This window comes from Ceratosolen solmsi, unplaced genomic scaffold (assembly GCF_000503995.2).
Source record: "Ceratosolen solmsi marchali unplaced genomic scaffold, CerSol_1.0 scaffold13, whole genome shotgun sequence".
NCBI classification, from domain to species: Eukaryota; Metazoa; Arthropoda; class Insecta; order Hymenoptera; family Agaonidae; genus Ceratosolen; species Ceratosolen solmsi.
In genome coordinates, this window is record NW_011948418.1 from 3292356 (window position 1) to 3399595 (window position 107240).

Sequence of the window (107240 nt, forward strand, 5' to 3'; positions counted from 1 at the left end):
ATTCAAGAATAGTATTCAAAATCAATATTAATTTATGAAAAATTTTTTACATTATATGATAGGATAATGACAAATGATTTTAAATTAATTATATAAACTAATTTTATTCTATACATTTGCTTATACATAAAATTATTAGTGAATTATTATGACATTATCGGTGCAATAATTCATTTCTCTCTAAATCTTCAACAATACTAGAATATTCTCTTACATGATATTAAAAATAATTGTACATTGATAATTTACTTTAAAATAATATATTAGTGATACAAGAATTTTCGTCTATTGCTATATTTCAAATCGTTTCATTACTCAACACAATTTCTGTACGTCATATTTTATTAGAATATCTAATACGTCTTAGATAATATCAAATAAATATATGGCTTAGTTTATCTACTAAAAATTTATACTTATACTAACGGTTTTTCTTTTATTTTTTTTATCATTTACAAATACGTCTTCATACAATTTTAATTATTGAAATAAAAAAATAATTTGTAATTTTGAAATATTGACATTAAAAAAATACATAATTTATATTTATATTTAGTTAAAATTTAAAAGTGAATTATAGTTCAGAGGCTTAACTCTCCACCTTATAATGCCTTAGTGCGTAATCGCAATGATATCTAAATCATTTTTACTTGCTTGAAATAATACGAATTAATATAGATAAACATAAAACAAAATAATATTTTCAACGTATCGATTGTATTTATCGATATATATTTATTGAATTAAAATTCAAGGTTTTCCAAGATATATAATATTATGTGCATATTAAGACATTTTTAAGGATAGTTTTTGAATTCCGATAAAATTAATAAGAACCATTTTAAGCAATAGTAATCATTAATTAGTTGGTCGGTATACAAATTTGAATTTACGCCCCCGAGAACTTACGTCATTTATAAGTCATTAATCGAATATATGTGACATATTAATTTAAGAATAGAAAAGAATAAAAAAATTTCGAAAATCAGAAACATTCATAATAGCACTTCACGCTTAATGCTATTTTTAGAGGATAGGAGAAGTGGATAGAACGGTCACGTTTCTAGTTTCTTTCTTAAAAGTATTTAGAAGGAAGCAATCATGCATTCAATTTTATTTAATGACTTAAACTTCATAACGAAGTATAGGGAAATTTGAACCTTTAATTTATAGATTAGCTCATTTATGAGCAGGAATTGACATTATATTTACATTTTATATAATAATAATATATGAATTATTTTATAAACTTTAATTATTTTGAAACACTGTGTTTACAGTTATTCCAATAAATATGTAAAATAATTCCAGCTTACATATGAAATTCTAATCCTACGTTATTAAAAGATAAATAGACACACGCATACACACACACATATATACATATATATATATATATATATATCTTTTATTAGTGTCTAGAAAATTGCTGCCAATACATAGAAATGGTATACAGAAAATGTTAATGTTGAAAACTAAAATTGCAAAATAACCTTTTAAAACAAATTAAACTGACGGTTATACTACAAAATATATTTTTTAAAAATTACAAAAAATTTTAATTTAAAATTATGATTAATGTCGCATCGAAAATGGTCGATATTTATTTTCAATCAAACAAATAGTTAAAATAATTACAAACTAATGCGTAATTGAAAGAGATAATTAGCTTATCTTAAAAACTATTAGATATTTTCGTTTTATTAAATATAAAATTATCACCAGATAATATTTTCTACCTCATCGTTATTTATTTCCAATTCACTAATATTAGCTGAAATAGATCCATAAAATGTCAATGATCATTGAACTCACCCGGTGGGTATCTTTTCTGGTGCGACTTTTCGCGCGCAAATTCAGTGATAATAAGGCCGACGATAATCAGCAGTAGCAACAACTCGATTGCTATCATTTTGGCAGCACTCGCCTACCCGCGCGTACGTTAAATTCAACGATAAAAAGCCAAGAATAGAATAAAAAGGGATATCGAGAGGGAGAGAGGAGAGAGAGAGAGAGAGAGAGAGAACGAAGGGCTCGATAATGAGCGCGCGCTTGGCACCGTCAGTGATCGCGCACGTAATCACAGTTCACTTCTCTTTCAATCTACGACACAATTCTATTGTTATGACGTGATAAGCATTCACGAACAACTGAGCTCCCACACACTTGTCAAGTGAATAAAGGCGTCGCGTGTAGTAACAGCGAGGCCTTTTTTTTCTTAATCATTTTTCAAAATGATCAAAGATACGTCAGCGGGCCCCTAAACGTGCCAAAACGAACATTCCCGAATTTCAAGCTCGAGAACCGGCGATTACGTGTCTTTGTCGGTCCAGCTCTCGAACCGTACGCCCAGCTTAATGGACAGAGAGGAACTGAAAGCCCCACGACGAAAACGCGTTGAGAGGGGATTGAGTTTGTGTTCCGAATTTAGGCAAAGGGAATTTAGCTATCGAGCCAGGGATCTTGCTGACCTCATCTTTGGCGGTAGTTTTCGAGAATTACATCTTACGTGCCTTGGCATCTGAAAACCATAATTATTATTGTTTCCTAATTCAATTAGTCTTAACTTTCTCGTTCTTGCATTGTAAAGCTAATAAGTAGCCGTGAGATGGCTACTTCGATCCTTAGTTTTATGTATTATTTTTTATGTAGTATTATTTTCCTTAAGTTTAGAAAAACTTATGCAAATACAGTTCGTAGTATGAAAAATATCGATGGATATAAATATCCTTAAATAATAAATTTCGAAAATTATTTGCCAAAAATATTGTGTAAGCACATTTGTTTACTATATGAAATTATTTAATATTTAAGATAATTTAATCGTTTTATCCAATAGCATAAATATTTCAATTTAGTAGTTTTTATAAACTAAAAAACATTGAATGCCTTGAATTGAATGTATCAGCAGTTCTCATAGAGAAGCGAAGTAATTTTCTTTATGCAAAATTTTATGAATTGTTCTAATTTGTTGTTTTCTTTGTTTATTTATCATCTGGAGAGACTAAAGTATTTGTGAATTAAAAAAATCTTAAATTTTTAATGGAAAATATGATATCGAATTGATTTTTTTTTACCGCAAAGGAATCTTTTCATCAAATATCACTTGCTGCTATATATAACAAGAAGGAATTATAAATATGATACTTATGATATGACATATCATTATTACTATTAGTTATATATAAATGAAAAAAACTATATTTCCAATACGAGTTGCATTTTTTTTTTACGAAGAATAAAATTATAATCTTATATTCAATAATATTAGATTACTTGCCAAGTTAATAGAGGATTATGTTTTCATATATGCTAATTTTTAAACACTAAAGACATTATCTTTTAATTTACTTTTATTATGTCAAATAATAAAAATTAAGTACAGTTTGCAAAAAAAAAGAATCGCTATAATAGAAAAATCTTCAGTCACATTAATAAAAAGTGAATTGTTAGTGATTTTTATATTTGATCCTCAAATATAAAATCGAGTGATTAAATGAAGTAAGAATTCAATAGTTTGCATAATATTTGCTATTTATATATTTATCCAAATACTAGGACCAAATGTTTAATTTATCTCCTTGTTATTACAATTTTAATTTAAAGATCTGTAAATTTTAATACAAAGAAATATTATAAATGGATCTTTAAATGCAACGAATATATAACATATTTTCGTTGAATGATAGATTTAGAGATATTTTTTATTTTCTTCAATCACATATGTAATGGATCGCTTACATTCATACAAAATTATAGCCTATTTTCTTCCACCCCCCCCCCATTTTCTTAAAATACAATATATTCGTATAAAATGCTGTATGTGAACATATATTATGAATGTTTGTAAGATTATATCTCATAACAAGTCATTTATTTGTACAATTTTGTCGGAAAGTAATTTTGCAGTAGTTTAAACAGTTATTAGTTTTTAGTATATAAACGTTCGAATATGATAAAATTTAACACGTTTTTAATTTTTTTAACAAAGTAAACGCCCTATTAATTTTATTATCAGTATTCCTAATTAAAATAAAAATTTTTATATATAAATACTACAATGTCTTCAAAGTATTTTAAAATAATTAATTAAACAAGTATGATTATTGGTCTTTAAATTATTTAAATTAATTATTCGCAGGCTTTATTGAAGTTTGATATATTTATTGTTTGGTTTTGTTGGCTTTGTTTATATATTTATTAAGAATCATTTTACATATAAACTAATATAACAAACCACTTCCATATTTTTATATAAAAGAAAGAATTGTGCTACTTTACATATGTGTAAGTAATATAGATCTAAAATTATTTAATTACGTTATTTAACGTTATTAAAATGTTATATTTATATACGCGAAAACTTATACACCTGATTTTATTAAATTTGAATAAACAAAATTCAAAACTAATTAAGATATTTTTTAAATAAGTTACCATTATTATAAATATAAAGATGCTTTTTCCTCATCCATCTATTAGAAATATGATATTTATTTTTTATAAATAAGTTTAGCTACAGAAAATTATATAAGAAATTTCAGCTACAGAGAAGATATTTATTTTACATTATTGCATTAATTTTTTATTTTCCATAATTTTATTACATTAATAAATATATCTATAATTAAAATTCATATTATTTATAATATGAAGAATTTTAATTTGTGGAAAAAAAGAAAGTTAATTTATTATTTTGTTTTGTTTCTTTGTCTAAATTGCTATGTATAAAAATAACGATATACGATTACATTGATCTACAAACAATATGAAATTATAAAAAAATGATATTTTGTGGTTTATGTATTAAATTATAAATAAATATCTTCAATAATTATAAAAAGAATTATATAGAGAGAATTTATAGATTTATTAAGAATGAAATATAAAGAAAATTAATGAAAAAACATAATAAGAATTGAAAATTTGAAAAAATATTTATTATTCCATATATCAATAAAATTGTATAAAATTCTGTATATAATTAAAGTTTATTTTCTACAAAAGAGTTTTATATTTAAAAATTCAACATTATCTATTTTTAATGAAATATATTCTGATGATTAATTATTATTGACTTATTAATCATATAATCAATAAAATGTTTATAGATTTCAGTATCAATATACAAACTTATTTCACAATTAAATTATAACATAATTAAACAATATAATATATTATGAATAGAATATAATTATATTATAAAGATAAAATTAAATTGATTTCTAATAAATAGAGACACTCATGTGTTGAGAAGAACATAATATAATACCAATTGAGCAATATTATCCTAAAATATGTACAATACCATTAAATTACATATTTTAATATTAAAATAAAATATTCGATATTTGCGTTACATTAATCAACTAATTTTATTTATTTTTAAATTAATCGTAATATTTTATGTATATTATTATTATACATTTTAAAGAAAAATATAAATACTATTAAAAAATATTAAAAATATTACTGTAATTATTATAGATACATGTTTAATCCTTATAATATTATTCATTTAAATTTTTTATATCTAATGTCTGTTTATTCACAAATTGTAAGTTTATTCAGTTGTATGAATGACAAGAGGAAAAATATATTTCATTATCAACGACAAAATAAAAAAGATTTATTTCATTATATATTTTAATCATTCAATTTAATTTTTAGTAATTTTTAAAAGTTAAAATATTATTTTTAAATATCAGATTAAATTTATCAAGCTTTAATTCTTAAATAAATTTAACACGAGATCAATTATATAATATACAACGAAATTAATTATATTTTAATAATTAAGGAATACAACTAATGTGGATATTAATTTGCCGAAATTCTAAATAAATACTATTTTTGTTTAATTTAAAAATATTATATACCATAAAAAAAAAGATGACAAGTAAAAAAATAGTGATATGTTATTTATTCAATTATTAATTAATACAGACAATAAGCATCAATATATAACGTAAAAGTACTCCTTCCTTTACATAAGGATATATGTAATGGAGAAACCAAGTACTCAAGTAGCTAATAAATGTCAATATTGCATATATTTTTCTTTGAGTCACAAGAAGATTCATGATATATTAACTTGGATGAATATCATATTATATTTAGTCTGATTTATAAAAGTATAAAACGAGAAACTCCAGATTTATAGATATCAATTAGAAAATTCAAAATCATATTTATAACATACGAAATAAAATTTGTATTAAGTGAATAGGCTAAGTAATTTTTTTAACTAAATAATTTAAAATTGTAAATTCCGTAAATTATTAAATTTTGAAAAAAGTATCTAAAAGTTTTAGTTATTACAGTTATACTTAGCAATTTTCTACTTATAACTAGAACATATCTTCTTTTTACTTTACTTTCTATATATATATATATATATATATATATATATATATATATATATATATATAAATTTAATAATTTTTATAATATATAAAGTCATGAAAATCATAAAAGGAGAAAAAGTCTGACAATAGCATATAATAAGTGATAAACTATATATAGGGAGGATATTCTAATGGTTAACAAATGCAAATAAAAAGCATAGGAATTTCAATGAAAGTTGACAATATCACTCTATCTCTGTAATAAAATGATTATCACTAACATTGAGTCAAATTTTATTATACAAACAATTGCTGATACGTAAAATTTTAAACTCTCGATACGACTGTGGTATATCGAGAAAATATTATCGACTTCAATGAGGAAAATTCAGTTAGACTTAGTGACATAAATATTCATCAAAGTAGTAAGGTGGTTGTCGATATAAGTATAATTATAATAATACTAACTACTAATATCTGAATCTCTGAAAAAATGGGGAGGGAAAGGATTAACAGTTTTTTTATAACAAGTAATCGATAAAATATATATATGTTTTAAATATTCCTTATTGATGAATATTTTAGACAAACGTTTTCTTTCTCAATGTAGAATTACGTAATAAATAATTAATATACATAATAAACTTTTTAATAATAAATTTACTTTTACTCTTTAAATTCATCTTCTATGAAGACCTATAGAAAACCATTACATAAAAGAAAAGCCAATAGACAAAGACCTTGCCAGAAGGAAAATAAAAAAATAAAGGTACATAATAGGAACAAGGGAGTTTTATTTAAAAGAGAGAGAGAGAGAGAGAGAGAGAGAGAGAGAGAGAGAGAGAGAGAGAGAGACAAAGTGACGGAAATTACAAACCGGATGACCACAGAAAATTTATGGGAGAGTGTACATGTAAGTTAACATGTGGTATTATTGTCATGACATATGCATTGACATATACAAGTGCAATAACACCACAGTATAGTAGCGAATAATCGCATACTATAGTGATTAATATACTACAAATTTGTAATTTTAAGGGATTATGCCGTTTTAAAGTAAATACTATGCTTTTGACTCTGTTACTTGAGTAAACAATACTATAATATAAACAGGATCATATAAAAACATACGTACCAAAGCCACCACGTAAAAATACAGAAGTTCGTAAAGAAGTTTCTTGAAGAAAAATCCGCTTTGCAATGAAATTTGTAATTATGGGGGCGACATATGTACAAAAGATAATCTACCGAAACTGCACTAATCTTATGTAAAATGGTGAAATAATAAATTATCCTCAGACTCGTTAAAAGTATAAATGATTACATTTATTTTTTAAGTAAAATAACATAATTCAAAATAGTTTAACATATATTTATTCTAATTTTTTTTTTATTTAATCTCAGTGCTTATAATTAAATGATAATATATATATATATATATATATATCAATAATATTATTATCTTAACAATATGGATATTATATTTAGTACGGATTATTAATTACGCTGTGTAAAAAGTTCTTGTATGGCAGAATTACGAGATGTATGTTTACTTTTTCCTCGTGAAATTGAAATCCCATTGTTGGTATTATTCCTAGATTAATAGCTATAAGTGTACCAGAAGATAAAAGTGGACCACCGCTATCTCCCTGAAATAGAAAGCATCGTGAATTTTTGTACAACAATATTATGTTTAATAATATACTAATAGGTGTATATTGAATTATAATTTCTAAAAATTAAATACACAATTTTTAGAAGAAAATTATAAATATCTGTGAAATTTTATCATGTTAAATATACTACATAATTATTTTTCAATGTTAATTAATAAATAGAACCATCTAAATAAACCAAGAAGAAGAATGAAAAAAGATTAAAATTAATTAGATTTTAAAACACGTAAAAATCTGTTTAAAAAAATTAGTATGTTGTGCTTTACAAATGTAGATATCTCATAAATCAACATTTAACACAATTTTTTAAGAATAATTTTATAATAGAGAGTTAAAGCAGTTATGGCAATTAGATAATAAATTAGGATAGAGTGATAATTTTTTTTTTAAATCACATTTGATAGAATTTTTACAAAATGAAATTTTTGAAATTTCATAATTATAAAAGAAAATAAAACAATATAATATTAAATATATATTTTCGTACGAGTGAACATAAGGTTATTACTCGTCGATTATTTATCATTTAAAAATTAAAAAAAATCTTCATTTCTGTTGAAAAAAACTTAAATAAATTATTTATTGTCTTTTATTGTATTTTGATTCAAGTATTTTTTGCTATTGATTGAAGTAAAAAAAAAAAAAAGAAAAAAGAATGTTTTATTGCATTTAAATATTTAATGAACTCTTTGTAATCGTAATAATCGGTTAAAAAATTATTAAACTATTGTAGTACAATATAGCTAGTGAATACATTTGAAATAAAAATATGAAAATATTGTTTAACTTGTGTAATTGTACTTAAAGCATTTAAAAAGTATAGATTGTTTCTAATAATTAATTATAATATTTAAGAATTCATTCTAAGAATTATCAAGTTTAAAATATTTTAAGTAGAAATAATTAAGGCGAAGCATGTAAATATTAGAAAATTTATCTTGAATAATGAAAGTCGTCTAAAAAAAATATGAATACATACATGATGGAGGTGGACGTAGGGTTGGCTATGTGTACATATAATATTATATGGAATAGGCATGTGTATATTTTCAAGTTTTGTCACTATTTCTTCACACTGGGAATTGCGCAGAACTGTCACATTTGCCGATTGTATTGTCGTTGGATATGATTGAGAATTCGTAATACCACATCCAAATGTTTGAGCATGTAATCCGTAAAGTACATTATTCGATGTGATGGTTGATAAAACTGCGGGAGCAAATTCAACTGGTAATCCAAGTATCTAAAAATAACTTGGTTTTTCATTAGTAATAGGAAACTTTTCGTTTCTGAAAATAAATATTTTTAATCTCTTAATAAATTGTACAAAAAACTTAGCGGCACAATAATATTATTGAAATTATTCCACCCAATGCATAATACGTTTATATTATTTTATTTTCTATAAAAATTCTTTTACTTTTATAATGGAAATATCATTATTGCTTATTACTGGAAGCAAATGATTAGATGATGCCCATTGATTAAAGCTTATCCACCATATTGAAGAATATGTTACACTTCGTGATAATTCACCAGGCCCAACGAGTACTTGAACTTTATTAGACTGAATATTATATAAGCAATGCTCAACCGTTAAAACATGAGTTGACGAAATAAATACTCCTGTACATATGAAAGTCATGCCCAACGTGGGATTGGTATTATACTCGGCTATACAAGCTACCGGGGGATATTCATTTTCTAATATAAATCTGACATTATTGGTATTACCGACAAGTGCTTCGGTGAATAAAAAGTCACGCTGACTCCCTGAAATAAAAAAGGAAGGAATTAAATTCAATGTAGTAACAATTATGGAGAAGGGTAAAAGTATCTATATACAATTTTTCAGCTGCCGATTATGATTTAGGGATTTTATAATTTTTATTAAATGTTTTATACTTACATAATATTATAAGATATATAGAAAGTAAAGCAAACATGCTTTCGATTATATGAAAGAATTAAAAAATCAACTTTACAAAGAAAATTGATCGGATTGATTAAATATTATATTAATTAATAATATTTTTATTACTGGAGTACATAAGTGGTACTTTTTAATCAAAAGTGCAGGTATATTAATGTAATATTATTAAAATTATCGAGATTCGTGATAATATTAAGCTTCTGTAAAATGTGCAGATATTCTGAAAATAAAAAGTACAAATTTATTTATCTTACAACATAAAATCAAAGTAAATATAATAAATCACATTTAGTTTAAATTTACAACGCTAGTATTCATTATTGATTGCTAAGAATTTATCAACTATTTAATAATTAACAAATTATTGTTATAATTGGCATGTTCAATACTTTATATTAATTTGCATTTCTTATATTTATTTATTTATTTATTTATTTGTTTATATCCTTATAAATATTTTAATTTCAATATATATGAATATACATATATATATATATAAACTACAAAATAGAAAATTTTACGTTGATAAGTAATCGGACCTTTTATTAATTGATACACATATGAAATTCTGAAAAAAATTAGGCAGATCCTTACTTACTTTTTTCAAACGTTTATATAAATGTGTATTAAATTGTATGGACAAATAAATCTTTTTGAAAAACAACTTATTAAATTACTAACTATCTGTTGCCTACATTTAATTGAGTTTAAGCAAGTAGTTTATGTTAATATATCAAATGACCAAGTAACTTTCAAGGCGGATTTTTTCATTACTTAGACTCTATTCATAATATATTAATGATTATATGCGCTAAAAACATACTTTACAGATACTTTAAATAATATGATAAATGTAAATAATATGAATAATTTTAAATAATATCAATTTCCCATGGGCTTTGATAAATCCACGGCGATATGACGCAAAGTCGAACTACGAATTTTTTTTTCTAAAGATAAATATGTTTTATTATGATTATTAATAATGAAATATGTATTAAATGATCTTGTATCCATGCATAATGCATACTAAATATTATTATGAAATAATTTATATACAATAGTAAAGTTCAGAAAACATTTTTATATTTACTCTTATAATTTTTCTATGCTCAAATAGAATATATTATCATATAATAAATGTTTAAATAATTGATATGTAAAGACAAAATTCTTTTAAATTTCGTATTTACACTTATATTTTATCTATATTTCAATAAATATATATTATCATATTATGAATATGTAATTGAAATAAGTCCATGAATTTATAAATTCATATAAATCTTTGTAGATATAAAGTAGTTTAAATTTTACTTCTAAGCGATGAAAATTGATAAATTACAAAAAGAGAAATTTATAATTGTGTATTATGTGAACTAATATCAAAGCAATTGCATAGTGTATAGCTTATAGATAAAATATGTTAATATTGACAAGGTAATAAAATCAACTTTATAGAATTGGGGAATAATTTAATGAAATATTTAACGAAGCTGTTCGATTTATTTGCATAAATGTTTTATTTTAATACTATGAAATATCTTTACATAAAATGTTAGGCAAATCATTTTCATTGGATCAACTCAAGCGGTAATGCTAACTTATAAAATATATGTAATTATTCAATAAAAAGTGAATTGCTAAATACAGATTCAAATAATTATTCATTGTTATTATTAAGAATTACAAGAAAAAGTATATACAAGATTGTGTATATTATAATTCATATGTATCTTATATCATTGTGATATGAGTTCGTCTAAGTTTTATAGATGATCAGGCCCATCATAATTTTGTTATTCAGTTTTTAACAGTAAGGTGATATATTCTTTTATTGAATTCAAATGTACTCAGTAGTTGCTTATAAATTTACTTGTTCATATTGCAATTCGATGTAAAACTTTCTTATAATAGAAACATTTTTTCCCCTCATTTTACTCAATAATATGTTCATTCAAGCGACACTATATTGTTATAAAAGTGTTTTATTAAATTTTTCCTCTACTTTTAAAATAACGAAGAATATTTTTTGGTAATTTTCTAATATTCGAAGAAGTTGGTAAAGTTTTTTCTAAGTTAATATTTCCATTGCTATAAATGTTGTACCGTTCCTATACAACGTAAGCGAAGTACTCTTGTGAGGATTTTAGAGACTTTTTACGTGCGTTTGAGCATCTTCTTCATTTTTATCTAATTCTGCATGAATTTAGTGTGTAAAGTACCTTTTTCCAACTTCTTTAAATATTTTATTTATGTGTATGACGGTATGTATATATATAATAGAAGTTTTTCTTTATTGATATATTGCGAAAGAAGTAGCAAATGCTTACTACACTCATAGAATCGCAGAAATTACACAAAAAATGCCTCAAATATGATCTATTATTATTAATTAATAAGTTATTCTATCAAATAAAATTAGCAAATACATGTAATTACAATGATTCATTCTTATAGTTTAGCGAAAAAAAATTTACGAAATATCCATACAAGAATAGATGTACTTAAAAAAATACTACAGTGTTTTCGAACCCTGAACAGATGGAATCTACTTCGTCTTCCTACAAATCTAATGCCACATCAAAGAACCCTTTATTTTTAAGTTTATTATGGTAGAATCAAGTGTAAAAAATTAATTGCTATTACATACATTTCGTAATAATAATAAAACAATTGTTGATTCACCAATCTAAACGCATAACATTTTAAAAGCTGTATTTAAGAAAATCGTTTCTCATAAAATTTACATGTCATCATCTTTAACCACATTGTAATTGCATTTAATTGCCTAATTTCGTACAATTAGAATAGATGTTTGTAATTTATAAAAATCCGATAATTTTATTAAACATAGTTTGATAAAAGCAAATAAATTAGATCATGTTCACTTTTATTACAATGTATTTTCAAAATGTATACATAATTTGGATTCAGTTCTCGTAAAGTCAATAACTCCAATGATTATAATGTTTTAAAAACATAATATTTATAATTGTTATTATGCCTATCTAAACTTTTCAATTTACTTTGTCAATTGCACGTATTCTATTAATATGTAACAACTATGTAAGGAAACATTTACCTATACAAACTATAAGGAACTATAGAATATTATTTTTCAGAGGTTATAATATTTATTAATTATAATATTAGTCATTACGATAAACATCATAAATAATTTCAAATTAATAGTATCATTAATAAGTTTATCTCGTAATATAACCGAATCGATATTTATTTATTTAATCCAGATTTCTGCAATATAACTACATAATATATATATATATATATATATATATATATATATATATTAATTATATATGTATATTTCTTAACTCAAATCATTAATTATGTTGTTTAAAAAATGTCTATAACTATGAATTACTATATGCAAGTTTACTTTATTCTGATTAAATTCAAAATTTAATATTGGAGCAACTCCATTATTAATGCCTATAAGAGAACCAAAATATGTAACTGGACCACCACTGTCGCCCTAAAATATAAAGAAAATCATTTTATACATAATCATTACATATAATCCTATGATATATTCATATTAAGGCTATTGACTTTTATGTTAAATTACTAAATGACTTTTTGTGTGGATCTTAACGAGCAAATATTGTAACCTTGAAATTATTGATATTGAATATATTAAAAAAAAAAAAAAAAAAAAAAAAAAAAAAAAAAGCATAATTACAATTAACTACAATAAATTACGTATATTTATCGATGATCCAAAGTAAATTCAATAAATAAATTTCATTGTAATTTTTTTATAGAGTATAAATATAACGTAGTTTACAAATTTTCAAAATTATTCAGTATATCATCTCGCTTATTAATTACGAACTAACAAATCTAAAAAGAAAAAAACTGAAATGACACTTTTTAATGGTAAAAAGGTTTTGAGATCTCTAATTTTAAGGTTTGAGGTCGTCTAATTCAATCATCTAATATTCAAAGATACCGAAAGAAATAAGAGACTTCACTTTATATTCAGCCTTTGGCAAAATGCAGATTTAATTAGTTAAATTATCATACGTATGATCCTAATAATAATATATAATTTCATCGAGCAAAGGAAATAATATTTACCTCAAATATAAATTCTACAAAAATATTATATAAATATGTGTGCGAGCCATATATAAACGGTTTCATATAATAATATTATTGATGTTATGATATTAGCAATAAATTGATATAAAGAATAATATTTCTATTAGCCATTTGAATGTCAAAGTTATAACATTTTACTATATCAATATATTATATATTAGTATTTATAAAATCTTTCAAGTACGATTCTCAATTATTAATGTGATCAAATACATTTAAAAAGTTCATGATATTGATTTTCAATTTTTAAAATAATATTTTGTATTGATTGATATAATCATCTATTTCCAATTAAGTATAATCTATAATATATTTATGAAAACTCATGAAATTTGTTATTTTAAGAAAATTTAAACTTTCGATTTAAAATATTCAATAGATAAATATGTTTTTTCTCCAAATGGTTTTCCTTTATTTTCCTAATGAACGGTGCAATTTATATAAAAAGCATCGGTACATACACGTTCTGTTTGCACATATGGAGTTGTTCTTGTGCATATTATATGATCTGGAATAAACTCATTATTTCCTGTAAGATTTAACAATATTTGTGCACAGTGATTGTTATTTAGTACTGTGACGCTTGCTGTTTGAACAGTCGTTGCATATAAACCGTGATTAGTGATACCACAACCATATAATTGAACGTTTAATCCGTATAGTAAGTAAGATGGACTGAGATTTGATATTATAGCTGGATTAATTCCTATCGCCATTCCAATTATCTAAAAACAAATTTGTTAATGACCAATAAATTTTTATTATTTCTTGAATGGAATAATGTGCATATATTTTTCACTTCTTACTCTATATAATAAAAAAAATAAAAAAAAAAAAAAAAAAAAAAAAAAAAAGAATTAATAATATTGTTCGTAATATTAAGACTAATACATAATATTTTTTATGAAATATTTTACTTTAAATATAGCACAATCATTGTATGTTGTTCTGATTGGTATGTTGTGAGATCGTGACCATTGATCAAAGGATATCCACCACAGTGGATAATATGATACACTTCGTGATAATTGGCCAGATCCAATGAGTACTTCAATCGGATGACCAATGAAAGTAGTGAAACAATGTTCGGCGGTGAGTATGTGGGTCGACGAAATAATTACTCCAGTACATAACATAGAAGTATTGTAATGATGATTAGGATTATGTGCTACTAAACAAACAGCAGGTGAATATTCATTTTCTGCTACTGATCTGACATTATTACGATCGCCAATCAGTGCCTTGATGTATAAGAAATAATCTAGATTACCTGAAGTATATCGATTTAATAAGACATAATTATAATAACAAATTTATATTAACACAACACTTTATGTTGTTTTAATTTATTCTAATTCTGCGAAATATAATTATAAATAATACTTATTTTTAATTCAAATAATACTTACATATGATAATAAAAGATATAAGTATTTTATGAAATGTCCCACACATTAGAAAATAATTTTAATGTAAAATGTAAATTTTGTAAAGGGATAATATTAATATTAATTAAAAGATTTTATTAATTAATTATTTCCAAACATTAGAAACATATGCCAGATATTTGTAAAACAATGAATACTATTCTTTAAATGATGAATAATCAAGCTTATCAAATTTCGTGATGAGCATTAATTTCTTATAGATACGTATATGTGTGTTGTGTATGCGTGTTGTGCATGCGTGTGCATGCGTTTGTATGCACGCGCATGCGCGTATATTTAAAAAATTCAAATTATCAAATATGTTTTCTTAATCACAAACTTTATTAAATAATACATCACATACATACCTTGTAAACTGTTTATTAATATTTAATGTAGGTAATGAAAAATTAAAAATTATGTGTTTATAAAACTTCAATACACATCTCCATTTATAAAATTTCAACATACATTGAGTACTCGGAAATTATTAATAAATTCAATAAAAACGTCTAAATACCTATATATATATATATATATATATATATATATATATATATATATATATATATATATATATATATAGTTACACACTCTATATATATATAATGTTATACACTCCAATTATAATTCTTTTCTAATTATAGCACTTTTCAACAATATAAAAACCATACTAAAACCAAATTTTAATAAATATGTTACAATCCATCTAAGAGGATACTTACACTATGTAAAAATACTAATTTAACAATTCAATATAATTTATTTTTTGGAATATTCATAATTAAGCCAGTTTCTTTCATTTGTCCACTATGTAAAATTAATTATTAATTACTGATAATTCAAATTTTTTAGAAACTAATGTGTACGTCAACTTATATTATACATATATAGTGCCATCAAAGAAAATTCGATTTGTAACTCAAACCTTTTAATACAGTATAAGATAAAGCACAAAATATTTGAATAAATGTAATACTTTGATCACTTTATTCTAATTTTTCGATTATATGTTATATAATATCCAACCTCATATTTAACGCACCTTACCTTTAATTTTACATTTGTGAATCTAATATCCTAATAAACTATTTTTAATAAGTATTGCATGTTATTTTAAATAAATTATATTTACCACATATTTGTATTTGACCACTTAAATTTCTAGTATACTGAGTTAATATACCGACCTAAGAAGATGAGCCAATTAAGGAGAGAGAGAGAGAGAGTGAGAAGATTGGGCTTGGAATTTGGATACTTTGAATAAGAAATCAAGCGAGCAAGTAAGAAAGCAATATTCGCCTTTATTTCCTCTGTTTCTATATTAAAATAAATTGTCAAATTATATTGCATCAATTAAAGAAACCCAAATTTTATTAGAAAAACCATTAATTTAAAGAAAATTTTTATTTTAATATTAATCAAAATATTTGAATTTTCTTTTACTCATTTATGAATAAACATTTAATAAAGTATGTAAATAAATTACTAAAAAAATATTTTTATCTCATATAAATATAAATAGAGATTCTAAATAATAAATTGTAATATCAAATTTACCTCTAAAACAATTATTATTATTTTGTAACACTACGATATGTTTTGCTACACTAAATTTGAAAAAAAATCCTATTTTTCATATCATTGAATTTCCTATAATCACGATATTACAATTCATTTGTTTATTTACATTTTTACACTTATGAAATATAAAGAAACAATTTTTAGTCGAATTATAAATGCATTTAATTGCCTAATTTCGTACAATTAGAATAGATGTTTGTAATTTATAAAAATCCGATAATTTTATTAAACATAGTTTGATAAAAGCAAATAAATTAGATCATGTTCACTTTTATTACAATGTATTTTCAAAATGTATACATAATTTGGATTCAGTTCTCGTAAAGTCAATAACTCCAATGATTATAATGTTTTAAAAACATAATATTTATAATTGTTATTATGCCTATCTAAACTTTTCAATTTACTTTGTCAATTGCACGTATTCTATTAATATGTAACAACTATGTAAGGAAACATTTACCTATACAAACTATAAGGAACTATAGAATATTATTTTTCACAAGTTATAATATTTATGAAGTATGATATATATCACATCGAATATAGTATGAACATTAATTTCATAAGTTTATACATTACGAATAACAGCATTGTTTATGTGTTGTATTTTATTTATATGTTTATAATATAAGATAATTTTGGAAATTGTATAGTTATAAATAACAAATAACAGGATTTTCTAAGACGTATCATATTTAGACTTATAGAATATATCTTGAAAAGTGTTACTTATCAATAATCGCTAATCAGATTGTCAATAAAGGGCCTATACATATTAACTGGTGTATGCAAATTTACTTGGTTCGGATGATATGGAATGGTTAATCTTGGATTTACGGCTATATTAATGCCTATAAGAGAACCACAATATGTAACTGGACCACCACTGTCGCCCTAAAATATAAAGAAAATCATTTTATACATAATCATTACATATAATCCTATGATATATTCATATTAAGGCTATTGACTTTTATGTTAAATTACTAAATGACTTTTTGTGTGGATCTTAACGAGCAAATATTGTAACCTTGAAATTATTGATATTGAATATATTAAAAAAAAAAAAAAAAAAAAAAAAAAAGCATAATTACAATTAACTACAATAAATTACGTATATTTATCGATGATCCAAAGTAAATTCAATAAATAAATTTCATTGTAATTTTTTTATAGAGTATAAATATAACGTAGTTTACAAATTTTCAAAATTATTCAGTATATCATCTCGCTTATTAATTACGAACTAACAAATCTAAAAAGAAAAAAACTGAAATGACACTTTTTAATGGTAAAAAGGTTTTGAGATCTCTAATTTTAAGGTTTGAGGTCGTCTAATTCAATCATCTAATATTCAAAGATACCGAAAGAAATAAGAGACTTCACTTTATATTCAGCCTTTGGCAAAATGCAGATTTAATTAGTTAAATTATCATACGTATGATCCTAATAATAATATATAATTTCATCGAGCAAAGGAAATAATATTTACCTCAAATATAAATTCTACAAAAATATTATATAAATATGTGTGCGAGCCATATATAAACGGTTTCATCTAATAATATTATTGATGTTATGATATTATCAATAAATTGATATAAAGAATAATATTTCTAATAGCCATTTGAATAAACAAATTTATAAAAGAAACATATTAATACGTACACCTGTCATTAGAATAAAGGGATTATTATTTGTACAAAAAACATTATTTGGAACCAGGCTATATGTATTTGAAAGATGTGAAACTATAGATCCACAGTTGCGGTGGGTAATAATCCTTAAAGTTGCTTTCCGAATGGTCAATGGATATATATTATCATTGTCTGTACCACAGCCGTATATTTCAACATATTGTCCAAACAGTGAACTTATTGGTGTTATTTCAGATATAATAGCTGGATTAAATGGAATCGGTAGTCCAAATATCTGTAAGGAATTAGTTGAGTTAAGGTAATTGAATGTATAATATAGATCAGATGTTGTTATTACATAGGCATATATACACAATACCATTTTTTAAAAAGAATATCATACTTTTATTATAGCAATATCATTCTGGTAGTGTATATTCGGTAAATTTAAAGCCGCAATCCACTGATCGAAACTTATCCACCATATTGGATTGTATCTTATACTACGTGATAATTCACCAGGTCCAACTAGTACTTCAATTCCAAAAACTTCTACATTCTCGAAACAGTGCTCAGCTGTGAGTACGTGAGTCAACGAAATTAACACTCCTGTGCAATGGATAGAGGCGTTCAATTCCAGATGAGGATTACGTTTAACTAAAACAACCGCAGGTGGATATTCATTTTCTTCTACCGATCTGATATTATTAATATCACCAACCAATGCCATCGAAAAGGAATAATGCATACAATCTGAATCATAAATATATTTACAATTGGATATATATAAATATATATATAATAACAGAACGATATATATTGTTCTGATATTCTCTAGAGTATTTTTGTTGTACTATTGGAAAAAATCTGTAATACATAATACTTACGGAATATTGTAAGAAAAATAAATATTTCACCAGACATGATGGACAGTATATAACAATATATAGTAAAAATTGAATCTTATAAAATAAATTAGTGTTACCTAGAATATTAGAAAAACTAATTATATTCAGGCTATGTAAAAATTTTACCTTAAAATGAAATACAATAAAAAATAAAAAACAATTACAATTTAATATAGTATAATAAAGTTTATCAAATTTCGTGATAAACATTAAATTTCCTAAAAGTGTTCGAATAAATAAATAAATAAATAAATATATATATATATATATATATATATATATATATATTTTCATAAATTATATGAAAATTGTTATATATGTTATAATGAATAAAACTATGGGATATTTTTTTTTTTTTTTTTTTTTTGTTTGGATATTTTTTTTTTTTTTTTTTTTTGGTTCGTTAATCAACACAAATTAATGCTCATTATCGAAATTGATGACAATTGAATATGATATCCTGGAAATGATAAATTAAGTTGATTCAAATCGTTCAGTTTTTCGAAACTCGATTCTTATTATCATTAAACAAGAATACTTTAATAAAAAAAATTTAAAAAAACAGCGTCAATCGCATTACATATTTTAATAAATAAGCTGTTATGGGTATATAATGTAATAACGATATAAATATACTCACATATAACGTTTAATGTAATAGTAACTATTTATCTTATTTTTCGTATGCGATTTTTGAGTTACACAGTCACATATCGCAATGAAACATTAGTAAAAATAATCAATGTCAATAAATAGAAGATATACAAATATTACAATAAATACATCTCATTGTTAGAGTGGGCAATCGTTGTGTGAAATGAAATAAATAAATCATGAATTGTATTTGCGAATTAATGGAAAATGTTTACAGCAATCTGATTCTGATAAAAAAAAATGTTTATTGACAATAAAGAAACAAGTGTTTGTTATATTATTTTATTGTACGTATTTGTTGTATAATAATTTACATTTGAATTATAATTATTTCTATAATAATCAATATGTAATAAAAGAATCACATTATCAATGATCACTTTTATTTAAACTAACTCATTAAAATCATTTTAAGTCATTTTATATATTTGAACATAGGATATTTCTTTCGCATATCGTATTATGATACTTAAACACAACTAATATTTATTAATCAAGTTCGAATAATTTCTTTAAAATATTAAAATATTATGTATTTGAGGAGAAAGTAGTTGAGTTACAATTTCATTTTTTACAACGATATAAATGATTTGGAGGATCGATTTTTTTTTCGTTTTCTTTCATGGAACGTTAATATTAATTAAGTACTGACAAACTAAAATACTATAGTTAAAATAATTTTGAGTTAATGTTAACAATATAATTATCATTATCTATCTTTATCCTATCCATCATTTTCTATAATATGGTTTATAAAAATTCTGTACAAGTACAGATAAAGATGAATGTTTACTTTATTAGGATGAAAGGTGCCGTGATAAGGTGGTGATACGCCCAGATTTATACCTACAATAGCGCCATTATATAGAAGTGGACCACCGTTATCTCCCTGAAATGAAAATGCAATTCATTAGGTTTATTTACAATCGAGCATAAATTTTCATAATTTTGCACATGCAAATATAATCTACATGCTAAATATCATTTTAAATAAATGAATTATATTTTCCGTTGTCTGCGTCGGCTACTATTTCACGAAGTATATAAACTATAATAGTTTTTTTATTTCCTTCGCACGATGTTATAAAGTAAGTTAGTTAATGTAAGGCATTGATGGTTTGCTTCAATTTGTTTTTCATGTCTTTGTTTTCATTGGCTTTTATCATTTGAGATGTATGGAATTGATATCTGTGCCACATGCCTTATTAATTCAAAGATATTTCTGATAATGACAAAGAATGAAATTATAATATTTAGAATTCTTTTATGCACATAATTTCTATAACTCAAAATTTTATTTATAATTCCTAAATTATAAATAAAACTGGTTTTAAAATAATATTCCAACAGTATAAGCTAACATATGTCTATTTGTTTTCTAATGGAATTTCTACCGTTTGTATTGTATGAATATAAAAAAAAAAGTATTTAAAATGTAATTCTGAATATATATATATATATATATATATATATATATATTTTTTTGTCAATCTAAAATAACCATTATAAATATTCTATTTGTTAAATTATTTAAAAAAAAAAAAAATAAAAAATAAAATAATCGTAATACAGTTCATAACTGTAAAACAAATTTTTCCTAATATCCTCGTATAATTCTAATGAATCATAAGAATATTTTCACTTTATAATTTTAAATTTAAAATGGTTGGATTTAAAATTGTTGTTGAAAGTAGTACTCAGATAATATAATGTATTATTTATGTATCGTTTTACAATGCGTTCTCTAAATCAAAATTTAATTAGTATTCTTACAAGTTGACAATCCACATATAATTAGTATATGAAATGGATTATTAAGATAATACTTTTGAGCATTAGAGCATGTGGGTATACAATACGTACATTAGTAAGTTGAGCGTATGGTGTTCTTGAGGAGCATATGTAGTTTACTGACACATACAAAAGCACTCCTTCGATCTGTGAAGCTCTATGACCGCACTCGCTGTGATGTAAAACCCTCGCTTCAGTAGTTTGTACTCTCCACGTATACTCGACATTATTTGTTCTACCACATCCGAGTAATTGAACATCTAATCCATAAAACACGGAGGTATCCATAGCCGCTGACAATACACCAGAAGTCACTTGATCGTTTAATCCAATAACCTGAAATAATTCCTCTATTTGAACGCAATGTGTATTTAAACGAGTAGCAAAATATAAGAAAGATTTTGTCTTATTTGTATTTTGATCTCTCAATAGTAAGATACGATTAATTAAACAATTTAGCAATTGTAATATCAATTTTTTGCCCTAAATTAACGTATTAATTTTATGAATGATAATTTACTTTCATCATAGCAATATTATTATTTAAATGCACAAGCGGTAAATCCCGAGCGACGGTCCACTGATCGTATGATGTCCACCATATTGGATAGTAAGATAGTGTCTCGAGCAAATGACCAGATCCAAGTAGTATTTTAATTGCAAAATTTCCCAGATTATCCATGCAGCTTGCAGCTGTCATGACATGACTATTTGATACAAGGGATCCTGAGCATATTACATTACTGATTACGTTAGAATGAGGCGAGTACTTTGCAATGCAAACAACATAAGGAACTTCATTATCATTCACTGATCTAATATTATATCCAACTAATGCCCCCGCGTATGGAAAGTTAGAAATGCTTTCTGTAATTTAAAAGTTATATGATATATTTTGTAGAAAAAATATTTTTAAAAATTCTCCATTACTTACGTAATAATACAATTTGAAAGAACAAGAAGATTTTCCTATAATACATACTGAAAAAATAAATTGAAAACTTTCAGCTTAATATATATTTTCTATATGTCTCTACTACATAAATTATTTTTGTCGTTATTATGAATAATTATATTTATTTTAAATAAAATCGATTAACACTGTATAATTTAGTATACTTATAGGTTTGAAGTATTTCATTGTAAAAAGTTAAATCAAATTTTGTTAGTGAAAAGAATTTATAATTAGATTAACAATTTTTTATTTTATACAAGTATTTATATAATTAGTGAATAATAAAATTGGAGTATTATCAATTTAATGATTATACGCCATTCGTAATTTAGGTAAAAATAAATTTTATTGACATTATATTATTAATATTTTAATTTACATTTCAAAGTTCGTTTTTATAATATGCGGAAAATGATAATAATACATTTTTAATACATGTATATATAATTAAATTATTTTAAAATTTTATAAGAATTCAATTTTATTTAAATTAACTCTAAAATCATTTTAAGCTATCACGCTTCTCGTCTTATTTAATATAATTACACTAATATATGAGAGATAATTACTAATGAACAATGTTTGGTAAGTCAAATATCAATATTTTACTATTTAATAATGGTATTAAAGTTTTAAAAAATTATTTATCTGATGAATAGTAAGAAATAGCGAAACTTTTATGATATATAAAGTTTATCTATTGTAAATTTTGTATCGAGTAAGTAATTAAATTTTAATAATATTTAATCAAATAAGAAATTAAGTAAACAATTTTCAAAAGTCACCAAAAAAAAACAATTTAATTATTTCATTTTTTACAACGATATAAGATGATTTGATGTGTCAATGTTAATTATTAATTACTCTTAACATTAATATTGTATTGCCAATCTAAAATTGCTAACTAAAATTAAAATAATTTTCAGTTAAACTTAACGGGATAGTTAATGATAAATATTTTTATCCTATCATTCATCCGCTATAACATTGTTCAAAAAATCTCTGTATAAATAAGCATATATGTGAATGTTTACTTTTTCAGGATGAAAATTATTTCCAAACGGCGGGCTTACGCCCAAATTTATGCCTATAATAGCGTCAGAAAATATAACTGGTGCACCACTATCCCCCTGAAATATAAATAAAATTTAGATTAGATAAATTTCTAACAAGTATAAATTTAATAATTATATAACTTTGTGTGTGTGTGTGTGTGTGTGTGTGTGTGTGGGTGGGTGGGTGGGTGGGTGAGCGTGTGCGAACGCGCGTGTGAGTTTGCGAGACTTAGCGGCTGTGAGTGCGTGAACGAGCGCGCTTATGCGCGTATTTGTTTGTAATTCGTACATTCAATATCCCTGTGAATTTGTATATTCTGTTTCCTGCATTGGCCACATCGCACGAAATATATAAATCTAAAATTTTTGTTTTCTTCGTATAATCTTACAAAATAAGTTAATCAAATATTACTAATGAACATAAAACCTAGTTTATGTTCTGTATATTTTTTACTCTTCGTTTATTTTGTACTTTATTATTGTCGTATAAAAAAATTAATGCATTTTTCGAAATTATAATGCTTTTAATGGTTGTGCATTACCATCTCCCATTACATACAATTTTAATTATAATTCGAAAATTGAAAAACATAAATTTGTGTATGTCGATTTTAAAGAATTTATATTATAAAAAATTTATTTAGAACAATATATTCCTTCTGTTTTAAATAGTTTTAAAGCTTGAATTATATTGATATGCATATAATTATGTTATTTATTAAAATTTTAAAATACGTTCATAGTACATACTCTACTCGTTTGAATATATGGTGAATTCCTTGTACATATATAATTTTCTGGAATATACAAGTGTGATCTGGCAACATAAGAAACTATATGATTACACTCATTAAGATTAAGAACCCTTGCATTAGCAGTTTGGACAGTTAACGGATGCTCATCATCATTCGTTCTACCGCATCCGACGAGTTGGAAGTTTAATCCATAAAATACATTAATTGGAGTTATATCTGATAAGACGCCAGGAATTATTTGATGTTCTAATCCAAAAATCTGAAAGAATCCCTCTATTTAAATTGTAATATGCATTGAGATCGCTAATAAAATACAAGAATTTTTAAATAATTTATATCTTTAAATATTAATTTATATTATTAAATATTAATTGTCTAATAAATTATTTAACTGCCCAATAATTAGAAGATTAAAATTTTTTTTTATTCTAAAATATTAGGTTTTTTTTTTTTAATATGATATACTTTTAACAGAGCGATATCATTGTTCAAGTTTGTAATTGGTAAGTTCCGAGCTGCGGTCCATTGATCATACGATATCCACCATATTGGATAATAAATTGGATAATTGTGTGGTTGACCATATCTAAATAATACTTCGAGTGCCAAATCCTGCAGATTATCGAAACAGTGCTCAGCCGTTAAAATAAGATTCGGTGTTATAAGTGCTCCTGAGCATATTATACTATTGGTTAAGTGATTACGAGGGGAGTACTTTGCAATGCAAACAACATAAGGAACTTCATTATCATTCACTGATCTAATATTATATCCAACTAATGCCCCCGCGTATGGAAAGTTAGAAATGCTTTCTGTAATTTAAAAGTTATATGATATATTTTGTAGAAAAAATATTTTTAAAAATTCTTCATTACTCACGTAGTATTATAGTTTGGAGAAGCAAAAATAATGTTTTATTATACATAGTCACGAAATTAAATTCGAAAATTTAATAGATAATATTATATTTATCAGCGGAATACGTCGCGTCCTTTTTACTTCTTTTATTGTAAAACTTATCGATATTTCTTAACATACGTTGCGTACCTTTAAATATGATCTTAAGGCGCATACTTGTTCTATTACTATACAATAATTGGATGTTCTTAGTCTCCGGTGATCATGGCAAACAATAAGCCACGTCATGGATCGTGGATCACACAAATCGTGAATTACACAAAAAGGAAAATGAGAGATACGAGCACAAAGAGCTAATCATTATATATCGTTTAGAGATCACGAAGGCAGAAAAAAGTATATCATCTAAATAAAGCAATCTAGATTGACCTTTATGACTTTTATGTGGATGCTTTTTATATGGTTCTGGTAACTTACTCATTAATTTTGTTTTCAATTGTTTCACTCGTACTAGCTAGAAGTTTTAAATGCAATCAACCGATAAATAAATTATAATCAATGTACGACTGATTTGGCGGATAAATTGAGTAAAATATATAACGGCATATCAATTATTTAGAATCTACAATTGACAATAAGTTAATATGTATTATTTATTAAATGTTTACATGGATAAGCACAACGATTAAATTATTAATCTTAATAAAAAATTTTTAAAAAATTTAATAGTTATGGTATTAATGCAATCTTAGTGAACAGGATTCTGAATATTTACTCCTACGTCAGAAATTAAAACCTCGTCGAGCATTTTATTTTGTTAAAAAAACAATTATTGTGAAATTTATAATGTGTAAAATAATCATATGTTGGAATAAAGTAATTCCGACGTATGGTAAAGTATAATTTCTTTAAGTGAACAATAGTAATTTCAGATACTCGCATATTACAGTAAAAAAGAAAATTTTTACAAATTTAAACAATTAAAATTTGAGATTAATAATTTTTTCGTAATATAATATATGTTTATTTACGTTTTCAAATTCAACTATTTTAATAATATTTAAGCATTTTCTATGCTTTAAATGACATAAATTGCTCAATAATCCTAAGGAATGTTGTTAAAAAGAATCTTATTACAGTTTTCCATGAATAAACAAATTATTAAATACTTTAATAATTTAATTCAATAATACATTATTAATCATTTTAAAAAACATAAAGTCATAGTAATCACTACCCATACGAAGGTTGAGTTTATTAGATTCATCAATGCTAACTATTAATTTTTATTAAATATATAATGTGCTTTTGTAAAATTAGGAAATTAAGATTTACTTATTACATAATAATAGAAATTTTAAAAAAGTACTATATTTCACTCTAATCAACTCCTGTGAACCATTCGCCTATTATTAACTAATTAATCAATTAACACCATATAATAAACGTTCGTTTACGTATAATTTTAATACGACGGAGACAATTACGTAATATTAGGTAATGATTTAATTAATAAAATAGTACTTCATACTTAAAATAGCATTCTTAATATTTTGAAAATATTAAATGTGATATATATATAAATATATATATATATATATATATGTATATTGTTGATGTAAAAATATTGAATTATAAAAATATTTTTTTTTTTCATTTTATATAAAATTCCATTTCCAAATAAATATAGTTTATGGTAATATTTTTATTATACCTTAATTTATTTTTATGATAAAATAAATCTTTAGATTAGCATAAACTACCTCTTTGTAAAATTTGTTAGAAAATTATACTTGTTAAATAAAAAATTAAAATTTTTTTAATAAAAAACAAATAATTTTATATAAAATGTATTAGCACGTACGCCAGGAGTTTATACACATGGAGTGTTGTTTGCGCATATAATATTAGGAACATGTAAATATTATGTACTTTGTAAAACTATTACATTTAATATTTGAATCATTATCGGATATTAATTAAAAATAGATTTACCGTGACCGTGAGTGTAAAATAAATTGAATGAACAATCCAAATCTCTAAAATGACTTTTAAGATTTCTCTTCAATTCTGTTCATTTATGTTTTAATTAGCTAAATTATTTTAATTACACATAATTGTTGAGATAATATTTAATATTTTAATGTATACTGAAAACAGAATAAAAAAATATATTGTTGATAATATTAAGCTTAAACATAATATAACGACAATATTCTTTCTTACATGAATAGTTTAATTTTAATACAGCAATGTCATTGTAGCTTCTTATTATAATCCTACGACGTCTATATCATTGGATGATAATACGAAAATATAAATCCACATTAGTATTATAAACTTATAGTGTTATATAATATTTAAATGTTACTGATAAAATGTTTAATTGCATTTATAATTAACATATTTACAATAGTATTAAATATTCGTATCATTCGGTAATTAACTAGTAATTTTTACAAATTTTTCTTAAAAGACTTAAGATATCCTTTGTATTCATCTTTAAATAAATAAATATTAACGCTTTACAATAGAATCTACATTGTTTTAAAAGATAACGCAACTTGTGTATTTAATCTCTTAACCGAGTATACGATAAATTTGAACATGTTCTCGTGGCTTTTGATATATATTAAGTAATTATATTAAAATTTCATATTACATTTAATAAATATGTAGTAACACAATAATACGTTGAAAAATTATGTTCAAATTCTTTATCACTTTAGGTAAAAAATATATTTTAAAAATTTATAAAAGTGGATTACATTCAATTAGTTCCACTATATCATTCCACAACTAATATAATTGTTTTAATTTAATATTATATTATACGTAATCTTATATATATATACAAACAGAATAATATCAGAAAAAGATGCAATCAAAATAGTTGTAACCAATTACATTATACTAATATTCTACATTTATTCGTTTTTTATATTTTTAAGTGCTTTAATGTTAACTGTTTACCACTTACTCAATATATTGTTTATAATGGTTTATCAAACAATTTTACCATCATTTACCGCATCCATTTACACTTGCCTCACTAAAACTTTATCTCAGTAAGCCACATTCAAATGAAGAAGTTACTGAGAGAGTTGCACCATTAGGATTATAATTTCAAAAATATTTGTTGAAATTTGATTTGAATTAGATATGTTCAATATAAAATAATATTATTAGAGTAATTATGTTTTTAAGCTTAATAACCAGTTGAAAAAATAAAATGAAGGGATATGACACACACACGCACTTATGGATATACACGAACGTGTGTTTTAATAAAAATACATTAACAGATGGGGGAGGGGGGAAGAATAAAAAATTAAGTGCATAATAATGAAAATGGGAGATATAGTTTTGTTCAAAGGTAACGAATACATGTGTGCATATATATTTACTTATTCATAATTGATATCCACGAATGTAGTTATTTGGATCTCATAGATATAATAAACCTCGTAGAAAGCAGATATTATCGTAAAAAGCAGGATAGTACTATTGTAAGATATATTACCTTTTAAATATTATGAAAATCCCTAGTAATGGAAGATGGAAGACCTTATTTGTCATATATTAGATGCTTGTCGTAAATCGAAACTAAAATTGTTATATATATATATATATATATATATATGCGCGCGCGTGTGTGTGTGCGTGTGTGCGCGTGCGCGCGCGTGTGCGTGCTTGTGTAAAATACAAAAAAATATAATTTCGAGGTTGGTTCATGCCTTGTACGATCAGACTATAAACAATGATGAATGTCGTTTGCTGGAGACGCTTATTGATTATATTTGATTTTGAATGGTTAACTAAATTAAATTTCGTAGAGTATTATAGCCTTGAAATAGCACATAGCAACCGATATAAAAGCTATGAGGTGGTCAAAATGACAAATAAACGGCGAATTAACGTTTTATCTAGTTCCTCGTCTCTATAATTAGCAATAGTGTTAAGTCTATGAATATAGACGTTGTATATATAAATACAAGTTTACATAAACTGTGAACAATAAATAGGTTTAGACAAAACCTATCTATATTTGATCTATACAATAAATACTAGCGGATATTTTTATCAAATCAGAAAGAAAGGATAAAGAAAACAATTAGTTAAATAGAATAACAATAAGGTTACTCCGCACTTTGGCTTGACTGTTTGCAAATAGTGAATTTCATAAAAAAAAAACCATGATTAAAAATAGGATAAATATTTTAGAGATTATTTCGTTATAATATCTACAGTTTTAATTTATGGAATGTTATAAAAATAAAAATGTGAACACTTAAAATATCGAATGATAAATATTTATAAAATGAATGTATATAGATTATTTTTAATTCACAAATAGTTGTCTATAATGGAGAACGGAGATCCATATAAATTGCATATTTTACATTTGCATTTAAAATTCGTAAACAACTTTCAAACGTACTTTTATTAATTTCCATCAAAGAAAAAGAAAAGAAAAAGAAAAAAAAATCAGTATATGAGCAATAAATATTTGAACGTGTAATTCAGTAAGTAAATTCAAGAAGAATTGAAGCTAATAATCCTATTGACTAGTATAAACAGTAATAGGATATTTTATTACTAATACACCTTCGAAAATCTAATAACTGATTGATCATAATATATTCATTAGATAGGATGATAATTTGTATCGAATATTAAACTTGGAGATCATATTATTATTATAAGTCTATAAATTCTAATTTTAATGTATTATAATATGAGTTATTAAAATTAATATTTTTTGGCCAGAACAATTAGTATTTCCAATTAGATTTTCTTCCAGTATTAGACCTAAAAATACAAACTACAAAGAAAAATTCATCTCTTATAATATTGAATATTTTATAATGTTAAATTAGTGAACTGTGATGAGTTATGTATCAAATATTTATCATATAGATCTGTTAAGTAGAAAACGTTTGAGTATTAATCTGCTATTTGTGAGAAATTATTCTCTAATATTCAATTAGTTTATTCAATCCACGATTAAACAACTACTTGTTGGAAGTTTTTTTAATATCTAATTTTTACTGATTTTTTTGTTTTTTTTTTTGTTTTCTTTTGTCATACTTAAGAGAATTTCTTTTAAGATAAACAACTTTGTTCCTAAAATTGATCAATAGCTCGATAATCAGGTCACACATAACTGTGCAAGCTGAGGGATGAATTGAAGATAGAAGATGTCTTTTTCTTCATTATGAAAAGAGGGAATAAAAAAGATGAGCAATGAGATGAAGCACGTTTCATTGGATACTAAAAGGGCCCATACAATCATATTCGTGGTGAAGATTAAAACGAGCATAATACAATTTTAGGAAGTCACATATTAATAATTCTATACAGTTGATAATCAAGTTAAAAAAATCTTGCCTCATTAAACATAAGAGTTGCACCTGTTATACGCTACTTAAATACCTTATTTGCCAATAAAAAATAAAATATGGAATAGTTATGCTTTGATATAGAAACATGCTCTGGTAAAGAAGTATTTTGGTATTTTGTTGAGGTATAAAGAAATTCATTAAATTAACTATTCTTGATAAGACAGGCCGATAAAGAGATTATCGAGTCAAATTAAACTTTCAGGCACATACATAATGACGCAATAGATACATTTTAAAGAAATACATATTTGTTTATTATATCATATATTATTATATTGCTAAAGTATAATTCATATTATTCATTTCTTAAAGTTTTCTCCGGTTAATTCAAGTCTTGATAATCATACTTATGAAATAAACAATATTTTTTTGCTCAACTTTAAAACACTCGAATTATTAAACTGCAACAGTATAATAACTACTTCATTACTTACTCCTCATTCGTGCATTCGTTTGCCAACGACATAATTAACGCTCTTACTACGCAATCTTACCAACGAGTATAGAATGGACCAACCAAGAATGGAAGTGCATACTAAGTTAAGTAAGCCGCCATACCTTTTTTTCTGCAGTAACGAAACTATATAAGGCGTAAGAAAACATTGCTTAATACGTGGAACCTTAAGCCTAGGTACTCGATTACCGACATTTTGACGGCGCCTGCAATTATAGTCTCTACGAATCCAGTGGGCGCATATATGAAATGGAAGCATACATTACGTGCGACATCTGTCGGCGTAGTATTACGTTACAATTCCTAAACTCTAAAACATTCACGATCATTAATAATTATATTTTGGTTGCGTTGCGTACACAAAGTTGAAAAAGTTGTTCTGACAATTTATGATAAAAGTAAATTAATTTTGTATATAAAATAAATAATGGAGACGATTTTGGAGCAGCAGCGTCGTTATCATGAGGAGCGAGAGCGCTTGATGGATGCCATGGTAAAGGAAATGTTACACAAAAAACCTGGTCATAGGGAAAACATAAATTCGGAACATCGTTTGAAATTGTTGTTGGACCAGTTTATGGAAAGTACTTTGCATTTGCAAGAATTGTATGAAGATAAAGACGGTCAAAGAAAGGAGGAAGTACGTTCAGGCTATTTTATCATTTTTAATACAATTTTCTGTTTATTACATACTAAATTGTTTTCTTTTTTTTCTTTTTGTTATATATATATATATATATATATATATATATCATGTAATTTTGTAAACAATAATATGTTTACCGTACCATTGATTTTAACTATTTGTTTTGTAAAAAAAAAAAAAAAAAAAATTAGTCGTGGTAGTGTTGTGGTAAGTTGTGGTAAATTAAATTTTCTCAATCAAAATTAGGTATAAAAATGACCATTTTTATTAAAACGAAGACAAGTGCACGCTTGAAGAAATGGTTTTTAATATTGAATAAGTTTCTTTTATTCTATAATTGTGTATTTTCTAATTATGAAATAAAAATTATACGTTTGATTGACTTTAACGTATTTTTATTGCTCTTAGGTTCAAGCGCTCGCTGGTCCAAATGAATTTTCAGAATTTTATTCCAGACTTAAATCTATAAAAGAATTTTATCGTCGACATCCAAATGAAATTAGTGTCCCTATGTCAGTTGAATTTGAAGAACTGGCAAAAATGAGAGAGAATCCCACCGAAGAAACTGCAAATCTTATTGACTTTACAGACGAAGAGGGTTATGGAAAATATTTAGATTTACACGAATGTTATGAAAAGTACATTAATTTAAAAGGAATTGAAAAAATTGATTATATTATGTATTTGTCAACATTCGATCACCTCTTTGATATACCAAAAGATAGAAAGAATGCAGAATATAGACTGTATGTCGAAACGTTATTAGAATACTTGGTAGACTTTTTAGGAAGAGTTAAACCACTTTTAGATTTAAACTGTGAACTTATCGATGCAAATAAAGAGTTTGAACTGCAATGGGAAAATAATATTTTCCCTGGATGGCCGAAAGAAGCTGGTAGTGCTTTAACGAATGTTGGAGCACATTTGGAATTGTCAGCATTTTCTTCTTGGGAAGAATTGGCGTCACTTGGCTTAGATAGATTAAAGTCCGCTCTTTTAGCACTTGGATTAAAGTGTGGAGGTACCTTAGAAGAAAGAGCCCAAAGATTGTTTAGTACAAAAGGTGAAGCTTCTCTAGATCCTAATTTGTTAGCAAAGAAGAAGCAAAGGAGGCCTGGTAAAGGTAAGAACGTTGAAAAGCAAATGGAAGTAGCAAGATTGGAAGCGCAAGTTTATAAACTAGCTGAATTAGTATCGAGTCAACGAATGGCCACAAAAGAAAATGTACAAAGAAAACAAGCCAGAACAGAAGGCGAACGTGGAGATTCCGATGCCGAAGCAAGTGCGAGCGAATCAGAAGAAGAAGACGATAATAATGTACCCTATAATCCTAAAAATTTACCACTTGGTTGGGATGGAAAGCCCATTCCTTATTGGCTATATAAATTACACGGTTTAAATATTAGCTATAATTGTGAAATATGTGGTAATTTTACATATAAAGGTCCAAAAGCTTTTCAACGCCATTTTGCAGAATGGAGGCATGCACATGGTATGCGTTGCCTAGGTATTCCAAATACTGCACATTTTGCTAATGTTACACAACTGGAAGATGCAATTGCATTATGGGAAAAACTGAAAGCTCAAAAACAAGCAGAAAGGTGGCAGCCTGAACAAGAAGAAGAGTTTGAAGATTCGTTGGGTAATGTTGTGAATCGTAAAACTTATGAAGATTTAAAACGACAAGGTCTTTTGTAAATTACTTATATATTTGTAAACTTACGTAATAAAGTTACAACTTTATTTAATGGAAAATAAATAAAATATTTAAACAACTTTTTACAATAATATTTGAAAAATGAGTAATTTTTCATTCTGTTAATAATACAGAATTTTTTGTTATTTTAGTTTCAAATTGCATATAAAACATTACAACAATGTTTTATTATGCTTTATTTGAATATATATTTTACAATAAGTTTGTAAATATTTTAATATAATTTAATAGATGAAACATATTAGAACGAACATTTTTATATCAGTCCTTAACTTTACCCTAAATGAAGTATATTAACAATAATATTAATAATACATTCTATACAAGGATTACTAATTATATTAATTTAATTTTCATAATTTATTATTTTTATTATAAATTATGTAATTTTCATTTTTATTTCATTTATAAGCACTTGAATTTTTTCTAAAAATTAATTAATAAATTTCATTTAGAAGCAATAAAATATATTTAAATAATAACTTAAGAGTTTTATTATATTTATAAATAATTGATTCTATTTGATTATAATTTTTTTGTAATATTACAGTATAGAAAATTTTATATAATTTAAATATTTTAAAAGTCTTTGTGTTTAAAATATATTAAATATAAAAGTATGTCTTGGAATTTTTTTTTTTAATTAATATGAAATATTTTCCTTTGTATAAAAATTAAAATTAATTCTAAACATAAATGTAACAAAATGAAATATACATCACTAGGTTAATTTAAAATAAATATATATTTATATAATGGTTTCATAATGGTCTAATTTTATTACTTTTTATTTAATTATTATTTAATTTTTAATATTATCAATCAATTACAACAAACTAAAAATGAAATGATCCTAATGTAATAATATGTACAATTAATTATGAAATGATATTTACTATCATAACAAATATTAAAATACGATTATATCTTTATTTTAAACATCTTGTAATACAAATTGTGTAGAATTATTTTCTTCGTTAGATTGTGTACCTTCTAAAATATTCTTTTTAAGTATAGCATTCTCAAGTTCGAGGGCTATTAATTCTCTTTTTCTGTGCTGAATACGACAATTTGCAAAATAACCAATTGATACTATCATATACGACGCAAACCCACAATGAGAAGATAATGCAGCTTTACTTGTATATAAAAAGGTTAACAGTCCAACGCCAACCCATGACGAGAATGAATAAACCATAGTTTGCTTAAAGCATGGAATTTGAAAAATATCTTTTTTCAAAATATACAAACTGAATGCTGGTTTTTCATCATTATCCATTATTTCTATAAATAAAAGATAAATACATGTTATATTAGCATATTAGTAATAAAATCAATCAGAGACAAAAATAAAAAATAAAAATTTCCAAAAATAAAAATTTGAATTAATACTTAACATTAATATTTATATAAATTTATTTTCTAATTTTTGTCTTTAATTTTAAAAATAAATATTTAATAATGTAACATCATTTCATAATAAACATCAGCATTTTTCACTAACGTTATTCGTATTTTCTAGATAAACAGACTTAAAAATTTAAGGAAGTTTTCATAAAAAATTGTTTAAATTTTAGAAAATAACGAATTTAATATTTGCAGACAGCAGACAATTTAACTTACCGATTATCCCTTTTATTTATAAATAATCACGTACAGTATTAATAGGCTTGGTAGTTCTTTACAATAAGTATAATAAATATTTAAAGGAACTATTTTTGATAAAATGTATTTTTTCTTAAAGTAGATACTCTAATTTATCGATAGAGGCGCTAAAGTATTACATAAAAACTCCAGAATTAGACGTGAAAATGATTTGAAATGCATCAACCGCCACTGGTTGGTTTATTCTAAAAATTATCAATTGTTCTTTAATAAAATATTCTTTAATTTTGTTTAAAGTGAATCTGTTAAATTATTATTATATTAAAATAGTAAAATTAGTAAAAATATAAAATATATAATGTACATATTTTTGTAAGTAAAAATTTTCAAGAAACATATAACGTTTATTTATATATTTTTATAAAATTTAAATTATAAATACGGCTCGATAATTGATATTGATGCTAACTTATTTTTATTTTAAAAGTAAAGACGTATTATTAAATTAAGTATGGGACAATAATAATTACCAATATACCGAGCATTCAAAATACAGAGAGAGAAAATATATTTTTGTATTATATATCTAGACTTTTTAAAATTTTAATCGAAATAACGTTAATTTTTTACACATAATTACAATCGGAAATTAATATTTGTTATTCATATATCACGTGACTCTCATACATTTAATTTTAATTTGTACTAATATAAAAATATGCGTAGATCAACATTCCGGCACTGCACATCATATCGTTTACTGTTAGTTCGAAATCTTCATTTTCTACATAACATTGTTCTTCATATAATAAATATCTTTATTTTTGGTACAAAATATGCAATATATATTTTGCTTATATAATTATTTAGTCCAATAGTGTAAGTAATGTACATTTTTAATTTATATCTATTGCACAGTATAAAAATAACTGGCTGAGAAGTAATGTTAAGAGAGATAATGAGATCATGAAGTTAACCTAAAAGTGTTCTATACCATCGCACTTGTTTCTATATTTGATGAATTTTCATATAAGTCATTGCAAGAGAAGAAATTGTCTCGAAGAAGAATAAATTATGACAGACCAGGAAATAAATGACGTAATTGGACATGACAGTCCGATGGATCGTAAGTATAAAATAACTTTTTATTAGTCCATATTATTTGTTTACATGTACATTCATAGAAATTATTTATTATTAAATTATATATTTTTATATACAAAGTATTAATAAAGTACTGGAATAATACTAATAATAATAGAATATTTATGAGCTGTACTATTTGAATTTATGTTTTAATAAATGCATTTTAATTAATATGACATCAGGTATTTTTAAAATTATTATTAATGTCATAATGAAAGATAAACATAAAAATTCGTCAGTTTATACGTCTTTATAATTTATTATAAAATTTTGCTTTTTGCATAACAAGCCATTCAATTTTTATTAATTTTTTTACCTTAAAAGATCTTTAATTTAAACTATGATTTATTAATTTAATTTTTAACCCATTTGAACAAAAGAAACAAAGTTTTATAATTTGCTTTTAATATAATAATTATAAATATCAGTTTCAAATACTATTTCTGTTATAGTAAAATAATTATTAAGAAGTACAGAATTAAATAATGTTTTTTATAATTTTTCAAAATATAATAATAAAAAATAAAGGTTAGTATTTATAGAATTTTATATCCAAAAATATTGAAATTTCTTTTTTGTCAATGCCAAATGCTACATATTTTTTTAATGACATAAGAAATTAGAATTTCATGCGTGTTACACGTTTAAATTTCAATAATAATAATTTAAATAAATAATATATTAAGAAGAAAATTCTTTGATATTTCAAATTTCAGTGTTATTTTATATGATAAGTTGAGTTCAATTATTGAGCAATTTTAGTAAGATATATATATATATATATATATTTAGTTAACATGCTTTGGTTTATTTTTTGTTGATAAAATTAATGAATTACATTTTGTTCTATGATTGTCCCCAAAACTGACTATAACATTTTACCGCAAACTAATTGTTTTTATTTTTAGCCATAGTATAAATTTTTTTTGAATATTTAAAATAAATTGTTTACTTTTCTTATATTACAATTAAAAATTTATAAGTAAATTTTGCAAACAGATAATTTATTTAATTAATTTGCTGAAGCTGGTTTCAATGGATCCACTGTATTAAACTAAAAATATTTTAATAAATTTTCATTTAGTATAATATAGTATGTAATAGTAGGGTCTTGAATATATGTAAAGCGATACAATGAATATACGGTATACTCAAACGTTAAATATTTTTAAAAAGAAATTTTACTTTAGAAAACGAACATTTTTTTTGTATTTTAACACACTAATAATTTAATTTTGTAAGACAATTTTTCGCAAGTAATTACTATAAAAGTAGTACGTAATAAATAAAGTTATATTAAAAACTTGGCCATTTCAAATACGAAATTAAGAAAAATTATAATATATTAAATTATTTAATATTCTAACTGGTTGTTCTGGCTTGGTACCCAAAATAATGTTGCTCCAAGAAATATTATTGAGCAATTGTGAATCTGTTATTTGCATTGCGAACGCTATTTACAGTTTCAGATTCTACTTATGAATTTTAAGAAACATTATTAATAATAGTCACAAGAAATTTTATATTAGTTTAAAATTAAAAAATTATTTTGGAATTTATATATTTAGAAATATTGAAGGCACAGGTGCAAATTTTCCTTAAATTATGACTAGAAATTTACTTATACAAGTCTAAATTTCACGATGGGAAGAAATGTTTCATTCAACATATTTAATACTTATAATATTCTAAACACATATTATTATTAACACAATATTTGTTATATGTGTAATTGTATTTAAACGTATAAGAAGTATTTTAAACAGTTAAAATAAAAATAAAAAAATCAACCAAGTTAAGAAGGGAATCCTCTTGTCCAGCATTACTAGAATCTTTTGAATAATTTATAAAAATTAAAATAATACACATAATCTATAAATATTTGAAGTATATTATACAAAAATGACATTTTCTTTATATGCTGTGCACAGCTTTGACAATAGAAAGAAATTTAATTGATCTATGTAGCCCAACTTGGAAATTCGTGCAAGCCGAAGCTGTAAATTCCCCAAGTAGCGAAAGATGCCGTCGTCACAATTGCTGTGATGACACTCGGGCCGATGCCAGCAATTATGAAATCCTTGGTTTTAATTTTTCCAGCTGCACTGACTATTGCATTAGGTGGTGTTCCCACCGGTAAATGAAATGAGAATGAACAACCTAAAGTTGCTGGTACCATTAAGTAGAGAGGATGAATTTGAATGGCAATAGACTGAAATATAAATACATTTCGGATACCCATTAAAATTTTCAGAAATATATAGATTAACTTATTTAATAAATTATTAATCAACTCTTCTTTTTATTATATACGTTAAAATTATTAATTTAAATTTAAATTAAAGAGGCTTTGAAGGTACTTTTTATAAAAACATCTTACGATCATTAAACAAATTGCCATTATAAAAGCATAATTTTTTCATATGAATTGAAAAAGCATTTACTTGTAAGTCATCCTAATGTATTTTTTCACGTATTTTATTAAATCAAAAATATTAAAATATTAAAATATAATACTTTTTAAATACATTGTTTATTGCATTATTGATCTTTTAACCAACAATATGGCTTTTCTATCGAGTTCAAGCTACGAGTTTCTATGTAAATTTTATATTTGATTATAATAAAATCTTTTGTTTGACGTTTTGTAATTGTCACAATATATGCAATTATAAAGACATTAAATTACTTCATAAGTTTTACCGCGTATTTATTTGTCATGCTATTTTCTACGCATTTAAGCAAGGCGGTGTAAGTTGTTGAATTAATAAATAATAAAAATAACCAATCGACATTATTAATTAATGGTATAATTTATGAAAACTTCTCACTGTTATTAAATAATGCTACTAAATATTAATGCTAATTATATAATTGTATTAATACTTACTGCTGCTAATCAATAAATAAAAATTATCGAAAGAATAAATTTATGTACAAGGGGGATTAATGTAATGGATTAAAAAAAAAAATTCACGAATGAAATAGTACATTTTTATGAAAAGTCTCATCAGTCACTTACCATTTCCGCTAAGACTGGCAAAATAATATTCGCCACAGCAACATTTGATGTCAGTTCTGTCCCCGTCTCAGCAAATACACAAACAATGAATAATATCCAAATTGGACTCATACTCTTAAGTCCAATTAAGGCATGACCCAACATACTGGATAATCCGGACGATTGACTACCAGCCGCGATGGCAAATCCTCCACCAAGTACGAATATTAAGCCCCAGTGCATCTTTTGGTTGATTATTTTCCAACCTATCAATCCTGACGAGGATTTACGTGGTCGCTTGGTAGGATCTTTGTCGAAGGCGTGAAGGAAATCTAACTTTTCCGGCAATAAAAAGAGGAGTATTATTAAGCCGGCGGCTGAAGTTGAATCCTTGACAGCTCTGCAAATGCAAAGTTAATTGTCGTATTTAGACTTTAAATGGTTTCCACAACGTACAAATATTCGATTACTAAGGTTATTTAATTATTTTGTCGTTGAGGAATACTACGAAGTGCTCTCAATAATATTCACAATTGAATAAATTCGAACTTACAAATCTGTAATATAACTAGGCCATCCTGGAATGAAATCCGGTTTCCGAAAGAACCATAACAGAACTATACTGATGAATAAGAATCCAATGGACGATTCATGCCAAGTTATTGGCCCTAATTCTTTGTATTTATTTTCTATAACTGCAGTAGCTATTTTTTCGCCTTCGTCGCCGATGTCTATAGCCTTTGCGTCATTACTGTTAGACCTAAATAGCCCCATGTACATGATTTGTAGCCATAACCATGTCAATCCACCCATTATAACCATCACCGGCACTGCATAAACCATCCACGCAGCAAAATTTATGCCTGGACTCTTGGTAAAACGTCTGCAAATAAAATTAATAGTTTCTCGATAGCATAGAAAATAATGATTTTCGTATTGAGTTAAAGCATATTGAAATAATAATGAACTTACGATTCGTAAATTCCTTTCATAGTAAGGTTCGTACCAGTCCCAACGAGAGTACCGATACCACCGATACTAGACGCGTAAGCCGCACCAAAGTAGTAAGCCATTGTCAACTTGGTTGGCTTCTTTTGGCTATTAATAAACATCTATTAATATCATTTTCTCATGGATTTAATTTCTTTATTATAAAAATAAATTGTAATAAGTGTAATTTGTGTAAGCCTACCTTTCACAATCATCTTCTGAATCTTCAATCTTAACAAACATTTTACCCAATCCTTGCTACAAGTAAAATGTAACATTTAATATTTTATATCCTAAATTTAGAAAAAATTATAGGAACTAATAAGAAATTAGATAAATGTATTATTTATCTATTACATTTAACATTAATAAATAATTCATAATCAAATAACAATATTCGAAAATATAAATATTAATAAATAAATACCGCTTCCAATTCTGTAAGAACTTTTTCCACAATTGGTATCATCATTGCTGTCGCTGCAGTGTTAGAAATCCACATTGATATGAACATGGTAACAAAAAACAAACCCAGGCTTAATCTGGAAAATTATAACAGTAATTACCAAGCACAGATAAATATCTTGTTATAAAAAAAATTAACTGAATTGTCATTTGATTCATAAGACATAATCTTCATATAATACAATAATTCTAAATAATTATGCAATATGCATTATATTTATTAAAACATCTATAATAGTTTACAATACTTTAATTTATTTGTTTTTGTATTTAATTAATTTCAATACTCATAAAATATATTCCAAATTGCATCTAGATTTTATTTTTCTAAAAAATTTTAATAATAATACTTTTGTTTAAAAAAAAACTTTTTTTTCTACTTTAACACTATTTACCGATTATAAATAATACGATTATGTATCTAAAAATGCATATTAATCTTTTGTAACAATATAAACATAGAGAAATAGTGAAGATTTAATTTCATGGCTTTAGTTTTTAATTATAAATTTTGTATGAAATACATAGTTCGATAAGTACAATAAAAATAAAGTAAATAAAAATGAATAGTTTTTTTATTACATTAAAATTATTTAGAAAATATGTACAAAAAAAAAAATGAAATTATAAATAAATCATTATGTACTTTATTTACTCTTTTCTTTTTAAATAAAAGTAATTTTTAATTTACAATAATTTAAGTCTAAAACTATCAATTTGGATTACTTTCTTTAAAAATTATTATTATAAGAAATATATTAAATTTTTTATTGACAAAATAGGTGACAAAATATTTGCTCAAATTTGTACCTATGGTGGTCTTTAATTTTTTATTATAAATGATTTATATAGTTTTTTAAAGTATTTCTAATTCACTTAGAACAGAAGTTTTTACATCTTTTTTCAAAGCCCTAATTATCCAGTAATTTTTAGAATAAAATCATCATATTTCATCTTTAAAAATTTAAATAAAGATGAAATATTTTGAAAAATCTGAATTATTCAAATTAATTTGATTTTATTTGTTTAATTAATAACAAATATTTAATAATAATTCACGCTATTTGAATGTTAATTGCATACCTTTTATTATCCCTTATCATATAGTGTATAATAGAAGTATATACGTGTATATTTATCATTGTGTACATTTATAATATAAGAATAGTGTAATGATATAATTTTGAAAGCATAATTATAAAGCCTTAAAGGATAAATGTATGGGAAAAATCGTATAGGCAATAAAGAAAATTTATGGTAACTTCAGATTTAGATAATATTACTGTATCTCAGGTACAAATGTTATTTTGAATTAATTTTTATATAATTATAATCTATTGATGTTTTATTTTTATTATTCTATGATTAAAAATAATGAAAAGTGCCGTATAGATTTAAAGTTAATAAAGTATTTATAAGTATTTATAAGTATTTAGACGTTTGCTATACAAATTAAATATTTATAAAAATATTGTTTAATAATAATGGTTTTTATAAAATTAAATTTTAATTCCATAATTAAGCAAAATGTTAATATTAGTAATAAGTATATGTATTGTAATTTATTTGCAAATTTGTAATATTGAGTAACCGAAATGTTTTATATCTACTGTACTAATATATCTACACAATAATTTTGTAATAGAATTTAAAAATTAATATATCCAAAAATAGATAAAGAAATTATTCATAAATAATTTTACTAATATACTATTTTTTAATTTGCCTTAAATAATAGTAGCTTGCATATATGCATTAATTCCATATGATTTTTCTAATATTATTTTTTATATACATTTTATAACCCAAAAATAATGTATTACAATAAATTATACATTTATTTGGTAAATTATATCGAAAGACACGTTGAGTTGAAAAGTCTGTGTTTTTTTTTTTTTTTTTTTTAATGAGTAATAAATATGCCTAATTCTTGCAATATTTAAAAAATATATAGTATTTAATACAATGTTAAATTAAAAGTTTTTCTTGTTGGTTTCGATATTTACAATATTTAAGAATGAAATTGTAAAACATATATATATATATATATATATATATATATATATATATATATACACGTTATAAATAATGCAAGTATTAAAGCTTATCATGGATTCTATAAAAGTGATGCTTGCAATCGAGAAAGTGACTGTTGCATAGATGCAGTCTAGAAATTAGATCTATTACGCACGCGTGTTTGCGCACTAGCACATACTTTCGATGACTGCAACCAATAGTCTTGATAATAATGAGTGCCACTCTCATGTGGAGTCCAGAATGCTCGATCGCGACGGCTATCACAAGACTTCCTAAAAACATCATCGTCGTGTCGTTCATGTAACAATTACATGTGTGTGCCGTATCCATAATACCCATAAGCGGGTAAAGAAATACTGGAAAGAGTCCAGTAATGGGCAATGGTATAACTTCCGTCACCCAAAACATTGCCATCACAGCAATCGTGTATAGGCATCGGTACATCTATAAAATATGAGCTTTTATTTACAGTTATCTATATTGCAGCTTTATTAAACAATGTCATAACTAGGAAAAAATTTAAAGAAAGCATCTTTTTTAGGACAAGGTGGATCTCGAAAATGAATCGATAATTTATTATATCTAAGATTAATTAAATGCTAGAAAATTGCTATATATTTTCGAGTATAATGATGCTTTATTTTTCAAAATTCGTAAGAACATTATTTCACAAAATTCAGCTTTCTGCATTATCGTATTACAGTTTTTAATTCTAAGTCGTTATTATAAATTAGTATAAAAACTTGTTATAATATCTAATAATAATATTTAAAAAAAAAAATCTTATACTGGTATCAGTTATTGTCTTTTATATCTAAAATACATTTATTTTATAGGATATATTACTAGGAATATTCAAATTTAAGTTTAATCTTGAAATAATATCAAGTGGATACAATTAGAACAATGTAATTTTGCAAGAAAATGTTTTTTAAACGCTCTTCTTTATAAAAATTATTTATTACATTAAAATAAAACATTGTCATGGAATGTATAATTATTTACATCAATTTTCGATAATGAAAATAACAATGAATTTGTTCGTATTTTTCAATAATAATTTTTAATAAATAATTTAAACGAAAATTGTATTTTACATTTTTCTTAAATGCTACAATTTTATTTTAACATTCAAAAACTTACATAATTTATTCAAATAGTTATTTAATTCTTTAATTATTTTAGGTAAACCCAAACATAAAAGATCTTTTTATATATTGATCTCAAATCCTTATATTCGCAATTTTTTATCACTCATTTTTACACTTTATATTACTCTTTTACAATAATATTAAATATTATTGAAAGGCTTTTAAATTTATTACTTTACCTTTTTTCCAATAAGCTTCTACATCAATTTTAAAATTAAGTAATGCAACTAAATAATAGTTGCTCACTAGGAACACGAACAATAAATTTATCTTAATATTAAAGGAGTTTTCCAATTGAATATATCCTATAATTTTAAATTTACTTTAGACATTTGTTTTAAATGGAACAAGACTGATATATTTATAAAATAATTTATATCAGAACTAATAGACATATTGTGTGGTATTATGCACCCTTTATGTATTTAAATACAGATAAAATTATAAAAAGTAAAAAGTATAAAGGGCAAAAAAAATTGGAAAGTAATAATTAATCAAGTATTAATTAATATTAATAAAATTGATTATTATTATTTTTTTTTCTTTTTTTTTTTTTTTTAATTAACATCCTATAATAGAGCAATATAATAGTTTAAAATCTTAATAACAAAATCTTAATAAAATCGTAATATATTAATAAATGTTTAAATAACCTTGTCATTGCTAAAAATTATTAAAGGAAGAAGAACAATCGGCCAAAGTACAACGATAAATGATTTCCAATAAATCGAAAGAAAATTGCAGAGCAGTGTACAAAAGCTCGTATTTTTAACTTTTGAATTAGTATTGTCATTTTCCAACGAGTTCCTGAAAAAACAAATATTATTTTTAAGGTTAATTTATTTACACTAAATTTTAAAATATAGAAATTCTATTTTGTTTGAAAATATAAAGGATTTATCATGAATTTACAATTCATCAAATGAATCAATTGTTATTGTATAAGTAAACAATATATATTTTCAATCGATTGATTACCTGACGTTTTCATCTTTCACTGGCATACAAGTATTGTTTGTTATTATTACGATAAATACAATTTATACAAATATACAATACTCGAAATTATAAACAATCTATCAATTTTATGTCGAGCTCTAAAAAAAAACTATTATTTTACACAAATAAATCCGCTAACATTGACATATCCAATTAATAAAATGCTCAATGATTATAATAAATTTTAATTAATTATTAAATATATAATTATTGGAATTGAAAATTGATTCACATGTATTTTTGTAAAATTTTAACGTGAAAGTGGGAAGAAATTGATTCTATTCTCGCAAATCAATTGTAAATAATAAAATCAATAAATATTATACTTTACATGTACGAAGTACCATATAGAACATTGACACGAAGCAATAAAAAATTTCTTTTTTAAATTTATTATTTGTAAAGGTTTTGCATAGAAGGATCGAATTTTCTTAAATTTCTTGTCTATATTTTAATTAAATAATACAATTATAAGATAATTATAAGGTAATATTAATTCATTTAGTTTGAATTTTTTAAATTGTTGTTAAAAGTTTATATAAAAATGTACTATTATATCAATTTATCAAAATATCCAAATTATGCACATCAATATCAATTTGTCAATCCTAAAATGTTCTTAACATGAAAATTACGTTTTTCATTTTTATTATCGTAACTATAATTTCACTTTTTTTTATAATAAAATGTTCGTCATAAATTTATGTTAAATTAACCACAAAGATATATTAATTATAGATAGTTATAATTTCTTTAATTCTTTATATTTAAATTCAATTGATTGGCGCGTATTATCATGCATGTCACAATTTTATTATTTAGCTGATAATAATTTAGAGGTAAAAATTTCAAGTAAATAGAATTCTATAAACGTCATTAAACATGTGTCACAAATATTAATTTACGCAGTTATCATTCTAATCTTATATAAATATAAATATAGTAGGAATTATCAAGTTCAATATACATATTCTTGAAATTTTTTTTCAGATGAAAAAAATTAGTAAATAAGTAATAAGTAAAGTAAAGTCTGAACTTATTTAATTTCAAATAAAAAAAAAACAAAAAAAAACAACACGGATCAGTCCTTTTATTGTAAAATAATTTATAATAATGATCGCACTTATACATTTTCATTATGCTCACGTTAATATACATTCGACTGGTATTAAATGTCTGTCTGAACAATTTAACTTTCATAAATTTTTTAAACATTTACAACATTTCTCAGATATGAGTATAATACACGTTAATTACTTTTTTTTTTTAATTAAAACAGTTTAATACGTAATCTTGGTGGTTATAAATAAATTAGATAACAAACAATTCTTTTAAAGAAGTATTAATTTACATTTTATAATTTTAAAAATTAAAATTGTGTATTCATATTAATTTATCCTTATTTATAATTGTATGCAACAATTTATTATGTTCAAAAGATAGCACAAAATAATAAGTAATGATCTTGTTTACTTTTGTTTATAATATGCAAAAGTGTAATAAAATTAAAAAATGATTGTAAAAAGTATATTATTGATTAGGAATATTAAAAAGCTTTTGCATACTCTGTCCTTCCTTGTCTCTATTTTCTTTATCTTTTATTCTTCCGTACATGTATTATTTATTTTAACTTTAATTTTTTTGTTTGAAATCCAATTTAATTTATTTATATAGATTATTTATTTATTTTTTTTTTTTTGTTTAAATTACAACTTTTTAAAACTATATGTATTATGCTTTATTAAATCAGAGTATTAAATATATTTCATTATTAACAAAACATTGTTTGTAAAATTACAAAAGTTATGCAATGAACAGATTTTCAATATCTTTATCATTTTTATAATTTATACATTTTCTTTATGTATACTTACACTTCTTTGAAATTTTTTTAATAACAAAATTTTAATTCATTCATAAACTCATAAATCTAATATTAAGTAAATTTCTCAACTCAGCTATTATCATAACCGAAACTATAATAATTATTTTCGATAAGTAGTACGTATCCTTGCAAGCATACCCATGTACAAATTCTCACACACTCATATATATATATATATATATATATATATGTATATATAAAATATATACATATATATATGTATATATAATGTTTTATAAGATAAATATGATATTATAATAAATATATAAGCTGTAAAATAATATTAAAATTTTATACAAGTATTTCGAGTAGATTTGTTGAATATAATCTTAACACTATAAGCTAATCAAGTAGATAAAACTTTAAAAAAAGATTGTTGATGAAAATGTAGAAGATGTTAAGAATAACTATTTCACGTTTATTCCTGTTTTAGCTGAAATGTTTTTATTTATAAATTATAATATGTTTATATTGTATTATTATTATAATTTTATGCTAATTGTATATTAATGTATTTGTAGGAATTTCAATATACAATATTTAGAATGAATATGAAGTTTGCAATATGGATGTCAAACTTAAATGAAGCGTTTTAAAATAAAATTTTTTAAATATGAAATTTCATAATTGTTTATATTAAGAGATCAAAATTAAGATTATACTTAGAAAAATGTTTTATCATTAGACGAAAATTTATTATTGTTGCAAAAATTAAAATTTATTGATATTTTAACTCGCTATTGTCAGGATAATGTAATTTAATCATAAATAATGAAAAATAAATAAGAAAAATAAAAATGATACAAACCTCTTCACGTTTGACTCGATGTCCAGAGAATTACTGTTCAGCGTTTTCGAGGCCATTCTGTTCTTGAAATTCTTTCAAATAGTTATGATCGGTTGACTCGGCTGTAGCCGATCGCTGCATCAAAGGCAGAAAAGGAAGTAATAAGATGAAAGTATATTTATTTTCCACTTTGACTTTTCATTTTTATATTTTTACGTCAATAATCAGTCGGAAAATCATGAATGTCGAGAATGAGGGACGAGTAGTGCGAATAGCGTTAATGAACTTGTCACGATGAAAGTCAACGAACGTTTATGTACAGAAATTCTCGGTACGCTCGCTAACAATAGAAGAAAAACCACCTTTCTTTTTCTCTTAGTACGTCTGTCTTTTTGTATCTCTTATTCTCTTTTATTCTCTCTCTTAGTATGATGATGATTCAACACTTTGTTAAGTTTCGGTGTTATGTGCAAGTCGAGCATGTACTCGTGTAATTTTAATTTGATTGCCCTGATTTTTTTTTCTCATGGTATCCGCTAATAATTACTCATTGGCTCCGTATTAAAATAATTATAAAACTCTCGTTTATTCATGTTGGGGTGATTTTATGAGTAAGTTTTATATTACATAAAAAAAAAAAAAATATTAAATCTCCAGATGTATACAAATGCAGGCATTTATTCGGTTATAATTAAGTATATCATTTTTATTATTTTATTCTTAAAATGGATTGGATAGAAAATACAATTATCTTCTTTTGTAATGGCACTACCGTATGTGTCCTAAACAATGATTTTTACGGCTGCATTTTTTTACAAGTATTATCGCGATCAAACTTTTCAATTTTGTTTTAAACACGAATTGCAATATTACTTTTAAACATTTCAATATTTGATATTGAACAAAAAAAAAATTTGAAGTTCTTTATATTATAGACCGAGTATTTAATATATACATGCAAATATTGAAAAATAAACCAGTAATGTATTAAATAATATTATCTGTATTATTATGAGGATGTATTTATGTTTAAATTTTAAATATTGCTATTGCATTTGTTTGCAAACTTGGCGACTCATAATGATAAATATAATCTTAATATAATTAGTATAAACTTTTTATCGTGTTAGCATAATATGAATTACTTAACTGTATAAATATTGATTATGTTCGGCTTTATTATCATAATACAAAATCATGAAAATGTTTAATCATTACTATTGCATATTTTTTTAATTGGTGTAGATTTAGTTCGATGTGAAAGAAAAATAAGAGACCAATATTATACAAATATTCATTTGAAAGACTTCTAACGATATCTATCAATTTCCTCATAAATTGATATTAAATTATTATTTTCTACTTAAAATACTCCCACAGTTATATACAGAAAAATTACATCAGCTGTCTATGTAGCACGAGTTACTTATAATATTTTCTAAATTACTATAAAATGTGATGCATTAAACAAAAAAATTATTCATAAAAATATGTACAATAGAATTTCATTCGATTATCTACTTGTTGATGTTTATTTTTTACTTTGTAAGATAACATTGAAAATTCTAATTTAAATATAGCAAATAAATTTTCTTTACAAATTATTTTTGCATCTTATATCGACAAATTAATAAAAACGCAAAAATCATTTATGGTTAATTACATTATTTCTTTCAAGCCCGTTTGCAATAACCCATTAGTGCTTAAAACGTCTCAATCTCACGGCAAATTAACCGCATTTTAGATGCTACGATAGCATAAATACTACGGATTTTAATTTCGATCATGTAGGATCGCTCACTTGGTTTCCGTGCCCTGAATTCTCAAGCACATCGTATCCTTCAACTCTCGTCGAACCTTGATGCAATTTAACAATCGAGCGAGCAATACGTAATTTCGACAGACGTTAATTATTATCCATCGAGTACGAAATGATATTGGAATCACTTTAATGGCAAATTATTGAAAGTACGCGTTTTGCTTTTGTATTGTTTTTTATTTTTTGTTTTTGCGTAGAAGCGCCTATCTTTTTCTTTCTTTATTTTTAATTTTACGATCGATTATTCTTCGGTTTTTGGGCGCGACGAGCATACCCCGAAATCTCAGACGGTTTCATTGGCGAATACCTTAATCACACCGTACGTTCCAATTATATTGCAACGAAAGATTTAGATTTACAAAGTAAAATAAACATATATTGCTTTAATTCAATGTGAATATTTTTATGTTAAGAATATTAGGTAAATAATGTAATCGATGTTGATTTTAACTATTGTAAAAACTACTTATAAAAATCAATACATGTAGTCGAATAATCAAGGAATTTATCGTATCAATATTAATTGTTGTAATCCGTCATTTATATCGATCGTAAGATTTCATTCCTTTACCAATGATAAATAATATTTTTTAATATTGAATATAAAAATTAAGTAGGCTTTAATGTTTAAAATTGTATCTAATACAAAGGAGTCTATCTGGAACGCAAAGTTGTTACGCACAATTAAAACATTGCCAAGATGTAGGGCGATAAAAATCTAAGTTTATCAAAGGCATATAATATAAAGTTTGTTGGAGTAAGTAGACGAAATACACCATGTAATATGTATGACACGTGTTCACCACGTGTTTAGGGCACAATCTTTGAATTTTGAAATCTGTCCTCATATTTTGGAAAAGTTATAATTTAAAACGAGAGGTTTGCATTGCGCGACTAGCTTTTAATAACATAATTATGCAATAATTATATATATATATATATATATATATATATATATACAAAAACAAAAACAAAAAAAAAAACAAAAAAAAAAACAAAAAAAGGAAGAATAAAAATGATATATTCTATGAGTTAGAATAGAAGGTCTTATATCGTGAACAATGCCAATACAAAATGGAATATTTATAGAATGTGAAAGAACGCTACTTAGATTATTAACCAGGGCACGATCCATCAAAACGTATGCAGATAAGCAAAACTAGCATCCACGAGGTATTCAAATAATCTGAAACGAATCATCACGGATGAAAATCGAATTACCTTCATTCCCGCGTTAAACTGTTCACAACACTGTTGCAACTGGCGTCGCCACTATAGCTCTTTGAGATTCGGGATAACCGGGTGAACATTATATTATGCACGAGTCACTGGAATAACCGACACATCCCCACGTGATCGCAGAATTATAAGTAAAAACACCCACGGAAAAATAGAGCGAGCATGAGAGAGAGAGAGAGAGAGAGAGAGAGAGAGTGAGTGTAAGAAAGAGTGCGAGTGCACGCTGCTCGCTCGACTGCAGTCGGCCAATGCATCGCCGATGAAGACATACACTGAGGATCTCGTCTGCATCCCCTCCTCGGGCGCCGTAATACCCGAGGGGTGCGGCGTTCAATGGCCGGGTGGGGGGGGCGATGCTCGCGGGGCCCGTTAGTCCCTGGCCCTACTCGAATCCGAGAGGTGGGATTGCGCGAGGACGCTAGCTAGTACGATGCGCAAGTTGCTCATTGTTGCGCTAAGATGCGCAACCGTAGCTTGATGATACCACAGATTTTTTTAGATTGGAGTACTCGGGATGCATTTCAAAAGGATTACCAACGTTTAGGATTGATGATAATAGATGGATTGGATGCATTGGAGCTTCGACGTGAAACGATGAATGATGAAATGAATAGTAAAATAAAATCCGGTGGTATCCGTTGGTTTTCAATAATCTGAAAATAAATGTATCACGGAGTAATGTTACATTATGTTTTGTTAAATAACGATTGCCGTTAAGATTTTGTTAAAGCTTTTACATAAAATGAATTATTAGCGAAACTGATTTGAACCGGTGTTGCGATAAGCGTAAATGCCCGAAAGAAAAGGAACGCAAGTTTATTGTCGAATCGACTGTTTCTATTTTTTCGTTATGATATTACCAATCGCAGATAAAAAATTTACTTGCAAATTTACTTTTGGCCTTGCATTGATTTTTTCTTTAACATTACGATACATCGCTCCATCTTTACTAACGGAATAATGTACTTGCATCACAATTTTTTTTTTCCTTACTGCTTACCAGCGCAATAATTGCCAAACATAATAAAAGGTTTGAATGATATTGCTGTAATAACATCGATACTTAGCTTTATCATTACACCCATTTCAGGCTTATTTACATTAATTGATATATTTCAATTGATAATACTTACTGATGCTTCCATTAGAATTATTTATTAAAATTAAAATTAAAATTGAAAATATTTGTGTGTGTGTGTGTGTGTGTGTGTGTGTCCATAGATAGAGAACGGCACTATGATATATAATGTTAAACGTGCCACGTCGAACATATTAAATATTTATTGAAAATAAATCGATAGCTACAATAATATTGATAATGATTAATCATTCAGATATTCCTCGATAAATAATTAATATTAATTAACATACCGCCAGTGAAAATCTTAAATTTATCTTATAACTGATAATTAATTTACATTAGTTCTAGTACTATTAACATTAACATATTTGAAATAAATAAAACTATATGCAAACAAATACTATATTTTGATCATCCGAATAATCTAAAAATCAATTATTTATATGAATTATTAATATAATTATGAATATTTTCTGAAATTAATCACTAACTAATGTGATCGCTTCGTAACTACCATATAATCATAATTAAGGAGATCTTAATCAACTTTAATTTCAATTACATCTTTTAGCAATACATATGTACCTTGAAAATTATTATGATAAAGTTGTTCATTATTTTTGCATAATTAAAGAAAATCTTAAAATCATAACTTTATTATTAGAGTATCGAATATGACATTATATTGTGAAAGACGTAACAATTCTTTTTAAGATGGAAAATCGACATATTACGTATTTGTGTCAAATTTACTCATAACTTTGTTGTTATTTACTTAAAAACAATGTGTTTCATTATCGATTTTTTTCACGATGTTACACTTATTACGTCAATTATTCATTTCATTCAAATACTCAAATGTATTCAAATGCTTTCAAACAGTTGGATTATCCATTCATTTCGTTCATTATATTTTCATTTGCACAACAATTACAATCATTGTTACATAAAAATGTTAATAGTAATTTAGACTATTTTTGTAAAAAAATTGTTCATTCACTGTTTAACAATTCTAAATAATAAATTAATTATTATACACCGACAAGGATTTAAATTAATTTTACTTTATATAATGTATGAATAAATTATCTTTTATTCTAATTACAGGAAAATATTTAATTAAATAAAAAAATTAATTGTCACGTGCTTAGAAAAATATGGCGAAAAGTAATATTTACCTAATTCTACTAAATACAATCAAGAAAATAATTTATTTTTTAATTATAAAAAAAAACAAAATTTAATTAAATGAATTGCAAAAATTATTATTCTGAACAGAAAATAAATAACAACGGAATGAAATAAATGTGCAAAGTCGATTATTTTACGTATCCTAACACTAATTAAATTTCTACTTGAATTCATTATTTTTGTTAATGATAAAATACAATAACTCAATTAATTTTTTAAGTTATGATTACATTACTACATAATTACATTTTATTTATAATCTTAGAGATTATCTAATAATTCTTATAAATAAATTTTTTTTTTATTAATATTCAAAGTTTAATTTGTTTTTATACTGCTATTACAAGAAAATAAGAGAATAAGAAAATAAGAAACACTTTATCTCAAAATGGAATCGTGTCTTATGTTAAATATTGCATTATATAACTTTATATTACGTAGAAAATACTTTATTCACTACGGCATTATTATAAAGATATATCTATAAAGGAAAAAAAGTATCAATGATTTTTATATCGTATATTCTCGTAAAAATTTTATATACTAATTGTTACGAACAAAGCATTGTACACATGGAAAAAGATTTTTTTTATTTACTAATTATGAAATTCAATATTAATCTATATTTAATTAATAGCAGGATTGGCTTCATTTTTAATAAATATTGCGTTACATTTTATGTTTATCAGAAATAAATATCAATTGGAGTACCCATGTTTAGATATTTATAGTATCGAATTTGGCAATTAAAATTTTATTTTATGTGTGTGCATATGTATGTATACATACATTGTCATATTACCAATTATAGTAGTATGTAGGTATTTCATTGAGTAAAAATAAATACATCCCGATATTAAATCCTTAAAATCACATAAAAGTGAAATATTGTGTGTATGAAAATTATTAGCTCCCTTCATTATAGATGAAGAATTTACATTTTTTACAAGATTTTAATTTGAATATAAACAGTACAAATACGAGAAATTATAAATATTTTCTGAATATTATTTGATCTCTAAATAATAATAGAATTTGCAAATAAAATAATTTTTCAATTATTTTTACAATCACAGTAAGGAAATTAAAATATTGTGGTATAAAAGCTTTTTCTATAAAGTAAATAACGACGATTCCGTTGTTTTTTTTTTTAAATTTTAATATTATCAATATAATTCAATGTGGCTTTTTGGCATTTTTTTTTTTCAGCTATTGCTTTATATTTCTATTTTTGGCATTAAACTACAATAAATAGCAAGTTCTATAAAACAATCGTAAATCGATAAATAATTAACTCCATACAAACCTTATGTAATTAACGTAATGTTTAAGACGGTCATAGTTCCAAATCCCGTAACGATGTTTCTTAGTATTTAAATGAAACAATAAAGTGTCGATCTATGTTTTGATCGTTTTATTTACGTTAATATTTTTATAGAGATCCATAAATACACAGCCTCGTCGCCATCTCCAGTTTCCCTTCATCAACTCTGTCGCATGTAGAGACAGAAACTGATTGCACTACGAGAAACAATCAAAGGCAGATGCACAATGTATTATTTAAACAGAAGAAATAAATTTAATATTTTTATTATCGTATAGAATATTCACGCTGCTTTAATTATCAAATAATACTTGTTTTAGAAGAAAAGGAAAGAAGGAAATTTGAGAAATGTAAATTTTAATCTTTAAAATATCATTTATACTGATTAGAATAGTATGATATTTTTCTAATGTACATTTGAATAAATACGAATATTTGAAAAGATTAAATGTTGAAGGAAAGCATCTATTTATTAAGGAAATTATTTTGTGACACTAAAAGAAAAAGAAAAAAAAAGAAAGAAAGAAAAAAGTAACTTATTTATAAAATAATAATGTAGCATTGGCATAGTTTCTTCAATAATTAAATATTGCACATTTAAATTTTAAATCAAACCAATAAAAATTGGTGAGCGCCTTATTGCTGAAATAAATATAAATTATAAAGTATTTACACCAAGATGATTAGATTTTTAAATTCATATTTCATGAATTCTTCTTCAGTTTTTAATAATTTTTAACAATAGCATTTTGATATATTCAATATGAAGGTTCGATTTTACCTTCAAACTGCTAAAATTATGCTAAAATTATTATAGATGATAGATTTTAGGTTTCTTTGTATAGTGTAAGTTTAAATCCTATGATTTTATGATCATTTGCCATTTTTAGTCGTAATCCTCGAGCAAAGAGATTTCAATTTTCAAATGTTCGAAAGGAAAGTTAATTTGAACGGCTAAATTCTTGAAAAATTGATGAACTCAAACCAATTTATCTTGACTACCGGCTACTATATATCTCATCGTGAGACAATTACGTTATTGAAATGTCAATTCACTTATCGTAAAAGCGCAGTCAATACTCTCGAATGACTTGCTGCATCTATATAAATGAATGATCTTCATAAAAGATTTTTGGTTTATATATAATTCTAGTACAAGTCCATTCGTACAAGAAAAATCGTTGTTTATCTATATACAAACATTGTCATTCGTAAGATTTCGACTTACCGCAGTTATAATTATAATAAAACTCACATTGTATCTTCAGCATAACATTTACTTTTTAAGTATTGTAAATAACTTTTGTTGTATGTAGATCATTCATGAATGCACAGTGGAACAATCGGTTTCATTCTTTAATATGTAACACTTGTACATACGATTATAGATTACATATTAAGGATGTTTGCGTAATATCCTCTGCATTTTCTTCTTCTCGTTCTCGCTCTTTAATTGTAACATCAGAGAGATGGGCTGCGACTTGTGATTACATAAGATATTGAGAACGATGCGAATCAATCGATCGATCAGATTGATTCATTGTAATGCTGACATCGGATGTCGTTCTTAGATTACACTGTCGGGCTTTGTTTTTTCTTTATTCTTTTTCTTTTTTCTTTTTTTCTTTTCTTTTTTTTTTTTTTTTTTTTTTTTTTTTTACTTATGAACGGCAATCCAGAACGAACTCTAATATGTACACATGATTTTCGCTTTTTATTCGTATGCAAGTGTACGCTGAGGTTAATTGGTACGTCTGATTTATGTTTGCATGAAGAATAAAAGGGTTATTTCTTAGCATTTGAGACTATTCTTATTTCATTCGATTAGGTAAGTTTTATGATTTTACAATCTTCTCTGAAAATTTTTACTATACACTTTATTGATTTAATGCAGTACTTCCTCGGCATACATTAATTAAAAAAAAAAACAAAAAAAAACAAAAAAATAAATAAATAAATAAAAAAAATCGTTTCACTTTAAAGCTAAACTATTAACATAAAGTAAAAATAATTTAGGTTTTTAATAATAAAAGTTATTTTCATTTTATTCAATGACTAAAAACAGTTTGCCTAATTGAACATATATTCCTAGAAATAATAAGATATTTTATGTCTTGGCTTAAAAGCGTAACTTATGTACGTAAATATAACTCGACGTACTAGTATTCAATATGCCTGCAAAATGTAGTTACTTAAATAAATTTCTATAATTTTGTTTATTTACGTATTATTTACGTAGTAAAAATAATAAGAAAAATTTAAGTTATCAATGGACATTCTTTTAATCCTATAATATTAACATAGAATATTTTGTCTTTTTTCTCATATATCAATATCCAGTAACGCAGTACTTAATGTATATTAGTTAAGTGATTAATAATTTTGGCAAAATATTGAATCTATAATAAGCAATATGATATTTTCTTAAATAATATAATTTCTTTCTTTTTTTTTTTTTTTTTTGTTAAATTAAAAATTGAATATGCTCGTATGATTGTACAATGAGTGTACATTGAAAAAAAGTACTTTATTTCAAATGAATTACTCTTACGCTTAAAATGGCCAATTTAATCAAATGATATATTTAAAAGCTCGATATATTTAAACTTTATTGATAATACCGACGGACGTCTAAATTTCAGAGAGTAATACGTTAAATAGCCTTGCATGATCTTGTCCATGAAAAACATAAGTGCACTAAATGGATTCTTTTGAAACTCTTTTTTTTTTTTTTTTTTTTTTTCTGTTATGATTATTTATTTTTATTATTATTTTCTTCTTTTGTATTGTATCTCTAGGATAAATACCATACATTATTTAAGTTATATTTAAGAGCATTTTTGTAATTATTGAAACTCTAATCTATTATTACCTTGACGTCTTAATTTGTTCAACTCGCCAATTCAGTTATTTTGTAAATGTTGACTACAATTAAGTTTTCATAATGACACCTTAGATTATTTAAGTTGGCGATATGAATATAGATGTAATACAAAAAGATTATATACTAATAATCCCACATTTAACAGATGTTTTTCATCAATGTTTAGACAAATGTGAGTCTCTACATCGTCATTATATGTATAGCTATGATTTATCACAAAACATATTACTTTTATTATCTTGACGATATCTGGTATTTCACGCAACCACTACACATCTTAAATATCATCTTATTGATGTAGGAACCCCGTAACAGGGTTACGTCAATCACTATCATTGGTCTCAATTCTGTATACTTTTACCGTGATTCGTAAATTATTAAAATCTTGATAAATATTAAGCATCTCCCAGTAATACTATTTCTTCTTAAAATTTATTAGATTTTCTTCTCAAAAGAAAAATACATTATCTTTCGTTTATGGTAGAATAAGAAAATCACACGTACTTATCACAATCGTAAAATTTATTGCTGCTTTAGATTATACTTTTATATTACAAGCAATTAATTTTACGAAAAATATAAAGTAACTGTTATCTAGACACATATTAAAACAAATTTAAATTATTGTTATCTATGGGCTAAGTTATACTAATTATGAAAATAAACAACAAAATTACTAAACTTTGATAAATATCGTGTTGTTTTGAAGGGAACATTAATTATCAATCAAATGATCAATACAAATGTTTTTTCATTGTGCTTATAAATTATTCCAACGAGTGAATTCTCAATTTTAAAAAACAATAATACATTTGAAGATATTGTTATTTAAATGTATTTGTATTTAAAGAAAAAATTATATTCCTTCATTAAAATGCATAATTAGATTCATCACTTTTGTATAAAAGTATTTTCATGTAAATTTCTATGCTCAAATAAGTACATATAAATTATAATTAAATCTTAAACATTACATTTAATTATATTAAATATATACTAAATTTTTTAATTTATAAAATATTTTATACGTACTCCGGAATACTCGAAATTAATATTAATTGTAAATAAAATAATTTATGCCATTAATGTATTGAGCAATATTTTCTGTACTTTTAACAACAATAATAAAATTTTTACTATGTTGAAGAATTTAAATGTAATAATCGATCGATTTATCAACTGATTTTTTCTTTACGTAGATTTTTTAATTACTTTGTATTGCACATTGGAAATATAGTTTAAATAAAGGAATTAATATTTATTTTTTTTTTAAACATGATTTTGAATTCTTTTATATATTAACCAATTTGGCTTTGGTTATTAATTTATTATAATAATATGCACATTTACTTTACGTAAGTGATATTTTTTACCAATGTAGATTTATGTTATATTTATATACTATAAATGCTATTAATTATTTATGTATTACTTAAGAGTAAAATATGCATTATACTTAAAGCATAAATGTGTTCATAAACGCACTAAATTAATTCAAGTAAATTTTTTGGTTCGTTATTTTAACAATATGTATTTTTTTTTTGATAATTAATGCTATAATAATTTTCTGATTTCTCTCGTAGCATATTAATTTTTTGAAAAGAAGCCTTGCATATACTAAAAATATTTTAGCTGATATTAAATTATGCTTGAATTATTATCGATATTTGAGTAATATATTTGTACTTAAAAAGCCGTATATATGATAATATATTATAAATATAATGTGTTATTTATCGTATATATATATATATATATATATTGTACTATCACGATATATTGTATACTATAAATTCATTGGATACATCGTGTAACATAACGATAATTTAATGTAATTTATAAGTTTGAATATTGTAAGAATAAATTTCATCTATTAAATATAATTATCGCCACTTATAAAATAATACAATAAATTGCCTATTAAAAAAATTAAAATTCGGTCCGAAGGATGGAAAATTTTCTTCAACGAACATTATTTAATGGGGCTATATAAATAAAAACAAAAATATATTAAATTTGAAAATCATTATTATTAGGCATCTAATTTTATTTTGAGAATTTAAATAATAATTCTCAATTCTTTAAGTGTTATGTTACATTAAACCCGTACACTTAATAAAATGTATACATTTTCACAAAAACAGTAAGAACTTAATTTAATGAGTAAGAATTTAGATATTTTATTATAATTGAAAAATAAGGAAAATTGTAAAAAAAAAAAAAAAAAAAAAAAACTTTACAAAAAATTTTCCTAAAAAAAAAAAAAAAAAACTTTACTAAAAATTTTCCTTAATGATCGGTAATTATATATTTAATTGCATATGGCAAGTTTCTGCAATTATGAAAGATTGTAATATACGTGAATCAACCAAGATGTATTATCATTCTATTAATTAATTTAAAAAGATATTTTTAATTTATTAAGAAGGAAGAGTAATCTTTTATAATTATGATTAATTAAAATGGTAATTAATAGTGCTCAATGCATAAAGAAATCGAACAACTAATATTCTCAGTGCACATGTTTATCGGTAATGCGATTAATATACAGATGTAAAATGTCGCTAGTTCAAAAAATCTTAACATACGTACTCAGAAAAACTTCGGGGGCACCAATAATTTTATATTCACTCACAAATATTAAAAGCGATTGATTTGATAAGATTGCGCGGAGCACGAAGCGACGCTGTATTCTCGCACGAAATAGCGGAAGGCTGAGGACGAAGCGGAAAATGTACACTGGTCAATTCAAAAGCATAATGCCGGCCAAAGATATCGCGAACTCTCTAAACTCCGACTACAAACTGTTGTCGAATTACAAAATGAACGGGCGCGCGCGTACGGCCGTTGAAAAATTGGCGTGTAAGCGCGGCGTGCAGGTAGCAAGCAGCGTCTTTCGCTTCCTTGTTCCATCGTGTAGATTTATCAGGAAATACACGTCGAGCATTTGTATTGGATAATTATATACGTTAAAGATGCCACGAATGACCGTAATGAGACTTTAAGATCTGATAGAGTTCGGGTGAAGAGACGATTATGTCGGTAGGTGCATATACAATGCGCGCGCATACATTTGTAAATGCTTTAGGATGCATTACGGGAGATTCTTTGGCAGTGGGGCGTATTTTTCGAATATTTTACGATGCATTTCGTAAACCTCTTGTTTCTCGAACTCATTAAAAGATTCATGAAAATATATTTGATATGCCCTTGCATAAATTTTATCTTTAAATTAAAGTAAAGTAAAAGTTAGCCGATTAATGTTCTTTGGTAAAATTTCTATTCAGCGAGTAATAAGAATTCTAGATTTTTTCTTTTACAAAAATTATACGACTTTTAACATTTTGCAATAATTTTTTTTCTTCAATTTCACTGTGTAATATAAACATTGATTATTCTTTTGCAAATATAGACGTAATATCTATATAACCATTTCTATACCTTAAAAGCAAGTAAAATTAAATTATATAAATCATTTTTTAATTTAATTTCTAAATTATAAGTATATATAAATAAATATGTATAAATATTTTCAATTGATTCGATTCAATTATGATTGCCATAATTAAATTTTTAAAAAAGTAATGGAACATTTACAATTTCTTATCCGCACTTCTTATAGACTCCAATCATTTTCTAATTCGAATTAGTAAACTTTTAATAAAAACAGGAAGATTAAATGCATTAACATTCAAAAGATTATAAAAATTGTAAAACATAAAATTTATAGGAAATCATATTGATCATAGATCTCATGTAAATGCTACTTATTTTGTGCTTTAATAAATTAATAATTGCACGAAATTAATGAATATTTTATGTGGTCTACAATATTAAAATTCAAGCAAAGTATTTCAATATTTAACAAATCTATTCTACAAATATTTCACAAATCTTACAGATGTTGTCATTAATAGAACAGACTATGTAGGAATTCAAATAGAACAGGGAGATTTATAAAATACACAGTGAACAACCGTACAAATCTTGTTATCGAGGTCGAGGTGTGCAGTTTTTTTCTACGGATTTTCTTGTCAGTGCTTGTAATAACGATTAAATAGTTGATAAAAACTACGTGAATTATAGTTGAAAATATTTAAAAATTTCTCTCGATTATATTACAATGTTTTTCTTTATAAATATTGCAAACAATATTTAATTATGAAATGTTTACAAAAAATTCATAATTTATATTTTTTATGTGTCAAAAAGTAAAATAACATAAGGATTAATATAGAATGTAGAATAAAGCTTTTTATTAAATAAATTGGCTATTAATTAATTTTGTTAAATGTAAGTTTTAACTTAAATTGCTTGATCAATCATAATTGGACGTTTTTTTAATAATTAAAGAATATTTTTCGATTTGAAAAATCTTTCGAAATTGAATAAAGTAAAAATTTCGTATTATGTATAAACAAATTTAATATACAAACCCAATAAAAATTAAAAAATTTTCAATTTATTATAATACGTTTTTACGAATAGCATCTTGAAAATATATTATAACTTTTTTATAATAAAATAACGTTATGTTGAAGGATTTAACATAGAATGGCACATATTTCATTTTTCAATCAATTAAATAAAATGAAATTGCTTTCCTTTGAGTGACATATAATATAAACAATAAAAAATTTATTTTATCAAGGAATTCATTTCCATGAGAATTTATGAAATTGTTAGAATTTTAAAAAAATCTTAGAATTTGTTATCTCACTTACAATGTCATCTTTACAATTGTACTATCAACTTTGTTCTTCAAAATAAAAATGCAAATTTCTTTGTAACTTCAAAAATAACATTTCACTAAGCTAATTGTATTTCGAATAAATTAAATGGCGCTTTCATAAAGTATTTAATTAATTATTTTTCCTTATTATTAAGAATTACCATATTATTAAAACACTAATACTCATATAATACTATAATCTTTTAAAACATCAATCAACATCACTATTATTCAAATCCTTACAAAGTTACATATTCATGTAATATTAATGATGCTTTGTATAATTTAACGAAAGAAAACAAATTGTTAAACACTTGTAATAATACACTGATTGTTTATCATCTAGATTAAAAACACATTTGATTTTTCATTCAAGTGTTTAAAAGCACTTTGCTTATTAATCAAGCTGCTTTTATGATAATTTGATTAATGTGCCTGCTAATTTTAGGTTGAAAATTAAACTAATAAATATATATACAATAATGTCTAAGTTATTTGGCAAATATTTTACTTAGAAAAATAGTCCAAAATACAGAACTAATGCGTATATGGTTAATATGCGTAATGTATTGTTAATCGTTTGTTAATTAAAAGCTCAGTGAGCTTCTTCTACCTTATTATTTTATATTTTATATCCATATTTTATAAATATTTAGCATATTAAAAAATATCACTATATACATAATTATTTTTAAATAAGAGATGCCAACAATTAAATGGACAAAATATTTTAACCAAACGTTAAAACTAAAATATTGGATACTTCTTTTTTAGTTCTAAAATATTTACTTTTAAAACAATAATACTTCCACATAAAGAATTGAGGACTTACAAACAAACAAAAATTATAAAACTAAAATATAATTTCTTTCGTAAGATTTATAATAAAAATATTTTATTTATATATATTTTAGACTTGTTAAATTATTCATAACAAGCTAATTTTTAGTGTTTATTATTTTTAAATTTTCTTTGACAATACTTGATAATAGTTTATTTACTTATTTAAAAACATATCAATTATACTATTCATAATTACACGAAGAACAAATAGTCCCGCATTAAATTGAATTTGTTGTAGTAACGGCCAACATTATTCAATAAATCTTTGTAATACGGGAATGGATAAGTGAGGTATTTACAAAAATTAATATTATTAATTTGAAATTATAATACAATCAGAAATAAAATCATGCTGCCAAGAATTTGCTTTTAATATTACAATGATATTAAGCTATAACCAATATTATTATATATAGAGTTTTAAATTCCTATATATTTAAATAATAAATAATTAATAATAAATTTTATAAGTTGAAATTATGTTACATTTGCTTTTAAAAATATGCTTAGAAATCTTACCAGTTTCTTACTAAGTAATATTGAAAAAGTTTATGAAGGCGTATTACATGTCTATATATTGTATTTAATAAATCGATAGGGTCGATAAGTCACTCCTTAAATTATAAATCATATTTTATATGATAACGCTATCACTTTTAAATATACACATAGTAATAACAATAATAATATTAACTTTATAAGATGGCAAATAATAAAATAATCGTTTATCTTAATTTAATTTCCCCATGGTTCATATTTTATTTATAAAATACTGGATTTTCAAACACACGCGCATACACACGCGCGCGCGCGCGCGCCCGCTTGTAATAATACAGGCTAATCTGCAAAACAACTAATAAATAAAAACGATGTGAATTTCAGAGAAATGCCGTATATATGCGAGCATTTCGTTCGCTGTACTACTTCTGGGGGTAGGATTACCTCTTTGGTGGGAAACAACGGCGGTGCCGAGAGTCGCGATACCCTATGTCGGCATCCGTGCGCTCGATGACCTGGAGCTGCATATTCATGTACGATTCCTCCTCGGATGCCTCGATACGAAGAATAGCCAACAGCTCGCCGATGAGCTCATGCAACGCTTAATGGACGCCAGATTTGCAGGTAAAAGTAATTTTGGTCTTATGGACTTCGCGATCATTTGGTGAAGCGTGAAACTGCGGAATCAGTGTAATTTCAAACTGAGTCTCAGTTCGATACGTCACGATAAAAAAATTCAGTTTTCTTGACAAGGAAATAACGTCTGGATACAGTTTATACTCCAGCACTTGACTGTCATGCATTGATTTCTGTTCTTGTTTTTTTTTTCTTAGTAACGGATTTCTACATAATCAAATCTTGCTTTCTTAATGGAAAGCCGTATAAATATTTACTATAACAATTGCCATTATTATCAAATCTGTAATTCATATCCCCAAAATATTTACTTCCTCGTTATTTGGTGTCGATTAGTCAAAGCATAAGTTCTGCTTGAAAATGCATAGTAATTACATTCTCATCTATTGAGCATTACAGTCAATGTTCCAATAATTGACATTTTCATGAAAGATGCATGATAGTAAATCTTTTTTTAATTAATTTGATAATAAAGCTTTATCTTAAAAACTTTTACTTTCAATTATTTTTGTGATAATTACACTTTTGTAAAAAGTCAAATGATAATTGTAAGTTGAATTCATTAATATATTAATCAGTTATGGATGTAAGTAATAATAAACCATAGCCTCCTTTTCTTACACTAAATCGCCCTTCTTAATCTCCTGTCATGAAGATTGATCGATTTTTTTCAGCAAAAATATTTAACTTAATAAAAAGCATTTAATAAAATTGATTATAGTAGAATGATTTATCTTTAGATTAATATATATATATATATATATATATATATAAATATATGTAATAAATTCAGTTTTGATTTAGTTTTTATTTGTTGTATTTTTTATGTTAAAATAAATATATTAACATATTTCAATATTGCATGTAAAATATAATATTGTGTTTATATTAAATAATCTCTACATAATTATGAAGAGATATTGGATTTTTTATAAGCCTATCCTATAAACTTATAATATTTATTCGTTGCTTTTATGCAAGGTTACAAACTTCATTATAGCCGTTTAACTTTCCAAGAATAATGTAAATTATTTTAATTATTTATTTTAAAACTCAATATAAAATATTAATGGATAAATATATTTTATTATAATTATTCTTGCATATAACCAATAATGTAAGCGGGACATTCAAGAAAATGTAATTTATTTTACAATTTATTAGTATTCGTAGGTGATTATAAAATTAAATTCTTGAATACATTAATCATACATATTATAAGTATAATTAAAATTTGTTTATTTTAAATCTAATTTAAAATTCAATCTGAAATATATAACATGAAATAAAGCACGGAAACATGAAGTTTTACGAAGGCTAATAAAATAATTTAAGATAAAATGTAAAAAGAGAATCTAACACAAAATCATAATAAAGCAAGTCTGACTAGAAGTCGACGTATTTATTCTATTTTTATTTGAAAATCCTTGAAAGCTATTGTCAGATATTGTAGAATATTTTTTACTTTTTATCGCATAACTTTGTATTTTATACATGTGTATCTAATTGTTATGTTTGCAATATAAAATAAAAAAAACTTTAAATTCAAATACAACAACAAATAAAAAAAAAAAAAAAACGGTAAATACAACTAATAATTGCTATACAATTCAATAATCGCAAACTTTATAAACTCGTGTAATATACTATTCAATATAAATTAAATACTACACATTACCAATGAATATATATTATTTGTTGCTAACTACTTGTATAAATTTTATATGAGTACAATAAATTAATCGGATTAATATATATAAAAACTATATATATTAATTTTCTTGTCGTAATAAGCATTTTCAAATGCTTGATAAGCCCAGGTAATTGATTATAATTGATAAATATATTCAAATACAGCGACAATTTATCATCTTTGTAAAGTTTATGTCTTTTAAATCTCCTATCTGAAAAATTTTTAATTTTAATTAATATTGCTCATAAATATTATTCTCTTAATATTATTCTGTATATTAACAGATTTAATGTCACGATTGTTAATTTTACTTTTGAAGAAAATAATAAAAGATTTAATGATCTTATTATAAATTATAGAATAATTCTAAACAGGTAATAATTAATGTAAATTAAACTATTCATTTCCTTTAGGTTATTTCTAAAAAAATATAAGTATAGAATATTTATTTTAGAATGATTTGAAATAAAATTTGTGTATATATACTTAATCGTATATAAATAAAATTGGAAAGTCGTAAATAAAATTGTACTCACGCAAAAAATAATTTCTTATTTATTTCTACAATATGCCTTATGATATAAACATGTTAACTAAAGAGGAATAATTGTTTACTATGTTTATTTTAATTGGATATAACTTGATTATAATACTGTATTATTTATTGTCACTAATAAATATTATTACGCGACTTGGTAAAAATTACATAATAATATTTAGATTCCATTGAATGAACTTATCTATAATTTTTTTACAAACATAGTATTAAAAATATAGGGTTGTTAATTTTACGAATATTTATATAAATATTCGTGCATCTCATATATATATATATATATATTTACATATACAATACACTTTACTTTAAATCTGGATTTTTACAAAATTTTAATCTTTTATATCTTTCGACTAATTATATATATTTAATTCCTATTAAAAATCGCTAGATTAGTCATGACTATTTTAGTTAAATACGTATTCGTCATAATGATTTCCAAGTTTAGCCAAGTAATTAATAAGCTTTTAACAAGTATCATTAATTGAATACGAAAAATTATATTTTTGTCAATTCTGGTACGAAATAATGGTATTTTTACTTTTAATTGCCTACGATGAATATGAATTTATAAAACAGTTTTTATAAGCATATCGATGTGATTATATTTATTTAAATTCTAATCGTAAATATATGTATATAATATTCGTACATGAAAATTTTTATAAAGTGCTCATTGTATAAAAGAAAATCTCAACATCAATTGAATTGTAGATGTTTCAAAATTATTAATAAACCAATAGAAAACTTATTATTCGCCCATCAAGAACACTCTACTATTTGCTGCTACTTTGTTCAAAATTTCCCTTACTTCAATTCACTTTGCATCATACTTTCGATACTTACATTTTTTTTTAATCAAGCACCACTACTATAAATTCAACATACACAATATAATTTCAATTGATCTTCGACAAATTTATATTTCGATATTTGTAATCACACCTGCAGGCACCTTGCTTGAAATTCTCCTTCGCCCTTCAAACTTTAAAAGCCTACATAAATCTTGTGATTTCTATTTTTACGAGAATAAATATAAATAAATAATGCACGATTCAATTTACCATTAACATTATTCCCAGCCACTTGATATTCGAGCGAGAATCTAGAAATTAAAGGCCAACGGGACAGACATTTACAGGATAAGCTTGTCACACTTTGGAACGACGAACACGTCGATTGCCAGAGCCAAGACACTGGACGACCTCAACAAGGCCGCCGCAGGTTTCCAACTAAATCACGGTGACATCCTCGTCCTCGAGGCCCCTGCTGGGCTTGGCGAAAATCTCATACACGTCACCTCCGGTCGCTCCATCTACTTCGCCCAGAATACCGGTGAATTATTTTATTTTGAATCGTTGAATCATCATGCGAAATCAACGCGGCAAAACATTGTAGATATGTATTAAATCTTTACCGAATATGCGCGTAATGCGTATCTCGAAGCTTTTAGCGTTTGAATTAAAGTTAAATTTATGGAGCGCAAATATTTCGTAAAATTGTTTTAAAAAATATTAATGGTTAAGCTTTTCATTGCTATCTCGTACGATCTTAACTATCTTAAGACGGCTGAATAAAAAATACATTGTTTATACTAATCATGCAACAAAATTACAATTAAATAATAATAAATAATTTGGAAAATAATTTAAAATATAAAAAGGATCGCTTATTGGAGGGAACGTTAAATTTTTTATTCAAGCTGATTTTAATAAAGTGGGCGGGAGATTTGTGTACACGTGAATTATGAATACATCGATATCACAGATCGGATTTTCTCAATCGCTAAGCTTCAACAGTCGTAGACAATATAATAAACAAGAAGTATATTAATAACGAGGCGACTAGAACATTTGAGAAATACTAAATGCCAGCGCGCATATGCACCGAGCGCACTAATAACAGCGGCGTCTCCCAAGACAAAATAAAGGGGTTAAAAAGTCAGCGAACCAAGCGTCCGATTATGATTATGACGCTTGCGCAATTATCTCCATCCCCAACATTGTTTCATATTTCAATTTTTTTCTTTCTCTCCTCTCTCTCTCTCTCTCTCTCTCTCTCCGGCTCGCGTAGACAGTGCGAAGATCGCTCAAGTGCTGTGTCAATGGATTTATCGTGATGCAGCACTTACACTGACTAAGAATGCACTCACAGAGCCGACAGAGTACAGCCTCGACGTCGTTAACAGGCGACGCTTTCCCGTTAGTTCCAATTATGACGTATTGTTAACGGTCGTCAATCCGGAGCCGGAGCTCCTCCAAGTGGACAGGAACTTCTCCCACATCGCCCAAGGTACGTTTAAATTAATCGCTCGCAAAAAGTTGGACCACGTAACTAGATAGATGCTCACAGATGTTTATATGCTAATTATTAATCGTGCCACGTGCCACCTGCCGTGGCAACTGCCACTTGATACATTAATTATTGTTAATTCTAATTTTTTACACTCATAATGGCTCTGTCTGGCACATTCACTGTTGACTTTGGCGCCGATCTATCGATAAGTCCCTATTAATTGCTATTTCGTTTAATAAATTTTCAAAACTATTGTTCAAAAAAGCATAGCATTCGAAAAACTGACTGGAAAAAATAAACTTTTTACACACAATCATTGTTAAAAAAAAAAAAAAAAAACAGTTTTTTTAATATGCATAGATATCACTCATAAACAAGTAGACATTATTATTATTTCTATATCAATTGATCCACCGACTCGGTACATTTCAATTATTTTTTCATAATCTGAATAAAAGCTTACTTCATTATTAACATGATTGAAAAACCAAAACCAATCCAATAAACAAGACAAAAAAATTCTTTTAATTATACTTAATTTATAAAATTGTACTATATTTATTAAATTATTTATTTATTATATTATGTATTCATAATTGGTCGTGTTAGTTTTTTTCTTCTTTTTTTTTTTATCATTTTTCTATTCGTAAATATGAAATTTTATCCAGATAATACTTGTTTGCTTTTTCCTTTTTTACTATACTTTCTTGACTTTTAGATCTCACTTTATGTTATTGTTTTTTTTTTTTTTTTTTTTTTTTTTTTTAATACACCATTAGTATTTAATATGAGTTATTATATTTTCTTTTGCATCATTCAATAATACATTGTTGAAATAATTTTATTGCATTGGTTTGGTCCGTAAACAGAATATGTTAAATTTTTCTTCCCGCGCTCTAATTATATTCCTGAATTGAAAGTAATTGGAAGGTAATTGAACTTGGACGAATAATACAGAAATAGATACTTAATTTATTTTCATTAAATTCTCAATTGTCCAACAATAATATATATGACGTAAAATCATCAAGTTATAAAATTACTAATTAATTGGAATAATATTTTAAGACTACATCGATCCGTTTCTGGAGGAGCTATCGATAATCGCTGATTTCTCAATCAAATCCCAATGGCTCTATTTCCTACCATTAGGTGTGAAACCGAAGGAAGTGCCAGCTAATAATAAATTCGGACGGTACTTTGCCTTATCCGAGGATATTTTACCACAAGTTATTACTCCATTGGAAAAGAAACTCGGTATACTAAAGTTTTTCATTATTTTTTATAAGATCACTAAATGATTATTTATGAAAATTATTAATAATTATTAAAATAATTAATCCTTGTAATTTTTTTTTTTTTTTTTTTTTTTTTTTTTTTTTTTTTTTTTACAAAAACTTTACTCGTGCTCATTTTTAACGAACAATTATAAATGAAACTTAACTATAAATGAATCGATTAGAAATATCCTTATTTCGATAATTATTCAACATATATATATACAATGCTAAGCATAGAATTTGGTTAACAAAAATGTTTTTAAACAAAAATGCTTTAATTTTTAATTATAGTATACAAAAATTTTTATCTGAATATGATGTTATTTCAAAATTGATTTTTATATAGAGATTAATTCGTCGTCAATCGATAACTAATTTATTTGAATCATCGTCTTGCAACATTTAAAACATCTCTACGATAAGTGTAGATAATTATGGCATTAATTTTCATTTACAAATGTGTTTTATTTAATTATAGCATCTCAAGTTAGCCTGTATCCGACAATAAATCTAGTCGCCTATATGGTTCCTTGTAAAAGTGCGCCCCTGCACATTTTCTCCCGGAATGGTCGCCGGGTAAATGAGAAACTCGACCTCGAGCCTTTTCATTCCCCAAGGTGAGAGATTTTTTTAACATGCGATATTATGAAAATGTCATTTAAACAATTCATTGATAAATTTGTTTTCTCGCTTGACGAATTATAAAATTACTTTTACCTCAATGTTCAATAAGTGTTGTTATAATTAAGAAAAATCTGTCTTTAAATACGTGTTGTAATAATACATCATATTACTAATTTCCAATATTAATATTAAAAAATATGTAAAATAATATTTAATGACATTTCTATAATAATGTAGATCCGAAATGCATAATTTTAAATAATAATTATTGTGTCATATTGCGACAATAATGACTTTTATAAAAATTATTTGCTTTAAAAGAAAAAAAAAATTACTCGTTTTATCAAAACCAGAATTTTTTGTTTTTGTTTTTGTTTTTTTGTTTTTTGTTTTTTATTTTTTGTTTTTTGTTTGTTTTTTTTTATTTTTTACATTAGAATATTCTTTTAATGCAATTAATTTTCCGCGTTACACTTCCTACATAGTTCGCAATATCATTCGTAATTGGCAATTTTTGTTGTAGATGGGGTGGCATAGTATTAATCAATCCATCTGCAGAATTTTGCAAACAAGCCAAAGCAAATAAAATTTTTAAGCCACCGGTTAATATTACGACTAAAGTATTTTTAACGCATTTAAGACTGTTATTGGGTATTCCAGATAAGGTAAGAATATTTTTGTCACTTGTGTTTGCTTTGATGCTGCATAATATAATAATTAAATTGATTTGATTTAATAGCGATTCGAAAAATTATGATCATCAAATTAAATTGAGCAAATAAAAATTTTAAAAATAAACCAAAAATTTCAAATTAACAATTTCATTAAGTACTAAAAGCTTTTCATAATATAGATATTCTTTGTTTATATACTTAATGTCTGAAGAAACGGACGGTATTATTATAATAAGCGCGTAATTATAAATTGCTTTTATTATTTATTTAATAATTATTAAGTCAATAGTTATAAAGATCATAATGATAGTATATAGAATGTTCAATCCAAAATATGCTAATTTTTATTATTTATTAAATGACGAAATAAAATGATAATAGTTTATTATAATTGCTCTACAGAAACGAAAAAAAAAAAAGAAAAAAAAATTATTTGGAATGTTTTCCACATGATATAATTCATTTTAATAAGAAAAATGATAAAGTTGCATATGTTGGTGAGAATTTCAAAAAGAGAAAATGCTGAAAAGATGTTTATCGACTGTTTGAAAGTGAAAATATTTATGAAATCGGTCGAAGCTGAATTCGAAAATGTAAATCATTTAAGCCGATCGAGCTGTCCAAGTGAAAAAAAAAAATAACAGATCTTACACAGATCCTAAATCTTTGTTAATTTCAATACTAATGTGAATATTTATAAAACTTTCGTTCAAATGTAGAATTAGAAATGTAGCGGGTTTCGAGGGAACATTTCACATTCACATTTCATTTATCTTCTCAAGCGCTCTTTAAACATCCGATCTCCCTTATTTCTTTTGGCCGTCAGTATTAAGACTAGAGTTATTAATTAAAGTGATCATGTATGAAGGAAAGAGACAACTAAGATTAAGAAGAATGCGTAAATTGTTGGGCAGGAGGAGATATCTCGGACGTCGATGGCCGAATTGTCGGGGCTGAAACCGCGCGACTGGGAAGTGGACGACCTTCTTCGAATGCGTTCGGTAGAGCAGCTGACTTCGGCCAAGCTCACTTTACAATCGTTAGCCCGTCTTCTGCGCGAGATCAGCAACATCGTCATTACGGAGACGGTAGGTGGCAGAATAATGCGAGCCCTGGAGCTGATTGAGCTGTCGGCAAAGCTGCTCAACGAGGGCGACCTCAAAGGTGGCTTTCTTGCAAGTAAGGAGGCCTTCGTTATGTCCGAGGCCGCCTTCACCGATCCTTCGCTTCTAGCACTTCTGTACTTCCCCGACGATCAGAAGTAAGTTGTTGCACGATCGCTGCATTTTTATGGCCGAATGTATTTGTTAGAAATAAATAGAGCGATGATCGATGGTAGATATTGTCGGTTAGCTAGCTGCATTTTCCCGTCAATTATTGCATTTTTTTATTATTGACGATTTGGTCACTTTGATGCTTGGAAATTGCGATAACGTCGGCCAGTTGGTATTAAAATTCAAAAGCGCGCCTCAAAAGGCGTTCTAAATGGAATTTTGAAAGCAAGAATTCGTTATAAAATTCTAAAGTGCAGCTAACAATCATTAAAAACAAAAAAAAACAAAAAACAAAAAAAAAAAAGAAAAAAAGACCTTGATTTTTATTTATTGAAAATTTTTTCAATATAATTATAGAGTTAAATGGAAGACGGTATGTATGTCAAACGTTAAAGAGTTGGAATTCAGAACATGTTTTATAAGGCAATTATAAAAAGGCTTTGCTATTAAAAGTAATTTACCAAGTATCGTTTATTACAAATAATCAGAAAAATAATATAAATTAAATGTGTTATGTACTATAGAATATATAAAAGCCAAAATTTTTATGAATTTTAAGGTTAATTATTCGTTAATTATTTTCATCGACTATTCGCAAACGTAAAATATTCGTTAGCCATTTAAAAACAATACTACTCCGTTATTGCAATTTTTTTTAATAAGAATATTCTAAAACGCGTTGTTCACGATACTCCAGCTTAAAAATACAAGCGATTAATTATTAATATGAATTATATATAACACAGTAAATGCTTATTGCCATTTTGTCATTGATATGAATGTTATTTATTAAACTGTAATTTCTTTTTTTCAAATTACAGATATGCTGTATACATTCCGCTATTCTTACCAATAATGATACCAGTTCTGTTTTCATTGAAGAATATAAAAAATTATTTATTTTGTTCGGATCAAGTTTAAATTTAACAAATATGTATAAATATGTAAAAATATGTAAAAATAAAAAATTTGTATGTATATATTTCTATTGATTGTCATTATTGTCCTCGCCTTGGTCTCATAATTTTCATATGAAAATACAAACGAACGTATAGTAATACCGTTCGACTACAACGAAACTACATTATTTAGCAAAGTTATTATTCCATTTACTTATTCTCGGATAATGTAAAAATGTAAACATTAATTCTTAAACAAGGTTAATTAAAAAAGAAAGAGAGAGAGAGAGAGAGAGAGAAAGAAAATAAAAAGTAAAAATGTCTCAAGACATATAATTTAATTTTAATCTCCTACAAGATATTCAATTTGAAGTTTCCCTTGATATATTAACAACAACCATACTCGTTGTCTTTGGTCTTGCGCACGTCGCTTCTCTCTTGTCTCTCTCTCTCTCTCTCTCTCTCTCTCTCTCTCTCTCTCTCTCTCTCTCGTCTCCTCTTTAGGGTTCATTTATTCATTATTGCGCTGTGACGCAAGTATTCTCTATCATATGTTCGTCGTTTTCTCATTTCATAATAATATTTCCAAAGTAATGAAGTAAATTGTTATAAAAATATTTTTCTCCTTTAACTATTTCTAATTTATTTCCACTACCGTCGATATGGCTGAATTATTGCTTGATCCGAATATTCGTGGTTGGGTTTTCTTACCAATTGTTGTTATAACCTTTCTAGTCGGAATTATAAGACATTATGTATCAATTTTACTTTCCTCTCAGAAGAAAGTTGAACTTCACCAAGTGCAAGATAGGTAAGAATTTTCTGTCCACTTATTAATTTTATCCAAGGAATTCAATTACTCTTTACCGTGCACATAGATTTTATAAAGTTTTTGTTATCGCTAGACATACCTTTTCTATTCCTATTACTTTATCTTATAATTTGTTAGTTTTTATGTTCTGTAGAGTAATATGACAATAATGAAACGTTTATATAATTTTCTCTGTTTTAATTAACTTATACTGAAACGTTAGTCAAGTGATGATACGCTCGAGGTTGCTAAGAGAAAACGGACAATACATTCCAAAAACTGCATTTCTCTCGAGAAGACACTTTTTCAATAATGAAGAAACTGGATATTTTAAAACGCAGAGACGAGCGCCCGTTTCACAAAATCCTGTAACCGATCCTGCCATGATGACTGACATGTTAAAAGGAAACGTTACAAATGTTTTGCCTATGGTACTTATCGGTGGATGGATAAATTGGATGTTCTCTGGATTTGTTACTAGTAATAAGTTTTTAAAAGAAATTTCTCAGAAGATTTAATAATGTAATTGTGAATATTTATGTAACTCATTTAATTTATAGCTAAAGTACCATTTCCCTTAACACTTCGTTTTAAACCAATGTTACAACGAGGCATAGAACTTGTAACTCTTGATGCTGCATGGGTATCGTCAGCTTCGTGGTACTTTCTTAATGTATTTGGTTTAAGATCAATTTATACTTTAGTTTTGGGTGAGAATAATGCCGCCGATACATCCAGACATCTTCAAGATCAGGTTTCTGGTGCAGCGATGTCGATGCCACCTAATCCTAAAGCAGCTTTTAAGTCAGAATGGGAAGCTTTGGAAATTTGCGAACATAACTGGGCATTGAATGGAGTGGACGATGATTTACTAGGTTTGAGAAATACGTCTGATAGTATTGAAAATATGTATTACCAAAGTAAATCAGGCTTGTGAATCTTTTCATTAAGTTTTTTATTTATTAATCGTTACTTAATAACTTCTTACATTATTAAATAAATTTAAATAATTCACGCTTACATGTATATATATATATATATATATATATATATATATGCATACATACAATAAAATATTCATTAACTGTGGGATATCATTTTTGGATATAAATCCGTTCGTCTATGTTCTTCATTTGGCATGTTCTTTCTTATTTGATCGACTAGATCTAAGTCTATTTCAGCTACGGCAATACCTTGCTTATCTGTACATTGAGCAACTATCGTGCCCCATGGATCAATTATCTATAAAAATAATTTAACTTAAATGATACTTGAAATTTTTTTTTTAATAATAATAGAGGTAGAGTTTTAGCAAAAGAAGAACAAAAATTAATTTCTTTAATTTTCAAATATGATTTTTTTGAGCAATATTTTATAACTTCATTTAAATGATCGTACAAAGATTTGTTAAAACTTTTCTAACATTAATTTTCCTAAGATGCTTCAATTATAAATATTTGATCATTAATTGATTAAATTAAAAAATTAAACAAAGCATTTTTACTTATTTATGTTTGTAAGGATAATTAATAAGTGAAAATAATGAATGAAAAAATTTAATGCAAAAAATGACCATAGCATTTACCATAGCATGACCCCAACTAACTCTCTTTTTATTATGCGCTCCTACTTGTGCAGCTGCAATAACATAGCATTGTGTTTCGATTGCCCTCGCTCTCAATAAAACTTCCCAATGTGCAGCACCTGTTTGATACGTAAAAGCTGCAGGATATGTTAATATTTGTGCTCCCATATTTCGAAGGCAAAAGGATAATTCAGGGAATCGCAGATCGTAACACTGAAAAATTTTTTGATTACAAACAATTACTATAATAATAGAGTTATTAGAAGCCATACAATGCTTAAGCCTATTTTTCCAACTGGTGTCGATACTGGGGCAATAATTTCAGAACCTTTTTCAACATAGTCGGATTCTACCAACCTAACACCTATTTTTTTATTATCCATATCAAATAAATGTATCTTCCTGTATACCGCTACTAATTTTCCCTCGTTATTTACCATAATATGAGAATTATTAATTTTTTTCTTATCTGCCACCTGGATAACGATTGAATGGTATTAATTAATTTTTATTCCTTATCTTTGGTTCATTAATAATTTAATACTCACAGTTTCGTGAATTCCACCAAACGAAAGCCAAATATTTTCTCTCATAGCCAATTCTTTATAACGCTGAATTGTACAACCATTCAATGGTTCCGACATTGATACAGCATTAGCTGTACTATCGGCCAAATAATCACATGCTTCGGGGAAAAAAGCAACCTACAAAGTTAAGTATAGAATTTGTAAATAACAAGTTCAAAAAGTTAAATTATACAAAAAAATGTTCATACAGAGGCATTTCGTTTCTTAGCCTCCGCTACTAAGTTACAAACAATTTCGAAGTTCTTATCCTTATTAGATGTTGAAGTCATTTGACATACGGCAACAAGTGGATTCACCATTGTACTTACGTTTAATTTTAATATATTGGGTCTAATAAAAAATAAAAAATAAAAACAATTAAAATTTTATTCATGACAGTCATTAATAAAATTAAAAATGCGATAATTACGTTAAGTTTTCATATAGTTTCACAAAGACGTTTTTTAATCCTACTTGAAACATATTACAATGTCAAACAAATACCTTTGATTGCATTTTCAAGAAAAATGTTTACAATAACCTAAACTATGACTCAATCACGATAAATAATATACAATTATTATAAGCATTCAACTGCAAATAATTTTTTACAATAATTATATTGTCTAATGATTATTATTAAAATTTATATTTTCTCTGTAAATACAATAATTTTACCCATAATAAACGATAAAACATTTTTAAATTCTATATGCATTATGCTATCACTACCAATCAAAATAAAAAAAAAAAACCAAAGTTCCACGATTACGGTACCAACTGCCATCTATCAGCTGTTAATTTACTATTCGGGTCGAGTGTATCGAATAGTTCATGTCATTTATTCGGAGGAGTAGTATTGTTTATAAACAGTTATCACAAAGGCTGTCAAGTGATTAAAGCATTTCTATTTTATAACGTACATATCATACTTTGAGTTAAAATCCTAAAATATCTAAAAATGGCTAATTCTGAATCTAGTTTGGTAAAAGTAACCACTAATATACAAAAGGTTGTTGGTGCAGTTTTCGATGCTATTTACTACTTGTAAGTATTTTTATAATTTTCATAAAGCGTTTATTGTTTTGATTAAAGCAACAATGAGTGACTAATTCAATTCTAGCTAACGTCGTAATGTAAAAATTATCTATTGCAGTATACGTTTACTAAAAATATACAAAATGGCGTACAATACAATCTAATCTAATTTAAAAAGACCATTTATTTCGAAATTTTCCATTTAGAAGAGTCCCCGATTCCGTTATTTAATCACATTTTTCTTATTGTAGTATTCAAACGTCAAACGTCAAACGTCATTCTAAACAAAATATAAATAAAAATTTTATTTGTCATTTCAATCGTGCAATTATATTATCATCAATTTCCAAATATACGAACAAATGAATATTTTGTTTAATATAACTAAGTAACAAAATAAAATCAATATTCAAATGCCATTTTTATCTTTCCTATAATTATAACAAGAATTGCATTATTATATGGTATTAAAGTTGCTCGATAATCTTGAAAAACATTAAAATTTTATGAAATTTCCAATTCGTACTTTAGTAATTTAATAATACAAATGGAGTAGCATCAAAATTTAAATTATAATGTAATTCTTAAATTTAACAAATAATTGAGTTTAACGCTTTTTATTTTAGCATACATACGTTAATCAATCCAAATGCTGCAAGGTATAGAGAAAGGTATAGAGAAAAGAAATATAAGCACGAATACTATATATTTTTACACTTATTTAATAACACGAATGTAAAAATTATTATTATTTTAGAGCGAGTAGACCAAATGGTGGCAGAATAGCTACTCTCAGACCATCTGGATCTAGAGGATTAGCACCAAATATGAGTATTGGTGGCTGTCGAAGTTGCCAAATGTGAGGATTTACGAATATTTTACTTTATAAATACAAATGGAATTACACAGTTTTATCTGAATTTTGGACAAAAAAATATCATTTTAGATATACTGTCTTAATTTAACATTATCATAAATAATATTCCAAAATCTTATCCCATGATTCCTCTACCCGACCTAACAATAAATAATTAAACAGTAACATATTATGTAAATAAAATCAAAATAAAAAAGTAATATCAATATGAACCTTCTACTGTTCTTGCGTTATATTTGAATTTCAGAATGCTTCTCTCAATTCCGATTCGGAAATAAAATCTAAAAGCAAAGTGCCCATTCCTTCATTCATATATCTTAGTAGATCTTTGTCGAATATACCATAGTTATCATCAACTTTGATCACACAACCATTAACAGTATTTTTAAGTCCATTTTCGTAAGGTGTTATTGTGTTATAACAAAACAAGATTAATTTTCTGAAATGTTTAATAAAAATTAAATTGATAATACGAAGATATAATTTCAAAAATAAAATTATTTGCAAACGATAATTAGTTTTCTCCCTCAAGTATACAGTACGTTACACTATTATACCATTAAAATAAACAATTTTGTACATAATATATGAAATATTTATCAAATAATAAAGATATTTGCTTTTAATAATAGCATCTGTAGCTTTTAAATATAAATTATGTATTAAATTGAGCTGCAGTCAAATTGAAAAATAAAGTGTCTATAATGGTAAAACGTGAGTTGTATAGTAAAAAGTTTAAAAATAATAAATATAATAATAGTCTCTTACCACCAAAAATAAGCAATAGTCATGTTCCATAAATCAACGTCTATAAATAATTAAATTTTATTAAAAAATAAAATATCATATAAATGAAAGTAATACTTTATATCCATAATTAATAAATAATTGTATTACCAATTGAATATTTTTTAAAATCAACGTCATGACACCCTGACATGCCAAATGGTTTTCAATTTCTTTTTTTATGAAAATTAATTAGGATAAATGTGTGTGTCACTTGTACGCTACGAGCAATCCAAGTGACTCATTGATTACATCTAATGTAAAGGATTAAGTAACTAAACAAATCGAGTACTAATGAAGTAAAATTTTTGATAGTTGATATCCAATTTTCTTTTTTCTCAGGTATGCTTATGATATAAATATTTCCATACTTCATATTACTTTTAGTACTTGGGTATATTTATTATTCATACGCGCCTTGTCGCATCTTCAATTTATTATTCTCTCTCCATCAAACAATCTAGTGTTGTTAAGAAAAAATGGGGCCTAAAGGGTTTGGAAAGTCGACGACTTTCAATTTTTTTTTTTTTCCATCGATATGAAATATAGCGATTATTGTATATTCATGGTAATGAACGCCGAATGTGACTTTGTCTTACGTCTTTTAATGGTTATAACGTACTAAAATAACTTTACACTTGATTTCTTTTATGTATTTACAGATTCATTTTATTTTGCTTTGACAAGAACATGATCATTAATGACAGTGTCATTGTCATCATTGTACAGTACATGGAATTGTTCGATACAAGTGTTTTAGAGCAAAATTGAGTTCCATACAAATAAATTACTATACTTCCATACAAATAGACTACAGTATTTTTTATCAACTCGCGAGTACGAATAAAAAAGCCAATTATTTATAAAAATAAGGTGATCTATTAGTTGTTTTTATATTCAAACCACTGCGATAATGAATAATGTGTTTCACACTATCCATACATTATTGAATGAAACTTGAAATATAGGGTAGGAAAGATAATTTAAATAATAACTCGATAAATATGCATGTGTTAAAAAGACGTATTTACGGGATATCAAAGAATCTTAAAAATTCTTATAAAAAATAATCAGACTATTTAACAAGAGAAATATCATAAAACTCTTATTCGATCTTTGTGATAAGACCAGCTGCTATTGTTAAACCGTCGATCCTAAGTGTAATTCTGCCAATTTGCCTCGAGTCCTTCTGAAGTTCAACACAAATTGGCCTTTCTGTCGTTATTTGGACGATCGCGTTCATATTTTTTGCTAAATATCTGGGCGCTTTCTTCAAGGGCTCACCGGTACTCTTGTTTATCTCTGCCATTATTCTACTAATAATTGCTGGTTCAACGAGTGATTGCTGGTGTAAGACCACTGGCATACCAATCGTCAATATTTTGTTTATATTGAAGCAAGCAATATGTGCTTGAAAGCGATTTGTTACAGGCACCGGAAACTGAGGATCGCAGATGATATGACCAATAGCAAGCTTTTCCTGATAATTATTGGCTAAAATAAGCGAGACCTGATCACCTGCGAATGCGTGCGTTACGTTGTTGTCGTCCATTTGTATTCCTGAAAATGGATTGAATTTTGAATTTTATTGAACGTAAAAGCGTACGCCATTTATAATGAAAATTTATAAATAGAGAAAGTTTTGTTAAATATTATTATCTCCAAGACTTCCGTTAGTTCAAGATTCCGTATGAATTAATAATTAATTGTAATTTCATGTTGTTAACTGGTCTATCCTAGGCGTTTATTAACAACGAAATTGACTGCTTTCAATCGACTATTTAACGAAATAAATAGTTCTATGAATTTAAAATATTAAGTCTTCTTTCATCATACAATATTATATTTTGTTATACACGAGGTTATAATATTATTAAATTTAATAAGAAAATGAGAACCTTTAACGATAGCAGTTTCATTGGAAGGTAGGACAAGGATTTTATCACCAACTGAAACCATGCCAGTTTCCATGTGTCCATAAATACTAAAACCAAAGCCTGCATTCTTAAATATATCGTTAACGGAAAATCGCAATGGTTTATCTACAGGACGTTCTGGACTTTTAAAACCGTCGATAACTTCTACAAGAGTAGGACCGTTATACCTAAAACATAAGCATCAAACAGTTTTTAAATCAATGTAAAATATTCAATGATTAAAAATTATGCCTAATGAAATAAAATTGTATAATAATAAAAGAATATAACGGTTTAATGCACAAATAATAAATTTAAAATGCATGCAAAAAAAAAAAAAAAAAAAAAAAAAAAAAAAAAAATAGAAAAATAACAAATTTCTTACCACGAGAATTTTTCTATATCTTTAACATTTTCAACGATATTTACTCCTGAAAGGCCACTACATGGCACATACCTTATGGGTTCTTTAAAACCTACTTGCTTTAAATAATCTGCCATGTCCATCACAATTTTCTTAAATCTTTGTTCAGACCAATTAACTGTATCCAATTTGTTTATTATTACCGCTAACTGTGTAACTCCTGAAAATAATTACATCATCATTAACTGCAATATTGCAAGTTAGTATTATTGAAATTATCTTTCTTTCTTATTAATTTATTAAATAAACAATTTTCTTTATAATGGTTTTTGTGTTACAAATATGTGGGTATAGTTTAACATTATTTGTGGGTTTTTTTTTTATTTTTTTTTTTATTTTTTTTTTTTTTTTTATTAAAAATAAAATAGCTCTTAAACATATAGGATTCTGAAATACAAGTGAAACTCATTAATTATTAGAAATAATACTGATTTCTTACCGAGAGCACGTAATAGCAAAGTATGTTCTCTCGTTTGACCACCACTTTCGAATCCTGTTTCGAATTCTCCTGTCGTTGCATCGACTACCAAGAAAGCTACATCTGCCTGAGCTACTCCCATTATCACATTCGGTACAAAGTCTTTGTGTCCTGGAGAATCGATTAATGTGATAATTTTGTTATCGGTTTCAAACTTCGATTGGCCGATGTCCATTGTAATGCCCCGTTCCCTATATAAACAAATTGCTATCATTTCGATGCTTTCTCCAATCATCATTTAATAATTATTTTATATTCAATTGTAAAGATTCAATTGTTATTTCCCTCTTTTGTTTTTGTTTTTATTTTTTACCGTTTTAATATGTGAAAGCCTTAATGGAGGATTGAATTTCCAAAAATTTGATAATACCATTATAAATATATGTTTATGTGATATATAGTTAATAATCTTACACGGTATACATAAATAAGATTGATTGTGCCGTTGGAAATATAACGAGAGAAACATTTTTAAAATAAATAAGTAAATCGACTGCCTTTGCAATGCTTGCAGAGATCGATGTTAAGACAATAAATAAATTCAGCAATTAGTCAACTAATCATACCAAGAATATTATTAGATTATATTACTTATAGAACACGCTTTTATAAATTGTTGTTATAGACGTAGCAATATGGGAATGGGACATTAAACGTTATTAGTGATCAAGTCACTCACCTCTCCTCCTCGCTTAAATCAAGTACCCATGCATAGACGAAGGACTGCTTGCCGATCTTTTTACTTTCTTCCTGGTTCTTGTGAAATACCTTGTCGGGCACCTGGCCAAGGTCATATAGCAGTCTACCTAATATCGTGCTCTTACCAGCGTCCACGTGGCCAACCATAATAAGACTCAAATTTTCTTTACAGCTTTCGCGCTTACTCTTGTAGATGGCAAGGGCATCTCGTTTCTCTTTGACCCTTGGCTGCTCCGAGTTTTCCAGTGTGATAGGCAATTCACTCCTTAACTTTCCCTTAATTGTACAATACCACAGCACTTAAATTCTGATCTCATGATTAATATTTAATTATTTTAAGAAAATAAGAGCTCCATTCTCTTGTTTTCAATGAAATGGCTTTTTTTTTTTAGATAGTTACTGGTCAAACCGGCTAGTCTATTTTTTCCTTTCATTCGTTATTTTATTAGCGAATTAACACCCCGAGTACACGATTTAAATTTAAATACAGATAATTGTATGCATAGGATAATAATTATGAGCCTTCGGAATAAATTTGATTTATAACAAAAATGACTTTGTAACTTCAAAATTAAACAAGTAAGTTATTGTGTTTCACAGAAAGTTTTTGGATCAATAACATTCACTTAAGTTTTTAATATTAAATTTTTTTTTTTTTTTAATATATGAACTATTAATTTTCTTTATAACATTAAGTCAAAAGTTGTTAATATTTTCTATAACATTATAAAAAAAAAAAAAAAAAAAAAAAAAATCGTACTCATGCATTAGAAATATTAGTTTTGGAGTAAACCATGAAAATATGAAATTTGTCATTTAACAGATCGCAAATACTTTTTCTTAATTTAGTAAAACAGTATGTGTAATACAAAATCATGTTAAAAACTATATATTTTATTTGTTTTAAATCTTTTCCTTTTAAAATCTGTTACTTTGACAATGAGTTTAAATATAAAAATAATGAAAATAAAAAATACTAATTATTTTACATGCATTACAAAACATAAACTACCAAATAGATGTTTAAAAAAATGTTCTTTGTTCTTCTATTTTTAATAAATATATTTTGTTGTAAAATAAATATTAATAAATTTTAATTTATCAATGTACAATGTAATATATGTTTAGGAATGCCAGTAATTTTACTCTCTACTGTTTTTACTGTTTTACTTGCTTTTATATATCTAGACATATAATGAATACCTATTATGATATTAATAATTAATTGTATGATAAAGCAAAAAGACAATTTAGAAAAGTTTAAATAAAAAATTACTGTATTTCAAAGAATTTTGAGAAAATAATAAATTAAGAATATTTCTTATTTAAAATAATGATAACTAGACAGATGAGTAATTAATGCTATAATAGCAAATTCGTTTTAAATCGTTTGAAATAATTCTATGTTAATTAATAAACATTACATATTCAATAAGAAAATAGCTATAAATTTTTATGTAAATTTTCTAACCAGATTTACTGTCGAAGCTTGTCCTTTTTTCTTCCTATTCGAATCTGCTTTTGACTTTAGTTCCTGATTTCTAACAACACACGGACTTTCCGATTGTATTGTAAGGTTGTTTACATTTTCTGTGACACTCACGTCGAAGCCCTTCACTATATTTTTTGAAGTTGTAGGAACTACTTTTACCGTTGGCTTCATCTTTTCAGGGAGCTCTTCAGGACTTGGATTGTTTCCTGCTATGAAATCTTTTTTTAAATAATTTAAAGGAGACTATAATAAATCTAACTGCATGCAAATTTTGTTTACTTATAACTATATAAAAATGATTGAAGAATTACATTAAACTCTTTAAACAATTTTTATAAGTTTTTAAAATTTCTATTTATTTCAAATTGAATGATAAAACGTAGTAAACAAAATTCATTTATAAACATTACAAATTTTTACATTACATATATTTGTACAATATACTAATATAATAGTAATACGAAAATTAAGTAATTATTTTAAATAATGGTCAGATTATATTATTAAAAATAATAGATAATGAATGGTTAATTTTAAACGAATTAAGTATTTAAATAAGAATGTCGAGTATAACATTAAAAACTATACTTATATTTCTATAAATAAATATACATTTACGTATAATAATTGTCATTTAATATTGCATTGAACAAATATTTCATCATTTCACTATGCTAATAAAAATACACATCAATAATTTAATTACAAATAATTTATAAATAATTTTATTTATCTTTTATTTTCTTAAGGACTAATAACTAAGCACTGTATGGTGATGGACTAGAAAAATCAAATCGTAAAATAGTATTATAATCTTCTATGGATCGAATTTCTTTTCTTCCACAAATCGTATGTTTTTTATATTTTTTACATAATACTTTACCAAATGGTGACACTGGTTGTAATAATTTAAAGTTTGCATAATTCACATAATTAGAGATATATTCATTATGAATTACTTGTTTCGTTAATTCTATTATATTATTTGATGTATTTTTATTATTCGTATTACAAACTAGTTTATTATCTCCAACTAAATTATTTTTCTTTTCTTCACAAGTTAAATTAGAAATATTTTTTATAACTAAATCAGATAAATTTTGTACATTACAATCAATAATACAATTTTCTTGTTGCTCATTTTTAGAAAAATTTTGACTTATCAAATTAAAATTTGAATTGATACTTTTTTTATCCGTTTTTGAAGAAGTAGCTGAATTCTCAACGAAATCAGAAGAAAGTAAATTATTTGATTCGTCTTTTTTAATTTTTGATATAAAATCAATAGGTGAACTAACATATTTTCTTTCGCTCTTATTATCATTAAACGCTTTTAAATGATGGGTCGTAAGACTAGCAAGAGAATCAAAAGAAATTGCATCATCCGAATGAGTATTTTTTAAAGAACTTTGCAGAGTATAAGAACTTGATGGTGAATCGAAGGACTCTGTACTGTCCTCTTCATTTTTATTTGAAACATTTAGGTTAGTAATTAAGTTAGAAAGACAATTAAAAGATGGTATGGAATTTGAGTCAATATGCTTGGGTTTTGATGTGTTAAAATTCATTTTTGGAATTACAAAACCAGAAGATGAATTAGTTTTGTTTTCAGACATTTTTGAATAGTAAGTGTTCAAATCAGTAGCCGAAGGACCTGAACATTTATTTTCAGAATCAACGTCTAATCTTCTGGGTTTTGATGTGTTAAAATTCATTTTTGGAATTACAAAACCAGAAGATGAATTAGTTTTTTTTTCAGACATTTTTGAATAATAAGTGCTCAAATCAGTAGCCGAAGGACCTGAACAGTTATTTTCAGAATCAATTTCTGATGATTTTGAAGTTTCGGGTTTATCAAAAATTGAAGGGATAGTTTTTAATTCATTATTTTTACAGTCGGTATCAATTTGCCATTTATTATCAACACTCATATCCTTTTGATTAAGGGTTGATTGATTATCATGTTTACTAAAAATGCTTTTTAATTTTGAATCTTACCTTGCCAATAAACAAAGAGAATCATGAAAAAAAAAAAAGAAAAAGTATTACTTCATATATATTGTCATGATTTAGAATATCCATATTCCAAAAACATACCTGATAAATTATAGCTCCTTAAACCTGAAAAGAAATGTTTCATATAACTATTTATGTAAAAAAAAATCAAATTAAAAAATGGTTAACATGAGATAAAAAGATAAAAAAGAGATACAAACCTTCGTTTGGTTCGTTTAAAACTGAATTAATAACTGCTTCTACGTTGTAATTAAATTTATAAATTCTCTTCTTTAATTCTGATTCTGAAATTATATCCACAAGCAAATCTCCAATTGCATCTCTACAAATCTTTAATGCTGCTTCATCATACACCACATCACACACTACCTTATTATCTTCATTATCTAAATGATTAAAAAATGAAGTTATAGCACCTTCTTTATTTCGATCATAAATAAACTGCTGTACTGCAATCAATATAATAAAAATAAATTAATACAATGATGTGTTTAATAAATATAATAATAACATTAGATTAAAGATATGATAAAAAAAGTTATAAAAAACATTTGCAAAATATAAACATTTTTATACATCAAGTATATACCATACTGTAGTTTAAATATAGAAAATTTTATATGTAATTTATAAAATTTAATAAAATATAATAAATATTTACTTATAATGATACATTTCTAGCTTATAAATCGATATTGCATATTAAATTTAATTACGGTAAATTCATTTTGCTACGTTACATTAGTTTGAAAATATATGCAATAATAATTATTTTGGCAATACTACAATATTTCACTTCTTTAGCTTAATTCAATTGATTCAATAAATAATGTTTGATACATTTCAATATATAAGGTTGACATTACTTTTTACACACAATTTAACAATATAGTTGTAATCAACAAGTTTTATTACTCATTTTATTTATAAAAATAAAGAATTTAATTATTAGACAAAATATAAATTACAATAGTTGCAAATACAGAAAAAGAAATAAAAGGCTACATCCTTAAATATATTACAATGTCCCATTAGCTTACTGTCACTCATTTATAGTCGATTGTAATCAAACTTGAGTCATAGAAAGATATAAAAAATCATACAATGATCGTCATTGATACTCACCACTAGGAGAAACCGCATAATCTTCTTCCATTGAGTCTTCGGAAAGATCGTCATATGTATCAATATCTATAAATAATCAAGTTTTATTAAGAAATAAAATCTTTAAAATTTTAGTATTACATCATAACCTCAAACTAATAATAATTATATTACAATTTGAATACTCCATAGATCGAACGTCACGATGTCGTGACATTATGGCAAATACTCTTTAATTTCTTTTTGTATCAAAATATATTATTAATAAATTACTACAAATGTATATATGTCACTTGTATGTTGTTGCGAGTGATCACACTGACTCATTGACTACTACGCCTAACGTAAAAGAATAAAAAACTAATTCAATGAACACTACAATTTTGATAGTTGATTCTCAAATTTTCTGTTTAGCCATTCTTAATATCAAATTTTACCATACTCCCGTTAGTTATTACTGTTAATACTTAGATATAATTTTTCTTCATACGCGTGTTCTCGAATCTATCCTTATTCTTCTTTTTTCATGAGACATTCTAGTGCTTTAAGAAAAATGGCGCGCAGTGTTAAGTGGATGATTTCCAATATTTTTCTTATTTCAAGATCAATTATATCGATAGTAAGTTTTCCTTATTGTAAACAATATTGAAAATATAAGAGATTTACTTCTTTATGTACTTAAATAACTTTGCACTTGATTTCTTTTATGTATTTACAAATTAATTTGCTTCGAGAAATTTTAACATTATCATAAATAATATTCCAAAATCTTATCCCATGATTCCTCTACCCGACCTAACAATAAATAATTAAACAGTAACGTATTATGTAAATAAAATCAAAATAAAAAAGTAATATCAATATGAACCTTCTACTGTTCTTGCGTTATATTTGAATTTCAGAATGCTTCTCTCAATTCCGATTCGGAAATAAAATCTAAAAGCAAAGTGCCCATTCCTTCATTCATATATCTTAGTAGATCTTTGTCGAATATACCATAGTTATCATCAACTTTGATCACACAACCATTAACAGTATTTTTAAGTCCATTTTCGTAAGGTGTTATTGTGTTATAACAAAACAAGATTAATTTTCTGAAATGTTTAATAAAAATTAAATTGATAATACGAAGATATAATTTCAAAAATAAAATTATTTGCAAACGATAATTAGTTTTCTCCCTCAAGTATACAGTACGTTACACTATTATACCATTAAAATAAACAATTTTGTACATAATATATGAAATATTTATCAAATAATAAAGATATTTGCTTTTAATAATAGCATCTGTAGCTTTTAAATATAAATTATGTATTAAATTGAGCTGCAGTCAAATTGAAAAATAAAGTGTCTATAATGGTAAAACGTGAGTTGTATAGTAAAAAGTTTAAAAATAATAAATATAATAATAGTCTCTTACCACCAAAAATAAGCAATAGTCATGTTCCATAAATCAACGTCTATAAATAATTAAATTTTATTAAAAAATAAAATATCATATAAATGAAAGTAATACTTTATATCCATAATTAATAAATAATTGTATTACCAATTGAATATTTTTTAAAATCAACGTCATGACACCCTGACATGCCAAATGGTTTTCAATTTCTTTTTTTATGAAAATTAATTAGGATAAATGTGTGTGTCACTTGTACGCTACGAGCAATCCAAGTGACTCATTGATTACATCTAATGTAAAGGATTAAGTAACTAAACAAATCGAGTACTAATGAAGTAAAATTTTTGATAGTTGATATCCAATTTTCTTTTTTCTCAGGTATGCTTATGATATAAATATTTCCATACTTCATATTACTTTTAGTACTTGGGTATATTTATTATTCATACGCGCCTTGTCGCATCTTCAATTTATTATTCTCTCTCCATCAAACAATCTAGTGTTGTTAAGAAAAAATGGGGCCTAAAGGGTTTGGAAAGTCGACGACTTTCAATTTTTTTTTTTTTCCATCGATATGAAATATAGCGATTATTGTATATTCATGGTAATGAACGCCGAATGTGACTTTGTCTTACGTCTTTTAATGGTTATAACGTACTAAAATAACTTTACACTTGATTTCTTTTATGTATTTACAGATTCATTTTATTTTGCTTTGACAAGAACATGATCATTAATGACAGTGTCATTGTCATCATTGTACAGTACATGGAATTGTTCGATACAAGTGTTTTAGAGCAAAATTGAGTTCCATACAAATAAATTACTATACTTCCATACAAATAGACTACAGTATTTTTTATCAACTCGCGAGTACGAATAAAAAAGCCAATTATTTATAAAAATAAGGTGATCTATTAGTTGTTTTTATATTCAAACATTGTTTGCATCAATTTCTATACCTGAAAATGGATTGAATAATGAAATGAATGATCGACAAAGCGTCCGCCGAAAGAAAGAAAACCATTTATAATGAAAATTTATAAATAGAGAAAGTTTTGTTAGATATTATTATCTCCCAGACTTTCGTTAGTCTCGAATGAATTTATAATTAGTTGTAATTCAATTTAGTTGTTAACTGGTCTTCCTAGCTGTTTATTAACTATATAATATATTTTGTTATAAATGAGTTTCCAACACTATTAAATTTAATAAGAAAATCAAAACCTTTAATGGATAGTGGAGTATTGAAATTAAAAATTTTGATACTACCATTATATATGTGTGTGTGTGTGTATGTGTGCGCGCGCGCGCGCGTGTATGTATATGGTATATAGTTAATAATATTTCACGGTATGTAATATATAAGTTTATTTAATGAAATCGTAAATATAAAGCAGTGATGAACATTTTAAAAATAAGGAAAGATTATTGTCTTATGTCTTATTATTTGTTTCTCTTAAATATATATTTAAGTTAATTTGCGGGGCTACCGAACTTTATACTGAATTCTTTTCTCGGAGGCTCATCAGAATATATATAAAAATCACAAACGATTTTTAAATCACAGTACGGCCAGAAATAAAATTACTACATATTTTATTGCTTTTACGCAGTGAGGTTTTTTTTTCTTTAAATCTTTAAATTAATATATATATTTGTTCTACGTCATGATCATGATATAATTTAATTTTTTATAATTCAATTAAATATTTATGTTCACGATGATCACAATTTATTTTTTATTTTATATATATATTGTTTTAATTTATACGCAACTGATTGAACATGTTTAATTATTTTCAAATATATTATTATATTTAAGATATTAAAATTCCATAATTTTTTAAGTCTATTTTAGAATTATACAACTTAAAAGAATAATAATGTTTAGATAATTAATCCACATATTTATTGTAAAAATTGTCGATTAAATCTTTCATTTATTTGTTTGAATTGATACGGTGACAAGATATTTATTAAATTAAGAGTTTTTATTATTACTTTAGAATTATTGGTAGATTTTTTATTTAATGTAAAATATCCTTGATAATTAAAATATAAATTTATAACGTCATTATCGACGTATGTTTTCATTTTATTTTATATAAATTTAAATATAATTAGAAAATTTGATATTATAATGAATTTTTCGAATTAGACTTAATAATATTCATTCTTACAAATTATAATAATTACCCAATTAAAATAAAAATTTCTCACACTTAATAACTAATTGGATGCTTCTCTATTGTCGATTTATAACTTCGAATTTTCCTTGTAAGTTTGTAAATTATAAAAAATATCAATTAAAATAACTACTTTTAATTTTAATTTAAAAATAAATTTTTACATCTTTAAATCTCAAATAATTTTGTTTTAATATCTTAAAAATAGTAATATGTGTGTTCATTTTAATACATTTTTCTTTTTGAATAATATTATAAAATACATAGAATCTTTAATGTTTAAAAATGTGAATTCTAATATATTTGTTCTTTTTTTTTCATAAAAAAATTAATATAAAAATTTTTAATTAGATTAATAAGCAACGATAAATCCTAAACTTCGAAAAATTCTAGAAAGATAAATAATAAATTAATAAACAATAAATACTTCATTATACATAAAATAGTCATAATACATACAACGATAAATAAATACTTCATTATACAAAAAATTTCTGTATTATCGAGTATAGAAATAATATAGTAATTATTAGTAATGTATCGATCATTCTATTTTTTAGATATTTTTTAGTCTATTTTGGTCCTAATTTAAAATTGTTAGTATTAATTTTTTAAATTTACAGAATTTGTAGTTACAAGTGCTCTATTCTCTTTATTCACTACTTTAAAGTAAATAAACAGATATATTAACTTACAATATGAAATTTTAATGATAATTAATACCGTGATTTTAAATTTTAATTCTCAAGTTTATATAATTAGCTAAACATTCCATACATTATTTTCATAAAAATGTATTAATACGCACTTTCAAATTGCAATTGATTTATTTATCATCAGAGATATTTGCAAAATCTTATTGACTCTTTTTGCAATTAGTAATTTATATTTGTTGAGGTCTGTTTGCAAACTTATTTACAGTCAATGCAGCGAACCTTCTTCCGTATTCTTATAGGTTTATTCTTCGGTTACCAGTTACTTATATTATACTTATATACTTATATACAAAGGGCAAACTGGAATTCGCCTTCACCATATCGTCAAGGTGGACAAGACAAGTATATCATTCTCGTCAAACTTAAACGGTTAACGAGTGACGCACTTTAAACACGACCAAGGAAGTGTTTTTCTGGCATCTCTCATTTTTAATGCTTTGTGGTCGCGACAGAATTTTTTGAATAAATAATATACTCAGTTTAATTTGAACGACCCGTATTAAAATATAAAAAAAAAATATATTATATTTGCCTTGATACGAAGGAATTTGTATATTCTAGATTACTCATAAAAAAGTAATATTATAGTTTATTTTCTTAGTTTAAAATTGTCTAAATGTAACCTAAGAAAATATGTTTATTTTAAAAATTATGAAATAATACAAGTGAAAGTTATCCCTAAACTTGAGAGAGAGAGAGAGAGAGAGAGAGAGAGAGAGAAATCATTAGTTATTAATTTAATAGCAGTTTATAAATGTTAAATTATATAAATGAAGAGTTTAATATGTTTTTACAATGTTTTGTATTCTTAAAGTTTATTTTATCTAATTTTGAAATGACAATCTTTAATGTATCCGTAATGTCATATATATATATATATAGATATATATATATATATATATATACTTGCCATCCTGGTGTTGAAATAAACATGTTTAATCAAAACAATAGCAATTTACTCGATTTTGTTGAATAAAGTATGAATTGTTATAGCATCTATTTCATTAATTACGCCAATTGCGCAGTGACTAGCGCATAATTAGCAAAGCTAAACATACATTTGTATTAGCATCAACGTTAATAATATCAATGCAGAAGAAAAGCAGTCATAGTTAATAATTGAATCACAACAAATTGAAAACAAAGGAGGCAAGAGGAAGAAAATCGTATTAGGAATTTCGCCTTCCGCGTGCAAACACGGAAACAGGGACAGCAGTAATTGCCTACACACGACGCCTCTCCTTTATCATCGGATAATACACGCGAATTAAAGCGTCAAAGGCAAATCGCTGTCCCTGCGCATACGTGTCAAATGCTCTTTTCGATCGTGATTTCATACTTTAAACGCGTGCGCATGTACATAAAGCGCATTGCACAATGCGCATGCCCGCATGCTTCGTATATAATTGACACCGTCGTCAAAATACGCGCACGCACACGCACAAGCGACGGCTGGGCATAGGATTCGCGAGACAAGGCAGCTAGCTCATTCAGATTTATCAGCAAAATGAATAAACGAGTGTATTGTTTGTTGTGCGTAGGTCAAAATATATAGCGTGAAGGGACCAACAATATCGCCGGCAAGATAAACATGCCAAATAAATGTGCTTATTACTATAGGATCGTGAAAGTGTGGGCGATGAATGAGTGAGCGACCGTTAAGCACAAACAAGGCTCCGACAATTGTCGGCCGTGAATTTACCGTCTCTTTTTTGTGCTTCTTCGTCTCTCTATTTTTTAAAAGCTTTTAAAGTATGAGCGCGCGAATGGAGATGATGTCTCATGTGTTTAGCCTAAGCGCGTAATTTAATTTAAGAACGGCTTTCAAGAATTGCGCCTTTGATTAGTGCTATACAAGTGACTTTATCGTTTCTGATGAGTGACAGTCGTTTATTCCTTTTCTTTTGTCTCGTTAATTAATTTTTAGATTTTAAAACGTCATTTATCACAGTACGACGACATATTATGCGTGAAGAACACAAGCTCCGAAACATATGTATATTTTAATTAATAATTACATAGTTTCTCAATGTAATTATTAATTACATATTATGTCTTTGATATGTGTGTAATTTTTAATGATATGCTAAATATTCAGAGACGTTTAATTGTCAAATTCGATGTTATTTACCAACGTATTTTATCCGTGGATATTTTTATAAATGTTCAAATATTTTTACGTAGTTGCTTGATCAGCCAAAGAAAGTTTGCGCAATTTTTTCAACTTAAATACTCACCAGAAAATACATGTGATGTCAATTACTAAGTATTTTATATGCTTTATAATACTCTTGAAAATTGTATTTAAATATATTATTCGAGCATTCATAATGAATCATTTAATTATTATATATTATTGACTATATTGCATGACGTTGATTTATGTTTAAGAGAAATAATTATTGATCATGGTATTGCGATCAATTTATTGAATAATAATGGTATAATCGTATCTTTCACATTATTTACTTTGTTATTGCGATTGTTCTAGACGTTACTTGCAAAGACGCTAATACACAGATTGTTTTTTCCTCGTTATAAAAAATGGAAAAAGATAAAAAAATTAATACTCTAACAATATTTAATATAATGCTTCGTTTCTTTTTATAAATCGCATTACGTTTAAAATTAAAATTACATTCTTGATCTTAAATTCGTCGATGTACATTTGCCGCAATAATTAATCGATTTATCTACATTTGATACTCGAATAAAAAAAAAAAAAAAAAAAAAAACATTAAATTAAAATTTACATTAATTTAATTGCTATATATTAATAATTATTACTGGTTCTTGTATTAAAATATAACATATTACAATCAAAGAAGTCCATTACCTTGAAGTGATATATTTTAACATTCGAAATTTATAGTGGAATTATTATATATTGTAATTCAAATTCATATACAGTTCATTCTTAATGAAAATCATAACAAGATTTTAATACGAAAATACTGGTATTAATTTTAATATATATATATATATATATATATATATATATATATATATAATATAAAAAATATTGTTTTAATACTCAGAATTAAAGAAGTATTTTATATATCTTCATTTCAATATCTTTATTTGAAGAAATATACTACGAAATATCATTTAATTCTTAAGAATAGTTATGTGATATAAAAATCAATTATATGAAATTGTGATGCTAAGCTATACGAGTTCTTCGTAGTTTATGAAAGATTTTTATCAAACTAATAGTTAGTTATTCTATCTCAATACTAGAACGAACTACATCATAAATTTAAGATTGAATTATTTTATTCAAGGGGGGGGGGGGGGGGACCCGTAGAAAAAATATAAAATTTTAACTTATATATTATATTTTCATTTAGTAATGACCAATCCACGCTTTGTTTGTTTTTTTTAGAATATTTTAATGAAAGTTAGTATATTATGCATATTAGTATGAGGTATTATTTATGAAAATATTTATAGATAGAAATTTACATAAATATAAGTTTACGGTAGTTTAGAAAATTGGGAAGTGAGAAAATAATTCTATTATAAGCAAGGTAGTAAAAATGATTGTAATCTTCATGAAATTTTATTATGAATCACGTCATCTTTTGGGGGTATATGACAGTAAGTATTACTTTGTGAACTCAACTAAATCGCGTAATATCACGAAAAATTTTACAAGATTTTTAGTAATCATTTGATTTACAAGTAATCGTGTTACAAATCTTTAGACATCTAATTTATATGTTTAAAAATCAATAACAAAATTATATAATATTAAAAAAATTTCATTAGATATGAGAATTGGAATGCATTTTTTGCATCAAATTCAGTGTCGTCAAACAGTTACGTAAATCAAATCAATTAAGTAAAATTTCACGCATATTAATAGTTCGACATTTTAAAATATCATTTTCAGTGTCAATGCTCATGCAATCGTACATACGCTTATTTTGATCATTTAGTGGCGTAAAATTATGGCATTTTTCTCTATTGCTAAATTTCTTAAACTGAAAAGGAAAAAAATAAGATTATTGTAAATAATCTACATCAGCATACAAGAAATGCAATAATAAGCAGTTCTTAAACGCCTCCAGGAATGAAAATATAAACAAATGCAAATACAAACTGACTTTTAATAATACAAATGCATAAACAATTTTTATACATATTTTTATATTAATTCTACGAAATATTCTACCTAGACAAAAAATTATATATAATTGAACTTATTGAATTGTATTATAAAAATAAATTATTAATATAATTTTATTATATATGTTTATGAAAGTAATTAATCATTCCAACAAAAGAAATTCGAGTTCTATGTGATTATATTCCAACACATAGAGGTTCAAAATTCTCCACTTTAATTTAATTGAACTCAATTAAAGAAGTTACAACTTTATTTATCTGTCACATTGTCAGCGCACTTACATAAAGAGAACACCATTATTTAATATTAAATCATATAATGTTGCGAAATAGGTCATTTATGATTTTATAAATAAATTATGCATTTACCTAATAATTTCTAAATACACAAACACACACACACACACATATATATATATATATATATTTATTTATTTATTTAAATTTATAATATTATAATGTTTAGATTAAAAAATTTTACAATTATAATATTTTCTATGTTTAAATAACATTAGATAAGCTCAAATGATAATTTTTCTTAAAAATATTTTAACTTTTATTTTCAGAAACTTTAACTGTTATTACTTAATTATTTAATTAATATTATGATATTTCATTTTAAATGTACGATTAATATATTTCTAATGAAGTTCTCAAAGATACTAATTTTTGATCTATAAAATTAAAATGATTTCTACTTGAAAGAAAAAACTATTTCTCGTTTTCAATGGAAGACGATTGTGGAATTATTGAAATCTATATAAATGTAATATTTAACGAAATATATTATTCAAAATTTAACGTGAAGCATTGAGTAAATTGATTTTTTAATTATTCATTTGAAAATGAATTTCCAGAAATGAATGATTTAACTTGAAAATGTTTGTATAACGTTACAGATATTTTTTTCGTGTATGTAGGTTTATAGGGAGAGGACTGGATATGAAATGCGGTCTGAGTTCTGATTTCTTTTTACCTAATTTTAAAATTAGGATACGAAATAAATAAACTAGTTTATTTGTATAATAAACTGAATAGATTTTTTTATATATTTGAGTATAATGGTTGAATTCATCTACTCCTATTATTTATAAAATGATTTGGAGCAAATCGGCCTTTCACTTACTTAAATTTGGCTTAGCTAACAAATCCTATTTTTATTTTCGCCAGTTATAATATATATACACATAAATATATATAATAGCAAATTTTTTATAAACTGATTATTAAAAAAAAATTATTATTAAATTTATGCTTTTTCAACTTGCATACATTTCTCTTGTATTCCGTTAAATTAATAAACGATTAATATCAGAATAATTTTTAACGGTATGAATAAAGCACAATATATATATATATATATATATATATATATATATATATATATATATATAATTTTACTCTTTATATTCTAATTAAATTTATATTTATATAATATAAAGAGCTAATAAGTTTTAGCATAATGTTTGATGGTGTTTTAAGTAATTAATATGTACAAATATATTATTCTTAAATAGATTTATTTAAAAACATTTACTTCTAAATATAAATCATAAAAAATGCTTTAAAAAATAAATACATAATTAAGGTATTATTGTACGTTATAGAAATTTAAACATAATATTTCTTTTTGGTATAAGAAATTTCACAAAAATTTCTGAACATTTTATTAAAAATAACTTCTCAGCTACCATTTCTTAAATATTTCTGCTCTATTTTCTGGCATTTTCTTATTGTTATAAAAATTACTAATTTTGTAATTAATTTTTTAAGTATAAATTTGGAATTTTATAATTTTAAATTACAAAATTATATGGTATAATTATAACATAATTTTATTTTGATTGATAATTAATGTTCTATCAACTCGAATAATTAAAGAAACAAATTTATATTTATAAACGAAATCATTTTTAGGTAACGTGATTATACTTTATCAATTTTATAATCATTTAATATAAAAACAATCAATTATATATAAAAAATATATATATTATAAACAATTTTTTAATGAATTTATAAACTAAAAATTATATCAATTATGTATGATTTATAATTATAATTTATATGATTATTTAGATTTTATTTCAGCTGATTTCAATATTTTATTAAAAATTTGTTGGAATTTTCATTCAATTTAAATTTGAATTTAAAATATGATTTTGATAATAACAATTTTATGGTCAATCTGAAAATTTAAAATTAATTTTAACTATAATTTTACTTGCAAATCTCCAAATTTAATACTTTTTGAGATATAATTTATACAAACCCAAATAATCAAAATTTAAATTACAATAATAAATTATCTGCAATATGAGACTAAATTTGAATTAATTAATTTTCCTAAAAGTTTCATAAGAAATAAAAGCTGCAGTGGAAAAGCTATAAAATTAAGTATCAGTTAGTATTTTTTTTTTTTTTTTTTTGCTTACGATTTCTTGTATTAAATATATCGTAAATCATAAATCAAATAATATCACACTACGCATAAATATAAAATTGCTTTTGCTCTTAAAATTATAATAATTAAAGTAAAGTAAAGTAATATGTAAACAATAAGTAAAGTAAAGATGCATAGAATATTACAATAATTTCGTATATACTATTATTAAAATATTATATGACATATTTATAATTAATTCTTTCTGTCCATTATTACGTCATCCTCGATTATAACTCACAGCACAGCAGGTGCCGCACTATGTGATGCTGATCGAAATCTCTTGCGTCGTCGTTTAAAGTCTTATGGGAACTTTCAATGTAGTGTTCTCATCTGAAAGATGGAAAAAAATAAAAATTACACGATACGTATACTTTCATCCGCAAGTGGGTTAGTAATTGTATAAATATTCATGTACATATATATGGTATAGACAACGAGTAACAGAAAAACAAAGAGGAAGAAAGAGAGAGAGAAAGAGATTTAGTTTCATAATTGCTAAATAAATACGGGATGATCAGATATAATTGCTTATTCACAATTTTTGTAGGTCATGTTAGTGATAATTGTTGGAATTCTTTTTTTTAAATGAATTTTATTTTCAGATTTTTCTGTTTTAAATAGAAGTATAAAACTATTTATTTTCTAAAAATAATTATACATTCTGACATTCAATTTCATTTTTTAATAATTATATATTAAAAATTAATCATATTAAAAAATATTTATATATTAGATAATCAACTATATGAAAAAATATAGTATGCATTAACAAATATTTATATATTAAACAATATTATATATATTAAACAATATTTATGTATTAAAAAATGTAAAGAGTAAAGTTTTTAAATTACTTAAAATTTCATGTATTATTGTAATCTTTTCTTTAATATTATCTTACATTATAAAAAGGTTACATTAAATTAGGTTAATTATATAAATCTATTTATTAACTCAAAACTCAAAAGACTTATAGCAGATTAAAATATTAAAACATATGAATTAAATTATATACATATTTATAATCTTTTAATTATATTCTGAACCATTCTAACAATCTTAAATGTTTTTATAAATCTCTTAATATGTATCAATTGACATCTTATCAATATTTAAAAATTTGGTAAAAAATATTATTAATTAAGTAGGCTATGGTTTTTGAGTAGTAAAAATATTTTTTTAAAAGGGTGTAGATATTTTCAAAAATATGTTTGGAATAAATGATTAATGATTTGACAATAATACATTAAAAACCATTTTTTGTTAATTTTCTTAAATATTTTAATATTTCAATAAAACGTCATTACGAATTCAATAATTTTGTCATTATTGTCTAAATATATATTTATTTTTTTAACAATAAAATTTCCAATTAGTTAATCAAGTTCCAAATAAATCTAAATATGTGATCAATGTAAACAAAATTCAACGATAATTCTTATATTTTACATATATTTATTCTTTCATAATATACATAAATTAAAATTTTTTGATATGATGCTGCTATATATTTACTTTAATATATTTCAATGTATACCATATAAAAATAAATTAAAGACATGCTACAGAAAATATTTGTAAATAATTTGCAATACGAAGTTTTTTATTTTAATATTTTTTAAAATATTTTTTTCATTTTAAATATATTTGAATGATTGTAAATATTTTTGAAATTTCTATAAAGAAAAAATGTATATTATATCATATTTTCACTTTTATTTTACACGCAAAATTATTTGTTACGAGATTTAACAGTATTATAAACTATTTATATGTAATATATAAAAAATTAAAAATATTATAATAATAATAAGTTAATAGATGTGCAATAATTTACAATTTTTAATACTCCAGGATGTAGTCGAAAGTCGAAAAAGCGTGTGATAAAGTATGATTTTATAAAAGAAATGAAAAAATGCATTTGGATACAATATTTATCCGAACAATAAAATTATTGATGAAATGCTATTTCAAGATGCAACTTTTTTTTCATGAAATATCGAATTGCTTTTACGAACTAACATATTAGTGGCAACATTAAATAAATAATTCAAAATATTAGATTTTTCTTAATCTTAAATATTTTATTGTTAAATAAATATTAGAAATAAAAGATTATAGAGTAATTATATTCATGATATTAATTAAATTTATATTCTTCTTTTAATCTTATAATAGTATAGAGTAAGAACTCAATAAATCTTATTACATAATTTAGAAGAATAGATTATACTACAATTAGATGGTTAAATCATCGTCATATTTGAAAATTTATACACACACACACACACACACACACACATATATATATATATATATATATAACTTCATGGCAAAGTTATATTTTTTATCAAACTTTGTTCAAATTTTTAGTTTAAACACAAATAAGCTGGTATTCATCTACGCTACACTCTAGGCAATTATTAAATTCTTTATTAATAATTAAATAAAAAATATACTTATTATTTAAATAAAATATACACCCAAATATACACACTTATTTTTGCAATAAAATGATTTTTATTTATTAGTCCAATATTAGTGTTAAGAACAATGATTATAATATTGTTTAGTATATTACGCTTGTGCTTTATTTTTTAAATAAATTAAATTTCTAAGACATTATAAATTATTTAACATTCTATACAGTTTAATGTTTTTAATAAAAATCAATTGTAAAACTTTCATTACTAAATATTTTAATTCAATTTAATTACTTTTTATGTCAATTTAATTACTTTACAATATTATTTAGTTTAACAAATTTATAATAAACATGTGAATAAATATCTTATTAAAAAATTATATTAAGAAATACCTTATTATTTGTAATTACAATTAAATTCAATGATTCGGGATAAGCATATATTCAAAATTAAACTACCTTACTAACGATTTTTAAAATAAATTAATATAACAAATGATTTATTTATTCATTTATCAATTAATATAATAAAGATCTAATAATTTATGGTTTGCTTATGATTATATTTATTGCTAAAGTTGTCCTTATCCACATGGAAATGAAATTACATATTGATTGCTAATAATAGTGATTCAGTTATACAAATATCAATTTTATTGCTAGTGATATGCATTAGGAATGCATTCATATGAGTGTCTTTTGCTTTCAAATCAGTCATTGCGTAAATCCATATGATTATTCATATTCTAATTGTAAATCGATTTTAAGGTGCAGCAAGTCACTATTTCATGAAGTTGAAATTTTGAATCTCATGAAGTTTTAAAATTTATGAAGATTTTAGAACCATGGAGTTAGAAAGAAAGAGGAGAGAAAATGTACAAGGAGGTAGATCACAATTTAGAGAAAACAAAGAAAAATATAACATACAAAACATGTGCAAATACCATATATATATATATATATATATATATATATATATATATATATATATATATATGGGTAATGAAATCTATTATATATAAATTTTTACTATTACCGATTGATTTTTGATTTTTTTTTTTTAGATGTATTTTATTACACCTTTACCTCATTCTATTTATATTGATTGGATCAATTGTATATCTTAAAATGCATAATTTGCAGAGTTTGTTGTTGCATATTCAAAATCAATTAATAGCTATGATATTTGAACTTTTTTTCTAAAATCCGAATTATAATGTTTAATATTTTAATGCCTAGTAATCCGAATTGAAATAAAAGTATAGTAAATTAAATTTCTTTTTAAGCATGTAGAAAAAAACATATAATAAATCAGAAGATAATTTAAAAGCCATTGTAAACAAAATTTTAATTGTTTGGCATGTTATTAGTTTCAATACTACAGTAATAAAGATTGTCATATATTAGTTAAAGTAATTTACACAAAAAGTATAAAAGTAAGTGAAATTAAATAATGAATTGTTTTATACAATACTGACGTCAACATTAAAAATAAAATAGCATCGCTTTTAATCCTCAACGTGCAGATTCATTCATACAAAAGCTTTTTTAGTTATTTGGAAAATAATTAAAGTGATTTGAAAATATCCCTTAATCATATGAGATTAATATGGTGATATCGGAAAAATAATTGAATAATAATAAAGTAGATATTTTAATTCGATTTCGATCGATGTTTTAAATAATATAAGAAATAAAATAATCTTACAAGATAAAATTTTTTAATATCAATCATACTTCTAATCAAATAATATACAATATAGATTATATTGACATAATGAACCTTCAAACTATCGATTAAAATGTTAATCTAAAATAAAAATAGATCCGCGACACTAATGTTGTTTAAATAATATCACCAAATAAATTTTAGTATTAATTTAAAAAAAAAAAAAATATAATAGGCTCTTTGCATAAGTTCCAAATCAAATTTATAAATTAAGAACTTATCTTTATAACTTATTACATTAATGTTAAACAACTTAAAATTAATTATAAATAAATAAAAGAATTTATTAATGAATAAATTTATGTAAATTACAATAAAAAATTATTAATAAAAAAAGTCCATAATGTTAAAATGTGTACTAAATAAAGTATATGGAAAACTTGGAAAATTGATAAATAAATTACAAGCAAATTCAGTGAGATGATTAAATTTTTGTTTGTCAGTCTTAGAAGTTTTATTACAGTGAATGCAAAATTTAAAAATTTTAAAAATTAAAAATTGTCGGATAATTTAGTTAGTCATACTTACTGATTAATTTATTGAACAATATTTGCATATGGAAATATTTTATAATTAATTAGAGGATTATTGAAGTTAAATAGTTGTGAAAAACATTTTAACGAAATTCCATTAATTAAGATGAAAACAATGTAAACGCAGATTATTTAAATTTATATAATAGAAAAAAAATAAGATTTACGATAATAAACTGTACATAGTTTTAAAAGGTGTTTTTTTTTTTTTTTTTTTAAGTGTGTAGGCGTATGAGTTATATTATTGTATACATATATATTCTAAACAAATTTATTTCAAAAAATCAAAGTTTAGTTTAATTAAAGGGTTTAATATCAAATGGTTTGGTGAACTTTGTAAAATATAAATATAAAAAAAGTAGTATTTTTGATTTAATGAAAAATTGAACTTTCAGATTGCAAATAGCAGTTAATGATAATGATAATCGTGATAATGACAACGACGATGATATCAATAATAATGAGATAATTATATTTAATACTAGGCAAACTGATTTTTATTATTAATATAAGGATTTTCATGATTGATATCTATTGATAAGGATTTCCTTTAAAATCGTCATTAACCTTAACTTATAATAAATTTAGTATAGAAAATTAATTGAAACAGGTAAAGTGATATTATTATTTTTCTATGTACCTTTTATGTAATATCTGATAAAACGATTATATAAACGTTTACTTTATCAAATTTATTTTTCATAATCATAATAATAATAAAGCGAAATAATATTTTAATAAAATTGTCTTAAAAATAATATTATATTTTTTATAATACATGAATTTGTAAAATTAACTGTAATATCGAGAGAATTTATAGTTTATTGTAAGTTAATGAATATTAAATGTTAAAATTATAGTAAAGCTAATACAATAAAATAGTTGCAGTATGTTAATTTCGTAAAACAATTGAATTTTCTTAACTATAAATGACTGCGTATAATCAATTACTGTCCAACGATTATTTAACGATTTAAATATCTAATGTCAAATGATTAATCGAAACCTAACCTCTTTAGCAATTAGCTTTTTAGCAATTAATCATAATAATATGCACGGAATCGTAATAGTTCCTGACCAAATTCCCACTGCACACATTGATTCCTAATAGAACACAAATGACCTCATCTTCCGTATGCACACATATAAATGTATTACATATTAGCTTTAATAGTATAAAGATACGCACATAGACATCTATTTGCGCATTAAGTGCGAAAGTGTAAAAAAAAAATATGTAAAAATTCAAAATAAATGTAATAAATACACGATGATAATAATGAAAAACACAATTCAAATATTTATTTTATGAAAATCAATCTGTCATAATTGAGGGATGATTAGTTTTTAAATCGGACAGAGAAGTAAGTAAAGGAAATGTAATGTAATTTTTTTAAATAATTCGTAAACCTTATTACGTTAAGCCTTATTTGAATAAATTATTTACATACATTTTCTAGTGAAATAAAGCCAGCTATTTTTAAAACGCGCTGATAACGACTTTTTGACTATTATTTAAAAGGGATATATATAGTTGGACATTTGTTAAAGAATCTGCTTGCTTTATGTTATTACTTATGATAAAATAAATATACGTTGGTAATATTTTATAAGCTGTATGAAGATATGAATTATATGATATTAATGTGATTTGAAGAGAATGGAGAAAAATCATGAGAGTATAGAGCTGTTAACAATGAAATAAAAAAGATACATAGAAAGAGATGGAGAATAATGAAAGGGAGAAGAATAAGAAGGGGTATATTATCAGAGAGAGACAGAGACAATTGCAGTTAAGTTTGTATATGTATTACTCGAGAATATGCTACGCGCGCGCAAAAGTATGTAGCGATTTAATAAACGTGCGCGGTTCGCGAAACGAGACTCCGATTGCGTATGCGCTAGAAAAAAGCGAGAGAGCGAGATAGAGAGAGAGAGAGAGAGAGAGAGAGAGAGAGAGAGACAGTGAGTGAGTGAGAGAGAGAGAGAGTGAGAGCGAGTGGGGGGGGGGGGTTTTTGGGGGGGGGGGTAACGTCGGGCGGGGGGGGTATTGGAGGGGGGTGTAACGTCGTGCGGTGTGACATCACGCCTCATTGTTAGATGTTTACGTCATTCTCCCCGCGTAGCGGACATTGCGCGCGCTACCCGCACTCAACTGACATCCTCGTGTAGGTTAAAGAAAGCGCGGCGCGACGCGCACGAAGCCGCGCACAGCAGTCCTGGCGCGCACTCCGACGGCGGCGGCGCGCGCGAGCCGAGCTGAGCTCTTCGGGGGAGGTATAATGCGAGGAGGCGCGGTTAAAGGGCCGAGGACGCGTTGCGATAGTGTAAACGAAGACCGGCCTCTTATCGGTAGAACGAGCCAATCAGCGGCGAAAAATGCACGTCGGTGCACTCGCGGACTGCCAGTGCACGCAAACATTTGTTTATCACGGCGTCGTAGCTCCGGATCTGCGGACGCCTAGCAGAAGGAAAGGCCAGCAGTAAGGCGCGAGTGCGCGCCAGAGGGGGAGCTTTTGTTGCAATCCCATCTAAACCTAACTGTAACGTGCTCGCTCGCTCGCTCGCTTTCTCAATCACAATCTCAAACTCGATCACTCTCTCCCTCTCTCACACGCGCGCGAGCGCACACACGCACACACCGTCTATCTATCTATCTACTTATCTATTTATCTATCTGTCTCTACCTTGCCCTCCCTTGCTTGCCCACCCGCTCTACTCTGGACATCTATTAATTTTGTCGGCTGGTCGTTTACCACCACCCCCTTCGCCCCCTCCTTCTCGTCAGCACCCCTCACCGCCATCCCTCTCGTACCCACGTTACCACGGCAGCGCAGCACACAACCTTTGGGAACAAGGAGAAGAACGCTGAACTAGGCGAGTAATTTTTTTGCTTATTTATTTCTTGTTGCTCTCGTGACGCCAAGTGCGCTGGGCTTACGCGTCAAAGCGAGCATCTACGTACTCGCCGATGTTGTTTGATGGAGAAAGGTTAGGTATCTCTTGTTTCTCTTGATTTAATAGCAATTGTCCGTAAGCCTTCGCATACGAAGAAATGAAATTTCTATGCTTTTAGTCGATTGACGGGAGGAGAGGATCTCGCGACTTTTCACCAGCTAATTATTATGAAGCCGAAGTCGTCTAGTATCGCATTATTTGGATATCCTATTAATCTAGTGAATGCGTAGGCTTTTTATAAATCGTTTATTAGGTTAGGATACGGTAGTTGCGCTCTTCTACTATAAATGGGCATGTGCATGTACGGTAAACAGACGGAAAATTACCGATGCTAGAATGACACGATGGAAATACTAACTTTTACTTTCATTTATTGATATATTTATGAAAATTTTGCATTAATAATGTTGGACGTTTTTTTCACCCGTGTGTAAAGGCTGCTAAATTAGAAATATAAAAATGGACCGAGTAATGGCTGGACATAGGTGTAGATGTTTTTTTAATATCTCAATGATAATTCAAATCATCCTATGGTTTAAAAAGAAATTCTAAAAATAAGCGTAAACTCGACGGACTTTATTATTAGTGAGTAGTAGCATTCTACGTAGTCATTCGAAAAATTCAAAAAAAAAATATTGAAAAAAATGATGAATTGTAAATGCTGATAATTATTCTATAAAGGATTTGTTTAAAAAAGTTATTGTTTGGATTTTCGTTTTGTTTTGTTTTATTTTCGTATTAATTTGAGATATTAAGTTCTTCTCATATTAACTAATAAATGAAAATATTATCCGAAAATTAAAAAACACTTGTTCTGGTTTTTAAAATGATGCGATCACGATTATATAATTTATCATGAATATTTATCTATAAAATCCAACATCATCAGTTGCACGTACTTAACATTTAAATTAGAATTATATATATATATATATATATATATATATAATTACGACATATTTGTTTCAAAAAATGAATAGAAAACAAAAAAATGCATTATTTATCTGTGGTATGGTGAACAGTAAATTTCACATGAGAAAATGAAGATTACTTTCGCGTTTCTAATCAACGAATTTATGTTAGAAAATATTTTTCGCAAGTGTACAAGAAGCCATATAAATCATCCCTTACTGCTTGTATTATTTATCGCCGATATTAAAAAAATTGAATAAATAAAGAAATAAATTAAAAATCGCGTTAAAATCAATCAAATGTTCATTCTTATAATCGATTTTCATCTAACGTTTTCTGTCGTGCTAAAAACGATGAAAAAAATTTATGTTTTAATAATTATGATAATGTCGAGTTGGATGGAAAATAGGATCGAAGCAAAAGAGTGAGAAATTTGGGGAATTGTTTGAAATAATCTGTA

The 107240-nt window shown here is 25.1% G+C and overlaps 10 protein-coding genes across 12 annotated transcripts in view; 3 read left to right on the forward strand and 7 right to left on the reverse strand.

Moving 5' to 3' along the window:
• Positions 1-2348, reverse strand: part of LOC105360113 (probable cytochrome P450 305a1) — a 12881-nt gene extending 10533 nt beyond the window's left edge. The window contains exon 1 of the mRNA XM_011496907.1: positions 1816-2348. Within this exon, the coding sequence (XP_011495209.1) occupies positions 1816-1912 (97 nt within the window). The 5' untranslated portion in view covers positions 1913-2348. The remainder of the gene's footprint in view (positions 1-1815) is intronic.
• A 6943-nt stretch (positions 2349-9291) lies between these two features.
• Positions 9292-10032, reverse strand: LOC105360354 (uncharacterized). Its single transcript, XM_011497245.1, has 3 exons — positions 9936-10032; positions 9447-9799; positions 9292-9315 (listed from the first exon to the last, which is right to left on the reverse strand). The coding sequence occupies exons 1-3, from the start codon at positions 9970-9972 to the stop codon at positions 9292-9294; spliced, it is 414 nt and encodes a 137-aa protein (XP_011495547.1). The 5' UTR covers positions 9973-10032.
• A 10967-nt stretch (positions 10033-20999) lies between these two features.
• Positions 21000-22432, reverse strand: LOC105360114 (uncharacterized). The gene is made up of 2 exons (XM_011496908.1): positions 22164-22432; positions 21000-21189 (listed from the first exon to the last, which is right to left on the reverse strand). Exons 1-2 carry the CDS (start codon positions 22377-22379, stop codon positions 21025-21027), a joined length of 381 nt encoding a protein of 126 aa, XP_011495210.1. The 5' UTR covers positions 22380-22432; the 3' UTR covers positions 21000-21024.
• A 1582-nt stretch (positions 22433-24014) lies between these two features.
• On the reverse strand, positions 24015-25781 carry LOC105360355 (thrombin-like enzyme ancrod). The gene is made up of 4 exons (XM_011497246.1): positions 25736-25781; positions 25322-25668; positions 24852-25115; positions 24015-24176 (listed from the first exon to the last, which is right to left on the reverse strand). Exons 1-4 carry the CDS (start codon positions 25779-25781, stop codon positions 24015-24017), a joined length of 819 nt encoding a protein of 272 aa, XP_011495548.1.
• Positions 25782-31824: 6043 nt separating this feature from the next.
• On the forward strand, positions 31825-33960 carry noi (splicing factor 3a subunit 3 noi). The gene is made up of 2 exons (XM_011496909.1): positions 31825-32213; positions 32628-33960. The coding sequence occupies exons 1-2, from the start codon at positions 32001-32003 to the stop codon at positions 33915-33917; spliced, it is 1503 nt and encodes a 500-aa protein (XP_011495211.1). The 5' UTR covers positions 31825-32000; the 3' UTR covers positions 33918-33960.
• Positions 33961-36430: 2470 nt separating this feature from the next.
• Positions 36431-73566, forward strand: PIG-S (phosphatidylinositol glycan anchor biosynthesis class S). Its single transcript, XM_011496913.1, has 9 exons — positions 36431-36667; positions 63998-64237; positions 67630-67833; positions 68572-68790; positions 69862-70050; positions 70552-70690; positions 71221-71362; positions 72286-72632; positions 73467-73566. Exons 1-9 carry the CDS (start codon positions 36616-36618, stop codon positions 73564-73566), a joined length of 1632 nt encoding a protein of 543 aa, XP_011495215.1. The 5' UTR covers positions 36431-36615.
• On the reverse strand, positions 38586-60379 carry LOC105360116 (protein I'm not dead yet-like). 3 transcript variants are annotated; one of them, XM_011496911.1, is made up of 11 exons: positions 60133-60379; positions 54639-54853; positions 48024-48137; positions 44985-45138; positions 43359-43624; positions 41106-41220; positions 40881-40936; positions 40661-40786; positions 40242-40571; positions 39710-40088; positions 38586-38899 (listed from the first exon to the last, which is right to left on the reverse strand). In XM_011496911.1, the coding sequence occupies exons 3-11, from the start codon at positions 48077-48079 to the stop codon at positions 38648-38650; spliced, it is 1734 nt and encodes a 577-aa protein (XP_011495213.1). In that variant the 5' UTR covers positions 48080-48137; positions 54639-54853; positions 60133-60379; the 3' UTR covers positions 38586-38647. The 3 variants fall into 3 exon arrangements, with proteins under 3 accessions (XP_011495213.1, XP_011495214.1, XP_011495212.1); XM_011496912.1 differs by lacking the exons at positions 54639-54853; positions 60133-60379 and adding an exon at positions 51043-51244; XM_011496910.1 differs by lacking the exons at positions 54639-54853; positions 60133-60379 and having other exon boundaries at positions 48024-48582.
• A 494-nt stretch (positions 73567-74060) lies between the features above and the next one.
• Positions 74061-75301, forward strand: EMC3 (ER membrane protein complex subunit 3). Its single transcript, XM_011496915.1, has 3 exons — positions 74061-74355; positions 74579-74835; positions 74916-75301. The coding sequence occupies exons 1-3, from the start codon at positions 74207-74209 to the stop codon at positions 75290-75292; spliced, it is 783 nt and encodes a 260-aa protein (XP_011495217.1). The 5' UTR covers positions 74061-74206; the 3' UTR covers positions 75293-75301.
• Positions 75302-75435: 134 nt separating this feature from the next.
• On the reverse strand, positions 75436-76885 carry NitFhit (ntrilase and fragile histidine triad fusion protein NitFhit). The gene is made up of 5 exons (XM_011497247.1): positions 76716-76885; positions 76489-76644; positions 76213-76416; positions 75941-76153; positions 75436-75597 (listed from the first exon to the last, which is right to left on the reverse strand). Exons 1-5 carry the CDS (start codon positions 76824-76826, stop codon positions 75436-75438), a joined length of 846 nt encoding a protein of 281 aa, XP_011495549.1. The 5' UTR covers positions 76827-76885.
• Positions 76886-80159: 3274 nt separating this feature from the next.
• On the reverse strand, positions 80160-87878 carry HBS1 (translation elongation factor EF-1alpha (GTPase) HBS1). Its single transcript, XM_011497248.1, has 11 exons — positions 87511-87878; positions 87358-87423; positions 86433-86681; positions 86314-86337; positions 84196-84434; positions 83281-83287; positions 82705-83023; positions 81987-82216; positions 81509-81707; positions 81106-81311; positions 80160-80767 (listed from the first exon to the last, which is right to left on the reverse strand). The coding sequence occupies exons 1-11, from the start codon at positions 87551-87553 to the stop codon at positions 80313-80315; spliced, it is 2037 nt and encodes a 678-aa protein (XP_011495550.1). The 5' UTR covers positions 87554-87878; the 3' UTR covers positions 80160-80312.
• Between the last annotated feature and the right edge of the window lie 19362 nt (positions 87879-107240).

Coding starts and splice junctions, on each gene's coding strand:
- LOC105360354 (XM_011497245.1), bottom strand. CDS start 9,972: ATGTTTGCTTTACTTTCTATATATCTTATAATATTAT. Junction 9,800..9,935: donor TATATATCTTATAATATTAT/GTAAGTATAAAA, acceptor TTTTTATTTCAG/GGAGTCAGCGTGACTTTTTA. Junction 9,316..9,446: donor ATGATATTTCCATTATAAAA/GTAAAAGAATTT, acceptor ATTTATTTTCAG/AAACGAAAAGTTTCCTATTA.
- LOC105360114 (XM_011496908.1), bottom strand. CDS start 22,379: ATGGATACCTCCGTGTTTTATGGATTAGATGTTCAATTACTCGGATGT. Junction 21,190..22,163: donor CATACGCTCAACTTACTAAT/GTACGTATTGTA, acceptor TTTTCATTTCAG/GGAGATAACGGTGGTCCACT.
- LOC105360355 (XM_011497246.1), bottom strand. CDS start 25,781: ATGTATAATAAAACATTATTTTTGCTTCTCCAAACTATAATACTAC. Junction 25,116..25,321: donor ATGATATCGCTCTGTTAAAA/GTATATCATATT, acceptor GGATTCTTTCAG/ATTTTTGGATTAGAACATCA. Junction 24,177..24,851: donor CATATATTCAAACGAGTAGA/GTATGTACTATG, acceptor TTTATATTTCAG/GGGGATAGTGGTGCACCAGT.
- noi (XM_011496909.1), top strand. CDS start 32,001: ATGGAGACGATTTTGGAGCAGCAGCGTCGTTATCATGAGGAGCGAGAG. Junction 32,214..32,627: donor ACGGTCAAAGAAAGGAGGAA/GTACGTTCAGGC, acceptor TATTGCTCTTAG/GTTCAAGCGCTCGCTGGTCC.
- PIG-S (XM_011496913.1), top strand. CDS start 36,616: ATGACAGACCAGGAAATAAATGACGTAATTGGACATGACAGTCCGATG. Junction 67,834..68,571: donor CTACTTCGCCCAGAATACCG/GTGAATTATTTT, acceptor CGGCTCGCGTAG/ACAGTGCGAAGATCGCTCAA. Junction 68,791..69,861: donor CTTCTCCCACATCGCCCAAG/GTACGTTTAAAT, acceptor TAATATTTTAAG/ACTACATCGATCCGTTTCTG.
- LOC105360116 (XM_011496911.1), bottom strand. CDS start 48,079: ATGGCCTCGAAAACGCTGAACAGTAATTCTCTGGACATCGAGTCAAAC. Junction 40,937..41,105: donor TTCTTACAGAATTGGAAGCG/GTATTTATTTAT, acceptor TTTTACTTGTAG/CAAGGATTGGGTAAAATGTT. Junction 40,572..40,660: donor ATGAAAGGAATTTACGAATC/GTAAGTTCATTA, acceptor TTTTATTTGCAG/ACGTTTTACCAAGAGTCCAG.
- EMC3 (XM_011496915.1), top strand. CDS start 74,207: ATGGCTGAATTATTGCTTGATCCGAATATTCGTGGTTGGGTTTTCTTA. Junction 74,356..74,578: donor CTTCACCAAGTGCAAGATAG/GTAAGAATTTTC, acceptor CTGAAACGTTAG/TCAAGTGATGATACGCTCGA. Junction 74,836..74,915: donor GTTCTCTGGATTTGTTACTA/GTAATAAGTTTT, acceptor TTTAATTTATAG/CTAAAGTACCATTTCCCTTA.
- NitFhit (XM_011497247.1), bottom strand. CDS start 76,826: ATGGTGAATCCACTTGTTGCCGTATGTCAAATGACTTCAACATCTAAT. Junction 76,645..76,715: donor CTAAGAAACGAAATGCCTCT/GTATGAACATTT, acceptor TTAACTTTGTAG/GTTGCTTTTTTCCCCGAAGC. Junction 76,417..76,488: donor TTGGTGGAATTCACGAAACT/GTGAGTATTAAA, acceptor ATCGTTATCCAG/GTGGCAGATAAGAAAAAAAT.
- HBS1 (XM_011497248.1), bottom strand. CDS start 87,553: ATGTCACGACATCGTGACGTTCGATCTATGGAGTATTCAAATT. Junction 84,435..86,313: donor AAGGAGCTATAATTTATCAG/GTATGTTTTTGG, acceptor ATTTAAAAAAAG/ATTTCATAGCAGGAAACAAT. Junction 82,217..82,704: donor GATTTAAGCGAGGAGGAGAG/GTGAGTGACTTG, acceptor TTGTTTATATAG/GGAACGGGGCATTACAATGG.